This window comes from Carcharhinus amblyrhynchos, chromosome 20 (genome assembly GCF_965287045.1).
Source record: "Carcharhinus amblyrhynchos chromosome 20, sCarAmb.v2.hapA, whole genome shotgun sequence".
NCBI lineage: Eukaryota > Metazoa > Chordata > Chondrichthyes > Carcharhiniformes > Carcharhinidae > Carcharhinus > Carcharhinus amblyrhynchos.
The window spans coordinates 3,863,929-3,985,824 of NC_137343.1; the positions used below are offsets into that span (position 1 = coordinate 3,863,929).

The 121,896-nt window shown below is 46.1% G+C and overlaps 1 protein-coding gene across 1 annotated transcript; it reads left to right on the forward strand.

Moving 5' to 3' along the window:
* The first annotated feature begins 13,574 nt into the window (after positions 1-13,574).
* On the forward strand, positions 13,575-121,532 carry mmp17a (matrix metallopeptidase 17a). The gene is made up of 10 exons (XM_080207987.1): positions 13,575-13,729; positions 74,825-74,957; positions 79,334-79,463; positions 85,296-85,579; positions 90,801-90,977; positions 95,050-95,149; positions 98,581-98,663; positions 108,138-108,290; positions 112,727-112,984; positions 115,613-121,532. Exons 1-10 carry the CDS (start codon positions 13,640-13,642, stop codon positions 115,930-115,932), a joined length of 1,728 nt encoding a protein of 575 aa, XP_080064113.1. The 5' UTR covers positions 13,575-13,639; the 3' UTR covers positions 115,933-121,532.
* The last annotated feature ends 364 nt before the right edge of the window (positions 121,533-121,896 follow it).

The window sequence follows — 121,896 nt, forward strand, 5'->3', positions numbered from 1 at the left end:
TAACTATAGTGTCAGCATGGGGGGATCAGGGCAGATTGTTGGGAACAGCTTGAAGCCCTCGACCATTTCTACATCATCCCCATTGATGCAGACAAGTGTATGTTCTCCATTATGCTCCCAGAAGTCAATGACAATCTCCTTCATTTTGTTGACATTGAAGATGAGGTTATTGTCTCTGCACCAATTCACCAGATTCTCTATCCATTCTTGTACTCTGCCTTGTCATTTTTTGAGATGCGACCCACTACAATGGTGTCATCAGCAAACTTGAAAATCAAATTGGAGGGGAATTTGGCCACACAGTCATGGGTGTATAAGAAGTATTGTAGGGGGCTGAGAGCACTGCTTTATGGGGCACCAGTTTCAATGTTCTGATGTTGCTTGTAAATTATTTAAGTGCCCTTGTTCATTGGACCCTGTAATTAGAATATCATCCAGGTAACATTGTATACCAGAGAGACCACTTAAAATCTCATCTATTGATCGTTATTCCAAAAGGCATGTTTTATAATGAAAAAGACACCATTGAGTAATGATGGTATGCAATGGCTGAGTCTGAATAGTGCATCCGTCTGTAAATATACTTGTGAAAGATCAATCTTTCTGAATTTCTGCCCACCTGATAACTAACCCAACAAGTCTTCAATTAAAGGAAGTGGATATTGATCAGTACACAACACTAGATATATTGTTTTAAAATCACCACATATGAACTGAACCATCTGGTTTTGCGACAGGTACAATGGGGGTAGCCCAGTCACTCATTGTAACTGACTCTAACACAACAATGTTAACAAATCGCATTAATCCTTTTTCAGCGGTGGAAAAAATTGCTTATGGCACTGTTCTTGCTTTGAGATTTTTTGGTTGACTATTTGATTTTAACTTGACTTTCACTTGAACTCCCTTCATTGAGCCAAGCATTTCCTCAAATACACTCTCGTATTTATCCAGAAGGCGCTGTCGGTCTATTCTGGCATCGACCAATCTGTTGGCAGCACTTGAGTTAGGGTCAATCTTCTCCGCAATCTCTCAAAGAGAACTGAAAAATTACCACGGGCTACCTGGAGAGGCAACTCTTACATTGAACATAATGTAACCTTTTAACAGCACAATCCCTTCTGTGTATGTCCTTAAAATCACATGATTGTCTCCAGACAGGACACATCTCTTTAACTTATACTTAATGCTATCTCTACTCACATTGTCTGCACCTTTAAGACTTGATTAGCTATAAAGACTCGCATTCTAATCAGTATTCTGTAAACTGTATGTGCCACTATATGCCCTGTTTGTGATCAGAACCCCCACTCACCTGATGAAGGAGCAGTGCTCTGAAAGTTAGTGGTGTTTGCTACCAAATCAAGCTGTTGGACTTTAACCTGGTGTTGTGAGACTTCTTACTGTGTTTATGCCATATTATGACTTCCACAGATGCTGCCAGACCTGTTATTTCCAGTATTTTCTGTTTCACTGTAACTCCTGCCACTGACCGGATGCTGGGGAGGGACAGTTGAGTCTGTGACCTCAATTTACATTCTGGCCCCCACCGCACGGACAGCTGTTCCTGACGCCAATGGCAGAAAAGGGATTTTTCACAATCACAATGACTCTTTGAAATGGGATTTTGTAAGGCTGCCGATTTACATCCTCAGTGACTGGGTGTTAGTGCTGAGATTGAGAATGGAATGCATTATTAAAACTTCACAGCGTATGGAAACAACAGTATCTACAGAGGGATCAAAGCCCTCACTCAGAACACCAATTAACTTGCCACAATCTATAATAAATCATACCAGGAAAATAAACAAAATAAATGAGTTTATTTAAAGACTATTTCTGTTTCCCCTCCAGTGTGTTGGGGATTTGAACAGGCAACTCTCGCAGCCCAGGTAGCTCAGCTGAATGTTAATCCTACGGGTGTCGTTTTGAATCCTGCAATAGATAATAAATTTCTTAAGTATTTTATTCAAAATACTTTTTTATTGATTTTTTTTACAAAACAAAGTCACAATCAATTCCAGTCTGGAAGGCTGGAATCTCATTTACTAAGCTTTCCTGATTATACATCTTTATCATTCACCAGAACATCAGAAATATGTTTTACTGAAGTAAACATTGATAAATGGATATAAGATATTGCAATAGGCTAACGACGGCACAGTATTGTTAGTCTGTGTCAAGCCTACTTACTTGCTTTAATGCAGCAGTTGACGTACAGGGTGGAATTTTACCTGCATGCCCACCCTAAGTTTGTACGATCCCACCAAAGGCCAACACAGAATGCCGTTCTCTGAGCCTCGCCCACTCTCGGATTCAGGGCAGGCGTGCCGGTTAAATCCTGGCCAGAGACTAACACTGTACGTGTGCAGGAAGTTCTCCCTCTGGAGTTGTGGCACAAATAAACACAGGGCTGGGGTGACTCTCCTTAATTTCCCATCCCGCCTGATGTTAAGCCTGCTGCTGTTGGGTTGGAAAACCCCCTCCCCACAATCTTTCCGCTTTTGTTTCAGATTTCCAGCACCCGCAGTGTTTCGCGTCTGAGCGAGGAAGGTTTGGATAGAGTGGATCGTCAGAATCTTTTTTCCCAGGTCGAAGGGTCATGCGGGGAAAGTTTAAAAGAGATATAAGGGGCAAGTTTTTTCACACAGAGGGTGGAGAATGCCTGGAACGCGCTGGCGGAGGAGGCGGTGGAAGCAGATTCTATAATAACATTCAAGAGACATGTGGATAGATACATGAATAGGCGGGGAATAGAGAGATATGGACCACGTAGAGGAAAGGAAATATTAGATTAGAGAGGCATCTGTGTCTGCATAGACTTGGTGGGCCGACGGGCCTGTTCCTGTGCTGTACTGTTCTTTGTAACCTTTGAAGTAGTGTTCTGCACAACTGATATCGAGTTTACAGTCCATAACAATGACTAGGTGATTATTTAGACCAAGCTGTTTCATAAATATTTCATCAGACATGAAATACATGGCTCGTGCAGAAAGAAAATGAGAGATTTAGCTGTGGACTGCAATGGATACTTACTGCCTAACCAGTAATACTAGGATATCTAAAGTGATGAAAAATTATGAATTAGATTGATCAGTGACTTGATATTTTGGTTGCGATTACAGTAAAAGATTTCTTACTAAATCAGCACACTCAAACGGACATAATAGATTCCAACGGCACAATTTTGAAACTGAGTAGGATTGTTCTCCCTGCTGTCCACGTCAATATTTATCCCTCAACCATCATCACTAAAACAGTTTGAGTGGGCATTATCATATTGCTGTTTCCAGAACCTTGCTGAATTTATGTAGCACCTTTAACACAGGAAAACCTCCTGAGGCACTTCAATATATTAAAAAAATCAATAACAGTGTTTTGCTGAGCTTTGCAATGCTACCTCATGTCTAATTACTTTTTAAACCAAGTATATCTTAAACTGACTCATAAGCCTTATTTACAACCTCTTTGCCAGCGAGCAGGACAGAGAGGTTGGCGAAGGTATAGCTATTGCAATCAGGCAATCCGATTCCATGCCCCTAAATTTTTGATTAAAGAAATCAGGCCATGTGTGTAAATTGGGAGAGGTGGATACTCAGTGAGACCTTGATGTCCTCATGCATGAGTCGCTGAAAGTAAGCGCGCAGGTACAGCAGGCAGTAAAGAAGGCAAATGGTATGTTGGCCTTCATAGCGAGAGGATTTGAGTATAATGATAGAAATGATTTACTGTAACTGTATAGGGTGCTGGTAAGGTCACACCTGGAGTATTGTATGCAGTTTTGGTGTCCTTATCTGAGGAAGGATGTCCACGCTATAGAGGGAGTACAGCAAAGGTTCACCAGGTGATTCCTGGGATGGCAGGTCCTTCTTTTAAATTATTTATTAGTGTCTCAAGTCGGTTTACACTGCAATGAAGTTAGTGTGAAAATCCCCTCATCGCCACTCAGGCACCTGATGGAGAATTTAGCATGGCCAGTGTACCTAACCAGCACGTCTTTTGGATTGTGGAGGAAACCAGGGCACCCAGAGGAAACCCACGCAGACACAGGGAGAACGTGCAACTCCACACAGACGATGACCCAAGTTGGGAATCGAACTCAGGTACCTGGCGCTGTGAGGCAGCAGTGTTAACCACTTGTGCCACCGTGTCTTGTCAAATGAGGAGACAGTAAGTTGGTTAGGATTATATTCACTGGCGTTCAGGAGGGTGAGAGGGGGCCTCATAAAAACTTATAAAATTCTAACAGGGTAGATTCAGAAAGAATGTTCCCGATGGCGGGGGGATTCCAGAACTTGGGGTCATAGTTTGAGGATAAGGGGTAAATCTTTCAGAACTGAGGTGAGGAGAAATTTCTTCACCCAGAGGGTGGTGAATGTGTGGAATTCACCCCCACAGAATGTAGTTGAGGCCAAAACGTTGTGTGATTTCGAGAAGAAATTAGCTCTTGGGGCTAAAGGGATCGAGAGACCTGGGGGGAAGAGGGGAATCAGGACATTGAATTCGATGATCAGCCATGATCAAAGTGAATGGTGGAACAGGCTCGAAGGGCCGAATGGTCTACTCCTGCTTCTAGTTTTGATGTTACTATGTTAATCTGGCAAAAGGCAGTGGGGGACGGTAATCGCAGTGACATCACCAGCACCGTAATGAAATTTGCTATTTTTGCTTTGGAATTCCAGCCATTTCCAAATCTTTTCACCCTTTAGTGACAAAGCAGCTCAGAAACAATGATTCTTATTGGCAGATAGTATCGCTTCAGTGATTGGACCGATTGCTGGGAGAACCTTGTGACTTTAGCTTGTGTGTAATATTTTAATACAAAATTCTTTTCCCAAGCACAATTACAATGAGATGCTAATGAACAGCCTCCTTTTATAGAGGAATGGATACTGTACTTAAATAAACAGTGTCTACCATTCAATTCTAATTTCAAATCTCAGCAGGGATCATGTTTCCACTATCTTGACACAATCAATTAGCGTAATTAAACAAATGGGAAGAAAATTACACTTTTATTATTATTTACATGTTTTGTAAAATTGAAAATATGAAATATAACATCTTTCACTATCTCGGGATGCTCCAATGTATTTCACAGTCAATTAAATATTTCTCAAAGTGTCCTCGCTGTTCTAACGTAGGAAACGCAGCAGCGAATTTGCACACACACATTGTGCCCATCTGTTTATTCAGATGACTTGAGTAAACAGCCAGGGCCCCAGCTTAACATTTCATATGAATACAGCACCTCTGACAGTGCAGCACTCCCTCAGATCAGAGTGTTGCAAAGTTAAACTCATTGGTTAAATTCAAAATCCTGTTCTGCTTCAAATTGGTCTATTCACCTGATGAAGGAGAAGCGCTCCGAAAGCTTGTGATTCCAAATGAACCTGTTGGACTTTAACCTGGTGATGTGAGACTTCTTATTGTTTCGTATTGATTGCCCTGTTCTGATTCAAATTGATTGGCTGAATTCTAAAAAAAAATTCAAATGCCTGAAAGCCTGTTACCAAGGCAACCCTGCTGCTTGGCCTTCAATACAAATGTTTCATTCTGGGTTCCTTGTGTACTGACAGTTTTTTAAACTTTAAGCACCGAAAAAGCACTACCTCTTTAAAGGGACTGTGCTATGCTTTCTCTCTGGTATGTTACAATTTTTTTTTAGTATTTTACAAGCACCAAATTCTACAATTATACTTCGCAACAAGTGTCATTCTGAAATTTGCGCTCAAGGCTGGAATTTTACCGTTCCGCTTGCCACAGGATTCGGAGTGGGCGAGGAATGGACCATGGAAAAGGTCTGTTGATTTCATAGTTTCAGAGTGAGCGAGGCCAGGAAACCCCGCCCCAAGTTTCCAGATGGAGACCACATCTTTCTGACTCAGAAGCGTGACCCATTGAGCCGCAGCTGACACCTGAGGTTTAAGTTAAGTGGAAGGATAGAAAATAAAGACCACCTTCAGGAGACCAGCCTATGGGGAGGTGATATGTATTTGGAGTAAACTTGCTGTAAATTGGATGATTAACGATTTCCAACTTCACTAGCTCTCTGAAGCAAGCTATCAATGGAAAACAATTACCTCCACCTCCACATCTGTTATGTAATGTTTATTTATTAGTCACAAGTAAGGCATTCATTAACAGTGCAATGAAGTTACTGTGATTTGATTTATTATTGTCACATGTATTAGTACACAGTGAAAAGTGTTGTTTCTTGCATGCTATACAGACAAAGCATACCATTCATGGAGAAGGAAACATGAGAGTGCAGGATGTGGTGTTATAGTCATAGCTGGGCTGCAGAGAAAGATTAACTTAGTGTGTGGTAGCAGGGAAGAAGCTGTTTTTGAGTTGGTTCATATGTGACCTCAGACTTTTGTATCTTTTTCTCGATGGAAGAAGGTGCAAGAGACAATGCCTGGAGTACGTGGGGTCCTTAATTATGCTGGCTGCTTTGCTGAGGCAGCAGGAAGTGTAGACAGAGTCAACAGATGGAAGGCTGGTTTGTGTGATGGATTGGGCTACATTCACGACCTTTTGTGGTTTGTTGCAGTCTTCATCACCCAGTTATGACTTTGCCCCAGCTCATCTGTAGCTGAAGCATTTATTCGTGCTTTTACTACCTCTAGATTTGGCTATTCCAATGCACTCCATTGAATTCCTACAGTGCAGAGAGGCCATTCAGCCATCGAGTCTACATTGACCCTCCCAAAGAATACCTACCCAGGTGCCAGTACTATTCCCATAACCCGGCATTTGCCATGGATAATCACTCATCTATATATGTTTGGATTGTAGGAGGAAACCGGAGCACCCGGAGAAAATCCACGCAGACACAGGGAAAATGTGCAAATTTCACGATCTTACCAGCCATTTACATCACGCTCCCATGGCAAGCAAATCCAAATTTGGTACCCAGCCAAATCTCTGTTCACTGCTGCTGATGGGACAACCTCACCAGTGTGAATCGAGGCTGGAGTTGAACCCGGGTTCCTGGCACTGTGAGGTAGCACTGCTAACCACTGTGCCACCCCTTGGCTGCTTTACCTGCCAACTTTAAATCATTCCAAACTTTCCTGCCCATGTTTGCAGCCAGTTTGATTCACCAATCGCTGTGATCTTGATAAAGTAATGACTTCATTTTAAAATCCTCAGCTAGCCCATCTCTATTTCTTTAACCTCCTCCAGCCCTGTTAACCCTCCCAAATCGTCATGCTCCACCAATCTTGGTCTCCTGAGCGTTCCGGGTTTTAATCATTCCATCATTGGCAGGTATGTTTTCAGTTGCCTGGATCTCGAGCAGGAATTTCCTCGCTAATCATGACCACAATGGGACGTAGGTTCAAGGTGAGGGGCAGGAGGGTTGGCAGGGTGGGGGTTGGGGGGGGCCCGTAAGGAAAAACCTTTTTATCCAGAGGGTGGTGATGGTCTGGAATGCGCTGCCTGGGAGGGCGGTAGAAGTGGAATGCCTCACGTCCTTTTTAAACGTACCTTGATGAGTGCTTGACACATCATAACATTCAGGGCTATGGGCCAAGTGCTGGTGGATGGGATTAGATGGGAGTTTCTTGCATGTGAGTGCAGACTCGATGGGCTGAAGGGTCTCTTCTGCACTGTATGATTCTAATGCTTGTTCTCTCTTTGCTCCTGAAAGCCCATCTCTTTTACCAAGCTCCAGGTCATCTGTTCCCCTTATGTAGCTCAGTATCAAATGTTATTCCATAATGCTCCTGTGAAACACCTTGTGATGTTTCATTGCTTTGAAGGTGTTGCTATATGAATGCAAATTCTGGTCAATGTTGCAATGTCACCTTCAGTACTGATTTGTTGCAGTTACTTTCCGCCAGGTTCCAGTCTGATTATTTCATGTCATTTCTACAAAAAAAGTACCTGTATTTTCTAAATCTCCAATCAGCTCTTTTCCAAATTCCTGGTAAGTTCTGAATTTGGAGTGTTTGTCAGTGTGGAGTTGAGTTTGCAGAGTATCTGGAGACGGTGCGCGAGAGGGATGGAGTCTGCCCACTTGCTAAATGTCTACTGACTCAGCCCCAATCCAAACTCTGTCCTTCCGCTATCCAATGGGAGTATTGTTCTGATGTCCAGTGGCCACTGACTGATAGAACACTGATCAGCAGCAAACCTCATTCTTCAAACATAACCAGCGATCAGGAGAAACATTCACAGCAATCATTCCCTGAGAGGGAAGGGTTCTACAAACCACTGCCAAGCTATTTAAAACTCATTTATGCTAAATTGGTGGAGCTGTTATTGGTGTCAGCAAAAGAACGTAATAGATAGGAAGAGGAGTGGGCCATTCGGCCCATCAAGCCTGATTGGCCATTTAATATGATTATGGCTGAACATCAACTCCAATCTATCCTGCTTTTCAAAGATTCATAGAATTGAATGCAGAGAGGGGACATTTGGCCCATCGGGTCTGCACTGACACTCTGAAAGACATCCCCTTCAGGCCCTTCTCTCTGCCCTATCTCTACACATTTACCATGGCCAATCCACCTAACCTAAACATCTTGGGACACATAGGGGCAATTTCCCCACGACCAATCCACTTAACCTACACACTATTGGATTGTGGGGGGAAGCTGGAGCACCCAGAGGAAACCAATGGGGAGAACATGCAGAAACCACACAGATAGTAACCCGATGCTAGAATTGAACCCAGGTCCCTAGCGCTGCGAGGCAGCAGTGCTAACCACTGTGCTATCATGCCTCCTCGATTGTGTTACGTGTGCATAATCCATCAATTTCCATCTTCAATATACCAAACCACTTATCATTCATAGCTCTCTCAGGGGAGAGAATTATCAGGGAAAACAACCTATCAGTGTTAACACTGTTGACTCCTCTCAGATATGCATATGTTCCAATAAGATTAACAAGTCTTCCTAACATTTCTACATTTTAATTATACAGATATAAATTTAATCAATATTGTGTCTTAGTCACTGTTGGTGATGGATAATGAAGTTGCCTTCTATGGGTAAGGCATCTTTGATTCAGTCAGCATTATTGAAATGGCAAAACACAAAGACATTGAGACCTGGGGTGATTTTGAGTGAAAATCATTGAATGACAATAAATTAACAGAAAACAAATGGGTCATTCAATCCAACCTCTTTATGCTGGTGTTTCTGGTCTACATGAGACCCTGCCTATCGACTCAAGAACAGCTTCTTCCCTGTTGAATGGACCTACCTTGCACTAAGTTGATCTTTCTCTACACCCTAGCTATGACTGTAACACTACGTTCTGCACTCTCTCCTTTCCTTCTCTATGAATGGTATGCTTTGTCACTATAGCGCAGAGGAAACAATACTTTGCACTGTATGCTAATATATGTGGCAGTAATAAATCAAATGAAACCTTTTACTTCAACATACTGTCAGAAAAGGATTCCATTGCCTAGTATTGGCACAAGAATTGTTTATAAGGAAATTTCGGGGTCCTTGTGCATGAGTCGCAAAAACCCAGCTTGCAGGTGCAGCAGGTGGTCAGGAAGGCGAATGGGATGCTGGCCTTCATAGCGAGGGGGATTGAATATAAAAGTAGGGAGGTCTTGCTGCAGCTGTATAGGGCATTGGTGAGGCCGCAGCTGGAGTACTGTGTGCAGTTTTGGGCGCCGCACCTGCGCAAAGATATTTTGGCCTTGGAGGGAGTGCAGAGGAGGTTTACTAGGCTGATACCGGAGTTGAGGGGGTTGAGCTATGAGGAGAGGTGTGGAATAAACTGGGCTTGTACTCGTTAGAGTTTAGAAGAATGAGGGGAGATCTCATTGAGACGTATAAGATGATGAATGGGATGGATAGGATAGAGGTGGAGAGACTCTTCCCGCTCAAAAAAGACAGTAGGACTAGGGGGCACAGCCTCAAGATAAAGGGGGGGCGGTTTAGAACGGAGTTGAGGAGGAACTTCTTCACTCAAAGGGTGGTGAATCTCTGGAATTCTCTGCCCGTTGAAGTGGTGGAGGCTGCCTCGCTAAATATTTTTAAGACGCGGGTTGATGGGTTCTTGATAAGAGAGAGGATTAAGGGTTATGGGGAGAGGGCGGGAAAGTGGAACTGAGCCACGACAGATCAGCCGTGATCTTATTGAATGGCGGGGCAGGCTCAAAGGGCTAGATGGCCTACTCCTGCTCCTATTTCTTGTGTTCTTATGTTTTCAGATCAGTCTTACTAATAAGTGAAAAAGCAAGTCAATTTTATCTGACCTTCTTACATGTAGAGACCTAAACATTGAACTTTCCAATGCTCTCCTGGTCAATTTTCCACGCTCCGATCCTCCATAAACATCAGCTCATCTGTAAACTCTCTATCCCCTATCTCGCATTGAGTTCCCCCAGCCTTCTCCTTTGCTGAACTACACAGTCCACCAATGCCAGAATTTTCAAATTCTCAGACTTGTGTTTCATCCTTTTCTCACTCTCCCTATCTCTGTAAACTCTTCTAGTTCTACAACCAAGATCCATGTGCTTCACAAAATCTGGTCTCTTAGACATCACTCTTAGGGGCAGCACAGTAGCACAGTGGTTAGCACTGCTGCTTCACAGCATGTGGGACCCGAGTTCGATTCCTGGCCTGGATCACTGTCTGTGTGGAGTTTGCACATGCTCCTCGTGTGTTTCTTCTAGGTGCTCCGGTTTCCCCTACAGTCTGAAAGGCTTGCTGGTTAGGTACATTGGCAATGCTAAATTGCCCCTTAGTGTCAGGGGGACTAGCTAGGGTAAATGCATGGGGTTATGGGGAAAGGGCCTGGGTGGGGTTGTGGTCAGTGTAGACTCGATGGGCTGAATGACCTCTTCTGCACCATAGGATTCCATGATTTTAGGTTTAACGTTGAATTGGCCAACTAAGATTTCCATTCTCTGCTTATTCCTTCAATCTGATGGGTTAAAGAGGGAGTCTGTTCGTGACCCTGTTCACTCAGATTACCGCCTCCCTCACTGTGACACTTTCCTCCCACAGTCCAAAAATGTGCGGGTTAGGTGGATTGGCCGTGCTAAATTGCTCCTTAGTGTCATGGGATTTAGCAGGGTAAATATGTGGGGCTACGGGAATAGGGCCTGGCTGGGATTGTTGCCAGCGTAGGCTGAATGGGCCGAACGGCCTCCTTCTGCACTGCAGCATTCTATAGTCTTCTATTCTATGATCAATAACCCCAACCCTTCACCATTGGTGGCCATGCCTTCAGCAGACTGAGCTCTAATCTGTGCAATTCTCTTTCTTCTCCTTTCAGATCCCCTTAAAATCTACTAAAATATCCTAATATCTCCTTATGCAGCTCAGGGACAACTTCTTGGTCTTGTTATGCTCTTATGATGCATCTTGGGATGGGTGGCATGGTGGCACACTGGTTAGCGCTGCAGCCTCACAGCACCAGGGGCCCGGGCTCAATTCCAGCCTCTGGTAACAGTGTGGAGTCTGTAAGTTCTCCCCGTGTCTGCATGGGTTTCCTTTGGTTGCTCCAGTTTCCTCCCACAGTCCAAAGATGTGTAGGTTAGGTGCATTGGCCATGCTAAGTTGCCCCTTAGTGTCCAAGATATAGAGGTTAGGGGATATTAGTGGGGTAAAATACATGGCGTAACGGGGATAGCGCCTGGATAGCTGTTCCAGAGAGTCAGTGCACACCCAATGGGCCGAATGGCCTCTTTCTGCACTGTAGGGATTCTGTGATTGCATGATACCACAACAGCAAGTTAACAATCTAGTTCTCCCTGGAGTGTAAAAATACAATAACACTTATTTCTGAATCAATGTGATTTCAAAATCCCACGCCAGAGACTTGAGCACAGATAGCCAATCTGAGACATGCCCCAGGCAGCGCTAATGGAGTGCTGCACTGGATGACGTGCCGTCTTTTTAAATGTGTCATTCAGTCGAGGGCCCCAAATACTTTTCAGGTCAACATAACAGATCCCCATGTCCCCCTACTTTGACACAGAGCAGGGGAGTCTTCCCCAGTATGTGGGGCCAATATGGTTCACCCCCCCCCAAACAACATCACTAAAAAGTGATTACCTGGCCAGTGTCACACTGCAGCTATGTGGGAGCTTGCTGTGCACAAATTGGTTGCATCATTTTGTACATAAGACCTTTTGACGGAGGCAGACCGAGGGCCCGGGAACTGCAGAATACCCTCGGCCTGCGTAACTGTGTGCCAATCTGAGCAATAACGGCACACAGTAAAATTTGAGGCATTATATAGTTTTAAGTTTTGAAATGTAATGACTGTAATTTTGTTAACAACTGTAAAAATGTTATTTTCTGCACTGTTTGCAATTTTTAGACATGTAGGTTTGCAATGGTTTAATTGAGATTTTTTATGAATAAAGTATATTTTTGGAATAAAAAAATTAATTAGTTATACATAGGGTTACACTGCAATGAAGTTACTGTGAAAATCCCCTCATCACCTCACTCCAGTGCCTGTTTGGGTACACTGAGGGAGAATTTAGCATGGACAATACACCTTAACCAGCACGTCTTTCGGACTGTGGGAGGAAACCCACACAGACAGTGACCCGATTGAACCCAGGTCCCTGGCACTGTGAAGCAGCAGTGCTAACCACTGCGCCACCCATTCCAGCTAAGCATCAAAATACTTCCCAGGCTTAGAGGGTGATGAAAGGTGCTATAGAAATGCAAAAATACAAGCAAATTACTGCGGATGCTGGAATCTGAAAACCAAAAGAGAAAATGCTGGAAAATTTCAGCAGGTCTGGCAACATTTGTAAGGAGAGAAAAGAGCTGACGGTTCGAGACCAGATGACCCTTTGTCAAAGGTATAGAAAGGAAGAACTCTGGTGTTAATACCAATAGGGTCTGCCTCTGTTGGGGGCGGGGGGGAGGTGACAGGGGGTTGGCTAACTATAATTGCCCCACAGATGCAATTCCTGATTCCTTACTGCACTGGGGGTTGGAGGAAAAGGAGGACGTGCATTTGCCAGTCTGAGAAAGGCTGCAGCCTTCCTGAGAGAGAGAAATCTTTAATCCCCAAAGGAAATCCCACGCAGACCAGGGGGCTGGCAGGAGAGAGAGAGAGAGAGACTGAATTCAGTGATCTAACAGTCACTGGTTGTTAAGGGGATTTTTTTTTTGAGCTGTCCCACACTCAGATTCGACTCAAAACCAACCCAATCGCATGGTTAATTCAATTTTTTTTTACAAAATTAATGAGTTGGAGCGACAAGTCAGCTGCCTGTGTGGATCTGCTGTGTGAGTGTGTGTGCAGAGGACTGGCAGTGTCCAGGTCGGATGGAGGGGGAATAGATAGAAAGAAAAGTTTATTTTGCCTGCTGTTAATCTTTTTATTTTGCAGATGCAATGGGTTTGTGTTTGTTTTTCCTGGGGCGGTGGGGGGGGTGGTGGTGGGGTGGGGGGGTTGGTGGTGTGGAGGGTGTAAGTAATGTTATGTAGTGGGGCTTGTTGAGTAGCTGGAAGATTGGATAGTGGGGAGGAGTGGGGGGGGGTGGGTGGTGGTGGTGGTGGTGGCGGATTGGGCTGTGAACATTTTTATCCAACATCTGGGAGAATGAGCACTCAGTGAGGGAGGCAGGAGGAGAGAAGATCGCGCTTTGGAACACACAGACCTGTTGGATTACAAAGCGGCTGCTCCGGGCATGATGCTGGTGGTGGTCACCGTGCTGACATGCTATTTACCCAGGGCAGAATCGGGGCCAGCTCCAAGCGGTGTCATGGACAGCGGGATCGTAAGTAGCAGTTTTAATGTTGAATGGTGCTGGAGAGGGTGGGTGCAGAATAGACAAGAGGGGGGTGGGGGGAAGCGCGCTTTAATGCTCCAGTCTGCTTTATTACACCACAAGCTCCATTCCCTCTCTCTGCTGGAGAAATGATTCACGCTGAAATGTACAATGTTCCGGAGAAGGTGGGGAGGGAGAGAATGAAGAAGGGTTTTTTAAAAAAAAAATCCAAACAAACAAACAAACAAGCAAGCGGGGTTGGGGGGAGAGTGTGTTTTGAATGGTCGGAGCTCAGCAGGCTGGATCCGAGCTGATCCAGACTGAAATCCCAGCTTTACTGGAAATGGAACATGTTCAGTGCCAACTTTTCCATTCTGGGGGTGTGCGGTGCAGGCTCCATTGCTGGATGCTGCTTCCACTGACTGGCTGCACACACTGGAGCAGCAACAGCCAGACAGCAGCTCCCGGGGTCTGTCCCCTTCTCCCCCCGCTCAGATATCCCACCACCCCCACCGTCAACCCCAAACCCCCTTCCCCCCCTATTCGCCTGCTGTGAGTCTGCACAGAGTCTGTGGTCATTACTGGGATGAGGTGAAGGGATTAACAGCTCACACTCACTCTCACACACACACACAAACACTCTCAGGCAGACACACACACACACTCATACACTCTCACTCACACTCTCACAGACACACACATACACTCACACACACACACACTCATACACTCATTCACACTCCCTCTCACACACACACACAGAGACACACTCATACACTCTCACTCACACTCACTCTCACATACATATCCACACACTCTCTCTCACACACACACACTCATACACTCTCATTCACACTCACAGATACCCACACACACACATACATTCATACACTCTCATTCACACTTACACACACACAGACACACACACTCATACACTCTCACTCACACTCACTCTCACACACATATCCACACACTCTCTCACACACACACACACACTCATACACTCTCATTCACACTCACAGATACCCACACACACACATACATTCATACACTCTCATTCACACTTACACACACACAGACACACACACTCATACACTCTCACTCACACTCACTCTCACACACACACATACCCATACACTCACACATGCACTCACAGACACACACACACTCATACACTCACTCACACACACTCACACACACATACACTCATACACTCTCATTCACAATCACACACACTGTCATTCACACACCCACATACCCACACATACAGACATACACACATAATCACACACCCACACACCCTCACACACACACACTCATACACTGTCATTCAGACACACACACACATGCACTCTCATTCACACTCTCACACACCCACACACACACATGCACTCATACACTTAATCACACACACACTCATATGATCACACATACACATATACTCATACTCACAATCACACACACATATATATACACACAAATGCACACACACACAAACTCACATACATGCATATATGCACACAGATATACACACATACAATGGTGCATATGCATATACGCACACACAAACACACATATATGCATACATACACATACACATGTACATGCACACATACATGCACACATACACATGCACTCACACATATGCACTCTCACGCACACATACACACAGGTACATACACATATATACATAGACATGCACGCACACAGATAGCAATAAACTGGGCAGCTCGCCATCAAAGACTGACTGCCTTTTGAAGCTGGCTGGGGCTTTGGGGAGATTTGATCTGCAATATCCGATCAGATGATCGGTGCTGTTAATTCATTCTTCCCAACCCAGTGCCAGTGTGAATTGAAATATGTCTGGTACACATTTGGCAAACCGTAATTTGAGAAGGTAACCTTTATTTTTATTTAGAATGGAAACACATTTCAATTGTGTTGAAACCACACTGAGAAAGAGAATGTGGAGCCTTCCTCACTGACAAAGCAGCGGATACACCCCCACCCCTGCTCCTTAGTCTGCTGCCTAACTCCATAACCAAACCTCTTTGGGTCTTGATGCATCTTCAGAATCCTTTATGAAATCCCTTTTAAAAAGTGTTTAGACAGTCACATGGGTAAGATGGGTGTAGAGGGATATGGGCCAAATCTGGGCAACTGGGACTAGCTTTGGGATTTTAAAAAAGGGTGGCATGATCAAGTTGGGCTGAAGGGCCTGTTTCCCTGCTGTAAACATCTAAGGCTCTATGAAATATGCATTCTTCAAAGCTGAAGAATGGTTCAAATTTTATCAGGAGCTGACAAGAAGAGGGTCCGTAAGGAGTGCAACAGATCCAAGAGAACATCTGTAACTGCTGTCTGTCATCATGTTTACTTAAAATGAGGATATCTGATTTTTCTTCACAGAATTTCTTTATATGTATCCAAGGCTGAGATTGTTAGAGAGCTCCCCCTGATGGCTCATTGTCTGAGACTGTAACTGGGGATCTGTATCTGAAGAACACCCGTCTGTGTGAGTGGAAGCCAGTGGAATTGTTACACTTGCCCCCACAACTTGGGAACAATTGCCTCCAACCCTAATAAAGCAACTCACTCACTCAGACTGATGAGTCAGATATAATGATTCCCTGCATACAGGACGTCTCAGAGTGCAGCACAATGAACAGAGAGAAGGTCAGCAAGCCTACAGGAGATTTGTCTGTATGTATTGCTGTGTTTAAATATAAGAACCCTCCAAATGGAGGGAGCTGTTTTTGTCCATTGCATCAGTTGGTAACTTGGTCTTCGAATTCAGTTTCCTGAGTCCCAAAATTAAATGGTACCAGCCTTTATTCAGGTTTTATTCAGCTACAGAAATATTTAATGCGTTTGGGTTCAGCGTTGATACATTTTGGAAGTTTCTATACTGACTGGATGTTCAATCTGCGAATGACGGGGCTTCCATCATCAACTTAGCTTGATCCATTTACTAAATGAGAGATTGTTTACATCACTGTGTCGTGCCAGCTGTGTTTCACTGCATTTTAACTCTCATTTCTGACTGAGGTCGAAATGGGTTTTAAGTCCCATTCCCGAGTCCTGAAGGTGTAATCTAGGCTGATACTCTTTTGTAGTACTGAGACAGTCCTTTAATTTGATTTATTATTGTCACATGCATTAACAGACAATGAAAAGTATTATTTCTTGCGTGCTACTCAGGCAAAGCATACTGTTCATAGAGAAGGAAAGGAGAGAATGTAGAATATAGTGTTATAGTCACAGCTAGGGTGTAGAGAAAGATCAGCTTAATGCGAGGTAGGTCCATTCAAAAGTCTGACAGCAGCAGGGAAGAAGCTGTTCTTGAATCAACTGGTACGTGACCTCAGACTTTTGTATCTTTTTCCCGACGGAAGAAAGTAGAAGAGAGAATGTCTGGGGTGCGTGGGGGGTCCTTGATTATGCCGAGGCAGCAGGAAGTGTAGACAGTGTCTATAGTGTCTGGCAGTGCTGCACTGTCAGAGGGGTCATATGACGGATGACATGTTAAACTGAGGACCCATTTGCCCTCTCAAGTGGATGTAAGAGATCCCACGCTCACAATACGAGGGAGAGTGAGGGGATATGGTGCCCAGTATTCGTCACACAGCCAGCAGTAACTAAAAGGATCAAAAGTATCTGGGTGTTTATCTTCTTGCTGTTTTTGGGGTGTTGCAGTGCAGGATTTGGCTGCTGTGTTTTCTACATTACAGCATGATCAAAATGAATGGTGGAGCAGGCTCGATGGGCCAAATGGTCTACTCCTGCATCTAGTTTTTATGTTTCTACAACAGTGACCACAGTGGAAGTGTTCCATTGGCTACAGGGTAGTTTGGAACACTCTGAGATTGTGACAGGTGCGGTACAAATTATTTTCCATAATTTAAATAAGCAACTTATTTTAATTTACGAAACCACATGTTTCCAAATCTCCACGGATTTACCATTTCTACCTGTGGCTGTTTGACAAAATCTTGCTCTTTTTTTAAATTTGGGAATTCTAAGAGTTCTGCCCTTGGGCAGTAATGTTTTCCCAATTCCTGATTTCTCTTTTTACAGATTTAGAACATGATTGACTTCATTCAAACTCTGAGACTAGGCAAGAAGCCCTGTGGCTCACTGCCCCTACGTGATGCCTGCAAACTACACAGTTTGGGACCATTCACTCAGAAACTCACTCACTGCCAGAATGATGGTTCAATTGCACCTCCTAGAGGCAAGATGGAAATTGCAGCAAAACTGCTTGCGTGTTCCACAGCGCTTATTCCAGACATGCTTGTTTGTGGTCAGGAAGTAATTTGGATTAAAGGGACAGTTTACCTAAAGAGGTACAAAAAATAAAGAACAAAGAAAAGTGCAGCACAGTAACAGGCCCTTCAGCACTCCAAGCCTGTGCCGTTCATGATGTCCGAATTAAACCAAAGGAAACCTTCTGCCCTTACTTGGTCCATATCCCTCTATTCAGGTACCCATCCAGATACCTCTTAATTGTTGCCGATGTGCCTACTTCCACCACCTCCTCTGGCAGTGCATTCCAGGCACCCACCACTCTCTGCTTGAAAAACTCCCCCCCCACACACATCTCTCTTAAACTTTCCCCCTCTCATCTTGACCCTGTGCCCCCTTGTAATTGTAAGAATTCTCACAACAGTAGGGTTAAAGTCCAACAGGTTGATTTGGAATCACGAGCTTTTGGAGCACTGCTCCTTCGTCAGGTGAGTCCACTGCATCATCACTCCATCATTCCAGATAAACCTGTTGGACTTTAACCTGGTGTTGTGAGACTTCTTATTGTGCCCACCCTAGTCCAACACCAGCATCTCCGCATCATGGCCCCTTTTAATTGACACTTCCACCTTGGGAAAAAGCCTCTGACCATCCGTCCTGAGTATGGGACCTTGAAATCTCTCCAAAAGCAGCACCTCAGACAGTGCAGGGCTGCTGTAGCACCGCGATGGGAGGGACAATGCCTTCAATTCTCTAAAGTGGATCATGGCCTTCTCAAACGCCTGACCCAGCCATGAGTCACTGAACCAAGTTGGCTAAATGCATGATTTGTGTTTAAAAGAAAAAAATCAATAAATTTCCTTTTAATACATTAGTATGTTCTTTAATACAGTAAAGAATTGGGTCTCCAGATTACCTTTGCTGTAAGGGACCCAATCATAAACCTAAACTTGAGGGTAGTAAGACCATGGAGTGCCCTGCCTGCAACAGTAGTGGACTCGCCAACATTCAGGGCATTTAAATGGTCATTGGATAAACATATGGATGATATTGGAATAGTGTAGGTTAGATGGGCTTTAGATTGGTTTCACAGGTCAGCACAACATCGAGGGCTGAAGGGCCTGTACTGCGTTGTAATGTTCTATGTTCTATGTTCTACCATCAGCAGAGTAAAACAGTCCCTAATGTGAGGTCCAAAGTTGGAAGCCCAACATTGTAGGTTTAAGCAATGTTTTGATTTGATTTATTGTTGTCACGTGTATTAACATATAATAAAAAGTACTGTTTCTTGCGCGCTATACAAAGCACACCGTTCATAGAGAAGGAAACAAGACAGTGCAGAATGTACTGTTACAGTCATAGCTAGGGTGTAGAGAAAGATCAACTTAATGCGAGGTAGATCCATTCAAAAGCCTGACAGCAGCAGGGAAGAAGCAGTTCTTGAGTCAGTTGGTACGTGACCTCAGACTTCTGCACCTTTTTCCCGACGGAAGAAGGTGGAAGAGAGAATGTCCGGGGTGCGTGGGGTCCTTAATTATGCCGGCTGCTTTACTGAGGCACCGGGAAGCGTAGACAGAGTCAATGGATGGGAGGCTGATTTGCGTAATGGATTGGGCTACATTCGTGACCTTTTGTAGTTCCTTGCAGTCTTGGGCAGAGCAGGAGCCCATACCAAGCTGTGATTCAGCAGAAAGAATGCTTTCTATGGTGCATATCTAACCATGGCTATCCTCACCAGCAAGTGTTTTTGATGCTCCTTTCATCTTTAAGAGTCACTTTGCACTTAATGGCATGCAGTGACTTAGTCTATAAGTACCAGAGACACCTGCTTAATTGACAGTGCCGAACCACTCAATCCTATCCCTCAAACTGTGCACCCTTCTCTTTAAAAAACTGACTGAAGTTTGTGAGGTGCTTTGAAGTTGTATTTCTAGGCATCATTTTCAAATACTTTTTGTCTATCAGTGCTGCACTGGGTCTGTAATTGGATGAATTTTGAATGATGACCCATGGAGGTTTGGGAAACTCAATAGTGCTGACATAGTCCAGAAATGTGATTCGATCTAATTAAACAGGAAGGCTGAAATGTGGGGGCTAAGATCCCAGACACTAATTTCAACATCACTGCAAAAAGAACACTTTATTTAAGAACACAAGAACATAAGAAATAGGAGCAGGAGTAGGCCATCTAGCCCTTCGAGCCTGCCCCTCCATTCAGTAAGATCATGGCTGATCTGTCGTGGCTCAGTTCCACATTCCCACCCTCTCCCCATGACTCATAATCCCCACACTTATCAAAAACCCATCAACCCGCGTCTTAAAAATATTTAGCGAGGCAGCCTCCACCACTTCAACGGGCAGAGAATTCCAGAGATTCACCACCCTTTGAGTGAAGAAGTTCCTCCTCAACTCTGTTCTAAACCGCCCCCCCTTTATCTTGAGGCTGTGCCCCCTAGTCCTACTGTCCTTTCTGAGCGGGAAGAGTCTTTCCACCTCTATCCTATCCATCCCATTCATCATCTTATACGTCTCAATGAGATCTCCCCTCATTATTCTAAACTCTAACGAGTACAAGCTTAGTTTATTCAGCCTCTCTGTCTTGCACTTGCAGTTAATGGGTTGTGATGTTCATGAATCTTGAACAACCTCTGAACTGCCAAATACGGGAACAACGCAAAACTCTGTGAGCCCCAGACCCTTTCAATGAGGCTGTGAGGAAAAACCTATTAGAACTACAAATCATTGCTGCCTTCAGATAAGGTGCTGTACCTGCAATTTGTATCAGTGTTTCATAAACTTGATGATCTTGGGGAGATTTGTACATTGTTTGGTAAGGAAATGCCACACATTTTACAGCATTTGGTCCATTTGCTGTGTGTTGGTAATTATGCTTAAGATAGGCCTCCTTCCACACCCCGCCCACCCCCCACTTCATCTCACCTGATCAGCTGTCAGTTCCTTTCTCCCTTGTGTGTTTCTATATTAGATATCACTCTTGAGGCTTAAGGGATCAAGAGGGGATCAGGATAACGAATTTGATGATTAGCCATGGTCATAGTGAGTGGCGGAGCAGGCTCGAAGGGCTGAATGGCCTACTCCTGTTCCTACTTCCAGTGTTTCCATGTTTCTCCAGCCTCCCCTTAAATACCTCGACACTCTTCACCTCAATCACTCCCTGTAGAAGCCAGTTCCACAATCCCACTACTCTGGGTAAAGGATACTCCTGTATTCCGAACTGGACTTATTAGTGACTATCTTATATTTGTGGGCCCTAGGTCTGGTCTCTTCCACAAGTGGAAACATCTTGTCTACATCTACTCAAACCCCCTATCTCATCTTAAAGACCTCTATCAGGGAAAATCCTAAGATATTCTATAAGTAAATCAATGGGAAGAAGATAATCAGGGAAAGAATAGGGACCAAGGGGGAAATCTGTGGATGGAGGCCGAGGACATTGTTATGGTATAAAACAAATATTTTACATTGTTTTCACCATGAGAATGAGGAGGTAGTTATGGAACTTGGGGAAAGAGATTTTGAGGCTCAAGAGATAATTACCAGAGGGAGTGACAAGGTTTTAGAGGTATTGACGGGCTTAAAAGTGGACAAATCTCCAGGTTCAGATGAATTGTGTCCAAGATTGTTGTGGGAGGCAAGGGAGAAAATTGCAGGGGCTCTGACACAAATTTTTAATTTCTCCCTGGCCACTGGAGAGGTGCCAGAGGTCTGGAGAGCAGCTAATGTGGCCCCATTATTTAATAAAGGTTATAGAGACAAGCCAGGGAACTACAAATCAGTGAGCCTCACATCTGTGGGTGGGAAACTACTAGAGAAGATTCTGAAGGAGAGAATCTATCTCCATTTGGAGAGGCAAGATTTGATCAGAGAAAGTCAGCATAGTTTTGTCAGAGGGAAGTCATGCCTAACAAATTTGATTGAATTTTTTGAGCAGGTAACCAAGAATGTGGATGAGGGTAGTGTGGTTGATGTAGTTTACAAGGATTTCAGCAAAGCCTTTGACAAAGTCCCACATGGGAGACTTATTAAGAAAGATAATGCACATGGTGATCTGACAAGGTGGATTCATAATTGGCTTAGCGGTAGGAGACAGTGACCAGTGGGGTGCCACATGGATCCGTGCTGGCTCCCCCTATTGATCATCATTTATACAAATGGCATCGATGACTATGAGGGGTAGAATCAGTAAGTATGCCGATGATACAAAGATTGTCTGGTGGTTAACAGTGAGGTTGAGTGTCTTGGCTTCGAGGAAGATTTAGACAAGATAATCAAATGGGTGGATAAGTGGCAGATGGAATTTAACCCTGAGAAGTGTGTGGTGGTTCTTTGGAAGGTGTAATTTGACAAGGAAGTATATTGTGAAAGGTCTGACACTGGAAAGTTCTGAAGAACAAAGAGACCTTGGCGTGTTTATCCACAGATGTCTGAAGGCAGAAAGGCAGGTTAATAGGGTGGTGAAAAAGGCATATGGCATACTCGCTTTTATCAATCGGGGTGTAGATTACAAAAACAGAGGGGTTATGATGGAGTTGTATAGAACCTTGGCCACAGCTGGAGCACTGTGTACAGTTCTGATCACCACGTTATAGGAAGGATGGGATTGCTCTGGAGGGGGTGCAGAGGAGGTTCACCAGGATGCTGCCTGGGATGGAACATTTAAGTTATGAAGAGAGGTTGGATAGGCTTTGGTTGTTTTCGTTGGAGCAGAGAAGACTGAGGGGTGACCTGATCGAGGTGTACAAGATTATGAGGGGCATGGACAGATGGATAGGGATTAGCTATTCCTCTGAGTTGAAGGGTCAGTTATGAGGGGACACAAAGTGAGGGGCAGGAAGTTTAGGAAGATTTGAGGAAAAACATTTTTATCCAGAGGGTGGAATGCGCTGCCTGGGAGGGTGGTGGAGGCAGAATGCCTCACATCCTTTAAGAATCCTGGATGAGATCTTGGCACTCCATAACTCCATGAGTGGAGTCAGACACTTTAGGAACTTTCAAGCGGTTATTGGATAGGCACATGGAGCACACCAGAATGATAGGGAGTGGGATGGCTTGATCTTGGGATTGGACGTAGCTCGGCACAACATCGAGGGCTGATGGGCCTGTACTGTTCTATGTTTCTATAAGATTCAAGGCTGTGGGCCAAGTGCTGGCAAGTAGGATTAGGTGGGCAGGTCGGGGTATTTCATGCATCATTACAGACTCGATGGGCCAAAGGGCCTCTTCTGCACTGTAGTATTCTATGATCAGGCCCTCCCTTTGCCTTCTCTTCCCTGGAGATGAGTACCAACCTGCCTGAGAGTTATAACCTCTCAGTTCTGGCATCATTTTTGCTAAATCTATTTTTTTGCAACTTCTCCACTGCTTCTGTGACCTTTTGGTAACAAAGAGATAAGAACTCTGTGCTGCACACTGAGCAACATCCAATTAAAGTGATAACAACGTTTTTCAATATTATCTTTCGAAAATGCCTTTTTTCTGGCTTTAAGATGGTATTTTTTAGCAATTTATGTGTCAGTTTCACTAGATCCTTCTGACCGCCCCCCCTTACCCCAATCAGACTCTTACCTTCGAGGAACCTCCTATTTGTCCCACCAGCTTGCACCACCTCACACTTTCCTGTCTCGAAGTTAATGTGAAATTTACATATGCTGAGGGACCTGAAGTATTAAATCATTGCTCTACATCACCACACCATTCAATATTTGGAATCCAACAGCCTGAGTCCCCAAGATAAAATACTGCGCATGCTGGAATCTGAAACAAAAACAGAAAATGTTGGAAAAACACAGCAGATCTGTCAGCATTTGTGGGAAGAGCCAATGTTTCGACAAGGGATCATCCAGACTCGAAACGTTGACTTTATTCTCTCTCCATGGCTGCTGTCGACCTGCTGAGCTTTTCCAGCATTTTCTGTTTTTGAGTCTGAGTCCCTTGTTCCTGACACTGGTGTTTTTTACAATAAAATATTATCACCTTCCTCCCCCTGACCTTTCTGTCCATCACTGTCCTCAGTCTGCAGAGCTGGAGGCTACTCACGGACTTCCATCTACATGGTTCCTCAGTTGACCCCAGAGGGTAGACAGTGATTGGTCTTCAATCACCTTTCACCTCTCTGACCCTCCTAGACTGCATTGGAAGATAAGATGATTCCTTCGCCACACCTCAGCAGATCAAGTTGCTTCAGATCTATTGATCTATGGGTCTGTAACTGATCTACTGAAACCAGGTGAGGAAATTGCCAGAGAAGTTTTCCACAGATTTCCCTGGATTGATCAAGAATCCCTACAGTGCAGAAGGAGGCCATTCAGCCCATTGAGCCTGCACCAACAACAATCTCACCCAGCCCCTGTCCCTGTAACTTTATGTATTCACCCTACTAATCCCCCAACTTACAATCTTGGGGCACAAAGGAGTAATTTAGCATGGCCAATCAACCTAAACCTCACATCTTTGGAGTGTGGGAGGAAAGCGGAGCACCTGGAGGAAACCCACGCAGACATGGGGAGAACATGCAGACTCCGCACAGACAGTGACCCGAGGCTGGAATTGAACCTGGGTCCCTGGTGCAGTGAGGCAGCAGCACTATCTATTGCGCCACCTCATCATTTTTATTTTTTCTCTTACCTCCTCCCAGGAAGGTGTGAGGCAATGTGTCAGGATTAAGATTGGGAAGGGGTCCCCTAAGCTTCAGCTGTGGCTCAGTGTGTTGTTCTTTGTCTAAAAGTTCATGATTTCAAGTCCCACTCCAGAGACCTCAGCTCATATTTCCAGGCAGACCTATCCAGTGAGGGTGTGCTACACTGTCAGAGGTGCCAACCTTTGGATGAGATGTTGGACTGAGACCCTCCCTGCTCTGTCAAGTAGGTGCAAGATCCATGGCACCAACTGAAGAACAGCAGGCCAATTCTCCCTCCTTGCTACAGAGGGAACGCAACAAAGGTTTACCAGGCTGATTCCTGGGATGGCAGGATGAGCAGAGATTAAATTGGTTAGGATCATATTCACTGGAGTCTACAAGAATGAGAGGGGATCTCATAGAAACTGATAAAATTCTAACAGGGTTAGACAGGGTAGATTCAGAAAGAATGTTTCCAATGGTGGGGGTGTCCAGAACTAGCGGTCATTGTTTGAGGATAAGGGGTAAACCTTTTAGAACTGAGCTGAGAAGAAATTTCTTCATCCAGTGGGTGGTGAATGTGTGGAATTCACTATTACAGAAAGTAGTGGATTCTTATTGAAGTTAAATATTGGCCAGGGTGTTTAAACATTGTCTGATTTCAAGAAGGAATTAGATATAGCTCTCAGAGCTAAAGGGATCAAGGGATATGGGGGGAAGGGGGGATCAGGATCTTGAATTTGATGATCAAAATGAATGGCGGAACAGGCTCGAAGGGCCAAATGGCCTACTCCTGATTCTAATTTATATGTTAAGTGTCCTGGCCAATAGTTATCTTCAATGAGCATCAATCAAAAGGAAAATGATCTTGTCAATATCATGGTGCAGTTTGTGGGATCTTGCTGCGTGTAAAATCATCACATTACCTACATTACAACAGTAACGATTCCTCTGGTCCTGGGGTTGTGAAAGGTGCTATATAAATGTAAGTTTTTTTGGTTATTTCTCATTCCATGTGTTTTGGATTGTTGCATTTCCTTTATCTGTTAATTTATTGATCTTCCTTCATTTATTCTGCACTTTCTGCTGAATGCCAGCGGGTAATGCGACAGATAATCTTACCTCTTTTAATATGTTTCTAACTCATCACAAGACCATAATCTCTCAGTGCAAGGGATTAAAGGACATCATTTATTCATCTCCCAATGTCTGCTTTAATCTGTAATCACATCTGACTGATTAGAATCAGTATTTTCACTTCATACAGCCCGCGTGTGTGGTGAAGTTTAATGTGTGTGTTACTGTTGCCATCTGTATGAACCCGCCACAGCCCTGCATCCCTCTGCGATCTCTGCAGTCCTCTCTCATCCTAGCCTCTTGCACATCCCCAATTTTTGCTTCTCTCCCGCCACGCTTTCAGTCCTGTAGACCCTAAGCTTTGGAGTTCCCTCCCTCCACCTCTCAGCCAATCTACCTCTCCTTTAATCTTTGAGACATCTCTTGAAGCCTTCGACCAGGGTATGAGCTATAAGGAGAGGCTGGACAAACTAGGGTTGTTTTCCCTGGAGTGGTGGAGGCTGAGGGGAGACCTGATAGGGGCCTGTCAAATGATGAGAGGCAGAGATAGGGTTGGCAATCAGAATCTTCTTCCCAGAATTGAAATGTCCAATACTAGGGGGCATGTGCCTAGGGTGGGAGGGGGAAAAGTTCAAAGGAGATGCGAGGAACATTTCTTTTACACAGAAAGCAGTAGATGTCTGGAAGGTGCTGCCAGGGGTGGTGGTGGAGGTAGATGTGATAGGGGCGTTTAAGGGACTTTCAGATAAGCACAGGAAAATGCAAGGAATAGAGGAATATGAAACAAGGGCAGGCGGAAGGGATTAGTTTAATTTGGCATCATGTTCAGCACAACATGATGGGCTGAAGGGCCTGTTCCTGTGTTGCACTGTTCTACATTAGACATTCAGTCACCTGGGTGGGCAACTTTTTGTGTGGCTTTGTGTCAAATTTATGCTGACATTGCTTTCAAACTTTGGGGTGTTTTACCATATTAAAGCAGCTAGCTAGATGTAGGTTGTTGTTGTAATCGGTGTGTTCAGGAGATACCATTTCTCTCAAAGTGCTGGGTGGATGTTTTTTCCCACTTCTGTTCCTATTTGTTGCTTACTTTGCACTTGAATTCTCCCCTCTGCTGGAGTTTTGAAAGTGGCCTGAACGTAGCATCTAACGCAGGAGCAGCTGGACCCTGCTGGGTGGCTGATGTGGTTATTTATCGGGCCATCTGTGTATTGGGTGCAACAACAGTTTGGATGTGAAGAGTTGTATTAAATGTCTGGGACTTGCTCAGTCAACCCTGTTCCTCATTCAATGATTTGTTTTTTTTCTCCCTCTCAGAAGATTATTTTCCTTTTAATTCAGATTCTGGCTCTCACCTAAAGCCGTCAGTCAGCCCTTGGGCAGAGGAAGATGTGTGACTCAGAGTTGAGAATCTGTGTGTGTATTTATAGGAAATGGAAAACGCAGGGATGTCCCTCTCTGTGGGGAACGCCAGTCACATTTTGTGCTGCGTAGGGAAATTACGACTTCTGTTCTACACCTCAACCATAACTTGCATTTATATAGCACCTTTAGCATGGTGAGGTTGGGAGGTGATGAACAGTGAAGTAGGAAAGGGATTTACATGCAGAAAGCTATCAGTAAAGTTGATGGATTGTTAGGTTTTAGCTGACAGAACCTGGAGTACCGAGAGTGACATTTGGCTCCAGTTGTACACAGCCTCGATCAGAACCTCAGCACTCTTCTTTAGCTCTGAAGAAGAGCTGAAGTGTTGGCTCTATTCTCTCTCCACAGCTGCTGTCAGACGAGCTAATCTAGCATTTTCTGTTTTTGTTTTAGATTCCAGCATCCGCCGCAGTATTTTACTGTTACTTTTGATTAGACCTCACCTGGAGGGGGCACTGCCCCTCAGGAAGGGAGTGGCTGGGGCTCGGTGACACAGTGGTTAGCACTGCTGCCTCACAGCGCCAAGGATCCGGGTTCAATTTCAGCCTCGGGGTGAAATTGAGTTTGCACGTTCTCCCCATGTCTGTGTGGGTTTCCTCCAGGCATTCCAGTTTCCTCCCACACTCCAAAGATTTGCAGGTTAGGTGGATTGGCCGTGCTAAATTGCCCCTTAGTGCTCCAAGGTGTGCAGGTTAGGGGGGAGATTAACGGGTCAAGTGTGGAGTTAATTTTTATTATTTATTTCCTCTAGCCAGTGAATCCAGGACAATGGGGTATGTCCTTAAAATTACAGCAAGGAGTTTAGGAGCGAAATTAAGAAGCATTTCTTCACACAAAGGGTATTGGAAATCTGGAACATTCTCCTCCAGAGTTCTGATGACACCACGGATCCGTTGCAACGTACAAGACTGAAATCAAACAGATAAAAATATCAAAGAATGTCGAGCCAAGCAGATAAAGGAGTTTAGTTTTACCTGAATCATGTTCTGCAGAGCAGGATTGAAAGGCTCATTGTACCATCCTCCAAAGTCATTCAAAATTCTCAAGGGCAGTTCAGGATGGGCAATAAATACTGGCCTAACCAGCGAAACCCACATCCCTTGATTGCTGTTCTACAAGTGCCAACCGATAGTTATTAATTCATTTTACAGGATGCGGGCGCCATTGGCTAGGCCAATATTTTTACTGCCCATCCCTAGTTGCCATGAGAAGGTGGTGGGTGAGCTGCCTTCTTGAACTGCTGCAGTCCCTGTGGTGTTAAGTATATGTTTGGTACCCCGTTCTTTGCTTGTGATGGTACCACAGCTTACCCTTGAAGACATCCCAGATCCAAATGGCAGCACAAGTCATCAGATGGTTTCGGAGTCCAACCGCAGATGGCAGCCCTCTCCGGGACAACCTTTCTCTGGAAGGACAAAGTCTGTTAACGACAGAGAACGATGATCCAACCTGAACTCAGTACCACCACAGATGCTGCTTCTAATAACTTAAGCTTTCCTGGAGAACATTGAGAATTAAACCATCGTCCTCCATTAGCGATCCCTGATCTGAATTTAATATTGAGTCGCTCTTTTGGACTCGTATTTACTGATAACCCAACGGTGGCCATTCTAAACGCTGCCTCATGCTTGAGGCTACCATCTGATCTTTACCAGCTATTGACTGAGACCATCTTTGACAAGTCTTGAGCTTAATTAAACACTTCCACAGAATACCTACAGTGTAGAAGAAGGCTATTTGGCCCAACAACTCTGTGCCGCCTTTCCAAAAGAGCATCTTATCCAGGCCTGCCCTATCCCTGTAATGCTGCACATTTACCATGGCTGACCCACCTAATCTGCACATCTTTGGACACCAAGGAGGGATTGTGCATCCTCGCTCATCCCAAAGCCATAAAATCCCGCCCAAGGTCAACAGACCTTTCAATGGTCCACCCCTTGCCTGCTCTGATTCCTGTGGCAGGCAGACTGGTAAAGTTCCAGCCTAAGGGTCAATTTAGCTTACCCAATCCACCTTACCTGCATATCACTGGACACTAAGGGTCAATTTAGCTTACCCAATCCACCTAACCTGCACATCTTGGGACATCAAGGGGTAATTCAGCTTGGCCAATCCATCTAACCTGCACATCTTTGGAGTGTGGGAGAAACTGGAGCACCCGGAGGAAACCCATGCAGACACGGGGAGAATCTGCAGACTCCACACAGACAGTCCACCAAGGCCAGAAGTGAACCTGGGTGTCTGGCACAATGAGACAGTTAATTGATGGAGTTACAATTTGGTAGTACTTCCCCCCCCTCCAAAATTCTTTATTAATTAATGAACTAGTTGCTCTGCCCCTCACCCCACAGCCAAGCTTCTGTCCAGTGGTAAAAGGAGAGCAAATGGTCAGCAATGTGTCGAGTGGGCCAGTGGGTTGTACACTCAAAGCCCTGACCACAAACAGCTAGGCTGATGTGGCCACTGAGGGATCGCTGTCATATCGGAGCTCTCTCTTTTGGAAGAGATATTAAATCCGGGCTCAGCAACTATTTTCACCTTCAGAAACTTTTTTTAAAAATTGCCTGAAACCTATAGAGAGCAAGAGAAACAAAAAATCAGCATTGCTAAATACTTGGTAAATTGCCAAAAGTCTTTGGCCCAATACAGAATTGCATTCTTAATAAAAAAAGTGCATGTATTGAATTTATGCATCAATTCAAAAAAAGCTCAATTAAAATTGTGTTTTTTGACATTCTTTAAAGTAAAATTTTCACAGAATCCCTACTGCACAGAAGGAGGCCATTCGGCCCATTGTATCTACATCGACCACAATCCCACCCAGGCCCTATCCCTGTTACCCCACATATTTACTCTGCTAATCCCCCTAACATGGCCAATCAACCTAACCCACACACCTTTGGACTGTGGGAGGAAACCAGAGCACCCAGAGGGACCCACACAGACACAGGGAGAATGTGCAAACTTGAACGTGCAAACTCCACACAGTCATCCGAGGCCAGAATTGAACCTGGATCACTGGTACTGTGGGACCGCAGTGCTAACCACTGTGATGCCATGGACAGTAGTTATTTAAAGATGCATTAGAAGTAAGAATTTCTCAGCTATTGATTCTCACGATAAAAAATAGCTTTGAACAGCACATTCAGAATATTTATTATCTGGGCTACATTAGAAACAATAATGGTTGCATCCATAAAACCTGTTCATTAAATGAAAAGCATTACCCATAACGATGGTTAGCTTTACAACTCGAAGAGGTTCATTTAGAGAACTATAATGGTTTTCGGTAAAATAATCATTTGAAACGATAAAATTCAGCATATAGATTAGCTTTACATTCCCACAATCAAAACACGCTTCTCACCTTCCTAACTTTAATCTTTTAGGCTTTTTGCATGTTAATGCAATCAAACTGGAAAAGAACAATGCGATCTTAGAGCTGGAGCCAAGTTTAGCCTCTCAAGTGTTTAATGTGGGGCAGCATGGTAGCACTGCTGCCTCACAGCTCCAGGGACCCGGGTTCGATTCTTGGCTTGGGTCACTGTCTGTGTGGAGTCTGCACGTTCTCCCTGTGTCTGCATGGGTTCCCTCTGGGTGCTCTGGTTTCCTCCCACAGTCCAAAGATGTGTAGATTATGTGGATTGGTCATACTAAATTGTCTTTTAGTGTCCCAAGATAAAGGTTGGGGGGATTAGCCATGGTAAATGTGTGGAGTTACGGGAATGGTGCATGGGTAAGATGCTATGCCAGAGGGTCAGCTCAGACTCGATGGGCCGAATGGCATCTTTCTGCACTGTGGGGGTTCTATGAGTTGTTCAGTTCAGCAATGGTGTCTCAGAGAATTCCTTAATCCCCATTTGTTTACTCTTAGAGAATGGCTTAAATTCCTCTTTGTAAGGGATTTTTATAAAAATCTTTGACCTTGTTTATCTTCTCCTGCAGAAGTTTCTTGTACCGAAGTATACTTCTTCTGTCAGACTCCACCTGGAGTTCAGACTGGGCACTGTATCTCAGGAAGGATAATGCTATTGAAGTGGGTGCAATGGAAGTATGCACGTCAATGGCTGAGTGTTATATACAGGGTGGATTGTGGAACTCACTCTTCATGAGCTGAATTTGAGGTTTTTGATCTGAATCCATTAATGTTGATATTTTCAGCCTGACTCCCAACTCATTGCGGTCGCTGCAGGATACTGCTAACTAGTTCACTTCCTCCTGTGTTGTAGTAACATTCAGGCAGGTGAGAAGTTGTTCATATTTTGTTTCTCTTTTATCGGTCAGTTAGGTTACAGGCAGGCTGTAACTCAACCCCATTTATCCACATCTATGAGGCGGCACGGTGGCACAGTGGTTAGTACTACTGCCTCACAGTGCCTGGGATCCGGGTTCGATTCCTGACTTGGATCACTGTGTGGAGTCTGCACATTCTCCTCGTGTCTGCGTGGGTTTCCTCCAGGTGCTCTGGTTTCCTCCCACAGTCGAAAAGTGTGCGGGTTAGGTTGATTGGCCATGTTCAATTAATCTAAGCGTCAGGGGGATTAGCAGGGTAAATATGTGGGGTTACGGGAATGTGGCCTGGGTGGGATTGTGGTTGGTGCAGACTCGATGGGCTGAATGTCCTCCTTCTGCACTATAGGAATTCTACGGAGATAACCTGAATCCCTGGCCCCAACAAAAGTCTTAAATTAAACATTTCCGTTGCCCCTCAGCGCCCACAGTCTTGGCCGTTCCCCATCTTCTCTTGTAGCGTTCCTGCACACAGTTACTCCATTCCATACCTTTTCAGCATTTGTATCCGTTGGGAACAACTTCATCAAGCTCCCTGATGACTGTTTCCTTCCAGATCATCTCCTGACAAATCGCTTCCATTAATTTGAGTTTATCCAAGCTCTGCTACCTTCTGCTCGGTGACCTACGTTGCCTCCTGCTCTGCCAATGCCTCGGTATTCAAATGATCAACCTTGCTCATTCCCTCCCTGCCTCAGTAATCCCCTCCAGCCCACAACTCTTCCCAATGTTTGCACTCCTCCCATTTAGATTCCCTGTGCATCCACAATTTTATTTGTCCCATGACGGATGTGTCCTCAGCTGCCTGGACCCACAGCCCTGGAATTCCCTCTCTAACTTCGCTCTGACTCTCCACCACTCTCTCCCTTTAGACGCTAAACCTATGGGTGGGATTTTCCAAAATTTCTATCCAACGTTAATGGACGTTTTTTGCTGGTCCATCCAGTTTTCTGCCCCACTTGTGGTGATTCTTGTGGCGGGCAGGACCGGAATGTCCCACCCTACATCTTTGAGCAAGCTTTCAGATACCTGTCCTGACACCTCACAGAAGAATCATAGAATCCCTACAGCGCAGAGGGAAGCAATTCAACCCATCAAGTCTGTACCAGGCCCTCCCCATGCCCTATCCCCATAACCCCACACATTTACAATGATTAATCCACCTAACCTGCACAGCTTTGGACACTAAGGGACAATTGAGCCTAGCCAATGCCCTTAACCTGCACATCTTTGGACATTAAGGGACAATTTAGCACGACCAATTCACCTAACCAGCACATCTTTGGACTATGGGAGGAACCCCTCACAGACACGGAGGGAATGTGCAGACTCTACACAGGCAGTGACCAGGAATTGAACCTAGGTCCCGGTTAGCAGCAGTGCTAATCACTGTGCCACTGTGTGTGGCCAATAATGTATCAATGAGGCACCTTGGGATGTTTCATTTCATAATAGGTGCCCATATCAATGCATATTGTTGTAATAATGCAGAATTCAATCCTTTAGCTACTAGCTTAAAAATCACAGTGCATCATGAAATAAAAATAGAATGAAACCTCATTCCGATAGAGACCTGATGGAATGATTGACTCTCTCTGTGTCACAATGCCTCTCACTCATTCAGTGAACAGTGGCCCTAGCCCACAATGAGTGAGGCTGCAACTTGTTAACTTCAGGGTGAGGTCTTCATCCGCTCACATAATTAATGAACAAAGATGGTCACAGGCCCTGTCGTTCCCCAAAAACCATGTCTTGAAAATTAGTTCTTGAGGACTCCTGGCCGGTTCTGAGGGTTGGACTGATAGAGTGAGGCCAGTGCTGCACTGTCAACGATGCTGTTTCTCAGAAGAGTCGTTAAACCAAGGGCCTGTCCGTCCTCTCAGGGCAGATGTCAAAGGTCCCGTGGCGTCACTTAAAGGATTATGTAACACAGACAAGAGGCCATTCACTCCATTGGGCCTGTGCCAGCTCTTTGAACGAGCTATCCAATTAGCCACGCACCCCAGCTCTCCCTCCATCTTCCTTTTGAAGACAGTTCCCCCTGGCGTCCCGATCAGCACCGGTCCCTGAGTTGGGCAATATTCCGAGCGAGGTCACCCGGCAAATGGACCTACCAGAGAGCAGATTTTGTCAATCAGCAGATGAGCTAATGATCAGATTTCTGGGTGGTCCTGACGATATGATAATGCGCTGTATAAATGTAAGCTCTTTCACTTAGAGAATTTTCCCCGGACGATCCTTTATGTTTGAAAGCATTGAAAACCATGCCATTTTATTACAGCAGATCAAAAATGTGCTTATCTTTTTTTTTCTCCGCAGTTTCCATTCCACAGTCTCTTATGATTTATTACAAAAGAACATTAAATATAAAGACAGAACGCAGAAAGCTTTACCAGTTCATAATTTCAGCCCATGCACAGAGACATCCTTGAGTGTTTATCTGGCAATCTCAGGAGTGAAATCATAAATATTCATTGCAATAATAAATTAACAGTTTGACTAAAACTCTTAGTCCCACACGGGAGTTAACATTTGCAGCTTTTAAGTCTATGATGTTGTGAAGGATGTAATCAATTAAAGCTTCATAGCGTACAGTGAAATGAGTTTTTCCAACCTGAAATCTTCCCCTCCATCCTGCGATGGGTAATTATCATGGGGACATGTCTAGAAACTGTTTGAATTTTGCAAAAGGAAGTACTTGCATTTCCATTGCACCTGTCACATCCTTAGGACGTTACAAAGCACTATAAAGCCAATGAAAGCTATAGTGTGCGATGCCTTGTGGTATTATCACTAGGCTATTAAGCCAGAAATGCAACTAATATTCTGAGGACCCGGGTTCGAATCCCGCCATGGCACAATTTGAATGCAATAAAAAATACCTGGAATTAGGAATCTACTGATGACCGTGAAACCCCATCTGGTTCACTATGACACGAGGTATATCGCTCCTTCAGAGTTAGATCTCAAGTCCTTTAAGGAAGGAAATCTGCCGTCCTTACCTGGTCTGGCCTACGTGTGACTCCAAAACCACTGCTCTCTGAAATGGCCAAGCGAAGCACTCAGTTCAAGGGCAACTAGGGATGGGCAATGAGTGTTGGCAGCCAGTGACGCCCCCGTCCCACGAATGAATAGAGAAAGGTATTTTGTGATGTAACAGTCACTGTTGCACAGAAACTCAGCTAATGTTCTGGGGACCCGCATTTGAATTCGGGATGTGTATGTTAGAGGGATTAGCAGGATAAATATGTGGGGTTCGGGGAATAGGGCCTGGGCCTGATTGTTGTCAGTGCAGACTCAATGGGCCGAATGGCCTCCTTTTTGCACTGTAGGGATTCTATGATATGGTTTCTATGTTGCAATGTAGGAAGCCAATTTTGCACAACAAACTCCCACAAACAGCAAAGTGACAATCTCCAGATGATCTTGACTGATGTATAATTATTGGCCAGGATTTCAGGGAGAGTTCCTCAGTTCCACAATAGAATAGTGGCCTGGTGCTGTACACCATGTGAGGAAGCCTCGGTCTAACAGCTCGTTCAAAAGTTAGCACCCGTGACAGTGCAGCACTCCCTCAGTGTTACATTGAGAGCGTCAGCCTAGAATCTGTGCTGCAGTGTCTGGAGGAGAGTCTGAATCCACGACCTTCAATTCAGAGACAACCATTTTACCCACTCAATATCTGTGTGGAGAAATTAAAGAACTGATTGTTAATCACACACCTGGAGTAGTTGAGAATGCGTTCCAGATTTCTAATATTCTTACTTGTTTGAACCTGGGGAGATGAAGTACGACTTAAATGGCAGTGTTACATCTCAATGACATTCCCATGCATTCCTGATGATGACTGCAGAAACAACTTGCATTTAAATAGCGCCCTTGATGCTGTGAAATGTTCTAAGGTTCTTCACAGGAATGACTTGCAAACAAAATTTGACATTGAACATGAGGAGATGAGAAAGTCTGTGACCAAAGATTGTACTAAAGGAGGAAAGGGATGGAGAAATGGAGAGATTTAGGAGGAGATTCCAGAATTTAGTGTTGTAATTTGCCTTTGAGGATTAGCAACATGTCATCACTTTAAGAAAGTGTGTCATGTGATCCAGTCTCAATTTCGTTTTGGCCTGGAGCAGAGCACACACAAACACAGCTCTGCTGCTAATATCCTCAAGCTTTCTGTCCATTTCGACAGGGGGGCATGGGCTTCCTAGGGGGCATGGCCTCAAAATAAGGGGGAGCAGATTTAGGACTGAGTTGAGGAGGAACTTCTTCACACAAAGGGTAGTGAATCTGTGGAATTCCCTGCCCATTGAAGCAGTTAGGGCTATCTCATTGAATGTTTTTAAGGTAAGGATAGATAAATTTTTGAACAGTAAAGGAATTAAGGGTTATGGTGAGCGGGCGGGTAAGTGGAACTGAGTCCACAAAAAGATCAGCCATGATCTTATTGAATGGCGGAGCAGGCTCAAGGCGCCAGATAGCCGACTCCTGCTCCTAGTTCTTATGTTTTTATGTTCTTCCACATATCTGTTCACGTCTGCCTAGAATTAATAAATGAACTGGCATGGTCTTTGCACAATCCCTTATTGGTGCCTTTATATCATAATGCACACAACAGTTACAGCCAGAAGGAGGCCATTCAGTCCACCACATCTGTACTGGCTCTCTGAAGGAGCAATGTATCTAGTGTCACCCTCCAACATTCTCCCATTAACCCTGTGCATACAAACAAATGAAACAGACATGCAGTCCCTCACTCCTGCTGCTGCTCCTTGATCTGTTTGTGTTTCAAATTCCACATTTCCATTGACCCTTTTAACATTCTTCCTTTTCAGACAATAACCCATTTCTCTTTCAAAAATCTCAGCTGTATCTGCCCTCCTTGATATTCTCAAGCAGTTCAGATCCAGATCCTAAACACCAGCTGCATCGAAAGATTTTTCCTCATGTCCCCATTGCTTCTTTTTCTAATTACTTTAAACCAATTTATTCTCTGGTTCTTGATCCTTTCACCAATGGGAACAATTTTGACCTGTCCAGATTCTTCAAGAGTTTGAACATCTCCATCAAATCTCTTTTCAACATTCCCTTTGCCAAGAAAAAGTGTGGCACGGTGGCACAGTGGTTAGCACTGCTGTCTCAGAGCACCAGGGACCCACGTTCAATTCTGGCCTCAGGTCACTACCTGCGTGGTGTTTGCACATTCTCCCCATGTCTGTGTGGGTTTCCTCCAGGTGCTCTGCTTTCCTCCCACAGTCCAAAGATGTGCAGATTTGGTGGATTGCCCCGTAGCATCCAAGGATGTGTATATTAGGGGGATTAGAAAGGTAAATAACTGGGGTTACAGGAATAGGGCCTGGGTGAGATCACTGCTTGGAATGGGCTCCTGCTCTGACCAAGACCATAAGAAATTACAAAGGGTTGTGAATGTAGCCCAGTCCGTCACACAAACCCTCCCCCCATCCATTGACTCTGTCTACACTTCCCACTTCTCAGAAAAGTAGCCAACATAATGAAGGATCCCATACTCCTTGGACACTCTCTCTTCCAACTTCTGTCGAGAAAAAGATACAAAAATCTGAGATAAGGTAACAACCAACTCAAGAACAGCTTCTTCCAGCTGTCATCAGACTTTTGAATGGATCTATCATGTATTAAGTTGATCTTTCTCTACATTTTAGCTATGACTGTAACACTATATTCTGCATCCTCTCTTTTCCTTCTCCCCCATCTACTCTATGAACAGTATATTCTGTCTCTACAATGTGCAAGAAAATTATTTTTGGCTCTATCTACAATACATGTGACAATAATAAATCAGATCAAATCTCTGTTGGAAAGCCGGCGCAGACTTGATGGGCTGAATGGCCTCCTTTTTCATTGTGTGGATTCTATGACAAATATCTTCAATCTGTTTAAGTAAAGTTCCTTATCTCTGGAAACATTTGTGAATCTTTTCTACACTCTCTGTAATATCTTCATATCTTGTTATTGAAAATGTACTTCAGAATGGTAAATCCAGAGAATTGAGGGCCTTTTGCCGACAGCCAGTTTCATAAGTTATTAACCCATCAACTGTGACCAATGGAGAAACACTTGAAGGTAACCGTGACCTGCCTGCCTTTAGAAATGACTCGCTGGGACTACAATGGTCTGGTGTGTTTGTGGACATGCTGAATTGAATCAAACCATCCTTCAGCTATGGTTTTCCAAGGATTCTGTCTTGTAGAATCTTTCACCATTTCTTCTTGCTGCTGCTGGCTTTTACGTTGCGAAAAATGCACCAGGTCAGTTGAGAGACTTGCGTTCTCCTGCAAGCCTAATATTTCCACTCCCTCAGAACCTCTAATTTCATCAAAACATGCTGGATTTCTTGATGTTCAGTCATGAACTTAGGTAATTGGTGTAGTTTCTGAGCTTGGCCTGCCATATGAGGTCTGACTGATTCCATGAATTGTTTCGGGTGTGAGGTCACAGCGTGGGAGAGTCAGAGGGCCAGGGCGGGAAGTCAGAGGATCAGGGGAAGGATGGGTGGGAGTAGGAGAGTCAGTGCGGCATATTTGTCATGGAGAGTCAGAGTTTCAGTTACGCCCCATTCCCCCCGCCCCACAATCGGCTCCCCCCACCTTCCCCCCAAAGGTTGAACCTGTGCTTCCCTGGGTAACAATTCAGGCAATCAGGTTGGAACTCTCTGAAGCCTCCGACTCTTTCAGATGACCCCAGGGAGATGGGAATTGCCCATTGGACAATCCGCGGAATCCTTCCATTGGGATCAGAATCAGGAGGAGTTAGGCCATTTAACTTATCAAATCCTTTTATTGGTTAAAATATTTTGGGGAAGTGGGTTAAAGTCCAGGTTGCAAACCTGCCACTGTTGCCAGGAAGCACGATTGAATGGCGGAGCAGACTTGATGGGCCGAATGGCCTAGTCCTGCTTCTGTACCTTATGGCATGATTTTCCAGGGGCTGGGGTCTTAACTGACTGATGTGATGGAGGAGTGGGGGCAGGGCAGATTAAAAGGTCCACATTGGTTCCGTGAGAGAATCCAGCCGACTGTTCCTTAATAAATATAGCATTAAATCTAATCCTCGCTTTGGTAACCTTTCAAAAGCGTAAACTTTACTCATACTATCCTGAGAGGAATGCCGTATTTCAAATAATCAGTGGCTGTACTCGGCAAATTTGTTTCCATGGAAATGGATACAGATGAACTATTTAATTATCTTTAAATGAGTATCTAATGTGGAGCTCGCACACGAAAACAATCACATCAAATTTAGTCACTTAAGCGTTCTAGTTAAAAATGTAAGTTGTTACTAGAAGTTATGTTTGAAGCATAAATATTGAAAATTGCCCAGTTACTGAAGGCTAACTGCAATACAGGGAGAATTAAAATCCAAACATGTTCAATTTGAAAGGCAAAAACTATTTTACTTACATTGTAAAGCCTCTTCCCACGTGATGCTGGCCTCCCTGAAGCTGGCCTGAAACCTCAAAGCTGTTTGATTCCAATCACCTCGAAGAAAATTAAAAACCTTTCAGGTCCCAGTCAGGCCACAACACTGTAAATGAGTTCCTGGGGATCCTGTTCAAATCCCGCCGCAATAGATGGTGGAATTTGACTTCAATTAAAAATATCATAGAATCCCAATAGTACAGAATGAGGCCATTTGGCCTATCACGGGGGCACAGCGGTTTGCACTGCTGCCTCACGGCGCCAGAGACCCGGGTTCGGTTCCCGGCTTAGGGTCACTGACTGTGTGGAGTTTGCACGTTCTCCCCGTATCTGCACGGGTTTCCTTCGGGTGCTCTGGTTTCCCTCCACTGTCTGAGAGTGGTTAGTTGCATTGGCCATGCTAAATTCTCCCTCAGTGTACCGGAACAGGCACCAGAATGTGGTGACTAGGGGATTTTCATGGTAACTTCATTGTAGTGTTAATGTAAGCCTATTTGTGACACGAAAACTTAAAAACAAACAAGTTTGCACTGACAGCAATCCCACCCAGGTATTTTAAGTGTCCTGTCTGGGGCAAAATCTTTTCATCCTAGCTGACAGTGACTGTCTTATTCCATGAGCCTCAGTTTTGTTAACCAAGATTTGATGTGCTTGTCAAAGGGCTTCCTTAAATCCAGGCGATATTATCACTAGACTATTAATCCAGAAACACAGCCAATGTTTTGGGGCCTCGGGTTCGAATCCCACCATGGCAGATGAAAGAATATGAATTCAACAAAAAAATTCTGAAATTAGGAATCTACTGATAACCATGAAACCATTGTCGATTGTCAGAAAAAACCCATCTGGTTCACTAGTGTCCTTTAGGGAAGGAAATCTGCTGTCCTTACCGGGTCTGGCCTACATGTGACTCCAGAGCCACAGCAATGTGGTTGACTCTCAGCTGCCCTCCAAGGGCAAATAGGGATGGGCAATAAATGCCAGCCAGCAACACCCATGGCCCATGAATTTTTTTTTAAAAGCCCACCACATTCCTTTCATCAATCTTCTTAGACCGCATTTGGAATATAGTGTTCAATTCTGGTCTCCACGCTATCAGAAGGATGTGGAGGATTTGGAGAGGGTACAGAAAAGGTTTACCAGGATGTTGCCTGGTAACAAGGGCATTAACTATGAGGAGAGGTTGGAGAAACTTGGTTTGTTCTCACTGGAACAACAGAGGTCGAGGGGAGACCTGATAGAAGTCTACAAGATTATGAGACGGACAGAGTAGATAGTCAGAAGCTTTTTCCCAGGGTGGAAGAGTCAATTACTAGGGGACACAGGTTTAAGATGCGTGGAGCAAAGTTTAAAAGAGATGTACAAGGCAGATTTTTTACACAGAGAGTAGTGGGTGCCTGGAACTTGTTGCCGAGGGAGGTAGTGGAAGCGGATACGATAGTGAGTTTTAAGAGGAGCCTTGACAAATACATGAATAGGATGGGAATAGAGGGATATGGTTCCCGGAAGGGTAGGGGGTTTTAGTTCAGTCGGACAGCATTTTCAGTGTAGGCCTGGAGGGCCGAAGGGACTGTTACTATGCTGAAATTTTCTTTGTTCTTTGATCTTTGTTACTTCAGAGAAACATTATTTGCTTTTTACAAATTTGTGATGGTTCAATTATCCCATGTTTGAATCTGTGAATTTCTATTGACACTCACTGTGCTTGATTAGTTAAGCCTGGGTGTTGATTCAGAGAAAAGTAAAGAAAGTTGTAGGCTGAATGCTAAAGCATTAGAAAGCAGTAAACCAATGGTAGTGTGAATCAAACCTGGTACACATGTGGAAACAAGTGTCATCTCTACATAGCTCCAAGATATAAAATGTACAACACTGCCCTTCATTAACTCAGAGCTCTCCAAGTGCCTGTTGATTATTTTCCCCTGATTATTATTCCTAAAACCCAACCCAGCGCTAACGTTAAACTGATAGGCTTGTCGTTACTAAGAATGTCCTTGCAAATTTTTTTAAATGAGACATTTGCCGCTCTCCAATCCTCTGGCACCTCCCCTGTGTCTAAGGAAGTTTGGTAGATTAGAACAAGTCAAAGAATCCCTCCAGGACAGAAGGGGGCCATCTGACCAATCGAGTCTGCACCAACAACAATCTCAACCAGGTAATTTAGCATAGCCAATCCACTTAGCCAGCACGTCCTTCAGACTGTGGGAGGAAACCAGAGCACCCGAAGGAAACCCATGCAGACATGGGGAGAACGTGCAGACTCCACACAGACAGGCACCCGAGGCTGGAATTGAACCCAGGTCCCTGGCGCTGTGAGGCAGCAGTGCTAACCACTGTGCCATCCTTCCAATATCTTCACTCCCACTTCTTTTGACAACCTGATGTGAGAGCCACCCAGGCGACTAATCCACTCTGCACCATAAGCAACCTTTCCAGTATATCTGGCCTCTCAATTTTCCCCCATTCATTACGCCTATCATTTCCACTGCCACCAATATCCTGTCAGATTCCTCTTCCTTACAGTAATCTCCGATACAAAGTACTCATTATGTATTCTGGCCTTGCCTTTTGCCTCTTAGCGTATCTCATTCTCTTTGTCCTTAATAAACCCGACACTAACTCTCACGGCTCATTTCTTGTTTTATATTGGATGATGATTCTTGGTTCTATTTTATGTGGAGGCCATTCAATTCTCAAACTCTCTTTGCCAGTTTTAATCTTCACCTCCCTTCTCAACTTCTTATAGCTGGCCTGGTTCTGACTGGAAGAATTCTTTTCGTATGCATCGCACACCTCTTTATTGTTTCATCATACTCCGTCTCTCATTTATCATCCATGGAGCCCTGGTTTTGTGTTTCCATCTCTGGTGTGAGTACTACATTAACTTTACATGACCTCATTAATATTAAATACTACATTACATGGTTGTGGAGTTCTTGCCAGCCCTTTGGCACTTTAGCGAGACTCATGCGTGTTTCCAAAGTCTGGGTGTGCTCTTCTCCCTGCCCTGGGGTACAGACTTCATGTGAACCCAAGTACCTCTTAGTTACGAGTCATTAGGCCATAATTTGCTGTCCAAATAATGATGAGGCTAATGGCCTAGCCATTATTTATGTGTAAATGGCACAGAAACTCCAGGCAAGGTGCCGATGCATAAAAGGTGGAAATCTAAATGTTGAAATAGCCGCTAGCTTTGTGAAAATAGCACACCATTGTCTGACCCCTCAGCGAAAGATTTTTAAATATTCATTCATGGAATGTAGATGTTGTTGGAACAATTATTGCCCATCTCTAAAGATCTTTGAGAAGCCGGTGGTGAGCCACCTTCTTGGAGGATTGTTGTCTGTTCCTCTAGCTGTTTTTATACAGTTGAATGGTTTGCCGGGCCATCTCAGAGGACTGTTAGAAGTCAAAAGTGAAATACTGTGGATGCCAGAATGTGAAACAAAAACCGAAAATGCTGTAAAATCTCGGCAGATCCGTCAGCATCGAGGGAGAGAGAATAGAGCCAACCCTTAGAACCACAGAAAATTACAGCTCAGAAACAGGCCTTTTGGCCCTTCTTGTCTGTGCCGAACCATTTTTCGCCTAGTCCCACTGACCTGCGCTTGGACCATATCCCTCCACACCCCTCTCATCCATGAACCCGTCCAAGTTTTTCTTAAATGTTAAAAGTGACCCCGCATTTACCACTTTATCCGGCAGCTCATTCCACACTCCCACCAATCTCTGCGTGAAGTAGCCCCCGCTAATATTCCCTTTAAACTTTTCTCCTTTCACTCTTAACCCATGCCCTCTGGTTTTTTTCTCCCCTAGCCTCAGTGGAAAAGGCCTGCTTGCATTCACTCTATCTACACCCATCAAAATCTTACACACCTCTATCAAATCTCCCCTCATTCTTCTACGCTCCAGGGAATAAAGTCCTAACCTATTCAATCTCTCTTCGTCAGAACTCATCCGGACTCCGAACATTGGCTCTATTCTCTCTCCCTAGATGCTGACAGATCTGCCGAGATTTTACAGCATTTACAGTTCATAGAAATTTTAGAATCCCTACAGTGCAGGAGGCCATTCGGCCCATCAAGACTGCACCGACACACCCTATCCCCTAAACCGAATGTATTTACCCTGCTAATCCCCCTGCCACTAAAGTCAATTTAGCATGGCCAATCAACCTAACCCACACATCTTTGGACTGTGGGAGGAAAGTGGAGCACCCTGAGGAAACCCACGCAGACACCTGAGGCTGGAATTAAACCCAGAGCCCTGACGCTGTGAGGCTGCAGTGTTAACCACTGTGCCACCGTGCTGCCCCCATTAAGCGTAAACTACGTTGCTGTTAAATTCTCTGGCTGTCATCTGAACTCATATATCTCTGGAACATTACCCCAGAAACATAACCACTTTGCCACCATGCCTGTAATACATTGAGTGCCCTGAAGTTGCTAAATCTGTATGAAAACTGTAAATTAAACTCACCCCAGCTAGTACCTTGTCAATTTCTGTATTAAGTTTTAGTGACTGCTGACCAACCTCACTGACACTGAAAATTAACTTTTTACAACTGTGGAGTCATATTCCTTCAGAATTTATTTATTGGAGCATTTATAAATGCCAAATTTTAATTTTATAATCATTCCAGCCTCTCTTTCCTTTTTCTCTTAATCCAGTCTTCCTCTCTATTTTATTTTCTGTCCTAGGTTTGGGAGGCACAGTGGCACAGTGGTTAGCATTGCTGCCTCACAGCACCAGGGACCCGGATTCAAATCCCAGCTCGGGTCACTGTCTGTGTGGAGTTTGCACATTCTCCCCGTGTTGGCGTGGGTTTTCTCCGGGGGCTCAGGTTTCCTCCCACAGCTCAAAGATGTGGAGGTTAGGTGGATTGGCCGTGCTAAATTGCCCCTTCATGTCAGGGGGACTAGCTAGGGTAAATTCTTGGGGTTACGGGGATAGACCCTGATTGGGATTGTGGTCAGTGCGGAATTGATGGGCCGAATGCCCTCCTTCTGCACTGTGGGGATTCTATGATTCTAGGTTTGACGTTGAATGCACCAACTCAGATATCCACTTCCTGATTGTTCCTTCAATCTGATGGGTTAAGGAGGTAGTGTGTTCGTTACCCTGTTCACTCAGGTACCTGCCTCTCTCACTGTGACACTATCAAATCACGCTTTCATCAACTTGCCATGCCAAGAAATTAAACAACCTAAGTGTGCAAGGGTAAGTCTAACAATAGTTCAGTTTTACTCAGAATTACTCAGGCCTGAATCTTACCACCGTCCATCCCGCTGCAGTGAATGGAGATTTGGCTGGGCGCCAACTTTCTCTGGAGTGGGAGTGTGATGTGACTGACCAGTCACTCCTTTAGAATGTACAACATGGACAGGGGCACTTCAGCCCAGTTCCCCCTGAGTGATCTTATTCAAACACCTTAAACACCTCGATCAGTTCATCCTTCAATCTCCTAAATTCTAATTTTTCTTTATTTTTATTTACTGATGGGACCCGGGCGTCACTGGCTGGCCAGCATTTATTGCCTATGCCTGGTTGGCCGAGGGCAGTTGAGAGTCAACCACATCGCTTTGACTCTGGAGTCACGTGTAGGCCAGACCGGGTAAGGACGGCAGATTTCCTTCCCTAAAGGACATTAGTGAACCAGATGGGTTTTTCCGACAATGGTTTCATGGTCATCAGCAGATCCTTAATTCCAGATTTTTTTTATTGAATTCAAATTCCACCATCTGCCATGGCGGGGTTCGAGCCTGGGTCCCCAGAGCATCAGTTGAGTTTCTGGATTAACAGTCAAGCGATAGTACCTCTAGGCCAGTGCCTACCTGAAAATTAATTCCATGTTGAAGGGAAGTAATCAGTGAAACAACAGGCATTTTGCTGATTCTGAAAATATGAATGTAGATTTTATTTGTGTCCACTGTGTTAATTAAATCAATAACGACCACATTTCTGTGTGTCTTATCAAGCCAGTCAGGGCATCCCAAAGCACTTTACAGTAGCTCGGAAACACGGATGCTAATTTCTGCACAGCAGGATCCCACAGTTTGAGCTTCAGCTGTTGCCAAGGATATTGCACAGGATTTGATTTGATTTATTATTGTCACATGTATTAGTATACAGTGAAAAGTACTTTTTCTTGCATGCTATACAGACATAGAACATAGAACATAGAACACTACAGCACAAACAGGCCCTTCGGCCCACGAGTTGCGCCGATCACATCAACACCTACCAATCTATAGACCTATCTATAACCCCCAATCCCATAAAACCCCATATACTCATCCAGAAGTCTTTTAAAAGACCCCAGCAAGTTCGCCTCCACCACCACTGACGGCAGCCGATTCCATTCACTCACCACCCTCTGAGTGAAAAACTTACCCCTAACATCACTTCTGTACTTTCCTCCCCGCACCTTAAATCTGTGTCCCCTCGTAGTGACCATTTCAACCCGGGGAAATAGCCTCTGAGAATCCACCCTATCTATTCCTCTCAACATTTTATAAACCTCTATCAGGTCGCCTCTCAACCTTCGTCTCTCCAGGGAAAAGAGACCCAGCTCCCTCAACCTAACTTCATAAGGCATGCCTCCCAGTCCAGGCAACATCCTTGTAAATCTCCTCTGTACCCTTTCAATAGCTTCTACGTCTTTCCTATAGTGAGGCGACCAGAACTGCGCACAGTACTCCAAATGAGGCCTGACAAGGGTCTTATAAAGTTGCAGCATTACCTCCCGACTCCTAAACTCAATCCCTTGATTAATGAAGGCCAGTACACCATACGCCTTCTTGACCACCTCTTCCACCTGCGAGGCCAATTTAAGAGTCCTGTGGACCCGGACCCCAAGATCCTTCTGCTCTTCAACACTACTAAGACTCCTGCCCTTGATAGTGTACTCGTTCATCCCGTTGGTTCTGCCAAAATGGACGACTACGCATTTATCCGCGTTGAAGTCCATCTGCCACTTCTCCGCCCAGTCCTGCATCCTATTTATGTCCTGCTGCAACTTTTGACATCCTTCCAAACCATCCACAACACCACCGATCTTCGTGTCATCAGCGAACTTACTTACCCATCCCTCCACTTCCTCATCCAGGTCATTTATGAAAATGACAAACAGCAAGGGTCCTAGAACAGATCCCTGGGGCACTCCACTGGTGACTGACCTCCATTCAGAAAAAGACCCATCCACAACCACTCTCTGCCTTCTGCAGGCAAGCCAGTTCTGGATCCACAAGGCCAAAGGCCCTTGGATCCCATGCCCTCTCACCTTCTCAAGAAGTCTTGCATGGGGGACCTTATCAAACACCTTGCTGAAGTCCATGTACACCACATCCACGGCACTTCCTTCGTCAATGTGTTCAGTCACATTATCGAAGAACTCAACTAGGCTCGTAAGGCACAACCTGCCCTTGACAAATCCATGCTGACTATTCCTGATCATGTCAAATCTCTCCAAATGCTCGTAAATCTTGTCCCTCAGAAGCCTCTCCATCAGCTTACCAACCACTGAGGTCAGACTCACCGGTCGGTAATTTCCCGGGCTATCTCTGTTCCCTTTCTTGAAAATAGGGACTACATCCGCAATCCTCCAATCTTCCGGAACCTCTCCTGTCTCCATTGACGACGCAAAGATCATCACCAGGGGCTCTGCAATCACTTCCCTCACCTCCCACAGACAAAGCATACCGTCCATAGAGAAGGAAAGGACAGAGTGCAGAATGTAGTGTTACAGTCATAGAGAATCATAGAGTCCTATCAGCGCAGAAGGAGGCCATTTGGCTCATCGAGTCTACAGGCATCCAGGTCCTATCCCCATAACCCCATATATTTACTTTAGTCCCCCTGGTACGAAGGGACAATTTAGCATGGCCAATCCACCTAACCCATGCATCTTTGGAATGTGGAAGGAAACCGGAGCACCTGGAGGAATCCTACGCAGGTACGGAGAGATCATGGGTGGCACAATGGTTAGCACTGCTGTCTCACAGCACCAGGGATTCAAGTTCAATTCCAGCCTTGGGTCACTGTTTGGAGCTTGCACGTTCTCCCTGTGTCTGCGTGGGTTTCCTCTGGGTGCTCCAGTTTCCTCCCACAGTCCAAAGATGTGTGGGTTAGGTTGATTGGCCATGCTAAATTGATCTTAGTGTCAGGGGATTAGTAGGGTAAATATGTGGGGCTATGGAAATAGGGCCTGGATGGGATTGCAGTTGGTGCAGATTTGATGGGCTGAATGGCCTCTTCCTGTACTGTTGGGATTCTATGACTCATATTCTATGAACATGCAAACTCCACACGGTTAAGAATCCAAGCTGGGAACCTATCCTGGGCTCCTGGCACTACGAGGCAGCAGTGCGAACCACTATCCTATCTTGCCACCCCTAAGCTTTCTCTACATCCTAGTCATAACTACAATGTAGAGAAAGCATTCTTAGAGAACTTAAAGGAGTTAAAATAGGGTTTTAGAAACATAGAACGAGAGAATAGAAGAGAATAGTGCCATCTTGTATAGGTAGTCTTCAAATCTCAGAAAATTTCAGGATTTAGGATTTATTAACGGAAATCCTTATACTGCAACCAGTATGAAGCTTGGGTTTAGAAGCTGAGGCCAGTTACATTCACTGGGCTCACAGTGCAGCAGCAGCCTGGACTCAGGATCTGGGACACGGAGTCCAATTCCTTCCACAGCAGCTGTGGGAATGTAAATTCAGTTAACTAAATAAAATCTGGCATTAAAAAGCTGTTCTCACTGATGACAGATGGAGTATAACATGGGCAAATGTGAAATGGCCCATCTTGGCAGGAAGGCTGTAAAAGAAATATAGGCTGAAATCTTGCTGCCATTCATGCCGACGGGATCTTGTGTTCCCACTGATGGTGCCCACTTCCCATGGGTTTCCCAGTGGCCGGGGGGGTGGTGGGTGGGGGAGCGGTGGCATTCAACGGGAAGCCCAGTTGACAGTGGTAGGATCACAAGTTCCTGCTGCCAGCAATAGGTGTGCCACCTCCCACCATCGCGGACCATGCCACAAGGGGCATGGAGGGAGGACAATCCCACCCTACTATCTAAATGGTGAGAGATTGCAGAGCTCCGAGATTTACCGGAATCTGGGTGTCTGGGTGCACGAGTCACTTCAGTATCGCTAAATTCTCTGAAAGAAAATTTGGTCTTGATTCAAGAGGTGATTCACAACTTCCACGGAGGATGGATGATTGAAACTCAGGTGGGCATCTTGGCAGCTTCACTGCCACCCAGGACCCTGATGGAGCTTTCCTGTCGAGCATATAACATCACTGAGAAACCTTGTCACCTGACATTAGTGCTGGAACTTTACCGCGTTGTCTGCCCGAGGCTTGGAAGATCCCGCTCAGGGCCAATGGAGAATGCTGTTCTGTGAGTCTTGGCCACCCCGATTCCAGGGCAGTGTGGCAGTAAAATTCCAGCCAATGTTGTGGATGGTGCAGATTCGATGGGTCAAATGGCCTCCTTCTGCACTGTCGGGATTCTGTGACTCTATGATTCTATGGCCAAAGACTGTGTTTATCTACAACTCAAGACTTTGTGTCACCCACTTGGACCAAGTCCAAGTCCAATTTCTGACAGACAAGGGAATTAAGGGTTATGGGGAGAAAGCGGGAAAGTGGAACTGATCCACTTCAGATCAGCCATGATCTTATTGAATGGCGGGGTAGGCTCGAAGGGCTAGATGGCCTACTCCTGCTCCTATTTCTTATGTTCTTAAGCCTTGAGCAGCCTGAGCAAATGGCCCTGAAAGGGATCACCTGAGATGGTTTGTGTATAATACAGGAGGTTTGGCCAGGGAGTTCTTGGCTACAGATCTTCACAACTGTTTCTGACAATGAATCGCTGTGAGAAATCCATGTGGCTATTTCTCCATCATGGGGAATGAATCAAATTGTCTGATGGTTGGCATTGGTGAATTTCTTCATCAGAAAGCATCATCAACAGCCAGGGCCAGTACTCATCTAGAGTAACTGATTCCAGTTTTAGACATCACACCTCAGGAAAGATGTACTGGTCTGGGAGGGTGGGAAGTCTAGATTCACCAGAATGATACAGGGGTTACAAAGGGTTAAGCTCAGAGGACAGGGTGTATGGACTCGTATTGCTTCAAGTTTAGGATGTTGTGGACGTTGAGTTGTTTAATGCAGTGAATTGTTAGGGTAGAGAGAGAGGGAAATGGTTTCGTAGGTATAGATGAGATGAGATTGGCACAACTTGTGGGCCGAAGGGCCTGTTTGTGCTGTAGTGTTCTATGTTCTATGAAATACTTCCAATGGCAGAGGGAGCCCAGAACATGGTGGCCTGAACTTTAAAGTTGGAGCTAAGGTGTTCAACGGCGAAATCGGGAAGCGTTCTTTCACACAAGGAGCATTGAGAATCTGGAACTCTCTCTCCCAGGAAGTTCTGAGTGTCGGCTGAAGCTTTCAAAACCGAGATTGATAGATTTTGTTTGTGTCGGGTTAAAGGATTAAGGGATAGAGAGGAAAAGTGGTTGGGGCACAGATCAGCCATGACCTACTGGATTGGAGAAACAGATTCAAGAGTTTACCTCCTGGGATTGAATCTTCCAATCATTGCTTACTTGCTGCAACACAGGCAGGGTTAGATTTCAATCAAAGCAAAATACTGCGGATGCTGGAATCTGAAACAAAAACTGAAAATGCTGGAAAATCTCAGCAGATCCGTATTTCCCTCTGTACATACCTTACTCCTCCATTCCACCCACACCGGCCAAATCCCAAACCAAAGGACACCAAATACGATGGGAGGATCTTGGAATAGACTTTTCACTGTCCAAATGAATAAACCCGTCTTGTAAAACACTCTTCACTTAATTATAGAATTTCTAGAGAATTGTCAGGAATCCCAGAAAATTGTGAGGAGCCGGAAGAGGATTTTGGAATGATGAATGAGAGGAAATGTGGAGAGGATGATTTCACTTAGGGCAGAATCCCAAACTAGGGACTGTAAATGTAAAATAGTTACTAACAAATCCAACCGCACATTTCTTTGTTTCTGATGGCTAGAACATGGAACTCAACACCACATGGAGTGCTTGAAGCGAAAAGCTTTCATGAAGGAAACTAGAATGAGCTCATAAGAACATGAGAAATAGGAGCAGGAGTAGGCCATCTAGCTCTTCGAGACTGCCCCACCATTCAATAAGATCATGGCTGGATTGGATAGGCTGGGGTAATTATCGTTGGAACAGAGAAAGCTGAGGTATGCAATATAATGAGGGGAAGTGATGGAGTGGACATTGTTTTCCTTGTTGGAGAATTCGAGAACCAGGGGACATCGATTCAAGTCATAGTAGCACAGTGGTTAGCACTGCTGCTTCACAGCTCCAGGGTCCTTGGTTCGATTCCTGGCTCGGGTCACTATCTGTGTGGAGTTTGCACATTCTCCTTGTGTCTGCGTGGGTTTCCTCAGGGTGCTCTGGTTTCCTCCCACAGTCCAAAGATGTGCGGGTTAGGTTGATTGGTCATGCTAAGAAATTGCCCCTTAGTGTCCAGGGGTGCGTAGGTTAGAGGGATTAGTGGGTATAATATGTAGGGATATGGGGGTAGGGCCTGGGTGGCATTGTGTTCAGTGTAGACTCGATGAGCCGAAGGGCCTCTTTCTGCACTGTAGGGCTCTGTTTTTCTAAGGTAAGTGGCAGTAGGTGTAAAGGGCACATGAGGAAAATCTTTCTTATGCGGAGTGTAATAAGTGCCTGGAATTCGCTGCCTGAGTTGGTGATGGAGGCAGAGACCCTAAACTCTTCTAAAAAATACCTGGATCAGCACCATGGGGCAGCACAGTGGCACGATGGTTAACACTGCTATCTCACAGCACCATGGAACCAGGTTCAATTCCCAGCTTGGGTCACTGACTGTGTGGAGTTTGCACATTCTCCCCATGAGTTTCCTCCAGGTGCCCTGATTTCCTTCCACAGTCCAAAAGACGTAAAAATTAAAATCATCGCATCCCTACAGTGGAGAAGGAGGGAGGCCATTTGGCCCATCGAGTTGGCACCAACCACAATCCCACTCAGCCCCTATCCAAGTAGCCCCACATAATTACTACTAATCCCTCTGACCTATGCAACCTGGGACACTAAGGGGCAATTTAGATTGGCCAATCAACTTAACCTGCGCATCTTTGGACTGCGGGAGAAAACTGGAGCACCCGGAGGAAACCCATGCAGACACGGGGAGAATGTGCAAACTCCACACAGACAGTTACCCAAGCCAGGAATCAAACCTGAGTTCCTGGAGCTGTCAGGCGGCAGTGCCAACCACTGTGCCACTGTGCCACCCCAAGGTTAGATGCATTGGCCATGCTAAATTTTCCATTGGTGTACCCGAACAGATGCCAGAGTGTGGTGATTGGGGGATTTTTCATAGTCACTTCATTGCAATGTTAATGTAAGCCTACTTGTAACTAATGGGCAAACTTTAACTTTATTTAAGTGCCGTAAGCTACAGGGTACGGGCCAGATGCAGGAAGGCGGAATAAGGAAGGGCACCTGGGTGTCCTCAGGCTGGCATGGACAAGATGGGCTGAATGGCTTCCTCGGTGCTGTAACTTGCCTATATTTCTATGAAAGGAAGGAGGATAGAAAGGTATGCTGGAAGGCTGAGATATGGGAAACGGAACAGGAGGAGACTCCTGTGGGTTATAAAGACTAGCAGAGGCCAAATGAGTTGAATAGCGTGTTTCTGACGCTAAACATTAAAATTCTCTCCAGTGCAATAAAACCAGCAGAAATATCTAGCTGCTGCCATTACTTCTGCCCTCAGTGACTCTGTTGTTTATTTTGCTTATGAAAGATTATGGAGCATAATGCTGGCAAATCCACTTATCTCTCCGCTCCCCATATTAGGTTCATTTATTTGTCTTTTTATTTATTTTATTGATATCTTATTTCATTTTTTCTGTTCCTTTAACAAGTGCTCATTGATCAGACTGTGATATTGAGTCACTCTGTGCTTCTATCAAACTATAAATCTCTCGTCTGTCACTGAGATTCTGTCTCAGTCAGCATTATTCCCCCTTGATCCAGAATTGGGCCTTTTTGTGATTGCTGGATGAGAATAACATTGCTGGCAGTAATTCGTGCCTCAAAGATAGGACACAGAATTGGAGACTATTGGCATTGGCTGAACGTTGAGTTAACTCATTCTTATTTACAATTACAGAAGGGAAGAAGAACCATTATAGAACTCTGTTCTCATGGTAAAACCTGATGATTAAGGTCGATGACTGTTCTCCCTAACACGGTTCACACCTCAAATCTCTCACATGGCATTCATAAGATTAGGGGGGGGCGGTGATGGGTGATGGCCTTGTGGCATTACCACTAGACTATTAATCCAGTAACTCAACTAATGTTCTGGGGATCCTGCCGTGGCAGCTGATGGAACTTGAATTCAATAAAAAAAATCTGGAATTAGAAATCTACTGATGACAATGAAACCATTGTTTATTGTCAAGAAAACCCATCTGGTTCACTAATGTCCTTTACAGTAACTTCATTGCAGTGTTAGCCAGTGCTATAGAAACGTAGGTTCATGGTTCTCTTGGGTTGAGATGGTTTTTTGCTGCCTTCCTCGCAGTTTATATCTTTATAAATCATCTTTATAATATGAAAATAATATTAGTGTATTTTTCTATTGGGCTGAATTCCAAGGTTGATAACCACTCCGATTTGGTTTTTAATTTGGGAGAAGGGGCTGTCTGCAGTGATTGGAGCGTAAGACATTGGACACCAGTCACATTGGTCATAGAGTGAGATCCATTACTCACAGGCTGAAAACTCATGGTTACATCATTCAGTTTCAAGTACCCCGTGGGATTGTCAATCCAGTATTTGGCAGTAATATTCCACTGGGTTTTTTAAATTCATTCTTGGGACATGGGTGAGTCTGGCTGGCCAGCATTTATTGCCCATCTCTAGTTGCCCGAGGGCAGTTGAGAGTCAACCAGTTGCTGTGGATCTGGAGTCACATGTAGGCCAGACCAGGTAAGGATTTCCTTTCCCAAAGGACATGAGTGAACCTGATGGGTTTTTCTGACAATCGACAATGGTTTCATGGTCATCAGCAGATTCTTAATTACAGACTCTTTTTTATTGAATTCAAATTCCACCATCTGCCGTGGCAGGATTCGAACCCGGCTCCCTAGAACATTAGCTGAGTTTCTGGATTAATGATCTAGTGATAATCCCACTACTCCCCACCAACTGGGTCCTGTGGAGAGTGGGGACTGTGCCCTTCACCTTCAGAGTCTATGACCGCATTGTCCCATCTCACTGCGCTAAAAGGGTCGATCGGTGGAGGGTGGGGGGGGTCCCACTGCCACTCTGCCTAAGGATTGGTTGGGGAAAGAGGGGGGCCAGTGATCGGGGTGGGCTGGGCGGTGGGGGGAGACAAGGAGGGAAAGGGTCAGCCTACAGGAGGGTCAGAACTGCAGTGGTGGGAGGGGGAGTTGAAATTACTGGAGGGGGTTAACTATCAGGAGGGGAATCAGGGAAGGGGTAATGGGAGATCGGGGTGGGACAGGAGGGTGGGGGGGTGGTGGGGTGTTGGGGCTGGGCTCAGGAATGGCCATGGGGGCCAATGATTGGGCCGTGGGAGGGCGGAATGTTGTTATTGCGGGGGTGGTTGGGCTGGTCAGTGATTGAGCTGGTCAGCAAAAGGGGAGGCAAACTGCACGTGCATCAATCTCAGCACTGTCAGATCTCGGCACGAACAGATCAGCGTGTGCACGGTGGCACGCTCGGTGTATCGATTTCAGCCTCTCCATGGGGACATACCCCCCACTCCCTGAAATTGAATGATATTTGCACTGGTGGCCTCCACAGTGCACAGAGGGAGATTCTTCTCTGAACTCTCGCTGAAAAAACCAGCATGAATTACTCCAATTTTCACATAAATCCGCTGCTTAGACTTTTTGGGGGGTGAGTTTTGGCCTGTAGCTAACACTGAGACACTGATGACTGAGCAAAATATATCTGAGACTAATTTATCTTTTCGAATGACTCCTCTGAAGACTACTGCGAAGGTTCTTTGTTTGGGTAAAGAGTTCTTAATAATTTCACTGCAATTCTTTTTATCTCCTCTCTCTCTCTCTCTCTCTCATAAATCTTTCTGTCATTTGGAATGGAACCACCGTGGATGTAGCAATGGACACGCATCAGAGTTCTTCACCCATCTTGAATGATGGAACTCAAAAATGAAGTATTGCCAATAGTACTCCTCTTTATTTCAAGTCCTTTGTAGTCAGGTTCCCAGCGAGCCTGTACAGATCAAGATTCTGCAATGCACTTAATCATTTAAATTGGTTCCGTCTTGAAGCTTGACAAGATTATAGCCTGGAATTCAATTGCCAATTGTTTGGAGGTTTGTTTTCATTTGAGGTATAATAATCAGTTAATTAAAGTGGGAGACTGAAATGAGACACTTTACTGCCAACCCTCCCAAATGACTTTCATTTTAAAAGGACATTGAAGAAATTCACATTTTTACCACTCTCTTGTTAAATTTGTTAAATAAGGTTTCAGTTGGTCGTGATGCTGCGGATTCTTGCTGCAGCAAACCAGTCCTGCTAGTTTGGGTGCTTTAGTCAAACAACTGGGAGCAGTTGTTCCCCTGAGTGGAACGGTCAGTTACGAGGGGTCACAAGTTAAAAGTGAGGAGTGGGGGATTTGAGCAAAAATCTTTTCCCCAAAAGGTGGTGAAAGTCTGGAATGCGCTGCCTGGGAGGGTGGTGAAGACGGGATGCCTGACATCCTTTAAAAAGTGTCCGGAAAAATCCTTGGCACACTGTAACACTCAAGGCCAAGTGCTGACAAGTGGGATTAAGTGGGCAGGTCAGGGTCTTTCATGTGTAGGTGCAGACTCAATGGGCTGAAGGGCCTCTTCTGCACTGTAGTATTCTGTGAACTAAGGTGTACAGTGTTATGGGTAATGTATTAACATGGATAGAGATCTGGTTAACGAACAGAAAGCAAAGAGTAGGGCTAAATGGGTGTTTTTCTGGTTGGCGATCAGTGACTAGTGGGGTGCCTCAGGGATCAGTGTTGGGACCGCAATTGTTTACGATTTACATAGATGATTTGGAGTTGGGGACCAAGTTTAGTGTGTCAAAATTCGTAGGTAACACTAAGATGGGTGGAAGAGCAAAGTGTGCAGAGGATGCTGAAAGTCTGCAAAGGGATATAGATAGTCTAAGTGAGTGGGCGAGGGCCTGGCAGATGGAGTGCAATGTTGGTAAGTGTGAGGTCATCCATTTTGGTAGGAATAACAGCAAAATTTTTCTACTATTTAAATGGTAAAAAATTGCAGCATGCTGCTGTGCAGAGGGATCTGGGTGTCCTTGTGCAGGAATCTCAAGGAGTTGGTTTGCAGGTGCAGCAGGTAATTGAGAAAGCAAATGGAATTTTGTCTTTCATTGCTAGAGGGATGGAGTTTAAAAACAGTGAGGTTATGTTGCAGCTGTATAAGGTGCTGGTGAGGTCACACCTGGAGTACTGTGTACAGTTTTGGTCTCCTTACTTGAGAAAGGATATACTGGCACTGGAGGGGGTGCAGAGGAGATTCACTAGGTTGATTCTGGAGTTGAGGGGGTTGGCTTATGAGGAGAGACTGAGTAGACTGGGACGATACTCATTGGAATTCAGAAGAATGAGGGGAGATCTTATAGAAACATATAAGATTATGAAGGGAATAGATAAGATAGAAGCAGGGAAGTTGTTTCCACTGGAGGGTGAAAGTAGAACTAGGGGGCATAGCCTCAAAATAAGGGGGAGCAGATTTAGGACTGAGTTGAGGAGGAACTTCTTCACACAAAGGGTTGTGAACCTGCGGAATTCCCTGCCCAGTGAAGCAGTTGAGGCTCCCTCATTGAATGTTTTCAAGGTAAGGATAAATTTTTGAACAGTAAAGGAATTAAGGGTCATGGTGAGCGGGCGGGTAAGCGGAGCTGAGTCGACAAAAAGATCAGCCATGGTCTTACTGAATGGCGGAGCAGGCTCGAGGGGCCAGATGGCCGACTCCTGCTCCTAGTTCTCATGTTCTTAACCTTCCCGTCCCGCCTGCCACGAGAATTGTAGCGGGTGGGGTGGGAAAATTCAGCAGACCACGCAAAGGTCCGTAGACCTCAGGTGGGAATTTCCAGCCTTTGGAGCGAGCGTGGCCGGAAAATCCCACCCTGAGGATTCCAACATGTGAGGATTGTTGGGATGCGTGGAGGTGTGAGGGGGTGGGGGAATAGGATCAGAAATACAAAATGACTGTCTCTTGGCACTTTATACATTTGAGGCAACATTAATGGAAGTTGCTGAGAATTACTGACACCTGCCCTCTCTCAAATGGATCTCAGTAACCCTGTGACACTCTACTGAAGGAGAGTAGAGGATTCCTCCCTGATCTCCCAGCCAAGATTTATCCCTCATCTCCCAGCACCCGAAAGTCGAATGATCAATGTGATTGCTGTTTGTGCAGCCGGCCGTGCACAGATTGCTTGCTGCGTTTCCAACGTTCACTGACTACGCTTAATGCAATACTAAAACACATTTAATTGGCTGTAAACTTCTTTAGAATGTCTTGAGGCCACGGAATAAAATACAAGTCTGTCTGTCACACGAACAGATGAACTGGGAGCAGGATCCAGCCATTCAGCCCCTCATATCGACTCCAGCATTTGCAAAAATCGTAGCTGAATCGATGGCCTCAAATCCATTTTCCCTGACCCCGATAACCTTTGCCTGCCTTGTTATTCAATAATCTGTCTGCAACTGCCTTAAAAATAATCAGCAATCCTGTCTCCACTGCTCTCTGGGGAACAGGGTTCCAAAGACTCACAACCCTGTGAAAGAACCAACTTCTCCTTATCTCTATTTTAGTTCTACCCTCCCCTATTATGCTTTTATAGTAACTAAAAAAGGCACCAATCACTTATAAGGGATTAGGTAAATATATAGTGGGTTCACTTATTTAAACTAAGCACCTGTGAACATTTACACACTGGTAGAAAGCTTGAGGACATCAGCGGCAGAGCTGTGTGTGCTGTGTTCTGCTCACAGATCTAAGTGAAACTGAGACTGGATCACATGACAGGCTTCCCCTTCCGGTGATGTCATGCTGCTATGTCTTAAAGACATATTTCAACATTTCCCACAAGGGGGAATATCCTTTCAACATTGATCCTGTCTTATACATTTCAAAAAGATCACCTCTCAATCCCCTAAATTGCAATGGATACAGGCCCAAACTGTCCAACTTTTCCTCATACGATAACGCCCCCATCCCAGGGTATCAGTCGAATGAATCTTCTCTGAAATGCTTCTAATGCATTTGTACCTTTTCTTAAATAAGGAGGCCAAAGCTGTATACAGGTGTGGGCTGGGAATTTCCAGCAATTGATGCCAGCGGGATCTTTCGGCCCATCATGACTTTCCCAGCAGTGAGGGATACATTCAGCAGGAAATCCTGTTGTTAATGGCCGGGGCTGAAGACCTCACTGCCAGCTAATAGTGGGCTGCCTGTGCCACTGTGAAACGCACGGCAGGTTGCACAGAATATCCATGTTCTCACAAACTCCCCGTACAACTGTAGCAAAACATCCCTAATTTTATCAACAACCCAGCGTTCCCTATGGATGCTACTGGACCTGCTGAGTTTTTCCAGCATTCTTTGTTCTTGTTTTGGATTGCAGCATCCACTGTATTTTGCTTGTTCCTATTTTATATTTCATTTTCCTTGCAATAAATGACATTTCAGATGCCAAATCACTTGCTGTACCTGCATACTAACTTTTTGTGATTCATGTACAAGGACACCCAGATCCCTCTGTATCTGAGAGCCCTTCAATCTCTCTCTATTTAAATAACATGCTGTTTTCCTATTCTTCCTGCCAAAGTGGACAAGTTCACAATTTCCCCTATTATACTCCATCTATCAAATTTATACCATTCATATAATCTATCTTTATCTCTGTAGCCTCCTTCTGTCCTCTTCACAACTTACTATCCTATCTATCTTTGTGCCATCAACAAATTTAACAACCACACATCCAATCCCTTCATCCAAGTCATTGATATAGATTGTAAGTAGTTGACATGCCAACAGCGATCGCTGTGACGTTCCATTTATCACATTCCAAAAATGACCCAATTATGTCTACTCTCTGTCACTAGCTAACCAATCCTCTATCCATTGTTACGGTTCAGGTTAGAAACTCCAAAGTGTTTTATGAAGCTGCCTGAACCATAAGCTTTGCCCCTTCAATTTGGCTAGGATCAGCATGAGATGTTATGACTTTATGACCTAGACATTTTAAGACCTCAGTGAAGCTGCTAAGCCTGAATTCAAGGAACTTTCTGCTTTGAATGAATAGTTAATAGGATTGAATTCAATAGTGCGAATTTAGGATGGCACCTTATGTTTAAACAAACCATGATCGCTTTAATTGATCTGTGCCAGAAAGAAACCTTTGTTTTCTCATATTATGATAGGAAATATTCTTAACTATTGACCTCAACAGCCTTATTGTGGAGCTTGGGTTAATATACGTTGGCAAGAGAATGTGACTTTTATGACTGCTCCAAAAAGGAGGCGATGGCCTAGTGGTATTATCGCTAGACTACTAATTCAGAAACTAAACTAATACTCCGGGGACCTGGGTTCAAATCCCATCACGGCAGATAGTGGAATTTGAATTCTATAAGAAGTATCTGGAATTAAGAATTAACCGATGACCATGAAACAATTGTCAACTGTGGGGAAAAACCCATCTGGGTCACTAATATCCTTTAGAGAAGGAAATTTTGTCCTGACCTGGTCTGGCCCACATGTGAGTCCAGAGCCACAGCAATGTGGTTGATTCTCAACTGCCCTCTGAAATGGCCAAGTAATCCATTCAGTTTCAAGGAGAACGCTGGCCAGCCAGTGACACTCATGCCCCACAAATGAATAAAGGAAATGTATCATTTGTTTTGTAATGGAATGAAGGAAGTAAGAATTAGAATTGTGTGTCAATTTGTGACAGATAAAGCAGGGGGTGCAAATGTGGGCGACACAGGGGGATTTACCCCCATGGTCAATAGAGGAGCTAAATTAGGATTATTTCAAAAAAGGGAGTCCTGAATAATGAGTAATGAGGATAAAAGTTGGAGAATTACTACCCTTGTAGACACGGCTTTTATCGTTGCTTCAATGCGAGACCTCATCTCAGATATAGTCCATCATTATTTCCGAAATAGAAGAAACAGACCTTGACTATTCACTTGGCATTGAAAAAACCCTAGGTCCTTAAGGGTAAAGAGTATCAAGGGTGTCATCACAGTTTCTGGTATATTTACATTTTACTTCATAAATTCTGCTTAATTAATATTACATGGCATTTGTTAGGTCAAGCACAACCGAGGATTCTGGAGTTAGGATTAAAAATTCAGATTGAGTTTTTAATTGAAAGGTTTCAGAGCTCGAAACCCTTTGATATTACACAATTCTTTAATCACTGTTTGTATTTCTTTATATTCTGCCTAATGTTCTGTCCTTACATTCATCTTTGTTGAATATCCTTTTTCAATTTGATACCATCTTTAACTTCTTTAGTTAGCCACGTGACTATAGCTGCGTGTGTTTCCTCCGGGTGCTCCAGTATCCTCTCACAGTCCAAGGACACGCATGTTAGATGGGTCGGCCATGTAACTAAATTGGCCTTTAATGTCCAAAGATGTGTGGGTTAGGTGGATGGGCCATGCTAACTTGCCCCTTAATGTCCAACAATGTGCAGGTTAGATGGATTGGCCATGCTAAATTTCCCCTTAGTCATAGACTCATAGAGATTCACAGCATGGAAACAGACCCTTTGGCCCAACTTGTCCATGCTGCCCTTTTTTTTTAAACCCCTAAGCTAATATCAATTGCCTGCATTTGGCCCATATCCCTCTATACCCATCTTACCCATGTAATTGTCTAAATGCTTTTTAAAAGACAAAATTGTATCCACCTCTACTACTATCTCTGGCAGCTCATTCCAGACACTCACCACCCTGTGTGTGAAAAAATTGCCCCTCTGGACACTTCTGTATCTCTCCCCTCTTACCTTAAACCTGTGCCCTCCAGTTTTAGACTCCCCAATCTTCGGAAAAAGATATTGACTATCCAGCTGATCTGTGCCCCTCATTATTTTATAGACCTCTGTAAGATCACCCCTCAGCCTTCTACACTCCAGAGAAAAAAGTCCCAGCCTATCCAGCCTCTTCTTATAACTCAATCCATCAAGTCCCAGTAGCATCCTAGTAAACCTCTTCTACACCCTTTCGAGTTGAATAATATCCTTTCTATAATAGGGTGACCAGAACTGTACACAGATGTCTGGGTTAGGGGGCTTGATCATGCTAAATTGCCCCTTAGTGCCCAAAGATATGCAGGTTAGGTGGATTGGCCATGCTAAATTTCTCCTTAATGTCCAAAACTGGCTGTGTTGATGGTCATGCTAAATTGCTCCTTATCTTCCCTATAGTTACAAAATCTGTCCATCTTAACCTTGACTGTATTCCATACCCAGATTCCACATTTCCTTGGTGTTGAGAAAACCAAAGGTTCGTGAGTGGAGAAACTCCTCCTCATCTCTGTCTTAAATAAGTGGCACATTATAGAACATAGAACACTACATCACAAACAGGCCCTTCAGCCCACAAGTTGCGCTGATCATAGCCATACCTACTAGGCCATAGAACTACCTGTAACTCCCAATCCCATTAAATCCCATGTACTCATCCAGAAGTCTTTTATCCTGAGACTTATCCCCTATCCCATCTCCTCCACCATGTTAAATTCCACCTCGTAGAGAAGCATGTTCTGGAATTTTGTAGCCCCCACTGGGTGGATTTTCCATGGTGTAGGTGACTCACCATTGGCTGACAGCAGGGTAGGAAGATCCCACCAAAATTTACCACATTTTGGATGGCTCACCCAGAAGATTCCAGTGGCCCCGGAAAATCCCACTCATACTCTGAGTATTTACTCAGTCAAGCCCCACAGTAAGAAGTCTCACAACACCAGGTTAAAGTCCAACAGGTTTATTTGGTAGCAAATGCCACTAGTTTTCAGGGCTTTTCCCCTTTGTCAGGTGAGAGGGAGTTCTGATCACAAACAGGGCATATAAGGACACACATTCAGTTTACAGAAAACTGATGAGAATGCAAGTCTTTACAGCTATTCAAGTCTTAAAGATGCAGACAGTGTGAGTGGAGAGAGCATTAAGCATAGGTTAAAGAGATGTGTATTGTCTCCAGACAGGACAATAAGTGAGATTTTGCAAACCCAGGCAAGTCATGGGGGTTACAGATAGTGCGACATGAACCCAAGATCCCGGTTAAGGCCATCCTCATGTGTGCACAACTTGACTATCAGTTTCTGCTCAGCGACTCTGCGCTGTCGTGTGTCGTGAAGGCTGCCTTGGAGCATAATTGTTCCAATAAGATCACCTCTCATTCTTCTAAACTCCAATGAGCACAGTCCCAACTTGCTCAACCTCTCCCCATAAGGCAAACAGCTTGAACCCAGGACTCAGCCCAATGAACCTTTGCTGCTTCCAATATAAGTATTTCCCTTCTTAAATAAAGAGATCAAAGATGCACACAGCAGTCTGGGTGTGATTCACCAAAACCCAAGACAGTTGGGTGGCACGGTGGCATTGTGGTTAGCACTGCTGCCACAAAGCCAGGGACCTGGGTTCGATTCCTGGCTTAGGTCACTGTCTATATGGAATCTATACATTCTCCTCGTGTCTGCGTGAGTTTCCTCCGGGTGCTCTGGTTTCCTCCCACAGTCCAAAGACGTGCAGGTTGGGTTGACCATGCTGAATTGCCCCTTGCAGCCCGGAGTGCGTAGATTAGCGGGATTAGTGGAATAAATATATGGGATGATGGGAATAGGGCCTGAGTGGGATTGTTGTCAGTTACAGACCCGATGGTCTGAATGGCCTCCTTCACTGTAAGGATTATGTGGATTTAAAATTCTAGTTGTGGCTGTCCGCAGAGAGAACAGAAGGTGTGAATGGCCAAACGCAGAGAAGCTATAAGCTGTGACAGATGGAGATGTGGGGGGAGGGTGGGAAAATGGGACAGGGGTGGAATGTAGAAAAGGGGAAGCGAGGGGAAGAAAATGCAAGGGGAGGGGGATGAAAAAGGAGGAAGAGTGGGAGGGAAGAAAAATGAAGCACATAATTCAGTACATACTCCATCTCCTTTATCGCAATAAAGGGCAATGTTCCATTTTCCTTCATGACTCGCTGTACCTGCACACAGACAATGTGTGACACATCTTCAATGACACATTTTTCCCTTTGTATCACAGCATTCTGCAGTCTGTTGTGGATCTTGTTTGTATCTGGTTTGCTTCATTCATGTAAAGACTTCATTTTAAGATATTTCTGCCAATGCAATTACACTTAAATACTAAGCTTTTAAAGCTAACTTGACCACATTTGAAACTCAGCAGGCATGCTGGGATTAGCTTGAAAAATTGACTGCATTCTTTGAAATTACAATGCTGGCAGAAACAGATTTTTTAAGAACATAAGAACATAAGAAATAGGAGCAGGAGTAGGCCATCCAGCCCTTCGAGCCTGCCCCGCCATTCAATAAGATCATGGCTGATCTGTCGTGGCTCAGTTCCACATTCCCGCCCTCTCCCCATAACCCTTAATCCCCTCTCTTATCAAAAACCCATCAACCCGCGTCTTAAAAATATTTAGCGAGGCAGCCTCCACCACTTCAACGGGCAGAGAATTCCAGAGATTCACCACCCTTTGAGTGAAGAAGTTCCTCCTCAACTCCGTTCTAAACCGCCCCCCCTTTATCTTGAGGCTGTGCCCCCTAGTCCTACTGTCTTTTTTGAGCGGGAAGAGTCTCTCCACCTCTATCCTATCCATCCCATTCATCATCTTATACGTCTCAATGAGATCTCCCCTCATTCTTCTAAACTCCAACGAGTACAAGCCTAGTTTATTCAGCCTCTCCTCATAGCTCAACCCTCTCAACTCCGGTATCAGCCTAGTAAACCTCCTCTGCACTCCCTCCAAGGCCAAAATATCTTTGCGCAGGTGCGGCGCCCAAAACTGCACACAGTACTCCAGCTGCGGCCTCACCAATGCCCTATACAGCTGCAGCAAGACCTCCCTACTTTTATATTCAATCCCCCTCGCTATGAAGGCCAGCATCCCATTCGCCTTCCTGACCACCTGCTGCACCTGCAAGCTGGGTTTTTGCAACTCATGCACAAGGACCCCGAGGTCCCTCTGCACCGTCGCCTGCTGCAGTTTTTCGCCCCATAAGTAATAGTCCTTCCTACCATTCTTCCTACCAAAGTGGACCACCTCGCACTTGCCAACATTAAATTCCATTTGCCAGTTCCTGGCCCATTCGCCCAGCCTATCTAGATCCTTCTGTAGACTCTCCACATCCTCCGCACAATTTGCCGTTCCCCCAATCTTGGTGTCATCAGCAAATTTCGACACCCTACACTCGGTTCCCTCCTCCAGATCATCTATATAAATGGTAAAAAGCTGAGGCCCCAGCACCAACCCCTGGGGCACTCCACTAGTCACCATCCGCCAATCCGAATAGCACCCGTTGACCCCCACTCTCTGCCTCCTACTTGACAACCAATCCTCTATCCACGCTAACACCCTACCCCCAACTCCATGTCCCTCGACCTTCTGCAATAACCTCTTGTGAGGTACTTTGTCAAATGCCTTCTGAAAATCCAGAAAGACCACATCCACCGGCTCTCCTCTATCCACCGCCCTAGACACATCCTCATAGAACTCCAGTAAATTTGTCAGACACGACTTCCCTTTAATGAAACCATGCTGCGTCCGCTCTATCAAGCAATTGCCTTCAAGATGCCTCGCAATTTCCTCCTTAATGACGGATTCTAACATTTTACCCACCACAGACGTTAAACTAACCGGCCTATAATTCCCCGCCTTTTGCCTGGCACCCTTCTTAAACAACGGCGTAACATTAGCTGTTTTCCAATCTTCTGGCACTTCCCCGGAATCCAGCAACGTCTGGAAAATAACCACCAAGGCATCCACTATCACCTCCGCCATTTCTTTCAGAACCCTCGGATGCATTCTATCCGGCCCTGGGGACTTGTCCACAATCAGCCCCTCCAGTCTGTCGAGCACCGCCTCTCTAGTAACAGTAATGTCATTAAGACCCTCCAGTCCTACCACCTTTCCATCACTAACACCCGGCAAATTATTCACGTCCTCCTCCGTGAAGACAGAAACAAAAAAGTTATTCAAGACCTGAGCCATATCCTCATCCCCTACCACTAGGTCCCCTTTCTCATCCTCTAAGGGACCAACGTTCACCCTAGCCAGCCTCTTCCTTTTTATATATTTATAAAAACTCTTGCTATCCTTTTTTATATTAAGCGCTAGCCCAGCTTCATAGTTTCTCCTACCCTCCTTTATCAACTTCTTTGTCAATCTTTGTTGACATTTAAACCTCTCCCAATCCTCTTCTTGCCCACTACTCTTAGCTACTCTAAATTCCTCCGCTTTTAATTTAACACTTTCCTTCACCTCCTTCGTTATCCACGGCTTATTACCTCTCCTCCTACTGTCCTTTTTGACCATCGGAATAAATTTCCGCTGAGCACCAAGAAAGATCTCCTTAAAGATCCTCCACTGCTCCTCAGCAGACCCTCCCTCCAACGCGCTCCCCCAGTCCACATTCGCCAATTCTTCTCTCATCCTACCGTACTCCCCTCTATTCAAACAAAGGACGCGTGTCCGGGAACCCACTTTGTCCTCCTCCATCTGCACCAGAAACTCCACCATACAATGATCACTCTCCCCAAGAGAATCCTTCACCGCAAGGTCCCTAATTCTACCCGCCTCATTACATAGCACGAGATCCAAGATAGCTCTCTCCCTCGTCGGCTCCAACACACACTGTTCGAGGAAACTATCCCGGCAGCATTCCAAGAACTCTTCCTCGAGCCCACCTCGTCCAACATGGGTCGACCAATCAATATGCGGATTGAAATCCCCCATAACTACGGCCGTCCCATTCCTGCACGCCACACTTATTTGCGCGTTAACAGCCCGCCCCACCTCCAGATCATTATTTGGGGGCCTATAGACGACACCCACCAGCGTCTTCCTCCCTTTGCTGTTCCTAATCTCCACCCACAACGATTCCACCCTCTGCTCCTTGGCTCCAATATCATCCCTTGCTACCACCTTGATGCTATCCTTAATCAGCAGAGCTACGCCCCCCCCTTTTCTTTCCTGCCTATCCTTCCTAAACACTTGATAGCCCTGTACATTCAGCTCCCAGTCCCTGTCACCTTGCAGCCACGTCTCTGTAATGGCCACCAGATCGTATCCATTTGTGTCGATCTGCGCCACCAGCTCATCCACTTTATTCCGAATGCTTCGTGCATTCAGATACAGCGCTTTCATCCCAGCCTTCACCTGGACCCTATTTACCGTAACGCCACCAACCATACTCACGCCCCCTACTCCCTCTATTATTGGGACATCCTCGGCCTCTTCCCTTACCTGTACCCTATCCTTAACTTTAGACCTCGTAACGTCACCTACCCTCGCACCCTCCCCCTCCTAATTAGTTTAAAGCCCTGTCTACAGTCCTCTTTACTCGATTCGCCAGCACTCTGGTCCCAGCACAGTTCAGACCAACCCCATCCTGCCCGAACAGGTCCCACCTACCCCAATACTGGTGCCAATGCCCCATAAATTCAAACCCATTCCTCCCACACCAATCCCTGAGCCACCCATTCACTTCCTTAATCCTGTCCACCCTACGCCCGTCTGCACTCGGTTCAGGCAGTAGCCCAGAGATGACCACCTTGTCGGTTCTACTTTTTAATTCCATTCCCAGCTTTTCATACTCCCTCCCCAGATCCTCAGTCCGCATTTTGCTTACGTCGCCGGCACCCACATGTACCACAACGACCGGATTCTCACCCTCCCACTCCAGGTTCCTCTGCAGCCCAGCTGCGACATCCCGGACCCGAGCACCAGGCAGACAAGACCGAAACAAAGCTTTTGATGACCACAGCTGCAAATTGTTTATGAAAGTTAGAGACAGCGCGTACCAAACAACCTCAATATGAGATCATGGAAAACTTAGAATTCTGTATTCAGCTCTATGTCAGTTAGTTCAATCCAGAGTACATTTGGGTCAAGTTTGTTTTCAAGATCAGCACAATACTGGACACAATCCTGCTCCCGTTCCCACAGGTGTGTCCCTGGCCTGCTGCAATGTCATGATGTGGAGTTGCCAGCTTTGGACTGGGGTAAACACAGTAAGAAGTCTCACAACACCAAGTTAAAGTCCAACAGGTTTATTTGGCAGCAAAAGCCAATAGTTTTCGGGCCTCTGACCCTTCATCAGGTGAGTGGGGAGTTCTGATCACAAACAGAGCATATAAAGACACACACAGTTTACAGAATACTGATGAGAATGCGAGTTTTTGCAGCTAATCAAGTCTTAAAGGTGCAGACAGTGTGAGTGGAGAGAGCATTAAGCATAGGTTAAAGAGATGTGTATTGTCTCCAGACAGGACAGTAAGTGAGATTTTGCAAACCCAGGCAAGTCATGAGGGTTACAGATAGTGCGACATGAATCCAAGATCATGGTTGAGACCGTCCTCATGTGTGCGGAACTTGGCTATCAGTCTCTGCTCAGCGACTCTGCGCTGTCGTGTGTCGTGAAGGCCACCTTGGAGAATGCTTACCCAAAGGTCAGTGGCCGAATGCCCGTGACCACTGAAGTGTTCGCCAACAGGAAGGGAACAGTCTTGCCTGATGATTGTCGAGCGATGTTCATTCATCCGTTGTCGTAGTGTCTGCATGGTGTCCCCAATGTACCATGCTTCAGGACATCCTTTCCTGCAGCGTATCAGGTAGACAACGTTGGCCAAGCTGCAAGAGAATATACTGTGTACTTGGTGGATGGTGTTCTCACGTGAGAGGATGGCATCCGTGTCGATGATCCGGCATGTCTTACAGAGGTTGCTGTGGCAGGGTTGTGTGGTGTTGTGGTCACTGTTCTCCTGAAGGCTGGGTAGTTTGCTGTGGACAATGGTCTGTTTGAGGTTGTGCGGTTGTTTGAAGACAGGAAGTGGGGGTGTGGGAATAGGTTGATTGGTCTTGCTAAATTACCCCTTAGTGTCAGGGGGATTAGTAGGGTAAATATGTGGGGTTATGGGGACATGGCCTGGGTGGGATTGCGGTCAGTGTACACTTAATGGGCCGAATGGCCTCCTTCGGCACTGTAGGGATTCTATGATTCTATAGTTTCCAGCTTTCTGTTTTCCTCCTTCATTGAAAAATATCCTGCAAAACTTCAATGATTTAGTGACTTTGTGACTGAAAAAGAAATTGTGTTCAAATCTCGGCCGCACAGTGACACAGTGGGTTAGCATTGCTGTCTCACAGTGCTAGGGACCCGGGTTCAATTCTCGGCTTGAGTCAGTGTCTCAGGAGTCTGCATGTTCTCCTCGTGTCTGTGTGGGTTTCCTCCATGTGCTCTGTTTTCCTCCCACAGTCCAAAAGATGTGCTGGTTAGGGTGCATTGGCCATGCTGAATTCGCCCTCAGTGTAACCCGAAAAGGCGCCGGAGTGTGGAGACTAGGGGATTTTCACAGTAACTTCATTGCAGTGTTAATGTAAGCCTACTTGTAACACTAATAAATATATTATATTAGATGTAAAACTTTGACTTAATATTGAAGAGCTCAGAGTTGAATTACAATACTTTAAATAGCAAATTTTCTCTGTTTTGCTGAGCATCAGATCGCTCTGTGTGTGTCCCAATGGGTGCTGCAGGGGTTAGGGTGCAACATTATCCCAGAATATGGTATCAAATGAATGTTTCTTTGACATTCTATTTTAGTTCCAGCATCCCAACACCTCTCATTTGTTTAATTTACTGATCACTGGTTTTGTTTTAGAAAAGAGTATAAATAGGGGACCTTCCATAGCTGGTGGGCACTGCAGTGGCTGGGGTACAAGACTGATTATTTTTTGATTTATTATTGTCACATGTATTAACAATCAGTGAAAAGTATTGTTTCTTGCACGCTACATAGACAAAGCATACCATACATAGAGAAGGAAAGGAGAGAGTGCAGAATGTAGTGTTACAGTCATAGCTAGGGTGTAGAGAAAGATCAGCTTCAGGTCATTCAAGAATCAGATGGCAGCAGGGAAGAAGCTGTTCTTGAGTCATTTGGTACGTGATCTCAGACTTCTGTATCTTTTTCCCGACGGAAGAAGGTGGAAGAGAGAATGTCCGGGGTGCATGGGGATCCTTAATTATGCTGGCTGCTTTTCCAAGGCAGCGGGAACTGTAGACAGAGTCAATGGATGGGAGGCTGGTTTGTGTGATGGACTGGGCTACGTTCAAGACCGTTTGTAGTTTCTTGTGGTCTTGGGCAGAGCGGGAGCCCATATCAAGCTGTGATACAACCAGAAAGAATGCTTCCTATGGTGTAAAAGTTGGTGAGAGTCGTAGCTGACATGCCAAATTTCCTTAGTCTTCTGAAAAGTATAGGCATTGGAACATTGGACTGCAAAATAAAATTTGAACTTGACTTTTTCTGTGAATTTTTTTTTCCTTTGTTATAGTCACCCTTTAACAGGATATCACTTTAACTTGATGTGCTCTATTTACTTAATTTGAGCTGTTCGCTGCTAATTTACCAAATTAGTTCAAGGTATACTCAAAAGATTGTAAAGGAAAGTTCTGGTGGGTGCCACGAGGGTTGTAAACGCATTATTACCCGCCCCCCACCACCCCCCCCCCCCCCGCCCACTGCCCAAACTGGAAATGGTCTTTAGTTTTCTTTGATTTAGTTACAGTCACATACCAGGACTGTACCTGACCCGCTCCTCATTTTTGACTCATGGGACAGAATTCTCCACTCTCATACACCGGCGCTCCCAGTGAGAATGGAGAACTTGGCACTCAGCCAAATCTCCATTTACAGCAGCGGGACTGGAGAATCCCAGCCGCGGGCAAGGTTGGAGAATTCCAGTGTTTTCTAAAGAGAGTAGAATGAAAGGTTTCTGGGGCGCTGGGGTAGCTGATAGGAAGCAGACAAGCTGAACTCCATAAATAAACCAACTATCAAGAAAGACGATTTGTTTGGATTTTCATACTTCCCTGTCAAGTTCAGAACCCAATTAGCGGCTCACACTCGGAATATTACAGAAGGAGACTCTGGGGAAGTTGCAAGAAAGATTTACAAGGGCAATGATGTCAGAACTGAGAGGTTATAAGAAAGTCTGAACAGGCTGAAGCTTGTTTTATAGGTTACACATAGAGGACGTATTTCCACTTTATGTAGGTCATCAGAGCTAGGGGCCAATAACTAAGAAATATTCCTTGCAAAATCCAATATGGAATTCAGGAGCAATCTTGTCATCTTGTTGAGTGGTGAGACTGTAGAAATTGTTACCCTAGGGAACAGTTGAAGTGAATAGGAAATTGAAAATGGATACGGCTCTTGAGCAATATGAAGGTAACAGGAAAGAGCTGAAACAGGGACTTAGGAAGGCAAGAAAAGGTCTTGAAATGTCAGTTTTTTTATGTGTATATAAGGAGGAAGAGGATAGCGAGTGAAAGGGTAAGTCCACTCAAGGACAGTGGAAGGAATTTGTGTGTGGAGCCAGATGAGGTGAGTGAGGTCCTTAACGAATACTCTGCATCAGTATTCACAAAGGAGGAGGATGTGGTGGATGATGAGTGTAGAAAGGAGGATGCTGACATTCTAGGACATGTAGAGATGAAAAGGGAGGAGGTATTGGAGGTTTTGAAAAACGTTAAGGTGTCCAAGTCCCCAGGGCCAAGTAGGGTCTATCCCAGAATACCGAGAGAGGCGAGGGAAGAAATTGCTGAGGCTTTGGCCAAAATCTTTGCATCTTCTTTAGCCACAGGCGAGATACCAGAGGATTGGAGAGTTCCTCTGTTTAAGAAGGGCAGAAGAGACAATCGGGGAAATTACAGGTACGTCAGCCTTACATCAGTGGTGGGAAAATTATTCTTAGGGACAGGATGTACTCACGTCTAGAAGAGAATTAGCGATAGATAGCTTGGTTTTGTGAAGGGGAGGTTGTGTCTCACAAACTTGATTGAGTTCTTTGAGAAAGTGACAAGAAAAATTGACCCGGGCAGGGCAGTGGATGTTGTGTACATGGATTTTAGTAAAGCCTTTGATAAGGTTACTCATGGCAGGCTGATACAGAAGGTGAAGTTATAAAGACCTGAGGTGAGCTGGTAAGATGGATACAAAACTGGTTTGGGCATAGAAAGCGAGTAGCAGTAGAAGGGTACTTTTCTAACTGAAGGTCTGTAACAAGTGGTGTTCCACACGGATCAGTGCTGAGGCCTCTGTTTGTAATGTACATAAATGGTTTGGGGGAAAATGTAGGTGATCTGATTAGTAAATTTGTAGATGATACAAAAACTGGGGGAGTAGCGGATAATGAGGAGGATTGTCTAAAGATACAGCAGGTTATAAATGGGCTGGAGGCCTGGGCTGAAAGACGGTAGATGGAATTTAACCTGGACAAATGTGAGGTGATGCTATTTGGAAGGTCTACTGCAGAGGGAAAGTATACAGTAAATGGTAATGCTCTTAGAAATATTAGCATACAGGGGGATTTAGATGTGCAAATCCACAGTTCCCTGAAGGTGGCAACTCAGGTTGACAAGGTGGTCAAGAAAGCATATGGCACGATGGCCTTCATCGATCAGGGCATTGAGTATAGGAACTGGAAAATCATGTTGCAGCTGTACATGATTTAGGCCATATTTGGGATATTATGTACAATTCTGGTCACCACACCATGGGGAAGGATATTGGTGCATTGGAAAGGGTGCAAAAGAGATTTACCAGGATGTGGCCTGGTTTGGAGGATATGGACTATGAAGAAAAGTTGAACAACCTTGGATTGTTTTGATTGGAGCGTTGGAGGATGAGGGGGGGAATCTGATAGAGGTTTACAAGATTCTAATCGGCTTAGAACATAGAACATAACAGCGCAAAACAGGCCCTTCGGCCCACGATGTTGCGCCGACCAGTTAAAAAACAATGACCCTCTAACCTAAACCAATCCCTTTCCATCCATAAACCTATCCACAGATCTCTTAAATGCCCCCAAACTAGGCGCATCCACAACTGCAGCAGGCAGGGCATTCCAATCCCTCACCACCCTCTGGGTAAAGAACCTACCCCTGACATCCGTCCTATAACTACCACCCCTTAATTTAAAGCCATGCCCCCTCGTGCTAGCTTTCTCCATCCGAGGAAAAAGGCTATCACTGTCCACCCTATCCAAACCTCTAATCATCTTATATGTTTCAATAAGGTCCCCTCGCAGCCGCCTTCTTTCTAACAAAAACAACCTCAAATCCCTCAGTCTCTCCTCATAGGACCTCCCCTCCATACCAGGCAACATCCTGGTAAACCTCCTCTGCACCCTCTCCAAAGCCTCCACATCCTTCCTATAATGTGGGGACCAGAACTGCACACAATACTCCAAGTGCGGACGCACCAGAGTTTTGTACAGTTGCAACATGATGCTGCGGCTCTTAAATTCAATCCCCCTACCAATAAACGCCAAGACACCGTATGCCTTCCTAACAACCTTATCTACTTGACTCCCAACTTTCAGGGATCTATGTACACATACACCTAGATCCCTCTGTTCATCCACACTATTCAGAGTCCTACCATTAGCCCTATACTCTACACATCCATTATCCTGCTTGGATAGAGTGGAGAGCCAGAGTCTTTTTCCCAGGGTCAAAGGGTCAATTACTTGGGAGCATAGATTGAAAGTGAGAGGGTGAATGTTTAAAGGAGATGTAAGGGGCAAGTTTTTCACACAGAGAGTGGAGAATGCCTGGAACGTGCTGACGGAGGAGGTGGTGGAAGCAGGTTCTATAACAACATTCAAGAGGTAACTAGATCAATACAAAAATAGTTAGGGGAGAGACGGATATGGACCACACAGAGGCAAGAAAATATTAGATTAGAGAGGCAACTGTGTCAGCACAGACTTGGTGGGCTGAAAGGCCTGTTTCTGTGCTATATTGCTCTTTGTTCTTTGTTCTTTAAGAGGAGGATGGATAATCACATGATGGAAGGAAATGTGGATAAGCTGAGATGAAAAGGGACAAAAACAGAAAATGCTGGAAAATCTCAGCAGGTCTGACAGCGTCTGTGGAGAGAGAATAGAGCCAACGCTTCGAGTCTGGATGACCCATTTTCCAGCATTTTCTGTTTTTGTTTTGGATTCTGATATCTGTAGTATTTTGTTTTTATTTGAGATGAAGTGGAGGCTCGAGTGGAGCAGAAACCCGTACGGATTAGTTGGGTTTGCTTCCTGTCATCCTGTGTCAACACTTTTCATTGAAGTTGTGTCTATAACACTTGAGATGCTGGGACGACCATAGAAAAAAAATCAGGTGAAACGTGGGGAGGGAGAGTGTTGGCTGCTGAAGGCAGGAGTTTTTGTTTGAGTCTAAAATGATTGGCATCCAGCCTCCCCCCCCCACCGATTGACTCTGTCTACACTTCTCGCTGCCTTGGAAAAGCAGCCAGCATAATTAAGGACCCCACACACCCCGGACATTCTCTCTTCCACCTTCTTCCATCGGGAAAAAGTCACAAAAGTCTGAGGTCCCGTACCGACTGACTCAAGAACAGCTTCTTCCCTGCTGCTGTCAGACTTTTGAATGAACCTACCTCACATTAAATTGATCTTTCTATACACCCTAGATATGAATGTAACACTACATCCTGCACTCTCTTCTTTCCTTCTCTATGAACGGTATGTTTTGTCTGTATAGTGCACAAGAAACAATACTTTTCACTGTATGCAAATACATGTGACAATAATAAATCAAATCAAATCAATTTGCTGAGAGCTGCTCCACTCCGCAGCTTGGTGTCAGCTGGGTCTTGGCCACACAGCTGCTGCTGGTGTGGGAGAAACTCTGAGGAAATTCAAGAGTCAGGTATTTAATGTGAAACAGAGAGAGATAATGTCAGAGAACTTGGGCAGTTCAGGCAGAATCAATGCTGCAAAATCTATCTTCCTGTATTTATTCTGTCAGACTCACATCGATACTCAACACAGTGCCTTCAATTTGTCCAAAACGTGAAAGAATCGTTAGTAATTGTCCAGCTGCCACGTTGCAATCTCCCTGCAAATGATCCAAATACTTTGAAACAACCACTCCTGGATTCACTCCTTTCTCAACCCATAATGCTGACTCAGTCCCAGCAATGGCACAGTGGTTAGCACTACTGCTTCACAGCACCAGGGACTCGGGTTCAATTCCTGGTTTGGGTCACTGTCTGTGTGGAGCTTGCATGTTCTCTCCATGTCTGTGTGGGTTTCCTCCGGGTGCTCCGGTTTTCTCCCACATTCCCAAAAACGTGCTGGTTGGGTGCATTGACCCGAATAGGCACCGAACTGTGGTGACTAGGGGAATTTCACAGTGACTTCATTGCAGTGTTAATGTAAGCCTTACTTGTGACTAATACATTAACTTTGACCTGTGTTGCTCTAAATTGCAGTTAGGCAATAGAAATCATAAATGCATGACAATGGCAAAAGTGTTTTCACATAAATGGACTCATTTTAGTTGAAAACATTTCACACACAATCCAGATAAAGGTATTCCATATACATATATTTAATGCAGAAACATCTACCACCATCTTCCTTCAACAGCACCTTCCAAACCCATTACTGCTTATATCTAGAAACACAACGGCAGCAGATACCTGGAAACACCACCACCTGGAGGTTCCCCTCCAAGCCACTCACCATCCTGACTTGGAAATATATCATCTTTCATTGTCGCTGGGTCAAAATCCTGCACCTCCCTCCCTAACAACACTGTGGGTGTACCAACACCACAGGGACTGCAGCAATTGAAGAAGGCAGCTTACTACCACCTTCTCAAGGGGCAATTAGGGATGGGCAATAAATGCTGGCCTGGGCAACATCAGGTGAAAGAACAAGAAGTTCAGTAGCTGTGGAGTAAAGCACTCAGGATTACGACTCGCCTTCATTCACTGTCTTCCTTACTGTTCAGGTGGCACGGTAGCGCAGTGGTTAGCACTGCTGCTTCACAGCTCCAGGGACCTGGGTTCGATTCCTGGTTCGGGTCACTGTCTGTGTGGAGTTTGCACGTTCTCCCCGTGTCTGTGTGGGTTTCCTCCCACAGTCCAAGGACATGCAGGTTAGGTTGATTGGCCATACTAAAATTGCCCCTTAGTGTCCTGAGATGCTTAGGTTAGATGGATTAGTGGGTAAATATGTAGGGATATGGGTTTAGGGCCTGTGTGGGGTTGTGGTCAGTGCAGACCCGATGGGCCGAAGGGCCTGTGTCTGCACTGTAGGGCTCTATTGTTCTATGATTCAAATCTGCGAAAAGGTTGCACCTTGAATCCCTATTGTGCAGAAAGCATCCCACCCAGACCCTCCCCTCCACCCCATTCCCGTAACCCTGGTCAGGTGACTAACGACGCTATCTATTACTCATTAATTTATTTGCTGATCAGAAGTGTAATTAACTAAATGTGGATCCCCAGTTCACCACATGTGGATCAGTGGCTGGTGTATTCGGACAGGCACTATCACAGTCTCATTGGATATTCTTGTTCCCTAAGCTTCCATCCTTCACACAAGATGCCCCACAGGATACAAGGTAAATGTTTGGACTGTAAGAGCAATTCGCTGCAAATTGACCTCAGCAGATACCTGACAATTTGCTGAACAAAAGCAATTGGATAAATTGCTAATCATAACTTCAAGATAATGGAACTCCCCCTCTGAACTGTGTTAAATTGTTACCTTTTCTAATTCCACAGGAGTGGCTGACTAAGTTTGGATACCTGCCTCCTCCGGATCCTGTTACTGGGCAACTTCAAACACAAGAAGCTTTAACAAAGGCCATTAAAGCAATGCAGAAATTCGGGGGCCTTGAGATTAATGGAGTAATGGGTACGTGCTAATCCTTTTCAATTATATTGTCCAATTACAGCTTGAGCATGTCTATTTAATTATAGTATCATCAAGCGTGTATTTCTTGCTATTGGAGTCTGCATGTTCTCCCCGTGTCTGCGTGGGTTTCCTCTGAGTGCTCCGATTCCTCCCACAGTCCGAAAAAGTGCTGGTTAGGTGCATTGGCCGTGCTAAATTCTCCCTCAGTGTACCCGAACAGGTGCCGGAGTGTGGCGACTAGGGGATTTTCACAGTAACTTCATTACAATGTGAATGTAAGCCCACTTGTGACAAAGAAATAAACTTTAAACTTTAACTAGTTTCCAAATATGAGTATGATAGTTCTATGTCTAACCAATGGTACATCAACCTCCCATGTCCTCCTATATTCATTGTTCCTTGGTCATAACCAACACTGACAAGCTGTATGTGCGTAATTCAATGGAGTTCTTGTGTGTATCTGGGCACCTGAGGCCTCCCTTGTAACTGAGCAGCACAACGGCACAGCAGTTAGCACCGCTGTCTCACAGTGCTAGGGACCCGGGTTCAATTCCGCCTCTGGCAACTGTCTGTGTGGAGTTTGCACGTTCTCCTCGTGTCTGCGTGGGTTTCCCCCAGGTGCTCTGGTTTCCTCCCACAGTCCAAAGATGTGCAGGTTACGTTGATTGGTCATGCTGAATGATCCCTTAGTGTAAGGGGATTAGTAGGGTAAACACATGGGGCTGAGGGGATAAGATCTTGATAAGATGCTGTTCCAGAGAGTGGATGCAGGCCGAATGGCCTGTTTCTGCATTGTAGAGATTCTATGATTCAATTAGGAGTTTAACCCTTATCTGTGTCTGCTTAGAAGTGCAGCCTGTTGTTTCTGCTGGGTTTTTCTGTGTGCCTGAGTATCGCGATTTGCAGCTTGTGTGAGTTTAAAATTGGTTTGATGATTAGCCCCTCTAATCTTTTCCCGTGTGTTTAGATCATTAGACCTCTGGATTACTAACTCAATATTGTGAAACTTATGCTCATCTTCACATCAGATTGCAGTTGGAAATGGACAGATTGGTGCTTTAAGACCTGATAGAAGTCCTTTAACTACTTAGAAAAAACATTCATGGGATGTGGGTATCGCTGGCTTGGCTGGCATTTATTAACCAAGGTGGGTAAATTGATGAATGAGCTGGCAATGTGGAGAGATGTTTCCATTTGTGACAGTATCAAAAACTAGGGACCATAAGGACAAGATGAATCCATTATGGAAAAGAAGGAGAAATTTCTTTGCTCAGAGAGTGGTTAGAACCCTGCTTCCCAACTGTCTTCCCACTGGGACCCTAATTTTAATGCTTAAACACGGAGAGTGGGAAGGGTTGGTTGTTTGGTTGTTGAGTGGGGTCACGGGAGTTGTTGAGTGAGAGGGTTGCAGGGGGGATGTGGGGGAAAGTTGTTGCTGATGGTCTGGTCCACACCATTTTAAATACTCCGATGAGGCCCTGGAGATAATAATTGTGCACCGTGTAATGGACTCTCAGTCCAGATCCCAGGACTATCCCATCAGAGTCAACAGTCAACGTTGCTTCTGGATGAGGTCGTAACCCCAAATAAACATCCTACGACCCCCATTGGAAACCCCGCGCTCAGAATGTTGAACTCACCACTACAGGGAGCAGTTGAGCAAAAAAGCTTAGGAGCTTTCCAAAGGAAACTAGATGAGGACATGAGAGAAAAGGGGCCAGAAAGATATGTGGACAGACTGAGATTGAGCAGATAGAATGGGATGTGAAGCATAAAGACCAGCATGGATTAGGTGGGCTGAATGGCCTATTTCTGTGCTGTTTATTCTAGTAAAAAGTCTGACAACACCAGGTTTTAGTCCAACCTATTTATTTGATAATATACTCACTAGCTTTCGGGGTTACCCCCTTCGTCAGGTGAAGGGGGTAACCCCGAAAGCTAGTGAGTATATTATCAAATAAATAGGTTGGACTAAAACCTGGTGTTGTCAGACTTTTTACTGTGTTTACGCCAGTCCAACGCCGGCATACCCACATCATGACTGTTTATTCTAAGCATCCACCTTGTGAAGTTGGAAGTGTTATGGTTCAGGTCAGAAACTCCAAAGTGTTTTATGGAGCCTGTCTGGATCATAAGTTTTGCATTTTGAATTTGGCTAGGATAAGCATTGGATGGTTCACTTCAGGTATGATTCACATGACCCACTAGGGAGCTTTTATCAAACAAGTTTATTTACGAATATAGTTAACATGTATAGAAAGAAAATTAGCAATAACTTTTATTAATTACAAACAAAAACAAAACAGCTATAATAATGTATAACTCTTAACAAATCCTTAAAATGATCCAAGCATCGTGCGGCCCAGTTGCAAAGCGATTAGCACAGTTGCCTCACAGACCCAGGTTCTTTTCCTGACCCGGGTCACTATCTATGTGGACTTTGCACATTCTCCCTGTGGCTTCGTGGGTTTCCTCTGGGTGCTCGGGTTTCCTCTCACACTCCAAAGATGTGTGGGTTAAGTGGATTAACCATGCTAAATTGCCCCTTAATGTCAGGGGGACTAACAGGGTAAATGAATGGGGCTAAGGGGATAGGGCCTGAGTGGGCTTATGGTTCACGCAGATCTGGTGCAGAAAATGGCCTTCTTCTGCATTGTAAGGATTCTATGATTCCATGGTTTAATCAAACCAAAACTTTCTTCAGATAAAACCCTTTCCACAGTCTATCACAACAAAGACTAATGTTCACGTGATACTGGAATTAAGTCCTTTGGTTGAATGGTGCAGTACTGTTGATACATTCAGAACAGTTTGAAGTCAGAATAGCTTCCCATAACACCAGGGAAACTCTCTGATCAAGCCACCAATGGCAGATATTCCACACCAGGAAGAATTTCGGCTACTCGGCAGAATTTCTGAAAGAGAGAGAGAGAGAGACGCTGTTTTCAGTCTGATGTCCACTCCCTTCTAAACTACAACCTATAGCTCAGAACTGAAAAAGGACAAGTTCCTGTCACCTGACCTGCAAATATTCCTCCTCCTGACAATGCAGAGTCTTAAAAATAACTCCCAAAGTAAAAATAAACAAACCCCATTCAAACCACTGAAGGAATAATAACAGGGGCTCCTAGTGGACAACCCAGTGCCAATGACATCAGCTGAGGCTGTGAGCTACAAAGAACATAACTAAAAAAGAACTCTTAAAGGTCACTAACATTGCAGAAATCATTAGTAATTCATAGAATCCAATTTCAAACATCAGATTGTGTTGCATATCCATATTCGCAGTGTTTTAACTATAAGACCCTAAGACATAGGAGCAGAATTAGGCCACTCGGCCCATCAAGTCTACTCTGCCGCCATTCAATCATGGCTGATATTTTTCTCATCCCCATTCTCCTGCCTTTTCCCCATAACCCCTGATCCCATTATTAATCAAGAACCTACCTATCTCTGTCTTAAAGACACTCAGTGACCTGGCCTCCACAGCCTTCTGTGGCAAAGAGCTCCACAGATTCACCACTCTCTAGCTGAAGAAATTCCTTCTCACCTATGGTCCTATAATAAAAAATCTTTTTATGTTTCAAAAACATTGACCGGGATTCTCTGACCTCGCCCATGGCTGGGATTCTCCAGTCCCACCGCAGTGAACAGAGAATTGACTGAGCGCCAGGTTCTCCATTCTTGCTGGCAGTAACAGTAGGGTGTGAACGTCCAGAGAATTCCAGCCTTGATTTTTGCCACCTAATCTTCCCATTCCCTTTCCCCCTTCATTCCTCTATCTCTTTATTCCTGTTGCCATTCCCCTCCCCTTCCTCTTCTCATCTCTCTTCCTTCCCCCATCCATTTTTCTCCTCCTTCTCTATGCAGAGCCTTGCAGGTCAATAGGAGGCCATTCAGCCCATCAAGCCAGTGTCACCATCCTTCATCCTTTTGATGAGCGGAGATACCATTAGGGAGAAGCAAAAATGGAAACTTTCAGTGAAAGCTTCACCAAAGTTCTTCAAAAGACTATCTTAACTGCTCAGTTCTTTAGAATCAGTGCAGAAAGAGGCCCTTCGAGTCTGCACCGAACGCAATCCCACCCAGGCCCTACCCCCATATCATACCCACTAATCCCTCTAACCTACACATCCCAGGACACTAAGGGGCAATTTCTTAGCACAGCCAATCAACCTAACCCACACATCTTTGGACTGTGGGAGGAAACCCACACAGATGCGAGGAAAATGTGCAAACTCCACACAGACGGTGACCCAAGCTGGGAATCGAACCCAGGATCCTGGAGCTGTGAAGCAGCAGTGCTAACCACTGTGCTACCGTGCCACCCAATTCAGTCCCTGTGTGAAAAGGAAATGGATTTGTTTGAATTGTAGACCAAGCTACGCTGGCACTCATGAAGACACCTCGTTGCTCACTGCCTGATATCGCTGAACCAGAAAAAAACAGGAGAAAGAGATCTGCCCAACTTGGAACTAAATGGAATAAAAGAAATATATCCTGGAGGTAATCGTCAATCATTTAATTGCATCGTCATATTTGAGGTTATTAATGGATAGTTGTGATAAGATGAAAGCTGGTTCAGTTAATCTGATGTAAAATTTATTGGCAATAGCACTTTAGAAACAAGGCTACTTGCTTTGGGGAAATGTAATATTTTTAAGTGCTATAAATAATTTCACTCTTTTTTTATTACAAATGACGCTTGTCCAGGTACATGCTTTGCTTCTCTTCCACTTAATCAGGTCTCTTTCTGCCCCTAAGTCATTTGGAAACATCAATTTAAAATGCTCTCTCCAGGGTCGGGTGCTGGCAGGTTTTTGGAATTTTTTTTCGTTGGGTGTCATGGTGACACAGTGGTTAGCACTGCTGCCTCACAGCGCCAGGGACCCAGGTTCAATTCCGGCCTCGGTCTGTGTGGAGTTTGCACATTTTCCCCGTGTCTGCATGGATTTCCTCCGGGTGCTCGGGTTTCCTTCCACAGTCCAAAAATGTGCAGGTTAGGTGGATTGACCATGCTAAATTGCCCCTTAGTGTCCCAATATGTATAGGTTAAGAGGTTAGAGGGGAAAGTATATATGGCGTTATAGGTATGGGGCCTGGGTGGGATGCTTTGTCAGAGATTTGGTGCAGATTTGTTGGGACGAATGGCCTCCTTCTGCATTGTAGGAATTTTATGAATTAGGGGGGCACAGAGAGCTCAGAAGGTTATCATACAGGAGGAGGCTGGATTTATCTGGGGCAGCACAGTGGTTAGCACTGCTGCCTCACAGTACCAGGGACCCGGGGTTCAATTTCTGGCTTGGGTCACTGTCTGTGCGGAATTTGCATGTTCTCCCCATGTCTGCGTGGGTTTCATCCGGTTTTTTTTTCCCACAGTTGGAAAGACGTTCTCATTGGAACAAGGGAGGTTGAGGGCCAACCTGATAGAAGTTTACAAGATTACTAGGGGCATGGACAGAGTGGATAGTCAGAAGCTTTTTCCCAGGGTGGAAGAGTCAATTACTAGCGAGCACGGGTTTAAGATGCAAGGGGTAAGGTTTAAAGGAGATGTACAGGGAAGGTTTTTACAAGGAGGGCGGTGGGTGCCTGGAACTCGCTGCCAGTGAAGGTAATGGAAACAGATACAATAATGACATTTAAGTTTTGACAAATACATGAACAGGATGGGAATAGAGGGATACGGTCCATGGAGGGGAGGGAGTTTTAGTTCAGTCGGGTAATATGGTCGGTGCAGGCTTGGAGGGCCGAGAGAGCCTGTTCCTGTGCTGTAATTTTCTTTGTTCTTTGTATGCACTGGTTAGGGTGCTTTGGCTGTTCTAAATTCTCCCTCAGTGTACCTGAACAGGCGCCGGAGTGTGGCATGTAGAGGATTTTCACAGTAACTTCATTGCAGTGTTAATGTAAGCCTACTTGTGACACTAATAAACAAACTTAAAATTTATCTGGACTGCACAGAAGGTGAAATTAAAGAAACTACTCGCACAGCCCATTGCTGCACGTTTTAGCCGCCATTGATATATCCTGAGTTTTATTTGCTTGTTGGCAGAATTTGGGAATATTCACAAAGCCCAAAAGCGAGGAGATCATTTCTTGAATATAGGGTGTGAGATCAGAGTGCTGGTTTCTGTATTGAGTTATGATATTCTTTGATCAATTCCCTAGCACCCTGAAGAGCAAGATGCATCAATCTTCACCGCAATAAATATTGATGAATGACTGCCTCATAACAAACGAGGAACTGTCCTGTTGTTAGCTGCAGTTCTTTTACTGATTAAACTTCCAGGTTTAATATCAGACAACAACACCCTTTAATGAATGTCAAAGAGGTAACTGACAGCCGAGGCTTCTGTAGAAGGAATGAAAAAAGGCAATCAAGTTTTTATCCCAGCCTGGGTTTTCATAGAGTCATAGAACCCTACAGTACAGAAAGAGACCCTTTGGCCCATCGAGTCTGCACTGATCACTATCCCACCCAGGCCCTACCCCCCACATCCCTACATATTTTACCCGCTAATCCCCCTAACCTACGCATCCCAGGACACTAAGAAGCAATTTAGCATGGCCAATCAACCTAACCCGCACATCTTTGGACTGTTGAAGGAAACCGGAGCACCCGGAGGAAACCCATGCAGACACGAGGAGAATGTGCAAACTCCACACAGACAGTGACCCGAGCCAGGAATCAAACCCACGTCCCTGGAGCTGTGAAGCAGCAGTGCTAACCACTGTGCTACCATGTTTTAACCCACATTATTTGGCAGCAGGCAGTTCAATCCCTTGGGCCTGTTGACCACCATTCAATTAGAACACAGGGGAGGCGATGGCCTAGTGGTATTATTGTTCGACTATTAATCCAGAAACTAAGTTAATGTTCTGGGGACCTGGGTTCGAACCCACCATGGCAGATGGTGGAATTTGAATTCAATAAAAATATATCTGGAATTAAAAATCTACTGATAACCATGAAACCATTGTCGATTGTCAGAAAAACCCATCTGGTTCACTAATGTCCTTTTAGGGAAGGAAATCTGCCGTCCTTACCTGGTCTGGCCTACATGTGACTCCAGAGTGCAGCAGGCGACGGTGCAGAGGGACCTCGGGGTCCTTGTGCATGAGTCGCAAAAACCCAGCTTGCAGGTGCAGCAGGTGGTCAGGAAGGCGAATGGGATGCTGGCCTTCATAGCGAGGGGGATTGAATATAAAAGTAGGGAGGTCTTGCTGCAGCTGTATAGGGCATTGGTGAGGCCGCAGCTGGAGTACTGTGTGCAGTTTTGGGCGCCGCACCTGCGCAAGGATATTTTGGCCCTGGAGGGAGTGCAGAGGAGGTTTACTAGGCTGATACCGGAGTTGAGGGGATTGAGCTATGAGGAGAGGCTGAATAAACTAGGCTTGTACTCGTTAGAGTTTAGAAGAATGAGGGGAGATCTCATTGAGACGTATAAGATGATGAATGGGATGGATAGGATAGAGGTGGAGAGACTCTTCCCGCTCAAAAAAGACAGTAGGACTAGGGGGCACAGCCTCAAGATAAAGGGGGGGCGGTTTAGAACGGAGTTGAGGAGGAACTTCTTCACTCAAAGGGTGGTGAATCTCTGGAATTCTCTGCCCGTTGAAGTGGTGGAGGCTGCCTCGCTAAATATTTTTAAGACGCGGGTTGATGGGTTCTTGATAAGAGAGGGGATTAAGGGTTATGGGGAGAGGGCGGGAAAGTGGAACTGAGCCACGACAGATCAGCCATGATCTTATTGAATGGCGGGGCAGGCTCGAAGGGCTAGATGGCCTACTCCTGCTCCTATTTCTTATGTTCTTATGTGATTGACTCTCAACTGCCCTCCAAGTGTGACTAGGGGTAGGCAATAGATGCTGGACATCCAGTGAAACCCGTGTCCCATGAATGAATTTTAAAAAATGCTTGATCTGTAATTCAATCTGTTTCCCCACCTTTGCTCCTTATCCCTTGGTATCTTCACCCAATAAAAATCTATCCGTCAGTCAGACACAGTCGATGCCCCAGACTTAACAGAGTGTGTTCCAAATTTTCCACTACATTTTTTTGTGCTTCCTGATGGTTTGGCTGTAATCCATAGGGTGGCACAGTAGTTAGCACTGCTGTCTCACAGTGCCAGGATCCTGGGTTCAATTCCAGCCTCGGGTCACTGTCTGTGTGGAGTTTACACATTCTCCCTGTGTCTGTGTGGGTTTCCTCCAGGTGCTCAAGTTTCCTCCCACAGTCTGAAAGATGTGACGGGGTAGGTTGATTGAAGATGCTAAATTGCCCCTAAGTGACGGGGGGGTTAGCAGGATAAATATGTGGGACTATGGAGATAGGGCCTGGGTGGGATTGTGGTTGGTGTAGACTCAATGGGCCGAATGGCTTCCTTTTGCACTGTAGGATTCTATGATATGTTTCTGCCCACTGGACCCAAACTGGCCCCATGAGAGGAGGAAGTTTCCGTGATTGGGTGAAATGTATTTCCCTCTAGTCTTACCCAATTAGAGAAATGTCCTCTTCTTGTTTAACTTTTCATTATGAAGGAGCTCAGTTAAAGGAAACGTAAAGAGAAATATTTCTGCCTCCTGGCTCTTGACTCAGAATAGCCAACATATCCTGGAGGGCTGGGAACCCCCTGGAGTTTTATCCACCGGTTCTCTATACAACCTTCACACAACCGGTAAATGCCAAAAATGCCAAAGGCATTGCGAGTCAGTGGTTCGAGTCCGGAATGAGTAGGGGGAGGAGGCAGGTTCTGAAAGGGAATTAGACAAACACCAGAAGGGACAAAGTGTAGCAGAGCGCAATAGAAATGGCATTCAGCGACTTGACCTTCAGGGAGCTAGCACAGATATGATGGGCTGAATGGACTTCTCCTGTGCTGAAACAATTCTGTGATTTTCTGCATGTTCTCCCAGGCAGGGACTGATGCACAGATTCACTGAGAAAGACGGAGAGAGATAGAGAGAGAGAGCATTCACAGCTAAACACAATCGCTCCTCACCTGGTGCCCAGACATGTGCCTCTCTCGATTCATTTACACTGACAGCAAGAGTGAGAATCACCCCAGCTCCGCACACCACACTGTCAGCACCAAACACAAAACCTCAGCCATTTCCCTGACTGAAAGCGGCTAATTCTACATCCAGAGACGGATAAGACTCCCAAACTTCCAATCCCAAATGTTTCTTTTGTTTAGTGAGAAGCATATAGCACAGAAAGAGCCCATTCAGCCCACCCTTATCCTGCCAGCTCTTCAAAAGAGCCCAATCAGCCCACCATGGCCAGCACTTTGAATGAGACCATTCAGCCCATCATGGTTGGGCCAGCTCTTGGGAAGAGTTATCCAGTTTGTCCCACTCCCTGCTCTTTCCCCCATAGCCCCGCAAACTGATCCTTTTTCCGTATTTATCCTATTCCATTTTGAAAGTTCCTGTTGAATCTGCTTCCACCTCCCATTCAAGCAGCGCCTTCCAGATCACAACGGCATCATAAACATTCTCCTCATCTGCCCCCTCTGGGTCCTTTCCTCATTTGCCTCAATCTGTGTCCCTCTGGTTACTGACCCTCCCAACAGTGGAAATAACTTCTCCTTATTTACGCCATCGAAACCCCCCACAGTTTTGAACATCTCTGTTGAATCTCCCCTTAACCATCTCCACTCTAAGAAGAATGATCCTAGTCTCTCCACATAACAGAAGAGCCCAACTCAGATAAATCTCCTCTTTGCCCTCTCAGAGCTTCCTTACTCATAGAATTATAGAATCTACGGAACTGAGGCAGGTCCTTTGGCCTAAACTGGTCCATGTTGACCAAGAGCCCCATCTAAGCTAATCCCATTTGTCCGCATTTGGCCCATTATCCCTCTAAACCTTTCCTATCCATGTGTCTGTCCAAATGCCTTTTAAATGTTGTCTCCGCCTCAACCACTCCCTCCGACAGCTCATTCCACACACGTACCACCCTCTGTGGAAAGAAAGTTACTCCTCAGGTTCCTGTTAATTCTTTCCCCTCAGGGAGACAAATTGGAACAAGAAGCCATGGTTGACTCTTTAAGAAAAATGCTGTGCGTTAATATCATTTTGGACCAGTCGCTGTACAGTGTGATTAACAGTAGTGTTGGTACGCCTGCTTTCTGACAAAGCAGCCCAGGAGTAAGTTATTGACATTTTAATCTTAATGCAAATGTCAGTTGCTAAAAGCATTATCACTTTTCAGCTGAGGCTTAAAAGAGCAAATTATCACGCTTGTCTCTGTTAATGTGGACAAATGATTCAGAGCGCTTTTGTCACTAATTAGCAATAATGAGGTCGAGACTTGAAGCTTGTCTTTTTCATCCTCAGAGTCAGAACATTTCCTAAGGCCTCTCGCCTGGGTCACGACACTATCCGTGCCCTCATGTACTACGCCCTGAAGGTTTGGAGTGACATCGCGCCGCTCAACTTCCATGAGGTGGCGGGGGATAACGCGGATATCCTGATCGACTTCCCAAAATCACACCACAAAGACCATTACCCCTTCGACGGGCCGGGGGGTGCGGTCGCTCACGCCTTCTTCCCCGGAGACAGTCCAAACGCAGGAGATGTCCACTTTGATGATGATGAGGCCTGGACGTTCCGATCTTCAGGTATTTCCAGTGATTACAGCCAGTGGGACAAGGGAATGTCAGCACCAGGCTCCGTGGGGAACACTCTCTCACCTCCCGGTCAGAGAGGAACAAGCCCCGCACCAGGGAGCTAAGCTTGAAATTCAGTCTCATATATTCACTGCTAGCACTGAGGGTCAGGGTCGCTCCGTCCGAGGGTCAGTGCTGAGGGAGTGCCGCACTGTCAGAGGGTCAGTGCTGAGGGAGTGCCGCACTGTCAGAGGGTCAGTGCTGAGGGAGTGCCGCACTGTCAGAGGGTCAGTGCTGAGGGAGTGCCGCACTGTCGGAGGATCAGTGCTGAGGGAGTGCCGCACTGTCAGAGGGTCAGTGCTGAGGGAGTGCCGCACTGTCAGAGGGTCAGTGCTGAGGGAGTGCCGCACTGTCAGAGGGTCAGTGCTGAGGGAGTGCCGCACTGTCAGAGGGTCAGTACTGAGGGAGTGCCGCACTGTCAGAGGGTCAGTGCTGAGGGAGTGCCGCACTGTCAGAGGGTCAGTGCTGAGGGAGTGCCGCACTGTCAGAGGGTCAGTGCTGAGGGAGTGCCGCACTGTCAGAGGGTCAGTGCTGAGGGAGTGCCGCACTGTCAGAGGATCAGTGCTGAGGGAGTGCCGCACTGTCAGAGGGTCAGTGCTGAGGGAGTGCCGCACTGTCAGAGGGTCAGTACTGAGGGAGTGCCGCACTGTCAGAGGGTCAGTGCTGAGGGAGTGCCGCACTGTCAGAGGGTCAGTACTGAGGGAGTGCCGCACTGTCAGAGGGTCAGTACTGAGGGAGTGCCGCACTGTCAGAGGGTCAGTACTATTCTCCTTAGAGATGAGAAAGTTAAGGCGTGATTTGATAGACCAATCCATCGTGACTGGATTTGCTAGAGTCAGGAAGGAGAAGCTGCCCCCAGTGGTGGATGTTGGTAAGCAGAGGTGTTGGTCAGCAAAAGAACAAGAGGTTCTGGGAGGGAAACACTTTCATACACGGCACTAAAATAAACTTAAATTATTCTGGGTGCAGGAATCTGAAACGAAAATAGAAAATACCGGAAAATCCCAGCAGCCCCCACAGCATCTGTGGAGAGAGAACCGAACTCAGGACAGCATTTGACCTTTTGATTGGCGACTTCACACCTTTCTGGACTTAGAACATAGAACATAGAACATTACAGCGCAGAACAGGCCCTTCGGCCCACGATGTTGCGCCGACCAATTAAAAAGCAATGACCCTCTAACCTAAACCAATCCCTTTCCATCCATAAACCTATCCACGGATCTCTTAAACGCCCCCAAACTAGGCACATTTACAACTGCAGCAGGCAGGGCATTCCAATCCCTCACCACCCTCTGGGTAAAGAACCTACATTAAATTAACATTGAGTTCAAGAACTTCAGAGCATCAACTCTCCCCTACACCTTCACCCCAATGCCATTAGTTCAATTAGTTCTATTATATTAATTTTATTTTAATTTCTTCCATTGTTTCACTTTTCAAATTCTTTAAAGTCTCACTTTATATCATCCCATTCTCTACGGACTCCAGCACTGACAAAGAGTCATCCCGGCTCAGAACGTTTCCCTCTCCACAGATGCTTGTCAGACCTGCTGAGATTTTCTTACATGGCAGAGTGAGTTACTGCGATTTGGAATTCACTGCCTGAGAGGACAGCAGAAGCAGATTCAAGAATAACTTCCAAAGAAAAATTGGAGAATTAGTTGAGGGGAAAGAAACCACAGCGTTTTGGAGAAAGAGTGCAGGGGGGGAGAGTGAGAAGACACCTTGTATAGTTGCTTCCGATGTGTCATTGTATGATTTGGATTCTATCGTCACTACACTACAGCACTGTCTAATATTTTTAATGTTGATAGTGTGATTATTTTTGTGAAAAGTTACATGTGAAGAAGCAACTGATTACAGGGTGGCATCAACTGTTAGTTCCCAAAGAGGTATCGATAGTCATTATTGGGAACAACATCTGGCAATCAAATGAAGGAGTTTGAATCCTGTCAGGGTGCACTAGGAGAATATCAGCAACCTCTGAATGCAACACATTGACGTCTTTTTCATAACTGTCACACTACAGACAGGAAGTGTATCGTGGAAGTTGCAGAAAAACATTTGCCCCCGTGTTTTATAATCATACGGCACCATAGGAGGCCATTCAGCCAACCATGCCTCTGCCAGCCCTTTGAAAGAACTACCTATTTTGTCCCACTCTCTCACTCAGGCCCCAACACTCTGGCGGTTTTGACTTCCCTTCATGCGTTTATCCAATCTCCTTGTGAAAGTTATTATTCAATCTGCTTCCACTTCCCTTTCAGGCAGCTCACAACAACCCGCTGGGTTTTAAAAGGAATTCTCCTAGTCCTCTTCCCCACTAATTCTTCTGATGGAACGTACAGTTGGTGTAGCCTCTGTACTCGAGTAATTCTTCAGATCTAACCTTCGGCTGATGGTTCGAGTTATCAGAAATATCTCGCTGTAAGAAACACATTGATGCATTGACTGTATAAGTGCCGGATACACAAAGGAGAGACCTTTCTTGGAGTCTCTGAGGGAATCTGCTCAGATGCCTCTTCTGTTTGAAGGGAATGTCAGCAAAATGAGGGAACGCATTAAACACACGTCGACCCCTTCTGTTCGCCACTGGCTAGAGGAGACATTTAAACCTAGCAAACATACTTAGATAAGATGTTTAATAGGGTTTCGTTAAGGGGAAGTCGTGTCTGACAAATTTACTGGAGTTCTATGAGGATGTGTCTAGGGCGGTGGATAGAGGAGAGCCGGTGGATGTGGTCTTTCTTGATTTTCAGAAGGCGTTTGACAAGGTACCTCACAAGAGGTTATTGCAGAAGGTCGCGGGACATGGAGTTGGGGGTAGGGTGTTAGCGTGGATAGAGGATTGGTTGTCAAATAGGAGGCAGAGAGTGGGGGTCAATGGGTGCTATTCGGATTGGCGGTTGGTGACTAGTGGCGTGCCCCAGGGGTCAGTGCTGGGGCCTCAGCTATTTACCATTTATATAGGTGATCTGGAGGAGGGAACCGAGTGCAGGGTGTCGAAATTTGCTGATGACACCAAGATTGGGGGAACGACAAATTGTGCGGAGGGTGTGGAGAGTCTGCAGAAGGATCTAGATAGGCTGGGCAAATGGGCCAGGAACTGGCAAATGGAATTTAATGTTGGCAAGTGCGAGGTGGTCCACTTTGGTAGTAATAATGGTAGGAAGGACTATCACTTACATGGCGAAAAACTGCAGCAGGCGACGGTGCAGAGGGACCTCGGGGTCCTTGTGCATGAGTCGCAAAAACCCAGCTTGCAGGTGCAGCAGGTGGTCAGGAAGGCGAATGGGATGCTGGCCTTCATCGCGAGGGGGATTGAATATAAAAGTAGGGAGGTCTTGCTGCAGCTGTATAGGGCATTGGTGAGGCCGCAGCTGGAGTACTGTGTGCAGTTTTGGTCGCCGTACTTACGCAAGGATATTTTGGTCTTGGAGGGAGTGCAGGGGAGGTTTACTAGGCTGATACCGGAGTTGAGGGGGTTGAGTTATGAGGAGAGGCTGAATAAACTAGGCTTGTACTCGTTAGAGTTTAGAAGAATGAGGGGAGATCTCATTGAGACGTATAAGATGATGAATGGGATGGATAGGATAGAGGTGGAGAGGATCTTCCCGCTCAGAAAGGACAGTAGGACTAGGGGGCACAGCCTCAAGATAAAGGGGAGGCGGTTTAGAACGGAGTTGAGGAGGAACTTCTTCACTCAAAGGGTGGTGAATCTCTGGAATTCTCTGCTCGTTGAAGTGGTGGAGGCTGCCTCGCTAAATATTTTTAAGATGCGGGTTGATGGGTTTTTGATAAGAGAAGGGATTAAGGGTTATGGGGAGAGGGCGGGAATGTGGAACTGAGCCACGACAGATCAGCCATGATCTTATTGAATGGTGGGGCAGGCTCGAAGGGCTAGATGGCCTACTCCTGCTCCTATTTCTTATGTTCTTATGTCCTAATGCCACACATAGGAGAATAGTTTACACGTCAGTTATATTGATGCTTGTTCATCTGCTTGCCTGTTTAACATCTATCAACTTTGTAAAAGGTTGTATTTGATTTGATTTGATTTATTATTGTCATATTTATGAACATACAGTATTGTTTCTTGTGCGCTATACAAAGCATACCATTCATAGAGAAGGAAAGGAGAGAGTGCAGAATATGGTGTTACAGTCATAGCTAGCTTGTGGAGAAACATGTCGGGGAGGTTGGTGCGAATAGGGCATTCAGGGTGGGGGCCATTGAGTTAAAATGGGCTCAGCCTCTGGCCTTGACGCTGCCCTCTTTGCGATGTTTATCCCAGGTTTCAGGAGGCTGTGAGGTTCCTCAACGTAATCAGAAAAAAGCCTAATGGGAATGTTAGCCACCGTAAGAAGAGAGCAGGAGTGTATGAAGTGAAGGAAGTGTTACAGTAACCATACAAAAGTCCTGCTTGGATCACATCGGAGAACCGGGGTGTAGGGTTCTGGGCACGGCACCTTAGTAAGGATGTTGGATTTGGGGGGAAAGCAGTATGGAGCACCATGGTGGCACAGTGCTGCCTCAAAGCTCCAGGGACCCGGGTTCAATTCTGGCCTTGGCTTACTGTCTGTGTGGAGTTTGCACCTTCTTCTCGTGCCTTCGTGGGTTCCAGGTTTCCTCCCACACTCCAAAGATCTGCGGATGAGGTTGATTGGCCATGTTAAATTTCCCCTTAGTGTCAGGGAGGTTAGCAGGGTAAATGCATGGGGTTACGGGAATAGGGCCTGACTGGGAATGTGGTCAGTGTAGAGTAGATGGGCCAAGTGGCCTCCTTCTGCACTGTAGATTCTGTGATTCTGTTCTATGAAATTCAAAAGAATGTTAGTAAAATTCTAAAGGCTGAAGTGTTTGAGAATTTGAAAAAAAATGAGAGAATAGAAAAAGAAACTCTTTCCAGTGGGGAAGGGCGTATAGGGGCGGGGGGTTGGGGGTCGGGGATATGGGGGTTGGGGATGTATGGGGGTGGGGGGTTATGGGGGTAGAGATGGCGGGGGTGTTGGGGGATGTGTGGGGAGTTGTAGTAGGCGGGTGTAGGGTTGGGGTAATTGTTGTGGGGCAATTTACAGAGGTAGAGAAGGATGGAGGGATTTGAAAAGATGGATGAGAATGATGGGTGATCTATCAGCCAGTTTGAGAAGGTGTCTCTTTATTTTTGCAGATCCTCTGGAGATGGACCTGTTTGCCGTGGCTGTCCATGAATTCGGCCATGCCATTGGACTGTCGCACTCCTCGATCAATGAATCCATAATGAGACCTTACTATCAGGGACCTGTGGGTGACCCTCTCCAGTATCACTTGCCTTATGATGACCAGTTGAGAATCTGGCAGATATACGGTTCGGACTCTATCCTCTTTTTTCCATTTTTGTATACGGGATTCGATGCAAACACAGAGGGTTGATTCATTCAAATGCAAATTATTTTAAATTCTTTGAGAAGTCACCTTTTGGCATCGAGGGCTGAATAACTTGAGACCTGACGTGGAGTGGGCGGAGTGCACTCGGGATAAGGTGGCTTTGGACCCACGGTTCTCGAAGTTCTCCCCCAGTGACAGTTCCCCTCACCTCATCCTTGGGTCTGTTGTACATTCATTAGGGATTGATCACTGGGATTGGTCAATAACATTGTGTCATGTGACTATTAGGGTAGGGCGAGGTGACCACAAGGGAACTTGGCCTTTCCTTCTCTGGTAATTCCTGCGTTCCCAGTTTCAGTTACCCCGGACTATGTGCAGGAAAGCTAGCTCAGTAATAGAAAAACAGTCTATTATTCCAACTAAAAATCACCTCGACAACATTCTCTTGCTGTCACTATTTCCATTTATTTAATGATGAGTCTGAACCCAATGTACTTGACCAGCTGAGCTCTTTATGCGAGAAGATTTATGCTTTCTCTATGCCAATCAATCAGTGCGAGAATTTAATAAAATGCAAACTGTCTGGAAGGATGTGTTTGACTTCCAGCTGTGTTCTTGTTGTGAACAACCTTCACATCTGTCCAACAGGAATATATTACTTGTGACGGCCTCTCATACTAAAAGCTTGGATTTAAACATCCCCATATTGTGCTTTGAGCCAAGATGAATGGTGACGGGAAGTTGGCTCCACATTCATCAGCGTCACCTTCCGCTGAAAGATTCTGGTCACAGCTCAGGTTCCCGTAATCGTGTGCAGCGCCAGTCATGTTTTAACCGAAGACTTGAATTCGCGAGGAAAGTCAAACCACCCAGGCCAGTCAGAAGCTAGGCCGGGGAGGTTTGAGGTTCTTTGGACTGAGCAAGACCAAAGCTGGTGTGATTCGTGTCATTGTTGCTAATAAGACATAGTCATTGAAGAGAGTCAGGCCTTGTGAAACCCACGGGGATGGATTTTCCCATTCCGTCTGCCACAGGAATCGTAGTGGGTGGGGAGGACGGGGTGAGCGGGATGGACCATGGAAAGACCTGTTGACCTCGGGCGGTTTTGGGGCAGCTGGAAAATCCGGCTCATTGTCTCCAGCGATCAACAGATTGGGCAGGCTGGCGAGAGGGGGTGGAGGGAGAGGGGTGTTAGGCTGCAATGGGGAGAGACTGGGAGAGGCCCACACACCCCAGTGCCTCCCCCCATGGACCACAAGCTATCTTGTATTTATTTTCTTATATCTCTTCTCACTCCTCGTAATGCAGTAAGGAAATGCATCACCTGTTAATGGCTAGTTATTCCAGGAACAGATCGCTAGTCTGTCACTAGAGATCTATAGCTTGAGGGGCGTCACTCCACAACAAGTGTGGCTGACTAAGAGTCTCTCTCACTCTTACCACCAGCCATTGACGTGTTGCAAGGATTTTGCAGGCTGACACTCAATCTGATTGGTGCATGATCCCGCCTTCCTTGGCCAACAAGTCCAAGATGGGACTCGAAGCTTCTGGCTCAGAGACAGTGACATTAACCCACAGCGCCAGATCATTCTTACTTTAATATAATGAAGTGTCCCACAGATGTATCAAAACAAATATGGGAAAGAACCACACAAGAAAATAGTAAGGCAGAAGGTCAAAACTGGGTCACAGAGGTAGGTTTAAAGGAACATCCTAAATGAGGAAAGTGAGGCAGAGTGGTGTGAATTCCAAAGCTTGTGAAAAACCTGCTTGAGCAGGTACAAGGGAGAGGGGAGAAGCAGCGGCAAGGGAGCAGATTTGTAGTGGGGACTCAAGGCAATGGGTAAAACTTTCCAGTCGCCCCTGTTGATGGGATCTCCTGGTCTTGCCGATGGGTCAGCAGTGGTACCCTGGTGGCACAGGGGGCAAACAATGGGAAAACCCCATCAACAGCAGCAGAATCGGAAGATCCTGCCACCGGTCAATAGCAGGCCACTTCTGCCACGCAAAACACCCCGCACGGGGTGGGGGGAGTCCCAAACTCCAACCATCCAAATCCCACCCGGTGGCTTCAGTCTTCCCAATATTTAATTGGACCAAATGCTCATGCAGCACTGGATTGGTAGAAAGAAATTTGACACCAATTCCTCAAGGGTAATTAGAGCAAACCTGTGAATTAATTAAATCAAAAGCATTTTCACATTAAATTTCCTGAGCCTCAGGTTCCACTGACCAACTGAAGATCTTCAAAATGTTCGAAGCTATCCAGTCCTCTTATTCCCCCTCAACCCCCTGAAGGTGGACGAAATGGTTAGAAACAGCTTCTAACTGTTGGGTAACAGATTATCCCAAATGGAAGTCACTCCTCAGACTTTGCACATGACCTGGGGGTCGCTATTCCCAGTGAGGGAGTGCTGCAGTGTCAGGGGTGCTGCTTTACAGATGGGGTGTCAGACCAGCCCCTAGGGCGATTACAATAGACCCCAGTGGCGCCGTCTTGTGGAAGGTCAGCGGGGTATAGCTTACTCTAAGCCTCCCCTATGAACCAATGTCAGCAGAGGTAGAATCACTTTTCATTTATCTGCCTGGCTGTTTGTGGGATCTTGCTGTGCGTGGATCAGATGATCCAATTGCCAACATAGCAGCAACTCCATTTCAAGTCTGATCGATGGACCACATTATTGGCCATTATCCCTGAGGATGCGGTATAAATATTGGAAAATGTGTGTATTACATACAAAATCCCTCATACATCCACAGGATGGCCCCAGTCATTGAATATGTTTTTCTGAAATGTAGGAACTGGCCAGTTTAACCGACAGATTTTACATAGGAAGCTCACGCAAGGAGCAAAAGAGATGGGAACAGTTCATCTGTTTCAATGATAAGAGATAAATGTTGGCCTGGACTCTGGGGTGTCCTTCTGTTCTTCAGATAGTAACCACAGCATCTCAGTACTGACCCTCTGACTGGGGAAGTAACGGCACAGTGGCATTGTCACTGGACTAGTAATCCAGAAACTCAGCTAATGCTCTGTGGACCAGGGTTCAAATCCTGGCATGGTAGATGATGGAATTTGATTTCAATAATAAAAAATATCTGGAATTAAGAATCTACCAATGACTGTGGAACCATTGTTGATTGTCAGAAAATCCCATTTTGGTTCACTAATGTTCTTTAGGGAAGGAAATCAGCCATTCTTACATGGCCTTTCTAGGTTTTTTCAAGAAATTAGATACCACTCTTAGGGATCAAGGAATATGACGGGAAGAGGGGATCAGGATGTTGAATTTGATAATGAGCCATGATCAAAATAAATGATGGAGCAGGCTCGAAGGGCCAAATGGCCTACTCCTGCTTCTAGTTTCTATGTTACATGTGACTCCAGAGCCACAACGATGACTCTGAAAATGGCCTCAGTTCAAGGGGTTGAACTGTCAAACCAATTTTCTACAGAGGCCCCAGGAGTGAGATTTGAACCCAGGACGTGCTAGCTGCCCCAGATACAGTCACAGGTGACGTTCTGGGTGACAGAGGGTTGTAGTATTCTCTAAAGAACGGCAGAAGCCGTGCGTGAGACCATTTCACCCACCCTCAATCTTACTGCGGCTCTCTGATGTTCGCTTTGACACGCTACAAGCTGATACAGAGAGCTGTAGTAAATTCCCTGGACATAAAAGAGTAAATGGGTTGTTTGGTGAACTGGAAAAAATATTGCTAATTAGAAATGTCACTCATTGATTTAATACGTATGTGGAAAGAAGGAAATTGCTCAGATCTAAATGAGAAACCAACTGTCTTTGCAGGAGGACTGAACAATTTGTGGATTCTTGCAAGTTGCTGATTACTCTAAACCATTCAAATTAACCGAGCTGTACCAAAGGGGATGAAATTAGAAGAGACTTTACGTGACCATACTTTCAAACTCGATTCACTTTTTATCTAATTCGGTTTTAGTCAGGATAGAGGTGGCCTCTGCGTGTGTGTGTGTGTGTGTGTGTGTGTGTGTGTGTTTTTTTACGGTGTTCCTTTCTCTTCCTCTCTATGTTGAGGTGTCAGAGAGTTACTGTTCCCCACCAGCCAACCCCGAGGGGACAATTCATCAGCCCACCCCGTACTCCCGGAGCCTCCAGCAAAGCGGCCGACAGCTGAGTGAGTACAGGGGCTGGGAGGGGTGGGTGGGGGGGGTAGGGGGGGCGGTGACAGTTTAATCAATCATTTTCTAAACTCCCCACTCCCCCCAACCCCGCACCCCTCCCCACACCTCCCTTCTTGTACTGCACAGTGGGACAGTGGCGTTGGAGTGAGGCCTCTGCTTCCAAGCTGTGCCCAGCACACCTTCTAATCCTATCTTTTACTCCCATTCTATGCTTCTAAAACTTTATTCTACACCCTAGCTATGGCTGTAACACTGCATTCTGCACTCTCTCTCCTTTCCTTCTCTATGAATGGTATGTTTTGTCTGCATAACACGCAAGAAACAATACTTTTTACTGTGTACAAATACAGGTGGCAATAATAAATCAAATCAAATCAATATCAGCGGATAAAAGCAAATTACTGTGGATGCTGGAATCTGAAACCAAAACAGAAAATGCTGGAAAATCTCAGCAGGGTCTGGCAGCATCTGTAAGGAGAGAAAAGAGCTGACATTTCGAGTCCTGACAAAGCTTTGACAGAGAGTCGTCTGAATTCAAAGCATCAGCTCTTTTCTCTCCTTACAGACACTGCCAGACCTGCTGAGATTTTCCAGTGTTTTCTCTTTTGAAATCAAAATCAGTGGTTAGCGCTGCTGCCTCACAGCGCCAGGGACTCGGGTTTGATTCTCAGTTTGGGTCGCTGTCTGTGTTGAGTTTGCACGTTCTCCCCATGTCTGTGTGGGTTTCCCCCGGGTGCTCCGATTTCCTCCCACAGTCCGAAAGACGTGCTGGTTAGGGTGCATCGACTGTGCTAAATTCTCCCTCAGTGTACCCAAACAGGCACCAGAGTGTGGCGACTAGGAGATTTTCACAGTAACTTCATTGCAGTGTTAATGTAAGCCTACTTGTGACTAATTAATAAAAACTTAGAAACTTATAGCTAATTGTCCCACAAGTTGAGAGAAGCTATGAAGCCAGCGTGACGCTCAGAGGTAACAGAAAAATACCGCGGATCCTGGAATCTGAAACAAAAACAGAAAATGATGGGAGATACCGAATACTGAGAGGCCTGGATAGAGTGGAGGTGGAGAGGATATTTCCCATAGTGAGTGAGACTTAAACCAGAGGGCACAACCTCAGAGTGAAGGGACAATCCTTAAAAAATGAGATGAGGAGGAATTTCTTCAGCCAGAGAGTAGTGAATCTGTGGAACTCTTTGCCGCAGAAGGCTGTGGAGGCCGAGTCATTGAGCGTCATTAAGACAGAGATAGATAGGTTCTCGATTAATAAGGGGGTCAGGGGTTATGGGGAAAAGGCAGGAGAATGGGGATGAGAAAAATATCAGCTATGATTGAATGATGGAGCAGACTCGATGGGCCGAATGGCTCCTATGTCTTCTGGAAGATCTCAGCAGGTCTGACGATGCCTCTGGAGAGAGATTAGGGCCAAAGTTTGGAGTCAAGATGACCACCACCCTGACTCGAAACATTAGCCCTGCTCTTCCTCGACACTCAGAGGGATCAGCAGCCATGGAACATTGACTCGGGATTTGTGGCTGTCGGTGGAACGGGAATGCTCCCGATTCCCCAGTCACTCTTTCACTCTGCCTGGATAAACAGCTGAGTGGAAAGACTCTCTCTCTTTTACTGTCAGATGTTTGGAAGCTGGGATGATTACTGCTGGGACACTGAGGTTTGAACTGAACAGAGTGTTCCTTCCTCAGGTACTTCCTGTGTACTGACTTTACCAATCCCAAAGTGTTTTTTGCTCAATGGCCCCACTCGAGCGAATCCAACTAATTACAGAAGTAGCAAAGCGTCAGCGATTCTGTGTGTAACGTGTGCCAAAAATCAACACTGCACATTTTTTTTCATGGATTCTACAGGATGTGGGCGTTGCAGGCTGGGCCAGCGTTTATTACCCATCCCTAATTGCCCCTTGAGAAGCTGGTGGTGAGCTGCCACCTTCAACTGTTGCAGACTTTATGGTGTAGGTACACCCACCGTGCTGTTAGGAAGGGAGTTCCAGGATTTTGACCCAGCGACAGTGAAGGAACGGCGATATATTTACGATGGTGCGTGGCTTGAAGGGGAAGTTCCAGGAGGTGGTGTTCCTATCTATCTGCTGCCCTTGTTACTCCAGATGGTGGACGGTTTGGAAGACGCTGTCACAAGAGTAGCCATTTATAACAGCGCCCTTTGTTTCATGTATAAGCACTTTGTTTTGATTTATACCCATTAAGTAAAACATGTCTGGAGTTTGCAAATCCTTCCCGTGTTCGCGTGGCTTTCTTCTGAGTGCTCCGGTTTCCTCCCACAGTCTAAAGGTGCGCAAGGTGGATCGGCCATATTAAATTGCCCCTTAGTGTCCCAGGATATGTATGTTAGGGGGATTAGCAGGGTAAGTATTGTGGTCATGGGGCTTGGACTTCGGTGGGGTGTTCTGTTGGAGAGTCAGTGCCGACGCGATGGGGCGAATGGCCTCCTTCTGGACAGCAGGGATTCTATGATTCTGTGATCTGTGGTGGTTTCTCACTTGTTAGTTTAACCGAGCCTTGAAATCCAGCAATGAACAAGAATGACAGAGTCAGGGAGCAGAACGTCACAGACCGGGAATCGGAGCAGGCAAGGGACGGACTTTGGGACGGTCCGGTGCGCTCGGGAGGGATGTTACGGTTTTGGGACAAGCGAGGCTCTTCATTGAATTAATTGGATGATCAAAGGGACATTGTTTCTACTCAGCAGAAGTGTTTAAGGTTTTTGTTAATGCCTCTGATTTTGAATATTCCTGAAAAGAGGGACGTGTTGTTGAAGTTTCTTGTCTCACACTCACCAGGACAAACACAAGAATGCCAAAGTTCAAACAGAAGAACATAAGAACTAGGAGCAGAAATAGGCCATTTGGCTCGTTGAGCCTGTTTCCTCACTCAATAACATCATGGCTGATCTTTTTATGGACTCAGCTCCACTTACCCACCCGCTCACCATAACCCTTAATTCCTTTACTGTTCAAAAATCTATCTACCACAGCAATTCAAAACCAGTGGAGACCTGGCAACCAATCAGCACCCTTTTCGCCTGTAGTGTAAATTCTTTGGACTGTTTGAAATTTGATATTCTTGCATTTGTCCTGATGAGTTTGACATGAAAAGTTTCAGCAACTCTTGTCTTTACAGCAAGATTCAAGGTTGGTACTACAAAGCGAGAACCTCTGAATCCTTTTGGTCAGAACAGTGTCCTAGAGGTTAATTTTCAATTCCTAAGGACACTTGGGCAATCCTAACATTGATAGACCCCGTACGACAGATACTGCCTGATTTTCTGAGTGGTTGCCAGTATCTCCTGTGTAAATGTAAGGTGAATCAGTTGTGGAGTTCTGCACAGTGACAGCATGGTGTATGATTCCGATAAGATATATCTCTGATCAGATTCCTTTCTCGTGCAGACCAAGAACAGACGTTGCTGATAGATGCAATACCAACTTTGATGCTGTGGCCCAGATCAGAGGAGAAGCATTCTTCTTCAAAGGTAAGGATATTCTATATTTATCTATCTCCAGCGAGATTGTGTTAGTGAGCAGAGAAACTGTACCTTACCGCAAGCTGTGAGTATTGAAGCCCCCTCTCCATCTCCTGCCTATAGTTATTTTTGGATACTAGTTAATATTTCCCCCCCCCCCGACCCCGATCTATTTCTGGCCAAATTCACTCACAGCACTGTGTCCAGTTCGGGTCAGTTCTCACCTGGAGCACTGTGTCCAGTTCTGGTCAGTTCCCACCTGGAGCACTCTGTCCAGTTCTGGTCAGTTCACACCTGGAGCACTGTGTCCAGTTCGGGTCAGTTCTCACCTGGAGCACTGTGTCCAGTTCGGGTCAGTTCTCACCTGGAGCACTGTGTCCAGTTCTGGTCAGTTCCCACCTGGAGCACTGTGTCCAGTTCTGGTCAGTTCACACCTGGAGCACTGTGCCCAGTTCTGGTCAGTTCCCACCTGGAGCACTGTGTCCAGTTCTGGTCAGTTCCCACCTGGAGCACTGTGTCCAGTTCTGGTCAGTTCTCACCTGGAGCACTGTGTCCAGTTGTGGTCAGTTCACACCTGGAGCACTGTGCCCAGTTCTGGTCAGTTCACACCTGGAGCACTGTGTCCAGTTCTGGTCAGTTCACACCTGGAGCACTGTGTCCAGTTCTGGTCAGTTCACACCTGGAGCACTGTGTCCAGTTCTGGTCAGTTCTCACCTAGAGCACTGTGTCCAGTTGTGGTCAGTTCTCACCTAGAGCACTGTGCCCAGTTGTGGTCAGTTCACACCTGGAGCACTGTGCCCAGTTCTGGTCAGTTCACACCTGGAGCACTGTGTCCAGTTCTGGTCAGTTCACACCTGGAGCACTGTGTCCAGTTCTGGTCAGTTCACACCTGGAGCACTGTGTCCAGTTCTGGTCAGTTCTCACCTAGAGCACTGTGTCCAGTTGTGGTCAGTTCTCACCTAGAGCACTGTGCCCAGTTGTGGTCAGTTCTCACCTAGAGCACTGTGCCCAGTTGTGGTCAGTTCACACCTGGAGCACTGTGTCCAGTTCTGGTCAGTTCTCACCTGGAGCACTGTGTCCAGTTCTGGTCAGTTCTCACCTGGAGCACTGTGTCCAGTTCTGGTCAGTTCCCACCTGGAGCACTGTGTCCAGTTCTGGTCCATTCTCACCTGGAGCACTGTGCCCAGTTCTGGTCAGTTCTCACCTGGAGCACTGTGTCCAGCTCTGGTCAGTTCTCACCTGGAGCACTGTGTCCAGTTCTGGTCAGTTCCCACCTGGAACACTGTGTCCAGTTCTGGTCAGTTCTCACCTGGAGCACTGTGTCCAGTTCTGGTCAGTTCTCACCTGGAGCACTGTGTCCAGTTCTGGTCAGTTCACACCTGGAGCACTGTGTCCAGCTCTGGTCAGTTCTCACCTGGAGCACTGTGTCCAGTTCTGGTCAGTTCCCACCTGGAGCACTGTGTCCAGCTCTGGTCAGTTCTCACCTGGAGCACTGTGTCCAGTTCTGGTCCATTCTCACCTGGAGCACTGTGCCCAGTTCTGGTCAGTTCTCACCTGGAGCACTGTGTCCAGTTGTGGTCAGTTCTCACCTGGAGCACTGTGTCCAGTTCTGGTCCATTCTCACCTGGAGCACTGTGTCCAGTTCTGGTCAGTTCCCACCTGGAGCACTGTGTCCAGTTCTGGTCAGTTCCCACCTGGAACACTGTGTCCAGTTCTGGTCAGTTCCCACCTGGAGCACTGTGTCCAGTTCTGGTCAGTTCTCACCTAGAGCACTGTGTCCAGCTCTGGTCAGTTCTCACCGAGAGCACTGTGTCCAGCTCTGGTCAGTTCTCACCTGGAGCACTGTGTCCAGCTCTGGTCAGTTCTCACCGAGAGCACTGTGCCCAGCTCTGGTCAGTTCTCACCTGGAGCACTGTGTCCAGTTCTGGTCAGTTCTCACCTGGAGCACTGTGTCCAGTTCTGGTCAGTTCCCACCTGGAGCACTGTGTCCAGTTCTGGTCAGTTCACACCTAGAGCACTGTGTCCAGTTCTGGTCAGTTCTCACCTGGAGCACTGTGTCCAGTTCTGGTCAGTTCTCACCTGGAGCACTGTGTCCAGTTCTGGTCAGTTCTCACCTGGAGCACTGTGTCCAGTTCTGGTCAGTTCTCACCGAGAGCACTGTGTCCAGCTCTGGTCAGTTCTCACCTGGAGCACTGTGTCCAGTTCTGGTCAGTTCTCACCGAGAGCACTGTGTCCAGCTCTGGTCAGTTCTCACCTAGAGCACTGTGTCCAGTTCTGGTCAGTTCTCACCTGGAGCACTGTGTCCAGTTCTGGTCAGTTCTCACCTGGAGCACTGTGTCCAGTTCTGGTCAGTTCCCACCTAGAGCACTGTGTCCAGTTCTGGTCAGTTCTCATCTGGAGCACTGTGTCCAGTTCTGGTCAGTTCTCACCTGGAACACTGTGTCCAGTTGTGGTCAGTTCTCACCTGGAGCACTGTGTCCAGTTGTGGTCAGTTCTCACCTGGAGCACTGTGTCCTGTCCGGTTGTCGCTGAGCAGAGATATATTGAGATCTCTGAAGGTGCCTCTTTGAGGAGATGCCAGCAGGACAGAATAATGAAAATCGCTGGAGAAACTCTGGATTGTCAGGAAAAAGTTGGTACAAATTTAGCCGATCAAGAAGATGTAACTTTAAAGTCTGCTGCCAGCCAAGTTGTGTGAAGGGAATTAAGAGAATGTGTTCCAACTTACAAAAGGCAAATCTGAGCAGCGTAGTTGCACAGTGTATCAGCATGTAGAGATATGTGGAGGCAAAGGCTTTGGAATCATTACAGGAACAGTTGGTGGCAGTGATGGGGAGGAAGTTATTTCTGTCTTGCATTGTTCGATGCCGTCTCCCACTGTGATATCCAATCATGTCTGGACTCGTTACGAACACATTGAATCACACAATTTGCAGGTGGAACGTAGCTATGCCTTGACAAATGCTCAGGCCAAGACCCGCATCCAATATTGCGTTCTGCTAGCCAATGGCAACAATTTGCTTTCCCTCACACTGCTAAAAGCAGGCAGCTGTCTCCAATTTCCCTGCGCCTGTTTATGCAAATATTGACAGTGATGGAATGGTCAGGATATTGACTGTGTGACAGTGAGGCACTCGGGAGAGTGTATCTCTGAATAAACGCCAGCGTTGGACAGGAGGTGGAGACGGACCCCCAGCGTGAGATCGAACCCGTGACTCTGCTTCCAGCCGCAGGGCTGAAGAATTATTTATGTTGCAGAATGAAATAAAATTAAACTGGGCTCCACCCGACCCCCATCGTTGAGAGAAAGAAATGTGAATCTCAGTGCAACAAACAAACAACAAAGAAAATTACAGCACAGGAACAAGCCACTCGGCCCCTCCAAGCCTGCACCGACCATGCTGCCCGACTGAACTAAAACCCCCTACCCTTCTGGGGACCATATCCCTCTATTCCCATCCTATTCATGTATTTGTCCAGATGCCCCTTAAAAGTCACTATCGTATCTGCTTCTACTACCTCCCCCGGCAATGAGTTCCAGGCTCCCACTACTCTCTGTGTAAAAAATCTGCCTCGTACATCTGCTTTAAACCTTGCCCCTCGCACCTTAAACCTGTGCCCCCCTAGTAATTGTCTCTTCCACCCTGGGAAAAAGCTTCTGACTATCCACTCTGTCCATGCCCCTCATAATCTTGTAGATTTCTATCAGGTCTCCCCTCATGATAGCCCCTTATGAGGCTATCAGGAGTGAATTAGGAAGCATGGATTGGATTAGGGGATTGCAGGGACTGGGAACATCTGAAATGTGGAATTTTTTCAAGGAGCAGCTACTGCGAGTCCTTGATAGGTATGTCCCTGTCAGGCATGGTGGATTTGGTAGGGCTAGGGAACCGTGGTGCACTAAAAGAGTTGAGTCGATGGTTAAAAAGAAAAAGGAGGCTTATGTTCGGATGAGATTGGAGGGCTCAGATAGTGCACTAGAAAGCTTTAGATTGGCTAGGAGGGAGTTGAAGAGTGAGTTGAGAAGGGCTAAAAGAGGACATGAGAAGACTTTGGCTGATAGGATTAAGGAGAATCCTAAGGCGTTCTATAAGTATGTCAAGAACAGAAGGTTGGTCAGGGCAAGATTAGGGCCAGTTACAGACAGCAGGGGGAAGTTGTGTGTGGAACCGGAGGAGATTGGAGAAGTATTGAACCAATATTTCTCTTCGGTGTTCACGCAGGGGGACATGAATATAGCTGAGGAGGACATTGGGTCGCAGGGGTGTAAAATAGAAAGTATTACGGTTGATAAAGAGGATGTGCTGGAAATTCTTGAGGGGCTGAAAATAGATAAGTCCCCTGGTCCGGATGGGATCTACCCTAGGATTCTCTGGGAGGCTAGAGAGGTGATTGCAGAGCCTCTGGCTCAGATCTTCAGGTCGTCATTGGTCTCTGGTGTAGTCCCGGAGGATTGGAGGATAGCGAATGTTGTCCCATTGTTTAAGAAGGGGAACAGAGACTTTGCCGGGAATTATAGACCGGTGAGTCTTACTTCTGTTGTGGGCAAGGTTTTAGAAAAAATTATTAGGGATAGGATTTATAGTTATTTGGAGTGTAATGAATTGATTAGAAATAGTCAGCATGGTTTTGTAGCAGGTAGGTCGTGCCTTACTAACCTTATTGAGTTTTTTGAGAAGGTGACCAAAGAGGTGGATGGGGGTAAGGCAGTTGACGTGGTATACATGGATTTTAGTAAGGCGTTCGATAAGGTTCACCATGGTAGGCTTCTGCAGAAAATGCAGATGTATGGGATTGTGGGTAATCTAGGAAGTTGGATCAGGAATTGGCTATCAGATAGGAGACAGAGGGTGGTGGTGGATGGTAAATATTCATCATGGAGTGCAGTTACGAGTGGTGTGCCTCAGGGATCTGTTTTGGGGCCACTGTTGTTTGTAATTTTTATTAATGATCTGGATGAGGGTATAGTTGGGTGGATTAGTAAATTTGCTGATGACACCAAAGTTGGAGGTGTGGTAGATTGTGAGGAAGGGTGTCATAGTCTGCAGGGAGACTTAGATAGGTTGCAGAGCTGGGCCGAGAGGTGGCGGATGGAATTTAATGCGGAGAAGTGTGAGGTAATTCACTTTGGTAGGAGCAACAGATGTGTCGAGTATAGGGCTAACGGGAGGACTTTGAATAGTGTGGATGAACAGAGGGATCTAGGTGTGTGTGTACATAGATCCCTGAAAGTTGGGAATCAAGTAGATAAGGTTGTCAAGAAGGCATACGGTGTCTTGGCGTTTATTGGTAGGGGGATTGAATTTAGGAGTCGCAGCGTCATGTTGCAACTGTACACTACTCTAGTGCGGCCGCACTTGGAGTACTGTGTGCAGTTCTGGTCCCCGCATTACAAGAAGGATGTGGAGGCGTTGGAGAGGGTGCAGAGGAGGTTTACTAGGATGTTGCCTGGTATGGTGGGGAGGTCCTATGAGGAGAGACTGAGGGATCTAGGGTTGTTTTCGTTGGGAAGAAGGCGGCTAAGAGGGGATCTTATTGAAACATATAAGATGATTAGGGGTTTAGATAGGGTGGATAGTGATAGCCTTTTTCCTCGGATGGAGAAAGCTAGCACGAGGGGGCATGACTTTAAATTAAGGGGGGGTAGCTACAGGACGGATGTCAGGGGTAGGTTCTTTACCCAGCGGGTGGTGAGGGATTGGAATGCCCTGCCTGCTGCAGTTGTAGATGCGTCTAGTTTGGGGGCGTTTAAGAGATCTCTGGATAGGTTTATGGACGAAAAGGGATTGGTATAGGCTAGTGGGTCATTGTTTTTGTAACTGGTCGGCGCAACATCGTGGGCCGAAGGGCCTGTTCTGCGCTGTAATGTTCTATGTTCTATGTTCTATGTTCAACCTCTATCGTTCCAGTGAGAACAAATCAAGTTTCTCCAACCTCTCCTCATAGCTAATGCCCTCCGTACCAGGCAACATCCTGGTAAATCTTTTCTGCACCCTCTCCAAAGCCTCCACATCCCTCTGGTAGTGTGGTGACCAGAATTGAACTCTATATTCCAATTCTTTCTCATTTACTTTCCCAATTTTCCCTCTTCAAAGAATCACAGATGCTGGAATTTTCAGCTCCTGATTACATCGGGTGGATTTGGCAACGGGAATGGAAAATCTCATGGGAAAAAAGCCAAACCCTGTTTCACAGCAACACAGACACGTGACCTGCTTTCCCCTCCTCCCCCCCACTCCCCCACTCCCCACTCCCCCACTCCCCCTCCCCCACACCATCAGTGAGAGGGAACGTTTGCCAACGCTCAATGTTCGGAATATCATTTGCATCCACTAACATTATTATCAGGCACCGAGCGCCCTACCCAATCAGAAAACCCCTCAGCTTGAGGGTGGGACGGTAGAATGTGACCCTGAGATCCCCTGAGGCTCACACCTGGAGACCGAGCCACCCAGGGGAGCTCAGGTGAGCGCGTGGCTCACGGGGGAGAGGGTCATGGCCCCCCCCACCACCCCCGACACTGGCAATGAGTGGTCAAGGTGAATAGTATAGAGCAGCGGTGGGCAGCCTGGGGGTCACTCATGAGGGTCGCTAATGGGCAACCTGGCCCACTCACTCGGACAGGTTACCCATTACTGGGGTAGATGTGTTCAAGGGGAAGCTGGATAAACAGGTGGGAGAGAGGAATAGGACATGAGGAGAGATTGGCAGAAAGTTCATGCGGAGCGTTAACACCAGGGCAGAGCTGTTGGGTTGAGGTAGGTTTCTGGGCTGTAAATTGTAGGTGATGTTTTATCACAGGCAGAGATTGAGGATTGGGAGGTACATTTGTCATGGATGTAAGCAGACCCTGACAGGGGAAGACTTGCATTCATATAGCACCTTTCACAACCACTGGGTATCGCAAAGCACCTTGAAGTACAGTCACCGTAGGGCGGGATTTTCCAATCCCGGCACGGACGTTCCTCCGGTCCCTCAAGTTATCCGTCTCAGCCACATCGATTCCCAGGAATCGAGTTTCATTTTAAAGTTTATTTATCAGTGCCACAAGTAGATTCACATTAACACTGCGATGAAGTTACTGTGAAAATCTCCGAGTCGCCACACTCTGGCGCCTGATTGGGTAAGAAAGTCCACCGACGCTTCTACTTTCTCAGAAGATTAAAGAAATTTGGCCTGTCAGCTACAACGCTTACCAACTTTTAAGGATGCATCATAGAAAGCTTAGAAAGTTTTATCACAGCTCGGTCTGGGCTCCTGCTCTGCCCAAGACCGCAAGGAACTACGAAGGGTGGTGAATGTAGCCCAATCCATCACGCAAACCAGCCTCCCATCCACTGACTCCGTCTACACTTCCCATTGCCTCGGCAAAGCAGCCGGCATAATTAAGGATTCCCCACACACCCCGGACATTCTCTCTTCCACCTTCTTCCACCAAGGAAAAGGCTGTAAAAGTCTGAGGTCCCGTACCAATCAACTCAAGAACAGCTTCTTCCCTGCTGCTGTCAGACTTTTGAATGGACCTACCTCGCATTAAGTTGATCTTTCTCTACACCCTCGCTGTGACTGTAACACTACATTCTGCACCCTCTCCTTTCCTTCTCTATGAACGGTATGCTTTGTCAGACAGCTCCACACAGACAGTGACCCAAGCTCGGAAACCGAACCCGGGTCCCCGGCACTGTGAGGGCAGCAGTCTGACCACTGCCACTGCGGCAACGACAGTAGCAGTTTGATGGGCCGGACGGACCTTCCTGTGTTTGTTCCCCTCACGGCGCTGCCATTGGGTCAGATCCCAAATCACTGCTGTTAAATCGATTAAGATTCACAACCTCCGCAAAACTGACATTTGTAACCACAATTCCCAGTGAACGAGCCTGGAGCTGAAACAATACATTGAAGCTGTTACTGAACGATTTGACAAATGCTGGGAATGGGAAGCTGTTTAGCAGAGTGGAGAGGTTTGCTGTATTGAGTTGGATGCAGTGTTATTAAACATTAAGATTCCTGCAGTGACCTGACCGAAATATCTCCAGTTAGACTCATAGCCCCATCTGCTGGAGTGCACAAAAACTGCAGCAACCAAGCTCAGGTTCTCGTTCCCTTTGCAGCTTGGTTATTGCGTGCTGTATTTGATGTACAAACTCCTTCATCCAGATGAATATCAAATATAACATACAGTACAGCACATTGAAAAGCCTGACAGCAGCAGGGAAGAAGCTGTTCTTGAGTCTGTTCTGAGGTACGTGACCTCAGACTTTTACAGCTTTTTCCTTGGTGGAAGAAGGTGTCAGAGAGAATGTCCGGGGTGTGTGGGGGTCCTTAATTATGTTGGCTGCTTTGCCGAGGCAGCAGGAAGTGTAGACGGAGTCAGTGGATGGGAGGCTGGTTTGTGTGATGGATTGGGCTACATTCATGACCTTTTGTAGCTCTTTGTGGTCTTGGGCAGAGCAGGAGCCCAGACCAAGCTGGGATACAACTTTCTATGCTTTCTATGATACATCCATAAAAGTTGGTGAGCACAGTAACTTTCTGGGATTATAGAACCCCCATAACCTCTCATATTTACCCTAGCTAGCCACCCTGACACTAAGGGCAATTTAGCATGGCCCATCCACCTAACCCACACATCTTTGGACTGTGGGAGGAAACCAGAGCATCTGGAGGAAACCCATACAGATATGGGAGGAATGTGCAAACTCCACACAGTCACCTGAGGCTGGAATTGAACCTTGGTCCCTGGCGCTGTGAGGGAGCTGTGCTAACCACTGTGCTTCTGTGAGACAGCGTTGTGGGGACTGGAGGAGATTACAGAGATAGGGAGGGAGTACAGGAGCTGGAGGCAGTTACAGAGATAGGGAGGGGTGTAGAGGCTGGAGAAAGTCACAGAAATAGGGAGGATTGTAGGGGTTGGAAGCGGTTACAGAGATAGGGAGAGTTGTAGGAGCTGGAGGAGGATACAGAGATAGGGAGGGATGCAGGGGCTGGAGGAGGTTACAGACATAGGGAGAGGGTCTAAGGGTTGGAGGCGGCTACAGAAATAGGGAGGGTTGTAAGTATCGGAGGAGGTTACAGAGATAATGAAGGTTGTAGAGCCTGGAGGAGATTACAGAGATAGGGAGGGTTGTTGGGCCTGGAGGATGTTACAGAGGTAGGGAGGGGTGTAGGGGGCTGGGGGAGATTACAGAGATAGGGAGGGATGTAGAGGCTGAAGGAGGTTACAGAGATAGAGAGGGGTGTAGGGGCTGGAGGAGCTTACAGAGATAGAGAGGGGTGTAGGGGCTAGAGGAGATTACAGAGATAGGGAGGGCTGTAGGTGTTGGGGGAGGTTACAGAGATAGGGAGGGCTGTAGGTGTTGGGGGAGGTTACAGAGATAGGGAGGGCTGTAGGTGTTGGGGGAGGTTAGTGGGGTGGAATGTGAACCATTGCTGTTCAGGCTGTGAACTCAGGCCTCTCAGTAACGTTTTGCCTTTGTCCAATAGGGAAATATTTCTGGAGGTTGACACGAAACAGGCATCTGGTCTCCTTCCAACCAGCAGAAATCCAACGCTTCTGGCGTGGGTTACCCAGCAACATGGATGGCGTGGATTGTGTGTACGAGAGAACCACAGATCACAAAATTGTATTTTTCAAAGGTAAGTATTAACATTGATCACCCAGTGAGTCACAGCTGCAGCTGCCTGGAGCTGTCCGAGCAAAAACTCCATCGCCTCAAATAGCCGCCTAAGATCAGGCAGGTTTTCTCGTGGTCAAAATGAACCATTTACACTCACACAGTTTCAGAGACGCTGCTTTCCCTCTCTGCAACAGTGCATTGGTCTTATACAGAGCGGTTCTGTACAGCCGGATTATCAAACTGTGACCCTCACAGGTTCAGATCCAGCTCCAGTGATCACATTGCCTTTCTCTCTGTATTGGATGTGAAAAGAGTGATTGATCACAGCAGGCCTTTCTGCCCATTGCCCCTCTCCTGTCTCAAAGAGGTTTTCAATTAGTCCCACTCTCCTTCTCTTTCCCCAGGTTCTGGATTTCTTTCCCCTTTCCAAGTATTTCTCCAACTCCCTTCAATTTACTCCTGTCACAGTTTCTGACAGCACATTCTAACTGACTGCATCATTGCACCCTCACTCACACACACACACACACACACACACTGTCACACACACCCATACACACACCCTCACACACACTCTCACACACACACACCCTCACACACACTCTCACACACACACACCCTCACATACACACACACACACACACACAGACACCCACACTCTCACACACGTACACACACACAGACACGCACACCCTCACACACACTCACACACACACACACCCTCACACACACACACCCTCACACACACACACACCCTCACACACATACACACACACACAAACCCTCACACACACACACCCTCACACGCACACCCTCAAACACATCCTCACACACACACCCTCTCACATACATACACACCCACCCACATCTTAACATTCCCATTTTTAGAGAGTCTGGGAATCACAAACCTCCTACTCCCTCTGCCGGTCTCCTGTATTCCGAGCTGTTTGTAATTCCAATGAAGATGTTCATCCCAACATTTCACAATGAAATCTGGGCTTCTCACCGTGGCCTCTTTCACTGCTCCTCACATGTAATAGACAACTGGCTGTAGAGGGTGGAGAGTGTACCTCCCGGGAGGAATGCTCCAAATCCCAGTGTGTCCAGTGTAGCCTGGGGAGGTCTCCACAAAACCTGAATTCCAATCCCACACTGGGAGGTTTGAGAACCTGAGTTCTGGAGATAACTATTTTGGGAGGATGTGTTGGTCTTTGAAAGGAGTTGCAGTGAAGAATCGCTGCGATGGGATCAGGGGTGAGATTATGGGTGGGATTCTCACCACGCCCCACACGGTATGTTTTCCACTGGCAGAGGTGACCTGGCAATGTTTATGGCATTTTGCATGGCTCACCTGTCTCATCACCAAGGCACCCGCCATGGGGTGTGGGGGTGGAGGGTGGGAGGAGGGGGCAGGGTGGGTAAGAGGGGTGGAGGTTGTGGGGGGGGAGAGAGTGGGAGTGTGGGAGGGAGGAGTGGGAGTGTAGGAGAGGCGGGGGCAAGTGGGAGTGTGGGGGTGGAGTGGGGGGGTGGGGGGGCGAGGGAAAGAGAGTGGGAGCGTGGGGCGGAATGGGTGGGTTGGTGGCATGGGGGGTGGGATTGGGAGTGTGGGAGGGGGAGTGTGGAGGGGGAGGTGGGAGGGGGCACCTTCAGCCGCACTGGAAAATCCCACCGGCGAGAAGACCAGAAAATTTAGGGGAGAAATTAGGAAACATTTCTTCACTGGACAGATAGTGAAGGTGTGGGAGTCTCTCCCACAAATCATCATCGTACAACCGCTACAGAGCAGCCCATCGAGTCAGCACCGATCACCATCACATCCAGGCCCCATTCCGCATATATTTACCCTAGCTAGTGCCCCTGACACTAAGGGGCACTTTAGCCAATCCACCTAACCAGCTCATCTTTTAGATTGTGGGAGGAAACTGGAGCACCCGGCGAAACCCACGCAGACATGGGGAGAACGTGCAGACTCTGCACAGACAGTGACCCAGACCTGGAATCGAACCTGGGTCCCTGGCACTGTGAGGCAGCAGTGCTAACCCACTGTGCCGCCCCAGATCTCAGATTAATAGATTTTTGATCAGGAATACAGAGCTTGGACAAGTGTTAGGATACAGTACGGTCTTACTGAATAGTGGAACAGACTCGAGGGGCTGAATGTCCTCCCCCCATTCTTGCATTTTAAAATTGTGGATCAGCAGTTGGCCAGCAGCACTCTGAGCATCACAGAGCTGTAATGGCCCTGTGTTCAATCCTCGCCCTTTGCTGTGTTTACTTAATCTGTGTTGGTGTATCGCACTGGGACCGGCAGCCCTGACCCTGAGCTCTAGTTGCTATGGTTCAGCTACAACACTTTCCCCAGACAGCGCGAAACCTGCAGTACACATTTTGGAAGTCCCTGATGTATAAATTTTGTGTGTCTTCGGTGTCAGACTGTGCAGTCAATACAAAGAACGTACAGGGAGCTTGAAGCCCAGTTGATGTTCTTTGATAATAAATGACTTATTTCATGTTTTACAGCCTTAGATCTTGACCTGAAAGACTGTGAAAAAATTAAAAGTTAAAAATAGAACAATTTCTCCTCAAGTAAACCTTGAGGAGCCTTTTTTATTATAAATTCTTCATTCACAGGATGAGGGCATCACTGACTAGGCCAATATTTATTGTCCATTCCTAATTGCCCCTTGAGAAGGAGCTGCCTTCCTAAGCAACTGCTGTCTGTGTAGGTACACCCACAGTGCTGTTAGGGATGCAGGCCCAAGATTTGTGTTTCATTTGTAAGTTTATTTATTAGTGTCACAAGTCGGCTTACATTAACTCTGCAACGAAGTTACTGTGAAAATCCCCTAGTCGCCACACTCTGGCACTTGTTCGGATACACTGAGGGAGAATTTAGCATGGCCAATCCACCTAACCAGCACATCTTCCAGACTGTGGGAGGAAAGCGGAGCGCCCGGAGGGAACCCACGCAGACACGGGGAGAGCGTGCAGGCTCCACACAGATCCAAGCCGGGAATCGAACCTGGGTCCATTGAGCTGCGAGGCAGCAGTGCTAATCACTGTGCTACCAATCTAATCCACATACTGACCAAGTGACAGTGAAGGAAAGGCGAGTGTGAGGTGGTCCACTTTGGTAGGAAGAATGGTAGGAAGGACTATTACTTACGTGACGAAAAACTGCAGCAGGCGACGGTGCAGAGGGACCTCGGGGTCCTTGTGCATGAGTCGCAAAAACCCAGCTTGCAGGTGCAGCAGGTGGTCAGGAAGGCGAATGGGATGCTGGCCTTCATAGCGAGGGGGATTGAATATAAAAGTAGGGAGGTCTTGCTGCAGCTGTATAGGGCATTGGTGAGGCCGCAGCTGGAGTAGTGTGTGCAGTTTTGGGCGCCGCACCTGCGCAAGGATATTTTGGCCTTGGAGGGAGTGCAGAGGAGGTTTACTAGGCTGATACCGGAGTTGAGGGGGTTGAGCTATGAGGAGAGGCTGAATGAACTAGGCTTGTACTCGTTGGAGTTTAGAAGAATGAGGGGAGATCTCATTGAGACGTATAAGATGATGAATGGGATGGATAGGATAGAGGTGGAGAGACTCTTCCCGCTCAAAAAAGACAGTAGGACTAGGGGGCACAGCCTCAAGATAAAGGGGGGGCGGTTTAGAATGGAGTTGAGGAGGAACTTCTTCACTCAAAGGGTGGTGAATCTCTGGAATTCTCTACCCGTTGAAGTGGTGGAGGCTGCCTCGCTAAATATTTTCAAGAAGCAGGTTGATGGGTTTTTGATAAGAGAGGGGATTAAGGGTTATGGGGAGAGGGCCGGAAAGTGGAACTGAGCCGCGACAGATCAGCCATGATCTTATTGAATGGCGGGGCAGGCTCGAAGGGCCAGATGGCCTACTCCTGCTCCTATTTCTTATGTTCTTATGTTCTTATATGGTTAATGGATAACTTGTTGAATTAACAGCAGCAAAGGGGCCCAAAGCTTCACTGTTGGGGAGTTAAAAATTCCAGCAGCAGATCCGTGCCTTACCAGCGTCATCACGTTGACAGAGATTCTGTTCAGAGGCATTCTGGGTCACTGCCCCGAATGGGCAATAGAACCTTTCCATATGAAAATACGACAGCTGTTTTGAAACCAGTTGCCAAAGCCGGTTGGCAGTCAAGTGCAAATCAAACATCTCCAGCTGCCAACTCAGGCACAGTGAGCCAAATGGCTTCTTTCTGCGCTGTACCCGTTCTCTGAGCGCGATCTAACTGGCTGTTAAGGCCACACTCCCTCTGCAGCGAGGTGGGAGAACCCAGCCGAATCTGCAGCGGGACAGGAAAATCCCGTCGGCGTGAATAGCCATAACATTCCGGTCTGTTTTTGAGTCCAAAACATGGTAGATGAGCCAGACAGAAAGCACGGGTTACTTGCATGTACGTTAATTCTTAACACATCTCTCCAATCTGTTGGACAGGGGAGCGGTACTGGGTGTTCAAAGATAACAATGTGGAGGAGAGTTACCCACGCTTCATCAGCGACTTTGGTCTGTCTGTGAAGAGTATTGATGCAGCCTTTGTTTGTCCTCATGATGATAAGACCTATTTCTTTAAGGATAATCAGTACTGGAGATACGATGACCACCTCCGGAAAATGGACCCTGACTATCCAAAGGACACGGTCCTGTGGAAGGGTTTACCCAGCCAGCTGGATGATGCTATGAAATGGTCTGATGGTATGTGTGTTTCTACTTGGGAATGAATTACGCTGTTTGTTGAGGTGAACTGTTGGGGTGTGAAACAGAAACAAGCTACCTTCACCCTTTCCCACTGACATACCTTAAACCTGGCCTCACTGAGCAGGCGGGACAGGAACCATCCCACTTCTTATCCTTTCAACCTCAATATCTCTGTTAATCCATCACAGAAATCTCAAACGTACCTCCCCAAAATGCCACAATGCTTTTTTCTTTATTCATTCATGGGACACAGGCGTCACTGGCTGGGCCAGCATTTATTACCCATCCCTGGTTGCCCTTGGAGGGCAGTTGAGAGTCAACCACATTGCTGTGGCTCTGGAGTCAGATGTAGGCCAGACCGGGTAAGGACGGCAGATTTCCTTCCCTGAAGGACATTTGTGATGGGTTTTTCTGACAATCGAAAATGGTTTCATGGTCATCAGTAGATTCTTAATTCCAGATATATATTTTATTGAATTCAAATTTCACCGTGTGCCATGGCAGGATTCGAATCCGGGTCCCCAGAGCATTAGTTGAGTTTCTGGATTAATTGTCGAGCGATAATACCACTAGGCCTTCACCTCCAGGGTCAATGACAGTTTTTGAGACTGAGATGAGTGGACTGTAGTTGGGGTGTAGGAGGGGATATGGAGCACCAGTCCACTCTCTGCTTTTAACCCTTTAATGCTATAGTTAGATGCAAAGATGAGGCAGTTACTCTTCCATTCAGAAGCCCTTCGTCCATCAAGAGGAAGCCACATTCAGACCCACAATGCACAATGTTGGATTTTCACCAGCGATCTAGAGTTTCACAAAACTGCCCTGAAAATCATTCCTGTTTTCTAATCTCTCTGTGGCGTCGCGCTGCGTTCCCCTGACCCCCTCATCTCTGTAATCTCCTTAAACAATTAGACTTAAATATTTCTCAGTACTGACCCTGTGACAATGCGGCACTCCCTCAGCACTGACCCTCTGACAGTGCAGAGCTCCCTCGGTACTGACCCTCTGACAGTGCAGAGCTCCCTCGGTACTGACCCTCTGACAGTGCGGCACTCCCTCAGCACTGACCCTCTGACAGTGCGGCGCTCCCTCAGCACTGACCCTCTGACAGTGCAGCATTCCCTCAGCACTGACCCTCTGACAGTGCAGAGCTCCCTCGGTACTGACCCTCTGACAGTGCAGAGCTCCCTCGGTACTGACCCTCTGACAGTGCAGAGCTCCCTCGGTACTGACCCTCTGACAGTGTGGCACTCCCTCGGTACTGACCCTCTGACAGTGCGGCACTCCCTCAGTACTGACCGTCTGACAGTGCGGCACTCCCTCAGCACTGACCTCTGACAGTGTGGCACTCCCTCAGTACTGACCCTCTGACAGTGCAGCATTCCCTCAGCACTGACCCTCTGACAGTGCGGCACTCCCTCAGCACTGACCCTCTGACAGTGCGGCACTCCCTCAGCACTGACCCTGTGACAGTCCGGCACTCCCTCAGTACTGACCCTCTGACAGTGCAGCATTCCCTCAGCACTGACCCTCTGACAGTGCGGCACTCCCTCAGCACTGACCCTGTGACAGTCCGGCACTCCCTCAGTACTGACCCTCTGACAGTGCAGCATTCCCTCAGCACTGACCCTCTGACAGTGCAGCATTCCCTCAGCACTGACCCTCTGACAGTGCAGAGCTCCCTCGGTACTGACCCTCTGACAGTGCAGAGCTCCCTCGGTACTGACCCTCTGACAGTGCAGAGCTCCCTCGGTACTGACCCTCTGACAGTGTGGCACTCCCTCAGTACTGACCCTCTGACAGTGCGGCACTCCCTCAGTACTGACCGTCTGACAGTGCGGCACTCCCTCAGCACTGACCTCTGACAGTGCGGCACTCCCTCAGTACTGACCCTCTGACAGTGCAGCATTCCCTCAGCACTGACCCTCTGACAGTGCGGCACTCCCTCAGCACTGACCCTCTGACAGTGCGGCACTCCCTCAGCACTGACCCTGTGACAGTCCGGCACTCCCTCAGTACTGACCCTCTGACAGTGCGGCGCTCCCTCAGCACTGACCCTCTGACAGTGCAGCACTCCCTCAGCACTGACCCTCTGACAGTGCGGCACTCCCTCAGCACTGACCCTCTGACAGTGCGGCACTCCCTCAGCACTGACCCTCTGACAGTGCGGCACTCCCTCAGCACTGACCCTCTGACAGTGCGGCACTCCCTCAGCACTGACCCTCTGACAGTGCGGCACTCCCTCAGCACTGACCCTCTGACAGTGTGGCACTCCCTCAGTACTGTCCCTCTGACAGTGTGGCACTCCCTCAGTACTGACCCTCTGACAGTGCGGCACTCCCTCAGTACTGTCCCTCTGACAGTGTGGCACTCCCTCAGCACTGTCCCTCTGACAGTGTGGCACTCCCTCAGTGCTGCATTGTTATTAACAGCTTGGATTATGTGAGATTGTTTTTTGAGTGGAATTAATAAACATAACGGGAAAAATGTGACGCTTTAAAATATGACTTTCTGAGAATTAGCCAGTGCTGGCACCAAAGTGTTTGAATGTAAAACATGATTAAGTAAAATGCAAATCGTACTGAAGGTTTATTTTCCATTCTCACACTCTGTGCTCCCCATTAGGAGCTGCCTATTTCTTTAAGGGGAAGAATTATTGGAAAGTGACGCAGAATAACATGGAAGTGGATCCCGGATACCCCAAGTCCGCGGCAAGGGACTGGCTGGTGTGCAGCGAGATGCAGGCAGACTCCTCAATATCAGAGCAAACCCACTCCAAGCCCCGAACGGGCCGAGACCACCACGACGAGAGCCGCTCGGCGAGCGAGAAAAGGAACTGCTCGTGCACGTCCGTGGCAGAGGCGTCTAGACTCACGGCTGCGCTGAGGCGGAAAGCCAACCTGCTGCTTATCTTGGCGCTGTCACTGTGGCTTGGACTGGATTAACGGAATCACCGACGTTCACCCGGACAGCTTCATGACACCGCCGTGACTCTGTCTGAAGAATTCCTCATTGCCTTTGCTGGGAAGAGTCTGTAGATTAAGGGGACCCATTATTAGAATCAAAGAGCTGTGCCAAGACCAACAGAAACATTTGACACTTGCTGGATTCACAATGAATCGATAATTTTTTAAAACAATATGAAGGAATTTCGTTGAAAGTGTTCTTTATCATCAAGGAAAGTTCAAACAATTTATTTTTTTAATACAAAAAAGAAATGTGGATTCCGAGGACCTTTGTATGGTTATGATCAAGAATTGTTTATTGGTATTTCTGTCACTTACTACCCTGAAATGGGATGTTGGTATTCACTGCAGTCTATTTATTTATATCTATTTTATCCACTCGCTAGGAACTCTTTCGTTTTCTGTTGGGACTTGAGGTTCTGTGTTGTTTGAATCGAATATTGCCAGCAAGTGAAGTTACTTACACTGACCTAGAGGTGACTGCGGTGACGTGATATTGTGGGGAGATTCCACCTTCAGGGAGCTTTGATGTGTATCCTCACTGAGACCACCTTATTCCAATGCCCGCTGACCTGCCATCACTCCCAGTCCACTAATTGAGGGGTGGTACAGTGGGTTTTAGCACTGCTGACTCACCAGAGACCTGGGTTCAATTCCCCGATTGGATCACTATTTGTCTGAAGTCTGCATGTTCTCCCCATGTCTGCATGGGTTTCCTCCGGGTGTTGCAGTTTCCTCCCACAGTCCAAAGATATGTGGGTCAGGTGGATTGGCTATGCTAAATTGCCCCTTTATCATCCGGGATGTGTAGGTCAGGAGGATTAGCAGGGTAAATATGGAGGGGCGGCGGAATAGGTCTTAGGTAAGATGCTCTTTTGGCGAGTCGGTGGAGGTTTGATGGGCCGAATGGCCCAAGTAGAGATTGTAGGGATTCTATAATATTGGGACATAGGAAATATGAATGGGAGGATTATATTGAATGTATGACACAGAAACAGGCCACTCAACCTAACCAGCCCATGTCAGTGTTCCTGCTCCACTCGAGCCTCCTCCCATTGTATCTCTCCGTTCCCTTCTCCTTCAAATACTTGCCCTTAAATACATCTATATCATTCCAGCCCTTTGAGCCTGCTCTGCCACTCAGTAAGATCGGCTGGAACTCTACCATGGAATCGGCATGGGCGAGGGTCCAATAACGGAAATCTCTGTTGACTTTGAGTAGGAATTTCCAGTCTCGCCGGAGCGCAGCCATAAAATCCTGCCCATCGCATCTGATCCAATCTTAACCTCAGCTCCACTTTCCTGCCTGTTGCCCCGGATACTTGACTCTGTTCTAGATCAAAGATCTGTCCATCTCAGCCTTGTCTCTCTAGCATAACTTGCACATCTCTCCGGGATAGAGAATTCCAAAGATTCATTACACATTCATGAGGAAATTCCTCCTCACTTCCAACTTAACTGGGCATCCTCTAATTCCGGAACTGTGTCCCCGGTTCTAGGTTCTCCTACCAGGAGAATCATCATCTCAACATCTAGCCTGTCAAAGCACCTCAGGATCTTATATATTCCAGTAAGATCATCTCTCATTCTTCTAAACTCCAACGAGTGCAGGTCCAACATGCGTGACTGTTCCTCATAAGTCAAACCCCTTCATCCCAGGAATTAGCCTGGTGAACCTCCTTTGAACTGCTTCCAAAGTGAGTATATCGCTCCTTAAATTAGGAGACTAAAACTACACACAGTTCTCCAGGTATGATCTCACCAATGTAAAAGGACTTCCCTACTTTTACACACACTGCCCCTTGCAATATAGGTCAACATTTCATTTGCCTTCCTAATTCCTTGCTGCACCTGCATGCTAACATTTTGTGATTCACGTTCAAGGATGTCCTCTTCATCTGAGTAATTGCTATTGATTGTAAATAATTGAGGCCCCAGCACTGACCCCCATGTCACTCCAGTGGTTACAGTTTGCCAACCTGAAAATGACCCATTTATCCCTACTCAGCTTCTGCTGAGTTAACCAATGCTCTATCCTTGCTAATATCCTACCCCTACATCATGTACTTCTATTTTGTGAAGTAACCTTTGATGTGGCACCTTTTTAAGTGCCTTTTGTAAATCCAAGTACACTACATCTACAGGTCCCCCTTTATCCACGTTGCTTGTTACTTCCTCAAAAAAATCCAATAAATTAGTCAAACACAATTTCTTTTCCACAAAACCATGTTGATTATTGTTTTCTAAATGCTTTGCCTCAACTTCCTTAATCATGGATTCTAGCATTTTTGCAATGACAGATGTTAGATTAACGGGCCAATAGTTTCCTGCTTTCTGTTTCCCTCCTTTCTTGAACATACATTTTACATTTGCAGTTTTCCAATCTCTTGGGTCAGTTTCAGAATACAGGGAATTTGGAAAGATTGCAACCGTTGTATCCACTATCTCTGCAGCCACTTCATTTAGGACCCTAGAACACAGGCCATTGGGGCAAGGGGTCCTCTCAACCTCTCATCCCATTAGTTTGCCCAATACTTCTTGTCTTGTTCATAGTCTCTGTCATTTCCTTGTTCTCCATTATTAATTCTCCAGTGTCATCCTTTAAAGGGCCATCATTTACTTTAGCTACTCCCTTCCTTTTTATATACCTGTAAAAATTCTTTATGTTTTTATATTTCTTGTGAGTTTCCATTCCAATTCTCTTGCCGAACCTCGTGGCACTCTAAAGCAGACTTTCATCCATTTCCACAGTTAGTTCATTAATCTGTCATTTGGCGATCTAGGAGTCTCACTCTTACCGCCAGCCATTGGCATGTTGGAAGGATTTTGCAGGTTGATAATCAACCTGTTTGACTGCGTTATGAACGTTTCTTCCTTGGCCATCAAATCCTGGAGTGGGACTCAAACTTGAAGCTTTGCCTCAAAGGCACTGACCCACTGCACCACACAACCTCCGTTTCTTGTTAATTTACTCTGATAATATAATTTCCTCCCTTGTTTTGACAAACGCCGCTGGCTTCTAAAGTTTTCTTAACCTTCTGACCTGCCATTAACCTTTGCAACATCGTACACTTGTACTTTCAGTTTGATTCCCTCCTTAATTTGATCGTTATAAACTAATTAATTTATTGTAATCTGTGATAACTCATCACTGCTGCTTCTTGCTGATGCGAATCAAAAGTGAATAATGGGGCGGCACGGTGCCACAGTGGATAGCACTGCTGCCTCACAGCTCCAGGGATCTGGGTTCGATTCCTGGCTTGGGTCACTGAGTGTGAAGTCTGCATGTTCTCCCCATGTCTGCGTGGGTTTCCTCCAGGTACTCTGGTTTCCTCCCATATTCCAAAGATATGCAGGATAGCTGGATTGGCCATGGTAAATTGCCTCTCAGTGTCAGGGGGACTAGCTAGGGTAAATGCATGGGGATAGGCCTGGGTGGGATTGTGGTCAATGCAGATTTGATGGGCCGAATGGGTTCCTTCTGCACTGTATGATTCGATAATTCTATGAATTGAGATTCTGAATAAAATTCTCAAGAAGCTTTATGATAAAATAAATTCACATTTCGGAGTGTCCCAGTATTCGCTGCGCACTCCTATTTACCTTCAGCAGCTGATGGTGGGACACTTCCGTGAGCTGCTACCAGTCCAGGTAGAATCCCATCTGGCTGTAGTCCTTGTCACAGTTTGACAGTGGTTAGAGAGCAGCTAAATGCCAACCGTACTGCCTTAGGATTGGAGTCACATTTCAGCTAAATTGACCAAGAGCAACAGGTGTCCTGTAAAGTGAACAAGTTTGATTGTTATCAACAGGTCCTAGGGAGGCATGGTAGCAAGTGGTTAGCAATGCTGCCTCACAGTGCCAGGGACCAGGGTTCGATTCCCGGCTTGGGTTACTGTCTGTGTGGAGTTTGCACATTCTCCCCGTGTCTGCATGGGCTTCCTCCAGATGCTCCAGTTTCCTACCACAGTCCGAAAGCAAGCGTGCTGGTTAGGGTGCATTGGCCATGCTAAATTCTCCCTCCGTGTATCCGAACTGGCACCAGAGTGAGGCGACTAGGGGATTTTCACAATAACTTCATTGCAGTGTTAATGTAAGCCTACTTGTGACCCTAAAATAATAATTCATGCTCACTTTTGATTATGTTAGATTTTTGTCCAACTGAATTCAAATTACCCAAGTTACCCATGGCATTGTTTGAGCTTGCCTTTTACTGGGTTGCTACATAACCAGTACACTGCACTAAATCTTGGCTGAGCTTGTGTGGCATTGTTAGTTTTGATGTTAACATGGTGGCCCAGTGGTTAGCACTGCTGCCTCACAACTCCAGGGACCTGAGTTCGATTCCCGGTTTGGGTGACTGTGTGTGTGGAGTTTGCACATTCTCCCTGTGTCTGCATGGGTTTCCTACGAGTACTCCAGTATCCTCCCACACACCAAAGGTGTGCGGGTCAGGTGGATATGCCATCCTAAATTGTCCAAAATTTACTGGGATGTGTAGGTTAGAGGGATTGGCGAGGTAAATGTGTGGCGTTGTGAGGATAGGGCCTGGGGTGGGATTGTCGTTGGTGCAGACTCGATGGGCTGAATGGCCTTCTTCCACACTGTAGGGTTTCTATGTTAGTAGAACAGACACAAGAAAGAGATGAAACCTTTTGGAGAGGGCGCTGAGTGGTGCAGCCTGACTTTGAACACGTTGCACTTGGGGTTGGCTATGCTTTGGTATTCCGTAAGCTTATAGCTGACCTGCTTATGGCCTGGCCTGTCCATTCCTGCCCACTCCCATCACCCTCAACTCCTTTGTCAATGAACAATCTGTGTAGCTTAGCCTTGAACATACTCAATGATCCAGCCTCCGCTGCCATCCGTGAAAGAGAACTCCCAAGATCAACAACCCCTCAAAGGAGGAGAAATTCTTCCTGATCCCCGCTTTAGATTGGAGACCCCTGATTATTAAACTGTGCCCCCTCGGTCTAGATTCCCCCATGAGAGGATTCATCCTTTCAGCATCCACGCTGTTAAACCCCCTCAGAATCCAAGATGTCTCAATAAGGCCACCCCTCATTCTTCTAAACTCCAATGAGTACAGGCCTCAATCTTTCCTCAGCTGGAGATGGGTGTAAAGTTGGAGAATTTACTGGATTCAAGTCATTGAGAGAGATTTTATGGTATAAAGATTATTACAAAACAACATTTGCTAAATCTGTATCAATCCTTCCCAGAGACTTTAATCCCAACTATTGAATCTGGAAGGAAATTATTTGCACTGAATTTACTTTGAAACGGTTTAATGCTTCTAAAATTTCTCTGGAATATTTGGAATGATTATATTTCCAAGGAATTGTGTCCAGGTTCCAAAGCAGTCCATGAAAACTTCCCATGTGAGCTTTCAGTAATGTTGGGCTATCTGACTAGGCGAGGCATCGCTCTGTCTTACCCTTGCCCGCTATCATAGAATTATAGAATCCCTACAGTGCAGAAGGAGCCCATTCGACCCATCGAATCTGCACTGACCACATTCCCACTCAGAACCTATTCCCATAACACCACACATTTATCCTGCTAATTCCCCTGACACTAGGGTCAATCTAGCATGGCCAGTCAACCTAACCCACACATCTGTGGACTGTGGTAAGAAACCGGAGCACCCGGAGGAATCCCACGCAGAAACGGGGAGAACATGCACACTCCACATGGACAGTGACCAGAGCCATCCCAGAATATGTCTCCTGTTATTGGGAAATGTATGTCACATACAACTGGTTTGTAGTGAGTTAAGTTTTCTTTTATCCCAAATCCCTATAGTATTCCTGACATCCAATGCTTTGGGTTCAATTCTGGGCCTGGGTCACTGTCTGTGTGGAGTTTGCACATTCTCCCCGTGTCTGCGTGGGTTTCCTCTGGGGGGGTCCGGTTTCCTCCCATAGTCCAAAGATGTGCAGG

Coding starts and splice junctions, on each gene's coding strand:
- mmp17a (XM_080207987.1), top strand. CDS start 13,640: ATGATGCTGGTGGTGGTCACCGTGCTGACATGCTATTTACCCAGGGCA. Junction 79,464..85,295: donor AAAAGAAATATATCCTGGAG/GTAATCGTCAAT, acceptor TTTCATCCTCAG/AGTCAGAACATTTCCTAAGG. Junction 108,291..112,726: donor CAAAATTGTATTTTTCAAAG/GTAAGTATTAAC, acceptor TCTGTTGGACAG/GGGAGCGGTACTGGGTGTTC.